General features: G+C 46.4%; 3 protein-coding genes across 3 annotated transcripts; 2 read left to right on the top strand and 1 right to left on the bottom strand.

The window, feature by feature from the left end:
* Positions 1–1128: 1128 nt before the first annotated feature.
* NKAIN4 (sodium/potassium transporting ATPase interacting 4) lies at positions 1129–47712 on the top strand. The gene is made up of 7 exons (XM_005146789.3): positions 1129–1238; positions 23547–23684; positions 24154–24234; positions 31021–31218; positions 38288–38348; positions 41600–41684; positions 46541–47712. The coding sequence occupies exons 1-7, from the start codon at positions 1185–1187 to the stop codon at positions 46548–46550; spliced, it is 627 nt and encodes a 208-aa protein (XP_005146846.1). The 5' UTR covers positions 1129–1184; the 3' UTR covers positions 46551–47712.
* A 5270-nt stretch (positions 47713–52982) lies between these two features.
* Positions 52983–64316, bottom strand: BIRC7 (baculoviral IAP repeat containing 7). Its single transcript, XM_034066575.1, has 5 exons — positions 64167–64316; positions 62761–62790; positions 54910–55438; positions 53343–53442; positions 52983–53070 (listed from the first exon to the last, which is right to left on the bottom strand). The coding sequence occupies exons 1-5, from the start codon at positions 64314–64316 to the stop codon at positions 52983–52985; spliced, it is 897 nt and encodes a 298-aa protein (XP_033922466.1).
* YTHDF1 (YTH N6-methyladenosine RNA binding protein F1) lies at positions 64166–79841 on the top strand. Its single transcript, XM_005146788.2, has 5 exons — positions 64166–64569; positions 64964–64988; positions 66491–66570; positions 71010–72536; positions 78313–79841. Exons 1-5 carry the CDS (start codon positions 64543–64545, stop codon positions 78337–78339), a joined length of 1686 nt encoding a protein of 561 aa, XP_005146845.2. The 5' UTR covers positions 64166–64542; the 3' UTR covers positions 78340–79841.
* Positions 79842–121896: the final 42055 nt, after the last annotated feature.

Here is a 121896-nt window from a genome sequence, read left to right as displayed (position 1 = left end):
CATTCATAGCGCTTTAGGATTAATCCTGCTGCCCTGCGGTGTAGGCAGGGGTGCTTTCCTCGGTCATTTCAGCTCCCATCCCCTCCTCGCACCCCTGGAGTAAGCAGTGTGACCTGCTTGTTTAAAAGGGAACTGGAAGTGGTCACTTACAGGGCAAAGCTGCACCCACTTTAGAGGCAGAATCATAGAAGCACAGCACGGTTTGGGTTGGAAGGGACCTTAAAGCTTCGTGTGTTGACCTTAAACATGAGTCTGTCCCGATCACAGCACCCGGTGCAGTTCCTGCTCCTTGGCTGACCAGAAGGGAGTAGGGCAGGAAGTGAGCTCTATCTAATGGGCCCTGCTTCTGAAGAGAAGGAGGCAGTGCCAGAGGCTCGGGTGTGTAAAGGAGGCAGTTGTGTGCTCATGGATTTACTCTACTAGTCACAGCTGAAGTACATGGACGTGCCTTCCTACAGATGAGGGTTTTGGGGTTGGCTTCATACATGGTGCTAAGGTAGAAGCTCTTCCTGGGAGATGCTCCCTTACACTCCTGCTATTCAGCCATGGTTCATTCACAAGCCTGGGCATACACTTCAAAACACACACAAATGTGCATTGTAAAGAATTCCTTGTCTTATCCTCCTTCCCAAGTTTATCTCCCATGTGTGACAAATTTTATGGGAAGAACCATTGCATTTCAGATCAATTCTAGGTCATTTTTAGGGTGAGCATGCCAGCACCTGCACGGGGAGGAAGGTGATGGGCATTATGTGGAAGGGGGAGAGGAGCTCCCGATTCCCATCTCTTGGGATGCCCCATAGGCTCTGTGTCCCATAGACAGCCCTCACCCCACCAGGGAAGGCGAGGGAAAACCGGGGGGGCCTGGCCGGGAGATTCCCATTGGCATCCCGGGATCATCCCATTGGCATCCCGGGAGCATCCCTCCGCGCCTGCGAGGGCAGCGAGCCCCCGCCCCGCTATCCCTGCCCGCCTTCGGGAGCGCAGCCGCACCGGAGCGTTGCCCTTTTAAGCTGTGGCCCCATCGCCTCCTCCCCGGCTCCCGGAGGGGCTCCGGATCCTCCGCGATCTCCCTCCTCCTCCTCCTCCTCCTCCTCTTCCTCCTCCTCCTCCTCCTCCCCCCGCGGCAGCTGCGGGCCGGGGCGCCGGAGCCGGGCTGGCCCTGCCCGCGCTGCTCGGGGACCATGGGATGCTGCACCGGGCGCTGCACCCTCATCTTCCTCTGCGCTTTGCAGCTGGTAAGTGGAGGCGCTCCGCGTTAGGGGGGAACGGGAGAGAACGGGGGGTTCGGAACAAAAGCCCCCTCGGGGCTGGTAAAGGCTCCGGTAAAAGGCTTCGGTCCTTCGTTACTTCATCCCGGAGGAGGACGGTGGAGGGATGTCGGGCTGCGCTCCGGGGACGCGGGGCAGTTTTGGTGCCTAGAACTCGGAGAAACGCTTGGGGAAGGAAAGAAAAAGAGAAGTTTTCAATTCATAAGTTTGAGGTTATAAAATCAAACTTTAAGCAAATGAAATGATCCCTCCGAGAAGGGAGTCCCGGCGGTGCTAAAACAAACCAAACTTCCGAGGTACCGAAACCCACCGGTACCTTCAGCCCTGCTCATGCCCAGCTGGAAGGAAGGGCTGGCCGCTGTGTGTGTCCCCATCCCCCGGGGACGGCCTCCGTGCCCTGTCCCCTCCGTGTGCCCCCGGCTCCCCGCTGTGTGTCCCTATGCCCCGAGGCTCTCCTCCGTGTCCCCCGCACTGGAGGGGTTTGTGTTGGTTTGGAAGGATCATTCCCCCCCTTTCGGGATAAAGTGCTCGTAAACACACAGGGATGAATACAGGAACCAAGTCCCCGTGCGCGGCCGGAGCGGGTCCTCGGAGCATCTCTTTTTAGGGGGGAACAAAGCTGCGGGTGCCGGAGCATCCCTCGGGGCTCGGGAGGGGGGGACCCTTCGGGTCTCAGCTGCTGGACTGAGCGCTCCTCTAGCCTTAAAAAGGAAATGACAGCGCTGAGCCTCGGAGCTTCGTTTGCTTCTTCCACATTCGTTCGATTTTGGGAGGAAAGGGGCAGGCTGCTCCCTGGGAAGTTGTGCTCAGCAGCGAGCCGGTGCCAAGGGGTGAGGCTGGTTTAAACGCTTTGTTTTGGAGCTGCTGGCGCTGGCAGCCGAGTGGTTTCCGCATAGGGATGGGGGCAAACAGCGCTCAAAGAGGGAGAGGGGAAACGGGAACCTGCGAGTTTTCCATGTCAACAACCACCAGCCGAAAAGTGAGGGTGGGAATGCGACCCAGGGACCTCCGACCAGCCCGGTTGGAACATGCAGATGGAAGATGAGAGTCGTGGTTAAACGAAACCCAGACTGGAAGTGGTGGGGCTCTTGCATAGGGTCTCTCTGGGCATATTTATAAGCGGGATGAATGGCCAGGGAGCGCATTGAGCCTCCTGGATTAGTTCTCCTGGCTTTTCACCCGTGATCACAGGAGAAACACACTGTTTCCTGTCGTACATGAGCAACTGGCATCTCCGTGCTTGCTGCCTCTTAAACCCATCGTGGTCTCATCCTGCTTTAAAGCACACACACACTGGGAGAGAGGGGGGAAAAGAACAAGAGAAAAAGCCAAGAGCTGCCGGTGCTGTTGGGGTTTCTGACGAGCGTGGGAGTTTGCTCGTATCCAAGATACGGGGACAAAGAACCCCCAGCATCTTATTTTCCTTAGGACCCTCCTCCTGCAAGAAAAGAATCAGTTTGGCTCCTTCTGAAGCGAGTTTGGATGCTGAGGCCGCAGCGATTTCCCAGGGCACTTGCTGGGTGAATGGGTAGAGCTGGAAAAATGTGAGCTATGGGGAAGGGAATTCCTGGAGCTGTGCTTTGCTCCGATCAGGGTGAGGTCAGGAGGCACTGGATGCTTCCCAGCCAGTGCTGGGGTGAGGGTGGGATCCAGCCTGGTGCTCTTCTGTTATGGTTTAATCTAAGCAAACTCTGCCTGTAAATCATCCCATCGTGTCCACAGCAGCCCAGGGACCTGCAGGGCTCACTGCTGCCCAGGGTGGGTCCTGCTAAGACAAAACACTGAAGCGATCAGGCCAAGATCATCAATAAATTACCATGACGTGAACTTCCTTTGTTCCTCTCGTGTCTCTGCTTGGCTCCATTGGATACTTTGAACCCTTCACAGTCTTCCTTGCTTGTTGCCAAGCTCCAGGTCTCCCACTGCCAAAGTCCCGAGGGTGAAATCCTGGCTCCCCTCTGCTCTGTGCAGGTTCTGCCTTAAAGAGGGGAGAGGATTTCCGAGCTGGGATTTCCCACTTGAGGTTTGTTTTGAGTTCAGTCTTTCCCCTGTGTTTCTTTCCATGTTCTCATGTCTGTTCCTTGAGGCTTCACTGGGGCTTTTTATAAGGATGAATGGAAACATGGAAAACACCCCCAAAATCATCACATTAGGAATTGCAGTCGTGCTTCACAGAGATTGCTTTATTATTAGTTGCAAGTAGGTGAGTGTATTGGGAAGCATTCACAAGCTGCAGCCTCAATGGGACAGAAGGAAAAGATGGGAAACAAACATATTCATCACTGCTCCCAAAGAAAAGTTTGTGATCCAGCCGGAGAGCAGAGCACCGGGTGAATGGAAGGAGCTGCTACATGGCACGAATACCAAGTAGAGCCTCAGCCCCCATGGGCTCAGCACTGGTGGCGCAGGCAGAGCAGCAGAGAATGCATGTGGCTGAAGGAAATCAGGGCTGACTCCCCCGTGGTTTGCTAATCAAGGCAGGAGGGAGGGCTGGAGCTGGAATACATCATTTGCCGTGCTCCAATTTTAGGTTATTGTTTCCTTGAAGCGTCCACATCGGGCTCTTGTTTTGCTGATCAGCGCTGGGGGGAGGTGGTGGGAGGGCTCGGCTCTCCCTCCCCCTGATCCCAGTGGGGGTCACTGTTCCCGATCCTTCCCTTGTCTCCAGTTCACCCGTCTTCAGTAGAAGTTTGAGTGGAAGTTGGCCAAGGTCAGGGGTAAACTGCAGATGAGCTCGTCCCCAGCACAAAGGAGGACCCTCAGCAAGGTGATGGGGTGGTTGTAGCCCGGAGTTGGTGCATCCCAAGGGTGCTGTCACCTCCCAGTGCCTGCTTTGCCTCAACATCTCTGCTGGTTTTACAAGGGCCTGTAGGGACAGGCCAAGGGGAATGGCTTGAACCTGCCCGAGGGGAGACTGAGCTGAGCTCTTAGGCAGAAGCTGTTCCCTGTGAGGGTGCTGAGGCGCTGGCACAGGGTGCCCAGAGAAGCTGTGGCTGCCCCATCCCTGGCAGTGCTCAAGGCCAGGTTGGACACAGGGGCTTGGAGCAGCTGCTCCAGTGGAAGGGATCCCTGCCCATGGCAGGGGTTGGAGCTGGGTGAGCTTTAAGGTCCCTTCCAACCCAAACCATTCCATGATTCAGGCACTGGTGTTAACCACAGCTGATTCCCAGCCCTTGCTCACCCCTTTGGGCAGTTATGTAGTAAGAAACATGAGCAAAACTTCCCTGAGTCCTGGTTTTAACTAGGAAAAAAACCTCAGGAATCTCTAAAAGAGCCTCCAGAAAGAGTTAAGAAATGTCTCCTTATAGAAATCAGGTTGAAAAAGCCTCGTCAAGGGCAGGATTTCTGCACCCCAATGGTATGACAGCGACTGTCGCACCCAGCAGGGCTGTGAACTGGATGGGTCGTGATGAGAAACCACAGCTGAGGGCTAGATCTGAGGCTGGGAGATATGAAACAGTCATTGATTTGCTTCTTTCCTGTCTGCTGGTGTGAGGCTGCACCCACACGGTGCCTGTGCCTGTGTCTGTGTCTGTGCTGGAGCAGTCACTGCACCGAAGGCACTGTGTGCATGTATTTCCACGGAGCATGGAAAAACTCCTTCCCTCCCTGTGCCCAGTCCCAGTAAATCCAACAACTGCAGTTTCTCTACAGTCTGTTGATGGAGCTCTCAGATGCCAAGCAAAGCCTGGAGACAATTTTACAGATACATTATAAATCCCCCTAGAATAAGAGCTTCTAATGGAAAAAGTGACTAATCCTGCAGCCCAGCGCAGAACACGGCGCCCTGGGACGGGGCTGCACATGGGGACTAACCCAAAGTAACCATATACCTTTCTTGATGTGTTTGCTGGTGCTCTCTCCCTCACTCCCTTCTCAGCGATGTGTTTTTAATCTCTTACAGAAGGGGTGACCAGTTCTGGGAAGTATCTGGAACCAGCACTGATGCTTCTCTAACGACTCTATTGTAGCTAAAGTGGTTGTGTTAGTACAAGGGGGGCATAAAGCGATGGGAGGCAGGGTGAGGGCAGAAGGGGAGTGTGGCAGGTGGGAGGGATTGCATGGCAAGGCAAAACCCAGGAGTGTCTACAATAGGTGGGTTCAATTGGATGGGCACATGTGGCTTGCAAGAGAGAGGCTGGAAGAGCATCTTCCTGTCCAAGGAGCATTCATAGAGTCACAGAATGGGTTGAGTTGGAAGGGGCTTTAAAACGTACCCAGTTTCCACAGGCAGGGATCCCTTCCACTGGAGCAGCTGCTCCAAGCCCTGTGTCCAACCTGGCCTTGAGCACTGCCAGGGATGGGGCAGCCACAGCTTCTCTGGGCACCCTGTGCCTGTAAAGGCGACTTGCTTGGCTTCCTCTTCTCCATTCCCAGGACTTCAATAGCTGGAAGCAGGATGGACAGAGCAGGGCCCATCTCTCCCCTCCCCTGCAGCTGCCTCCGGAGCTGGGGCAGTTTGATGCGTGTCCATAGGGAGCATTGAGCTCACACAGCTGAGCACAAAGCATTGGAGCAGGAGGAGCAGGTGCCAGGGGATGTGCTGCGTCCCTTTGCTCATCACCCTGCTCAGGACCCCTCCAACATTACCTTGTGCTCTCCCCAGCTGCATATCTTCCCTATGGTCTATGCTTAAAGTATAACCCCTCTAGGGAAGCCTCTGCCCCTCGTGCACATAGAGGTGGCTTGAACCTTTCCTGAAGTCTTGAACAATATTCCAGGCTAAATAATACCATAAGTGTGAAGACTCCGTTTGACAGATGCTGTCTTCTCCGTGTCTGCTCCAGACAAAGGAAAATGAAAGCTGTGCCAACAATAGTGCTCTTCAGCATTTTCCACTGGAGCTTTCAGTGCAAACCTGGGGATTTGACTAAATGAACATTTTCAGGAGAAGTATCTGCTTTCCATAGACAATTCCGAGTTTTTCTCCCAAGTTTTGGCCAGAATAGTTTGGCCAGGAATCAAAAATGTGCTGGCAAATGTGCACGGTGCTGGCAAAGAGTTTCCAGTTTGGAGCTGTGGAGCTTTCCTTCCAAAAAGTGGGATTTTTGCATGAGATTTTCCTTGTTTTTCGCTCTTTTCCCTGAGCAGCTGCAGTCGGTGCTGCTGCAGCCCAGTGGTCTAAGCCCAAGAGCAGCACAAGGGAAAGAGGAGCTTGGGGAATGTGTTTCAGACAGACGTGCCCCATTGCAGATTGTGCCCTCTCCCACATCCATGTTTCCCATTGCAGTGGCTGAGATTGCGGATGACTCACAGGAACCACATTGCTTTGTGTCCTCTAACCAAACCCATTCCGACCAGGAATGAAGCTTGGCACAAGCCAAGCCCAAAAGCAGCTGGGGGCAGGGTGGTGTTGAACTCAGCTCTCCTTGGAGAACCAAGGCTTTATTTCAGCTGACTCAGCAACTTTCCCTGACTGATTTCTCCCAGCTCTGCTCCTTTGCCTTTCCCTTTCCCCTCTCTCCAAGCACTAGGGCCATGCAAGAGGAGAAGGAGCAGGGTTTTCCCCTATGGAGAACCTCTCCCCATGGCTGGTGTGGGGTTAAGGGAGCTGACGTTGCTCCATTGTATGCTAATAATATACGGAAACTCGGATCTTGTTGGCTGGGGTGCAAAATGGAGTTCTTCCAAGAATCTGCTCCAGGGGCCCTCAAGTAGGAACTCTTGGAAAACAAACTGGATAACAAAGGCCAGATTGTGATCGCTTTTCCTCCAGGAAAACCCTGGAATAGCCCATTGCATTTCAAGCCCTTAAGAAGATGCATACGATCTAGTGAGCAGTAAGTGCCTCAGCTGCAGCATTCCCTGTGCCCATGAACCAGACATTGGGGTTGGGGTCAGTAGAACTGAACCTTTCTTATTAAAAAACCCTAAAATAACAAAAAACAGAGATAATTTGTGATTTTATGCCCTTTTGCAATGGGGTTCCCTTTGTCCCCACTCCTCCCTGGCTCCAGTAGATGTGATGAGCACACCAAACCGCACAGGTTGTGTCTCTGGTTTAAGTTTAGCAGAGAGCTTCCAACAACATGGAAACTTTTGTCTCCAAAGTTCTTCTCCCATTCCCCATCTCCAGAACACAAGAAGGGAAAAGCAGGACATTTCTGGGCAAAACCAAATGAGAATACTCTGGGGTTTAGCAATGTTTGCTGAAGGTGATGGGGAGGTTTTTGTGCCAAACCCCAATATCCTGAGCTTTTCAGGAGTATAAAAGGTGAAAAGTGTTACTTTAAGTAGTTGTTTTGGTGTTGGTTTTCTCTTCGGAGTTGTATGCTCTGGAAGTTCTCATCTCTGATGCCATTGTGTCTCCCCTAAGCCCAGTTTGTGTTGGGATTTGAGGGGAGACGTCCTCAAAGGGAAAGCACAAGTTTGGGTGGTGTTGCTGCAGGGTAGTTGAGTTGATCCATCCACTCATAGACCAGTGGGTTTGGGTATTTTTGTTATTGTAGAAGGAAACTCAATGAACAAACATCCTGCAGAATTGCCACTCAAAGGTATTTCATCACCATTCCAGGTCCTAATGTTACCTTAGAGTACATGAGGTTTCAGAACATGAGTAAATGACTTCGGCTTCCCTTGCTTATTGAGCTTTGATAAGTATTTTGTTGTCTTCTTGCTATGGATAATAGCAGGGATTACAAAAGCAAGGATTAATAGCAGTTAAAAAGTAGGGAATCAGTAGTAGTAAAGTAATAATAGGAAAGTAATAGTAGTAATAGTAGGGATGAGCAAAAAACTGAGTGATTGAAGTATCTGTCAGACATCTCTGAGCTGGGATTTCAACACAAGTGCTGCCTCTCACCAGCACGTTGGGTTTGTGTTTCATGTGGAACACAGCAAAGTCAATGGTGATGTTGCTCTGGCTTCTCCCTGGGTGAGCTGAGCCCTGTGCCCACATCTGAGCATCCTTGTGAACTGAAGAGCAGCAGATTTATTTAGCTGCATGTTCTGAGGTTTCACAGACCAAAGACAATGGGACAGCATCAGGAGCTTCTCCTTTGACTTTGCTGTAGGTCATTAACATCAACTGTGCTTTCCAAGGGATGCTTTTTGGTCTCACTTCCACAGGGACTTAATTGCCATTTTCCTGCTGTCTGGGGCTTGTTCTCAGCACAGCTGCTTCCATGTCAGGACGTCAGACACAATCATGTTGCTTATCCGGGAAATGCACATCCCAGATTTTCTCTCAAAGGTGAGGATTCGTGGCAATGAGGAGAGCGGCTTTCCTGGTCCCTCTTCGTCCTTCACCCTGGATGCTGTAATCGAGGTTCAGTAATTGAGATGCTGGATTCGCTGACACCTTCCAGATGAAATGAGGGTGGTGGAAGCGGTGACCTCCGCTGCCATCTGCCACGGCTTAATGAGAATCTACTGTGGGAACCAAGGCAACAGCTTGTCTTCCTCACCTGCTTGGAGAAGGCAGACACAAGGAATTGATGTGCCAGCTTCCTTTGCCACCTTGCCCAGCCCTGCAGGCAGCTTCCACCCACTCTCCAGGCCACCAAAATACCTCTTTTCTTCCCTCTTTTGTTTTTCCCTCTCATTTTTCCATCCAATGCTCAGAACTCCAGAAGAGCAGGATCATCATCGTACTTGTCCTGCACCAATGGAGCCAGTGCACAGATCTCTACCCAGGCCTTCATTCTTGTGTCTGAGCACAAGTTGCCACCACTGCAGTGATGGGGGGCTGAAGCCTAAGTGTGTATGTGGGATCCAGCCTTCATGCCCTTTCTGCCTTTTGGGGCAGCCCCTCACCACACAGAGGAGATAAGGATGCAGCTGAGGATCCCACTGAAGAGATCCCTGGGGATGGGATGCCATGGGATGAGCCAGGGCTCCTCATCCCAGCTCGCTCCATCCCATACCCGCAGAGCTGCCCATGAGCTCAGTCTCACAGGTTTCAGAGGACACTGCTCTACAACAGGGCCTGTTCTCCACTTCTCCAAGTCTCTTTCCCTGTCATTGTGCCATCCCTGGGACATCGCTGACCTAAGGAAGGTTGGTCAGGATGACATAGGACAGATGCCTTCAATAATGAGCACTTGGGCAACCTGGTCAAAGATAGGAAAGATGAAGAGATGGATATTACAGAAGGTATTTGAATTACAATACTCCTCAAGAGCTAAATACACTTCATAACAGATGAATCCGGGTGCTCAGGTGAAAGCACAGTTACAGCAAATACACAAAACCTGGGAAGATGCCTCCTGTGACCCTTCTCTGGGGAACAGGGACCTGTCCTGTGTCTGTGGTGACCCTGACAACAGTCTTGGACCCCTTAAAGCATCCAGTGCTGAATTCTGTTTTCCAAGTGCTATTCTCTGGAGATGGTTCATCTGAAAGCACCGTTTCATCTGCACAGGGAAGGTGACACAGAGGACACTAACAAAGAGGATGGGGCATTTTATTACCACATAGAACTGATAAAATATGGAGTGTAACCTTGCATGGAGTGCTCTGTATGGTGTGTTCATCCATCATGGATAAACAGCCTCCCACAGTTAACAGTTTGTCACTGTCTATCTTCAGCTCCACCTGAAAATTACCTCTATAGTAGCCAGCTTAATATTACTGCTATGGTCCAGATACTCAGGAGTGTCCAACTCCATAGTGCGCGGCTTGGGAGCATCCTTTCCTCCTTTCTGAGATGCTGGACTTTTGATACTCCATTACGAGGGACATGGTTCCACTTTGGTGGGAGCACCACTTCCAAATGCTCCCAAAGACCAGGATGTAATCATGGCTACTTAGAAACCTTTAATGCTCCCTGAGAAGGAATTATTGAATGAAGCTGAATGGAGGAAAAGCTCCCGAATCAAAGACCCACCTAAACAGGACATGAAAGAGCTGTCCTGGCTTTACTGACTTTGGCCTTCATGTAGAGACCAGCTCACAGAGGTAAGGTCTAGGTCCATAGGTCAATTAACCTTGTGGAGAATGACCAAGACTTGAGTCTTGAGCAGACTCTTGCACCTCCTCAGAACACAAAACACCCCTGAGGTCCTGGACCAAACACCTCTTGTTCAACTACAGCACACAAGAGCTTCTTGTGCAGCTCTTCCATTGGAGGACAATGAAGAGAATATCCAGCTCTCTGGCCAGATTTGAAGACTGAATTTAGGTAACTTGCAATAAGACCTGAACTACTGCCTGCAGAGCCAAATCAAAGCCAGTTCCTCATTCCCTATGGCTACTGGTAATCCGTTAGCAGCAGATTTCCCTATGGGAGATGGGAATGGGTTCTGACAGGCACCTGGCCCCAGCCAGCTCCAGCAGACAACGTGCTTTTTGTGATCTCCTTGTGGGAAAGGCAATGCACCTGCCTCTATGGTGTATGTAGAGAATTAGGGGAGAAATCTGATTATCCTCATTACTCAGAAATGCTAAATATGTGCAGAATACAGCCTGGCTGATTAGCTGGGAGCTTGCTGGCTCTTGAGCAGGGTGAGGGTGTTGGGAGAAGCGTGATGGGGAGTTCGCAGTCTGTTATGTGCCCTTTGCTTTCCAAGCATGCGGAGAGAAGAGAGCACGGAGGCTTGGAGATGGGATTGCCAGCCCTAAACCACATTACAAAGCTGGGGAAGGGCAATTCCTTCTCAGATGTCTGACACGTTAAAACGCTTCTGGGTCTTCAAGTTTCCCATCTCATTATGGAGACATTGGAGGGAGGGATGGGTCTGCCTTGCTGCACAAACAGCTGGTGTGAGCCCTGCATCTTCTCCGAGGTATCTGTTCTGAACGCTCTTTATCCTGGCTTTGTGCTGACACAGGCAGATTCTCAGATGCTCTCAGAAGCCTGAGGAGATGGGAATGGTGGTTGGTGCTGGGAATGGTGCTGCTTTGTTTGCATTCAATGGGCTCACTTGCATGTTAGAAGAGGTCCTCTAGCCCCGAAAACTGAGCTGCTTTTCCCAGAGATGCAGAGGATGTCAGGCAGATGCTGGCCAGATGGAAGGTGGTTCATGCATCTCAAGGTACTAATCCCCAGGTGGGATTACATGCACCCACCAAGCAAACCAGGACCTATATAGGAGGGCTGCAGGAGCCACATCAGTGTGAGGTGTGTTCTGGGGCCCTACAGACTACACAAGCCATCAGACCAGAGCCAAACCCCAGATCTTCTGGATATAATGAGTGCCCACAATGCACCTTTATCCCTTGCTCCTTGTAGCCATCCTTCCTTATGTCTTTAAATAACCCTGCATGGCTTTTAGTCCTGACCTTCTCTAACAGGTTGACTTTCCTGCTCTGAAGTCCCTGGCCATGCTCAGTGTGCTCAGGATCAGTCCTGCTGTCAGTTTAAAACAACATTAGCAATGAGAAGCTACAGAAGCATTTGGGCTTCCAAGGCTGCCACTGAAACAGCTTAAAACTGAGTTGTGTGACAGCCTGAAAGAATAGATAGGATGATATAAAAACTCTGCTATGGCTTCAGACAATAAAGACTGTGTCTCCTCTCTGATGAATAATAGTTCTTTGTTTTATGCCTTAGATGACAGGGCTGTTAGAAGTGCTGAGAACTCTTCCAGTGCTAAATATACGGCTGTGTAATAAAGGCTCTGCAATCTATGAACTGGGACTCAATGGATACTTGAGTGAATCATTTCAAGTACAATGAGTTTCTGAGGCAGCTCATGGTGACAGGAGGTGGAGGGGCACTGAACTCCGCTGCAGGTTGCTTAGCCAAAGGATGGATGCTTGTCTTGCATGAGATGTAACCCAGGGTTCATGGTTGCCAGGTCTTTATCTTGTGGTGGCTTCCATGGCCATGTGAAGTTCCCAATCTGGGAAGGTAACTTGCAAACAAAGGGTGTTTCAGATGGAGCTCCAGTGTTTGGTGGTGAGATACTGCACAGATTGGCCAGCAGGGATCCTGGAAACCCAATCCTGGCAGAGTCAATGGGAATGAAGCACTAAACCCCCATTCAGCTGCTACCCAGGGCTGAAGTCTCAATGGGGGTTTGTTTGCTGCACCCCACCATGAATATGATAGGCTGGAGCCTGCTATGATAAGAAGGAAAATGCTGCTTCTTACTGCTGCAGCATGAGCATGCTCATGGAAGTGGTGACACAGATATGCTTATCACTGGTCTGGAGTTCACCTCGGTCTTCCCAGATTAAACTTCTCTGAAATGACTTAAAGAAGCAGCAAGGATGTGAATTTCCATACTGTGGATTAGCACTTTTCTATTTTAGCTAATCCTTGCAGACTGCAAGCAGGGAGATCAAAAGGCTTGGAAAAAACAGGTCAGAAAGTTTAGATAGGGACAAGGCAATGATACCATCACTCCAGGGATGAGGAATCATCTCACAGCTCTAACAAGTGATAGAGGCAGGGAGGCAAGGCTTTGGTGACACAAGCTAATAAAGGGCAAGTCTTTGTCTCCTTCTGTAGCTGGAGAAGACACAAGAGTTCATGGGTGCCCTATGTCTGAGCTGTTGCCCATTGATTCAGGCTCCAGTCCCTTCAAGGTCATCCTCTTCCACTATGGAGATGTGGCCACTAAAGACTTGCTGCAAATGAACTTTGTTCTCCAGAGCTGCTGAAGTGGCTTTAAAAGGGACAGGGGGAAAGGAAGGGGGAAAAGAGAAGGAAAAGAGAAATCCAGCTTTGCTGTTGAATAAACCATGAGGCATTGAAGTCAGCAGGGGAGGGGCTGGGGCAGCACTGAAATGAAGGGGACACAAATGAGAAATGAAGCTCAGGAGGGGCCTGGCCATTGTGTGAGGCTCTTGGAAACTTACTTGGAGAGTGGGTTGGTGGGAGGCCAAAAGATGCGTGCCCTGAGAGAGACTCCACTGGCCTGAAAACACAAACACATTGGGTAGCGCAACGGAGGCGAGAAATGATGCTCATAAACTCAACAATGGCCGGGTGACACTGGATAAACACTTACATAGAGGCACTGTTTGGCTCAGGCATCCTAATTGGGAGGCTGGGCAGCATCCGAGGAGAGCTCAGCATTGTACATTTTCCCTTTATAATGAGGAAGACTTTCCCTCCCCTCCAAAGCCTTCCCCTCCCGGTCCCATTTAACAGCGAACTCAAAGGCCTGGTTTCATTTCGCTTTCCCACAGCAAACTCATCCTGGCAGGAGCTGCATTAAGAAGGACAAGCAGAAGATGGTAATAAATTGAGGACTTGCTCTTATTTCACCTTGTGACAAATCTATCCCATGGGTGACATGGGGAGGGCGATAAGAGCATGGACGGGGCTGCCGCTTTGCTTTTGACGCTTGGTCATGTGGAAAACAAGCCCATTCTAGCCCTCACTCAAAAGGGCTCTCCTTTAAAAGTAGTGCTTTTTAAAAGGCTCTGAATCCTTATTTACACTGCTGGCAAGGCAGCAGCTTGCCTCCATCAAAGGGAACGTCACGGGTCTCATTTCATCATCCAATGGAGAGCAAAAGCAAAGGGGATGACACACTAAAAGGGACACGGTCAATGCCATTAACACAAGTGGGAGAGCTTGTTAAACCTTAGCATGATACTGCATTGCTGATAAATCCCTGGTGAGAATCTGTGGTTTCATGGATCTCCTCTCAAGCACAGCAATGTAAGGGGTGGGGAGTATGGAAAACCACAGGGCTTAGGGACTTCTACCCCAGCTCATTCTCACGTTTTGAAGCTGAGACTCCCTGTCTTGAAGCACTTATTTCCAGCACTCAGTCTGGTTTGTAGATGGGCTTTACCCTTTAATGACCACTCACAGCAGATTGCACTTCATGAACCCTCAAATGTGCATCTAAACCTTTCACCAGCTCCATCCAGAGGTATTTACTTCACTAACCTCTTTGAGCACTTCGTGTGTCCCTGTTTTCTTGCTGTTATTGATATAAGAAAACCAGAGCTGGCTGCCTCCCCATAGTGCAGAGGGAGCTGTGCTGCTGTGGCTGTGCCAAGAGACCAGTGACAGCTCAGAAGTCACCTTGGGTCACACAGAGTTGGCTTCACCTCCTAAAGTGGCTGCAAGGGTGAAACATCCCCAGTTTACACATCTGGAAGGGGCCCCGTGTGTTACCTGTGATTTCTGAGGTAATGAATGGATTATGTACATCCAACGGGTTTGCTTCCAATGGATCAGAATCAGAAGATGAGACTCAATAGTGATTGATGCAATTTTTAGCCACTTTGTGGCAGGGAAGGTTTCTGTGGGAATTGTGGTTATTGGAAAATTCCTTTAATCCCCCCAAAGCCTCTGACAGTCCCCATTAATAACAAAAGGGTCAACACCATTTGTGCTGCCCTATGTGTGAGCTGGGTGTTGGTGCTGATGCCCCCATGTTATTCCCATTGGATCTTCCCTCCTGCTCCATCAGAGCCAGGGTTTACAGAGCCCTTCAGCATGTGGCTGCAGCTGGATGTACACTATGCCTCAAGCCAGCAGATGCTCCAGCACTTCACTCAATGAGGGTTTATGCCTTTCAGAAGGAGCTGCTGCTGCTCATGGCATTGCAGTGGGGCAGAATGATCATGTGTAGATGCTGGCAGGTGGAAAAGGAAAGGGAAATGCATCCCTTTGGTTCCATACGTTTCTCTCCCTGACCTCCCTCCAACAACTTCACAGCCAGGGATGAGGAAGCAGAAGTGCTAAGAGCACTTGTCTGTGTCCTGGTGGGGGAGATAAAGTCTTGCTCTATGGAAAAGGAGCTTATTTGTACAGGAATTACCAGTGGCAGTTTCTGGGTGGCTCCTGCTGCAGGACGATTACCAATGGGCTTTCCTTGTGGCCGCAGCAAGACCATGGCAGGTCCCTGTTTCCTAGATTATTAATAATAACAAGATCATTTCCTCTCCCCCTGATTTCTCCCCCATCCTGTGCTTCCCTTTTAATGCATTCTCTTCTCTGGCTGCAGACTCGGCCCTGCCACCAGCCTGATTTGTGATGTAAATGGGCACCCCGACCTGCAAGAGCACCGCAGGGCTCTAATTAGAATTGTCATTAAACTCCTTCTGTTTAGGAATATCCAATCTGGCCTTGCAGCAGGAGCAGGAGGGAAGCAAAGCTCTGCTATGGCTCAGCTGCAGTGTCAGGGAGCACAGACTGAAACAGGGTTCCTATGGAGGAAGGTTCGAGTTGTTCCAGCCCTGGCATCCTTCCTCACCCAAGCATTTACCTCTGGTGTATGGGTTTCTTTCAGAGGATCTGTCTGGTGCAAGTGTTGTACATGGGATCGATTTGTGACCTCTTTAAGGGGATCAGCTGCTTGAGCTCCCGGTGCATGGTGTGGGAGGGAGCTGGGGGAGCAGGATGAGGCTGGTGGAAGGTGCAGAGCAAAGGGACATCAAGCAAAGGGAAGAGCAGGGAGCTTTATACAGGACCCCACAATAGACCAGCAGCACAGAGAGCATGCATCCATATGTTCTGGGGAGCATCCTGCTGAGCTGACCTAAGCGTGCTACAAGGCCACCAGGCAAACTTCATCCTCATCTTCCCCTGAACAAGGAACACCAGTTTTAGGTGGCTTTCTGCAGTTGCTTTGCCTTCAAAGAGGCATTTTTTGTTACTCAGGCTGCAGTTGACCCTTTGTGAACAGAAAGCACCACATGTGCCAGCCATGAATTAGACTTGCAGGAGGTACCAAATGTGAACACGGGTTCATCAGGCTGAAGGCAGGGGATGTGCCTGGTGTCACTCAGACACATTGAGTCTTTCTTGGGCTGTGTGTGGACAGGAAAAAGCTAATATTGAGCTTTTCAAGCCTGAAGCAAGAGTTCCTTCCCTGCTTGGGAAGCTGCCAGTAGTGTGTTTAAGGCCATAATTCAACTCTGGGTAACCAGAGGCAAAGCAAAATTGCAGTTTGCAGTAAGTGCCTATAAAAGAGCCATAACTTTGTCTAAACTGGGTGAGTGCAGCTCGTGTCTCATGGGCTCTATGCACCCTGTGAGCTTTGGTCCAAGCCCTGAATGATTTTGAGTCTTCTTAATGCACTTGGGAGTTCATGAGGATCTCTGAGCTGTTCCCAAACTGCTGCTCCCACATCCAGAGAGCTGCATCAGGAAGAGACAGGCTGGGCAGAGGTGATGACTCTTAGGTAGGCAGATGATGCTTAAGACAGCACATACAGAAAGTCTATAGGATGTATTTCCTATATCCAACCCCCCCCTTGCAAATTCTAATGTATTTGCACTCTTTCCTTGCATCCTTGTCATGTGAATGAGCCCAAACTTTGGACACTTTCCTGGCTGCACAGTGGCAGGGATCAAGGGATAGAATGAATGTCCTCTTGGTAGGAAATAAATCTCTCTGTTAGAAAATCAAGTTCCTTCTGATGTCCACTGCTGCTCTGCTTCACAGCCTTTATAGTGTTTAGATGGCTTCATAAATGGTGGCAGATCTCCTGAGGGAAATGGCTGGTGAGTTAATGGCACATCTTTAATATACCTCACTCAACAGGGAAATGGGATAATGTCCCCCCCCCAGTGCTAACACTGCCATACCAGGATGCTGTGTGTGAGGAGAAGCAAGGATGTCTGCCCATAGTCATCAGGGCAGCAAGTCCTTCAACAGGCAAGGGACTGACTCAAGTGTGGAGCCTGAGACTGGGATAAAGCTGTGCTTTATGGAGCATCTGGTGGACACAAATGTCAGGCACTCACTGAAGAAACTCATTATGTCTGTTGCAAACACAGTCATGTCCCCTTCGTCCCAGTGCCTCCCTCTCTCTGTTACAAAGCTGGAGAGCCAAAGCTGAGCTGTGAGACTGAGGGAGGAGAGAAAAGCTGAGAGAGGAAAGGGGGAGCATCATAGGCACAACACATTAATTATGTTTGGGGAACTTATGTTTGAGTGTTGATGCAGGTTACAAATAACACAAGTTTGGCATTCCTGAGAGTGCTTTTTTGCCTGGCTCACAAAGGCACCTGCTTATTAATTTAACCTGATTGCTAATCTCAGCAATCAGCAATCACAGCAGCACGCAGTACTCAGATGCTATCAGGAGACACAGGCAGGAGCGAAGGGACTGGAGCATCTCCATGGCTGATGCTGCTGCATGGGCACTTGTCTGTGTCCCTGAGGTCTGAGCCCTGAGGTGGATGGGATCCAGGAGAAGGAAACAGGCCAGAGGCTGTGTTCAGGGCATAGACACATAACTGACCCTGATTTAGGCAATACAGGGTGATAATTGTACTGAAACATTCCTCCTCAGAAGTAGTCTTTTTCCTGGGAGCTGTATTCTGAGCACCATTCAGAAAGTCAGTGCTGGGCAGCCTTTGTTTAGAGGTTACAGGGCAGGAGAGGAGCTGCCACACTTGTATGGGATGTGCCATTTGGTAGGGACCATGGACTCCCAACCCAATACTTGGAATAAGAAGGTGCAAGAGGTCTGTGTATATGAGTGCTTGTGCATAACCCACAGCTTCAGCTGAGTGAGGCTGGTGGCTGTATGTGATGTACCAGGAAACCTTAGTTCTGCTGAAGCTGGAGCCTCAACTCCAGACACAAACAAACAGGCTTCTGCACTGCTTCAGTGCCAGTCTCATCCCTTCTGTTCAGCAATGACTGTGCCTTTCCTGGAATGCTAAGCAGCATTCGGGTGTGTGGGACTGAGTCATGATATATCTTTGCAGCTCAGATGCTTCCGAAAAGCATCAGCAGCAGAAAGTAAAGGGATCAAGCTCAAAGCAGTGGCACTCCTGGGAGCATTGTTCCCAACACACACAATGATGCCAGGAGGGGAGAATCCAGAGTGCAAATGTGCCAGACCAGGGGGGATGAGGAGGTGATGGCTCAGTGTCACTGTTTAACAGCAGGATGCCTTGGGTTCCAACAGAGAAGTTGTGCTGAACTGTATGAAAGGGTTAAGTCTGCACAGGCTGGTACTGGGGTGGGAGCAGTGCTGGTCCTTACCTATGGCATGGTGCAGTCTGAAAGCTGTGTTTGCTGTAGCATAACACCCTGCAGCAGGGAGCAAGCTGATATGTGGCTCACACCATCAATAGGGACTTCTCCAGCTGCCTTTTGGGGGCCTTGGGTGGGCGCTGGTCTTCCAGGGCATGCAGTGACCAGAGTTTGCTTCTGAAACATAAATGATTTAAAGAGATGAGGTCTGCTGTTGGAGGCCTCTCCAGTGTCTGTGAATAGAAGGGGTTTCAGCAGCTTCTGGGGAGAAAACACATCAAACCGAGCAGAGAATGGGGCTTATTGTATCCAGTGGCCAGAGTGACCAGAGATGCCTGAGAGACAAAGTGACAAACAGAGACCTCCTGTGCAATTAGGCTCTTGACCTCTGTGCTTCATTGAGGGATGCTGGGAAAGGAGCTGTGGATCACAAGGCCCCAAGGAAGGTTTCCTTGACAACACTTACGGAAGAAGAATGAGATCTCAAGAATGCAGCGGGTACTGGCATGTGAGGTGCTGACTCTGGAAGAGACAAGGACGTGGCACTTCACACAATGAGCCCCTCGGTTTGGGGGAGGGATGTGAAGTAGTGGCTCAGCAAACTGCTTTTGCAGATCAACTTAATTAAACAGCTATTACAACCATTGATATATACTTAGAAATGCAGCCACTGCAGTAAGAGGGGACTTGCTCTTGAGTAACTTTTCTACCCCCAAAAGCTTCTCCACCTTGAATAAGCACTGGCACAGGAGGGAATTTGCTGCTTGGTGCTGAGAGTTTCACCACACTGCAGCTTGGGGTTAGGATTCTTTACTTTGTTCCACCATTTACAAATGCAAAGCAATGGTATAGAAAGACTATATGGTATAGAATGGTGTAGAAAGTGGTATAGAAAACTATCATCACCATAATCTATGTATTTATAATATAGCATAATATTACCAATAATACCAATTGAGTAATAATAATAAACAGAGCATGCAGGTGGTTGGTATGGCCAGGCTTTTACTGTATGGAAGAACCAAAAGTAAAGATCTTTGTGGTCAAAACCTAAATAGATACAGTTTTTAAATGATGCATTTGAGACTTTCTCATTTCTTCCCACTGTTTCAACCAGCGGGATTTAAATCTCATCCTTAGATGATGTCTCATAGGAATAAGAGCACTGTGACTGTCCTGAACTCAAGCCAGCACCCGTTGCACAGCCAAAATACCTCGGGAAATCAATGCAAGCTCTTCCTCAAGAAAAGCCCCGTGACCTCTTTCAGGGAAAGTCTTGGCTGCTCCGATGGTGTTTGCACAGGATACAGACAAAGAGCATCTTCTTCAAAAGCAAAGCCAGTTGGCAGGGAATCAAACGCTGAATCAAGGCGTTGGGAAGCAGCATCATGGGAGAATGGTGGTGACCGAGGGCTGGAGCTGAGGCTCTTCCTCAGTTCAAGCTGGAGAGAAAGTAATAGAGGGGGTTAAGCTGCACATCTTGTCCATGCTGTAGCTGTAGGTACGCACAGAGAAGTCCAAGGCAGCTGTGTATGACACTGAACAAGAGCAGTGCAGGAGCTGGAGCAGCCTGTGAGGGTATATGTCCTTACAGTGGGGACAGGCAAGGAGGAGCAAAAGAGTTTTCAAGTTGGGTTTTTACAGGCCAAGTGGAAAATTGCATCAGTTTTGGGGTAAAAGAGGGTTTTCTTCTTTTTTTTTTTTGGCAATAGGTGCAGCCTTTCCCATTTCCTCCTTTTATTCCACACTTAAAAACTCATTTCTAAGGAATCCCTTACTAAAGCTGAGCTTGGAAAGGGTAAAAGCAGGTTTGCTTGCACATGGATGTGTGTGTGCATGTAGGCAGGACATTTTTGCCTATCTGTACCTGTCCCTGGGCTTTCTGAGCATCTGTCCTGCATCTGTCTGAGTTGTGTCAACATCTAGAGAGTGATATTTGTTATTCTATGTCCCAACTGATTTCAGAACTGCAGCGAAAGACACAGACCCAAGCCAAATAAGATTAAAGGCTTTAAAAGCTTAATAAACTAAGAAGAGCAAATCTGGCTGATAACATGGCCTTGATAGTGGGCTGTAAAGACAGGGAGGTAAAGAACTGCAGGTAGGAGACTTGTTCGTCAGCATCCCTCTTCCTTAGCAGTACAGAGGCACAAGGGCAATGGTTTGAACTCTTCACCTTATCAGCATGACAGGAGACAAAGATGAGGCCATAGAAAACACTTGAGGGGCCAGAATTCACACAAGCACCCTAGCTGAATCCATTGGGAATGTCCTGCTGGCGCCAACAGTGACACTGTCCTGCCAGAGCCATGGGAAACACAACTGGGATGGTTTGAACCCCCCAACAAGAAACTGTTCCACATTTTGAGATGTTTTCTAAGTTATTCACCTATTCTGCAATGGGCTCCATCAGGCAACGCTCCCCTCCAGGTACAGCTCCCCTCTGTGGTGAAGTTTTAATGGTGTAAAGACCTTGAGCACGTCCTGCCATGGTGGCTTACGAAGCCTTTCCTTGCTCGCTGTGAGCTAAGTGATACACTCTGTCAACTGCAGAACATCATCTCTGCCTTTCTCATCTTTCCCAGCCATAGAAATGAATGATGGCCCAACAGAGAGCTTTGCCTTGTTCAGTTTGCTTGGCTAACAGTTGTTTCACATGGTTCTTTGCTCTTGTGGTTTCACTCAGATCAGCAGAAACGTGGTTTATTTCAAGAGAGGGAAGTCTGCCACAACTATTATGAGTTTAGTACCGCAACAAATCATTTCATTTCAAGAATGAAAGGTAAAATGTTCTATGGGCTGGAGAAGCAAAAGGAGCAGAAGGAATCCTGGTTTTAATGAGAATGGTTATAAAGAAGAAAAATGTGTCCTCCGTGATGAAAAGGGCCTGTCAGGTTTGGATGGGTTGAAACCTGTGCTACAATCTGTGAAATTTCTCTTTACAACCAATCTCTCTAGAATATAATAGGCTTTCTCAATGGAATGGTGTGAATCATCATAAAGAATGCTACAGCACGGCTATTACTCTGCAGAGACTTTGCAGCAGCAGCAAGAGATGGCATTTGCCTGCTCAACAAGAGGGATCTGTTCAATATGAGGGTGCAGATGTACCAGTACCCATCAGCAGGGCAAGCCCTGCCCCTGCCATCTGAGCCAGACTGAAGGCACCAGAATTGAAGGGTATCACCACATTCTTCACATCCCAACCCCAAACTGAGGAGGCTCTGGTTGCAAATACCCATTTGTGAGAAGAAAACACTTCTCACAGACATGGATGCTCTGTGGATGGGAAAGCTCATGGCAGAAGGCATGGGTAGGAAGGATTTGTCTTTATCCTCCTTTTCAGAGCCTAAAGGCCAGAAGCAAAGCTGAGCACAGACAATCACAGGGTGTTATCTCTGTGGAACACCCCCATTGTGTCCCCCCAGCTAACTGATGCTCGTGGTGCTGGCTTTTGGGCACAGACTCCTATGTTAACATAACACACAAAGCCAATTAGATGCCTGATGGGATGAAGCGGTCACAGCCAAGTGACCCATTGCCAGCCAGTCAGAAGGCAAAATGTCCAGATATCATTAAGGTATGTGCCTTAATCCCCTCCTGAGAGATTAAGCATTTAACCTATTACTGCTGTTTCTGATGAGATACAGCAGCTCTCTTGTGCTTGGGGGGGGGGGGAGGAGAGCAGTTCGGGTGGTGAAATGAGCAGTGCTTGCCCCATTCCAGCCTCACATGTGGATGTGCAGCACATCTCACAGCATCCTCCAGCTGGTTCAAATGGCTCAAAACAGGGCAATGTGTGTTGCTTCAAAGGGAAAACTCATTCCTGTGCAGAAGAGATGTGGTGACTGCCTCCATTCCCTCCTTGCTCTCTCTGCCTCCTTTTGCCTGTGAAGATGGATGTCAGGGAGGGAAAGCTGTGTCCCACTGCCCTGATTGATCTCCCTTAGCCCAGGCTGCTATAGATGTCTTTAAAATACAGATTCTAGTTGAACTTCCAATGTGTCATTGAGAATTGCAATACCTTCCTAGGCCAAGAGAGGATTGAAGGTGATTTCCCCACTGATCTAGGAAGAAGGAGGAATCATGGTCATTAATAGATGTGACTTCCCTCATCATGTGCCTTGACTGAGGCCTGCATCCATAAATGCTTTAGGCTATTACAGAAGCTCCAGTGCTTGTTCCCCAGCTGCCCTTTAAAAGCCAAGCCAGGAAAAGATGTCACATTGCTGACTGCACACAGCAGACTGGGATCACCCATGGTTAATGTCTAATTAGTAGTTAAATTAATATTGACTGTCGATGGTAAATGGTAATGATTTCTGTAGGTGAAAATAAATATGAAATGTCATAATGCAATCTCAGTGTAGGACTATTGCCCTGCTCATTGTGGGGGGTTGGAAGTGGATGACCTTTAAAAGTCTTTTTCAACCCAAACTGTTCTGTGATTCTATGCCTCTATGATAATTAAATACACTTTAAATCTTACTGTGGCAAAGAACTCTCCTGCTGTGCCTTAGCACTGGCTGGTCAATGAAGTCTGGTTGTCTGCACCGTGTTAGTGAAGACAAGCAAAGAGGAGATCTCTGTGTGTAAGCTGGGCACTGGGGAAAATCCTACATGAATGGTTTTGCCCCTCTACTCCCTCTTCCTCCTATAGACATGGTATTTAAAGGCAGTGGGGATGTAAAGGCTACAGTGAAATTCCATGTTTCTCAGGCTGTTTCAGCTGTGTGTGTAACACAGTGGTTTAGATCCAGTGCCTGATGCGCAGATGATGGCTACAGATGAAACCCACATCTTTATGCAAATAGGATTTCAAAATCACGGTCAGCACTTTAACAGCAATAGAGTTTTATTTCTAGAACATAGTATTAGCCTGGAATTGTGTTATTAGTGCTGGAGAACAAACCAGCCTGTCCTGGAAAACTGATGTGTGTGCAGGATTTCTTTACTGGATGGCAGCACTTTCAGTGGGGTGAAGGTGGAGGAGAGAGTTTCCTCCTTGCTCTGACTTTGATGGATGTGTGCTGGAGAGCAGAAACATGAGAGGTGTCAGGAATGATGGAGTGATGCTGAAGGCTCTGACAAATGAGCTCTTGAAAATCTTGTTGCTATTTCAGTGTTATCAACCCTCTGCTCACCTCTGCCCACGGCCAGGGCCACCCTATTGCAAAGTGCACAGGACACTGGAACTAAGTTGAATCCCATAGCTTAGCTGTTGAAGGAGAGGGGATGAGTACAAAGTGGAAGGGGGGGCATGTACACACATGTTGTGTCCTACTGACCTGGTTCATAGGCAGTAAATTGCTTTGGAATGGGGTGGCATCTTCAGCAGCTGCAGTGATTTGCTCAGGAAGCCTGTCACAACCTTGAGGATAAACAGCATGAGCCCAGAAGCTGTTAAATCCCCTTTTCCTTCTCCCTTCCAGCTTGCTGCATTAGAGAGGCAAGTGTTCGATTTCCTGGGATACCAGTGGGCCCCTATCCTAGCCAACTTCCTCCACATCATCATCGTTATCCTCGGCCTGTTTGGCACTATTCAATACAGACCTCGCTACATAGTGGTGGTAAGTAACGCCTGTTTTGTTCAGAGCCATTCACACAGCCTTTGCTCTGATGGGATGCAGCATGTGATGAGGAGCTGAGTAAAGCCCTTGGGAAACCAGGCAGGAACACTGCAAACAGTAGCAGGAGGTGCCTGGCTGTGCTCAGGAACACACTGTTCACAGTGCTGCACCTTCACTATGGTTACATCTAACATGGAAAAGTATTAGTGGTACCAAAGTAATGCCAAGACACTGCTAGATGCTGCACAAATGCATGGCAGGAGCTCTTCCATGCCCTCCAAATCTCCAGCCCTGAACCTCTAACCAGGCAAAGGATCACATACATACAGGAAACAAATAAGAGAACATGATTGCAGTGCTGGCTCAGGGCATTGAACAACCCCCAGATAGATCACATATAGATAAACTAATTCCAGTGACTTCCTGATGTTTACTGCTTCTCTTTGTGTGTCCCCTCTCTCCTTTTTAGTATGCCATCTGGACTGCAGTTTGGGTCACCTGGAACATCTTCATCATCTGCTTTTACTTAGAAGTGGGAGGGCTCTCAAAGGTGAGTAGATACCATATGGATGAGTGGTGTGGGTTAGCAACAGGGGCAAATGGAGTTTGGCTGTGAGGTAGTGGAGGGTTGGTGCATCTCCTCTGGATGTGGCCTTGGAGGTGATGTGGTTTCCCTGTCTTAATTCTTCCTTCTTAAATCCAGTGGTATTTATGCATGGCTGTTGGCCAGGGGTGTTGTGTGTTAATCTGTGAAGCTCTTTAAAGACTGGCCAAGCCAGGTATTGCTGTCTGCTTAATGAGAGCTGAACCAGAAATAACACAAATGGGAGACAGGACCTAAATGAAGCCTGGGCAGCAAGCAATGAATTACCAAGTGTTGCAGTAGCTTAGCAGACTCGGAGTGATTACAGGCTACAGGTTCATTCTGGAGCACTCTACATCTGGCCTAAATTCCAAGGGCATAAATCTAAGTTGCAGTCTTAATTGGAACTGCACTACGGGGCTTTTTAAATCAGGCAGACAGCAAGTCATGAGTGACAGCATAAATCCTTTGCAGATAAGAAAATGTAACTTCCTAATTCCTCAATTAATCTGCATTTCCCCTCTCAATTATCCATGGGAAGTTTGAGGGAGTTCTTGCCCAAAACAGTGATTGCTGATGGTCTAAAAGCTCAGCCTGAGAGCATCGCGGTGATGGTGTGACCAGCTGAAAAGGAACTTTATGTAACTATTTAAACATCCCCTTTTGCTTGATAACCTGCTCTGGGAGCTCCTCTGACACCCATGGTTTGCTTCCAGCCATCTGATCACTTGTGTTCCTTAACCCCAACCTGCCCTACAACGCATTGATTGCTGTTCTGCACTTCAAAGAGCACAGCAAACCCCACTTTCTCTACTACAGAGGAGCTTCAACACAACCTCACCGTGTGCTAAAACAGCAAAGCCAGCACATCACAGAATCTTTATTTAGCCCCACAGGATGACACTTGTGACTGGGGACTGTTTTGTACAATAGAATTGGGCTGTGGTGTACGTTGTTATTGACTCTCATTTAGAAAGGCTGTCTTGTAAGAAAACCGCATGATGCTGCTTTCTCTTCTCCCCTTTAAATGAAGATAATTGGGTCTTTATAATGGCAAAACAAAACCTGACTTCCACATGAGAACGAAAGATACACCTGAAACAGGAGTTCAGGTTTCTGTAGGACAGTTGGTGCTTTGCAGGCTGGGCTCAGGGGTAGCATTGCTGCATCTCTAGAAACCTGATCCTAAGGTAGAGTCTTATTGATCTTGGTCTTGAGATCAGACCCCGGAAGGATGCTTGGGCTTGGATGAGCAAGTGTCAGACAGGCTCTTGGAGGGGGCAAGGGCAGAGGAGGATGAGTCAGGGGGCTATGGCAGCAGTGCTGCAGAGGAGAGGAAACTGTGCCCTTGGGGGCCTTGGGATGAAGCTGTCCTTTGGTTCCTAATAGGAAATCAAAGTCAAAGCTTGTGATTAGCCTGGCAGTAAGCAGGCAGATTGCACATGTTAGAAGAGCAGCTTTGGTGGAGTGAGGCTGATGGAGGTGGTCAGGTATCACAAACTCATAAGCTATTAGACTAGTGAATACACTGGGGAGCGGTTTGGACAGGGCTGTGTTCTCATGCCAGTCCCTTAAGGCTCTGAGGAAAGTCTTTGGTTGCTGTTCTCTCTGTGATTCCTGGTGAGTCTATGGGAGAGTAGCATTCCCACCAGCCCTGTGCCCACCCCTCTGTACTCCTGACAAGGGCAGCCTGCTGGGGAGGTCTCTGGCAGCAGATGGCTAATTCATAATGACAAATGCAGGCATGGCAGTGAGCTAGAAAGAATGGAGTTTGTTAACTTGGCTGGTGACAGCCCAGTGCAAGCGGGACACATCATAAGTCAGACAGGGGAAGAAAGGATTCAGGTTATAACCATTTGTTATAACTGTCATGAGTTACTGTAATTGAAAGGGAAAATGCTCTGTGAATCTGCTCTCTACTTCTTGAAAGAGCTAAACTGGCCTGATTTCTACCTTTCTATCCTGTCATTTTTAGCTTGCAATCTTAGTAGGAATAGGAGTATGAAGTTTGGCACAGCAGAACCTCATTAGGTGGCCAAAGACAAATGGATCAGCCTAAGTGTCTAAGCAATCACCTCTCTGCTGCTGCAAGGGCCTCCCTAAGCCTATGCCAGCTTTCCTGTGAGTGCTTTGCCAATGATCAAGCAAGAGCTACAGCAATCTGGATCTTAAGGGCTGCTGCTCAGCACTGGCAGAGGGATGGGGATGTGCCTCTGAGTGGCTCTTGGCAGTGTTTCCTTGCTCTGCTCATGCTTCCGAGCACACTTGCAGTATGTGGGGGAAATGCAGGCTCCCTGGAAGCGTTGTGCCACTGCTCAGTGCTGGGGCTCACAGCTGAACTTCCACATTGCTCCTCCTCTGCGCTGTTCCTGTTCCCTCTTTCCTCTTTATCCATCTGGCCATTTGGTGAGCTGAATGGTCGGGAGCTCTCTCTGAAGTTTCTAGGCTGTGCTTGAAATAACATGTTAAGCTTCTCCCTGTCTACTCAAGTGTGAAACAGTTCCCCCTGCACCCCCCAGTCTGAGTTCATTATTAAAATCCTACTGTTCAGACATAGGAGCATCTGTCTGTCCAGCTGCCACGCGACCGCCTCCGCATCATGGACTTGAGAAACGTTCCGAGAGGTTTGTGTTGTGTATGTCAACGTATTCCTTTGTCCTTTCCCTCTGGAATTATTCATCTTGGAATGGTGATTTGGGTTTTTTTACCCTCCCTTTATATTCTCTCTTGTCTACGCAGTGCTTTGATCTGAATCCAGAGCCATGGTGGTGGTCAAAATCCTCTCTTGAAATGGAAGCAGCTCTTATTAGTCAAGTGAGGGGTTATTTGTATTCCAGAGGATGTGGATGGGATCTTGGGATGACTTTGTACCTGGAGACGGTACTGTGATAAATGCATGTGTAGTTACAACTGTCCCACAACTCCATCTAAATTTAGGCACTGGAAACCTGGGATTTGGCCTTTAAATGCCATGGTATTGTCACCGAGCCTGCTGAGACAAAGGAATCACTGCTCTGTTGTCTCAGGCGGTACAGCTATTCAACACATGCCTGAAACATAAACATTTTCTTTCCTATTATGATAAGAAATGTTTCCAACTGAAAAGATTTCAGGTGATTTTGCTGTCAGGCTCTGGGGGCTCCCATACAGGGTTCAGTTTGTTTCCAGAGCTCTTCTAGTGCTGGCTTGCTTTATATAACTAAGGCAATCCAGGGGGAGGTGGTTCAGTAGGCTGTTAACACCAAGAAACAAACCCATCTCTGATGGTGCCCCTTAGAAAACCATTTCAGACCAACTGGCTCTGTGGGTGTCAGAGGCAGGTGTGATTTTCCTCATGGGAACACAGTGGGATGAGGCTGGGAGTGGAAAATAGGCTCTGTAAAATGCAGGTATTCCAGTTTTAGTGCTGCTGTCTTCCTTCCCATGTGGATGGCAAATGGATGGTAACCAGGTGCTACAGAAGTTCGGAGGGATATGTGATTTTCTGGCTGGCCTTCAACATGCTCCTGAGAAGGAGCTCATACTGCTCTTTGCTCATGTTTCTCTTCAGGCCAAAGGTTAGGGAGGAAGGGATAGCCCTGCAAACAGCCTGTCAAGAAACCAGAGTGAGTGCAGCTACATAGGGATCACACTCTCCCAACCGCAGGGCTTGCTCACTTCTGGGGCTGATTAACATCTCCCAAGCCTCCTACTGCTTTGGGGAGGATTTAGTGGGTTTGGGCTTCAAATGTGTTGCAGAAAGAGTTCGGGAAACTGCTGTTCCCTGAACTTCCTTCCAATGGGTTCTTTTCTCCTGATTTCAGTGCATCTGTTTCATAGTTTCACTTCTCTTCAACCATCCCCAACAGAGGAAGCTGGAAAACCATAGGAGACATCTGGGCATTGTTTTCCCAGTCTCCCAGCAAACACTGAGCAACTGGAGGTCCATTAACTGATCTTCCTGAATGCTCTTTTATTGTACCCCATCAGCACAGGTATCCCCTGAGGACATCCAGCCGGGAATGGCATTGCTTGGCTTGTTGAGACCCTTCCATCCATGTGCCCTGCAGTGCTCCAGCCACATGCTTGTCTCTGTGGACCTGAGGGCATCCACAACCCCTGTGTGCAATCAGTGTTCATTTTACATCTGTGAGATGGATGGCTCATGGGTGAATCCAAATGTGCTCAGTTTTTCCAATCTGTTCTGAAGTATATATATATATATACTATATATATATATAAAGTTTGTGCAGAGCTGGAGCATGATTGTAGGTAAAAAGCCATAAGTGCTGATTGGGACCTCCTGTTCCTCCACTTGCCCACCTCCAGCTCAGCACTTGCTCTGCTTTTCCAGGCTTAACTCCCAAGCAAGTTCAGCTCCTGCAGCAAAGACAACCCAGAGCCAATTCTATAAGGACTGGCAAAAGGGAAGTTCAGGAAGGAAAAGAGCCTGTTTCTTACTGTGCCAAATACACATGGATGCCTCTGTAAGGAGCGGAGAAGGCACCGAAGGGGTTCTGTGCATAAGTGAAGCAGAAGGTTTGGGAAGGCACCATCTGTGTGCTGGGAGAGGGAAGCCCTGGGGACTGAGGTTAAGAGTAGATGCTGCAGTGCCCTGTGGAACAGCTTGCTTTCTGTGCTAATTGGGGGAAGCCCCAGGCAAAGAGACTGGAATTGAGTCTCCCATAACCAAAATGGCTTGTGAGAGGGAGAAGAACACAGCAGACTGGAGAGCTGGCTGGCTCCAGAAGGAAAAGCTTTTGCTGGGGAAGATCCATGTGTCTCAGAACATGCAAACTTGGGAGAGAAAGCATGAGCTTTGCAGAAAAGATGGCATTTGGTGGGTGAGAGATCTGTGGGCCATGCAAGAGCGATGCCAGCAAAGGGGGCAAGCCAAAGGCTCCTCTGCCAAAACTGGGAGCAGCTGGAAGAGGAAACTGTCTCCAGAAATGAAGCTGGTGCAGCACCTTGCACTGTGTGCATTGTCCTGTAGCTGCTGAGCTAATAGTGAGTCCCTTTAAAATGCAGACAGCTCCCTTTAAACTCCCAACTGCTAATAGAGTTCTCCCTGTTGTCTTTGCTAATTCAGGCTGCCTTTGCACTGGTGCTGCACTTCATCTCTGTGCCCTGCTCCATGTAAAGCACATCCCATCTGTCGTGCTGATTGCATCAGGAGTTTGGCAGCTGCCTTCTCACTTAATTGTCCACATTTCTTAACATGTGCTTCCTGCAGCAGATTGGAATCAGCTCTGCAAAGTGTTTTGGAGTAACTGTGGTGGAGTGGAGGCACCTACACAATGTGCATAGCAGGGCACTTGGGTGCTATTCACAGGTTCTCTGCCCTTGTAACTCAAGCTTGTCCCTGGATACCAACATGGCCTGAGCAGAGTGCATCTGCAGAGCTACCTGGAGAGGTTCCCTGTGCTGGCTGCAGAGCCAAGTCCTCTGTAGGGGGTAATTTGGAGCAGGAGCCTGGATCAGATGCTCTGAATCTCTTTTTCCCTCTGGATTCTACTGGGAGCTGAGGCAAAGGAGCTGCCACCTGAGGTTTCTTTCCCATGTTAGGAAGCATGAATACCCCAAGTTCTGACTGCTGCTGGGCTGGGAGATGCTTCTTACCATCCCTGGCAGTGTTCGAGGCCAGGTTGGACACAGGGGCTTGGAGCAAGCTGCTCTAATGGAAACTGTCCCTGCCCATAGCAGGGGTTGGAACTGGATGAGCTTTAAGATCCTTTCCAACCCAACCCATTGTAGGATTCTTTCCCACAGGGACTGTGTAAGGCCCTGGCATGAACTGTGTGAAGCAGTATATGGATATGTGCTAAAACTTCTAGTAATGGTTAAAGGGGGTGTGTATATCCAGTACCTATTTACTCTGTAAAGACACATAGAATTTTATAATCTATCCTTCAGAACCAACCTTCCAACCCCTGCCTTTGCTTTATGGACAAAAGGAGTCCTTGATTCCACATCAAAGTGACCCACTGAGGCACCCAGCACTTAGCACTCCTCTGTGAAGTGATGCAGCTGAGCTGTTCAGCCTGTTTGTCTTTTACTGTCTGCAGGGAGGGCTCTACCATGTCCTGTAAGCTCACAAAAGCTCTCCCAGGTATTCCAGCCAGTCCTGCTCTTAGGTGTGAGGAAAGCGTTGCCATGTTCCAATGACCTGCTTGCATGCCAAACTCCTGTGGCATTTCACTGTGTAACCCCTGTGATAGCATGGTTTAAAATATTCAATGGCAGAGATGAGAAGAACAGTGCAAAGAGCCTCTCCCTGGGTAGGGATGATAAGGAATAGAGGGGGAAATGGTTGCAAGCAGCTGCAATCATCACCTTGAGGTCTGCCCTGCTGGGTAATGTGACCTGAGGCTGGCTGTGTAAGCTCAACAGGAGATGCAGAAGTACCATATGTGAAGAGTGTGGAAGGAAATTGGACAGAAATGACACAGGAACTTGTTTGATGTACTAAAAGCTAAGAACAGAGGAAGATCTGTTGGGTTTTGAAACTCACTTTGGGGTTATTAAGTTAATATTCTTGAGTTCAGTGTTGAACTTGAGCTGGGAAGAGCATACCCACTGCATGTGGTTCTGTGACAAGACACTTAATGCTGCCTTCTTGACCTTTTTCTTCTAGATTTGATCTACCATACCCAAAACTTGCAGGTGTAGGAATCACTAGCAAGGTGGTTCCATTGATTTAATATGACCTCCATCTGACAGCATATCTGATGCTCTTGTAGTAAATGGAGATCTCTTTGCACCTCTTCTCTTCAGGACAGTGAACTCCTGACATTCAACATTTCCCGGCACCAATCATGGTGGAGTGAAAATGGTCCTGGCTGTGTAAAGAAGGAGGCTTCAATGTCTGGCATCAAAGGGCTGGATGGCCATTCCTACATCTCTGTGATAGGCTGTGCCTTGGAGTACCGCTACATTGAGGTGATGCACAGCTCCTTCCAGATCCTGATCGCGGTGAGTACATCACTGAGAGCACTGTTGGGTACCACTTGTTCAGGAGATGCTGCTTGGCTGGGGGTATTTTTATCCAGACACAGAGGCTGGCCCCTATTTTCCACCCTATTTTGTCTCATCTGATTGCAAAAGTCTCTGTAAATGTTCTTGTTGTTTGTTCTCTCTTATGAACAATATTGCTGGAAAGAATTGGAAATGGCTACCATCAAACTAACACCTGAAGTAATGCACAGCATGCAACCTTACAGTAACAAAGCACTCTGTATCCCTGTTGTATGGGAGTTCGTGTTTTGAGGACAGAGCCCCTTCTGAAGAAGGGTTTCTCTTACTCCACATGATGAGTGGCAGAGCACATATGTGCACATTTGCTGTGAAGAAATAAAAAGGAGAAGTTCCTTATCTGCAGAGAATGAAAGAAACTCTAAGGCAGCAGAAAGCAGTGTATTTTCTGCTGACACCTCAGATAGATGCATTAAATGTTTTCATCAACTTCCTTCATGGGTCTTCCAGAGGGTTTCTTAAGTGCTCTGCAGTAATTCAATGTCCTTAATGTTCGCTGTTCACAAAGTGCTTCTCACTTGTCTGTGAAATTAACTGAAACAGAATGTCCATTGTCCCTCTTTTTGGGTGCTCCTGCATTCTGTAGCTGCATTAGAGTCAGCAGCCAGTGTCCTCCTCATCTGCTTTGGTTTGTTACTTCGTGGTGAATGACTAAGTATAAACGGACGAGGACTGGTGAAAAGTTCACATTTGAGCTTTGGCTTGAAAAAGAAGGGTGACTTGCACTGATGAAATGCTGAAGGATAACAAATAGAGGAATTCCAGGCTTCTGGAGTGCCAAGGACTTCTCTGCACGTTTTTAGTACAACTTTCCACTGTCTTGATCCTGTTTCCTATTAGCTGGGATGATCTGTGTGACCCAGTGAACTGCGGGGAGAGGGGGAAGACTGCAACCCCTTTCTTGCCATGTCACACACGAGGCAGACAGAGAAGCTCCTGTTTCCTGAGTTGGATGGGCTCCCTGGCGTGTGTGCTGGCTGTTAATGTTTGGATAGTCCTCCTGCAGAGAAAATGATCTGCATTAAACCATCAAGAGCTGTTTCGATGCATGTGTAAGAGACAGGCGCTTTTTACAAAGGCCTGTAGTGACAGGACCAGGGGGGAATGGCTTTAACCTGCCTGAGGGGGGACTGAGATGAGCTCTTAGGCACAAGCTGTTCCCTGTGAGGGTGCTGAGGCGCTGGCACAGGGTGCCCAGAGAAGCTGTGGCTGCCCCATCCCTGGCAGTGTTCAAGGCCAGGTTGGACACAGGGCTTGGAGCAGCTGCTCCAGTGGAAGGGGTCCCTGCCCGTGGCAGGGGTTGGAGCTGGATGAGCTTTAAGGTCCCTTCCAACCAAACCACTGTGATTCTGTCTATAATAGAGCCTGTTGTCTTGTCTAAAGGTCCAGACTTTTAAAGTGCAGAACTATGTCACTGTCAGCATTCTTCTGAACCACCTGAGCACAATAGCAGAGCCTTTGTGCCCTAGGCTAGCGGTTCAGATTTCAAATGGTCCTGAGTTTGTTTGGAATAAACCTTTGTTTTATGGCAGGTTACTAACTTAAGCACACAGCCCTGAGCTAAGTGCTCACACTGATATATAGAAGCACCTCTGGAAGTGTTTTCTCCATTGCTTCTTCCCAAAGGCATGTGACAATATTCTTTGTGCATCTGCAAAACAACACAAAGGGCCAGATGGGGAGGCAGAGGAGGGAGCTATAGGATAAAACAGGATCTAGGTAAATACTTTCTCTCTCCTTCTAAGATTTAAGTTCCAAGTGGATTTTTGAATCCCAAAGCAAGGGAATGAGACTAAACTACTTGTATGCAAGAAAGCCGTATGGGCTGAGCTGTGCTGAGTGAACTCAATTTCTACCTGCAGTAAAAGTATTGAAATCCCAGGTCTGTAACTCCTGCTGGCTCTGAAATGCTCATATAATTCTGGCATGTAGTGGGAGAAACAGAGCTTTTCCTCCCTGCTTTTCTGAGGTAAAGAGCAGACAAACCTTTCTGCCTTCTCACTCAGACCTTGCCTGAGAAGTCAGCCAATTCTCTCTCCCTTTTTAGTCTCTGAGGGTCAAACTCTTTGATCCCTGCCAGCATCTCTTTCAGTTCTCTTTAGCTCACGTTAAGGCAGATTTCATTACAAGCTGCTGTTCTCCCCAGAGCGCCTGGCAGGTGCTGTGCTGCAGACAGGCAGGGACACCAGATCGATAGTACAGAAACCACAACTACCAACCTGAAGGCTCAAAGGATGCAGAAAGGGACAGGACCTACTTCCCTCCTTGTCTGCCATGCATTTGAGACTGGAATAGTCAGTTCCCTGCTAAGAAGGGCAAGGGACAGGCACAATTGTGCTTTATGTAGTTTTAGTTTGCTTTGCCTCATGGTTTTAGAGTATGTGTGTGGCAGGGGGGTGTTATTTTATTCCAGACATGGCAATGTGAAATCCATGTTCTTTATGCAGTAGCCAGCTGTGGACACTGTGATTGTTTTCTGGGATGCCAGTTCCTTGAGGCTCTGGAGGAACTGTAGTGCACCATATTGTGTACCTGGGGTAAGGCTCACTGAATTCCATTCTGCATGCCAGAGGAGAAGGAAAGCAAACCTGAACCCATATGGTGAGCGCAGTGTTGGCTGTCATCCTGACTCCTGCTGACTATAATATCCTGCTCCTGGGCATACATTTGAAGATACATAAGGTCTCCGTCTGCTTTTGCTCAGAGCTTGTCTGTACTCCTTGCAGGCAAAAGCAACCCCTTTAATCTGGAATGCGATCAAACTTGGGCACATCAGTCACCATGCATGATACAAGTAGCTGCAGGGCCAACAATGAAAATCTTTCTCAGTGCTTTAGCACAGAGAATGTTGGAGGAAAAAGCTTATTGTAACAACATCTTATAGTCTATACTAGTACAGAAATGTCACTGTAAAACTAATCCTCCCAACCCAATTAGGAAATGCAACAGCAGCTACTTTGTCAAGAGAAGAAATCTGCTTTGTTTTTAGCTCAGCAAGGATACATCTTGCATCTCCCTGACTTGCCAGCCAGCTGGGAGAGGAGTGATTTCTAGTTCTGCAATACCTGGCATAGCTCTGGGCTGTCCATATGGTAGTTCTGGGAGTGGGGAGGGTTGGGCATTTCCTGAGGCTCTATTGAATGGGATGGAAATTGGAAATGTCTTTCCAACAGAGAGAACTCATTGCCTGCCTGTCTGCTGTTTTCACTCAGACTGACAGGTTGGAAGGTTCCCAGGAAGGCAGCAGCACGAGCCTTGACAGCAGATGTTATGTGAGAAGCAATGTGCAAGTGATGCTTTGCTGTTGGCAGAGGCTAGATTTTCAGTGGTGGTAATTGCATCCAAAGAGTAAAGAAGGTCAAGGAATCAAAGGATTCTGATTGCCTCTTTTTAGCTCTCTGGTCACAGGAGCCCTCTCACAAGCTGGCTTTTTGCTTTCTTGCAGCAGAGATCTCTTCATTTCCCCCCCTCTCACACTGAGCAGAGCACACACACTTCATTAGCACTGATTAGAGGTGAAACCTAGAATATACCTGCCCTGAAGGAGGAAACTCTGCACATATTCTCTGTGGTGGAAATACCAATGGCAGAGAGAAAAGTTTAAGAGCCCAGAACCTTCACTAGAACAGATGCAGACTAAAACTGAGATCTTACACAAGCAGCAGCACCTCCTGCTAAGCTTTGCCTTCCCATCCTTCTTGTGCTGGGCACACTTACAGCCAGTTGGTCCCTTTCTGTAGGTCCTGCTGTAATTCAGCCTTTCTGGCTCCAGCACTTCAGTGATGCTGCTCTATGAACACTTTTCAACTCGCTATTAAAAAGTTAACTTCAGATGACTGAGGGATACAGGGATTTATAGACCTATTTCCTCATTCCCTTTGAGCACCCTTGTCTCTTCCTGTCTTTCCTGCTGTTTATTTGCCTGCAGAATGCTTGGGACATCCCAGCTCTGTCCTTTATTGTTCATGTGTGTTCCCAGGCTGTCAGACTGACTGAACACACCTGCCTACAACATGTGTTCCTAATAAAACCCTAAATCGGATACTTCTGCAGCCTGGAGGAAGCTGGTACTGAATATGCAGAACAAGTAAAGAAACGGCAGCACAGGCTAAATCCCAAGAACATTCTTTAGGGAATTAGAGCAATAGCTTAGTGTCATTTTACATCACTGACGTTTTCCCTCCTCTTCCACCTCCCCTACAGAGCTTTGCAAAATCTAAGAGTTATTGCTATTTCCCTGGGAGAGTAGAGCTTAAAACCTCCTTTCAAATAGAAATCAGCAACCAAGTGGCACTTTGAGCAGGAGTGAAATGACTTCTAAATTCTTGGCCTCTGAAGCTTTCGGTTCTATCTTAATAACTGCTAAACTTGGTGATGTTGGGGGCTTGATACATCTTCAAGGATGCAGTCAGAAGGGAGCTGCTGGTGCCTCTTGGAGCCTGCCCATCCCACGTTCTAGCAACTCTTCCAGTGAGAATGAGTGGATAACAGGAGCAGCATTTCTCCTCTGCAGCTCTATTCATAATTCATGCAGAAGATGAGACCTGGGGAGTGCCAGGAGTTCATTTCATCCCTGAGGTCGTAGGTTTAGTTATGATTTAGGTCAGCCCCTATAACAACGCAATTCATGTTTATGTTGTATGTCTCCTCCCTCTTTGCCCCTGAAATTCTCCTATTCTGGCCAGGTCACAAGAGCAGCAGAATCTCTTTGAACAATAAATGCTATTAAATAGATAAGTTTGTATTGATGAAACACATGTGAAAAAGGAATGGATTAGAAAGATATAAAAAAGAACATTTTGGGTACACATTATAGAGTATAATAAAGTGAATGGATTTAGGTCTAACACTTTGCATTACTATTAAGCCAAAGTTCCTACTCTGAGGCATGATGGAAAACCTGGGCAACAAGAAAACCTTCCTGGATTTCCCTTGGAATTAGGGCACATCTTCAAGGCAGAAGCAATGGGGAGCAGCCTCGGGGGCTGTGTCAGCACCATGGCCAGATCTGCCCAACCCTCCCAGCCTGCCACAACTGCAGGGAATGGGAATTCTTCCTGGGATTTCTGTCAGCCAGGCACAAGTGATGGCAGAGAAGAGAAAGATCTCAGTACTCTGATGGGTTTTCTTGGGTTTTTTTACTCTGACCAATCATTCTACCCAAGGCCAGGTTGGAGGGGCTTGGAGCAACCTGATCGAGTGGAAGGTACCCCTGCCCATGGCAGGGGGTTGGAACTGGATGAGCTTTAAGGTCCCTTCAACCCAAACCATTCTATGATTACTTGGAGGCAAGTCTAGACAGCAGTAGGTAAAGTTAGATTGGCCATTTCAGGTGGCCTTGTGGTTAGCATCACACCAGAAGGACTTATTTCTACATGCTGACTGCTGTATCTCATAGGAACTCAGCATGAAGCAGCCCTGGTTTCAGAAATGCACAGCAGGGGAATAGGTGGGTCCAGAGACCCACCTCTCCTCCACAGAGGATGTGATTCCATGAGGCTCACCCAAGAGGAAACGCAAGTGCCAGCTTGGTTTCCACAGGACTATAGAAAACAGTAAAGGAAATACGAAGTTTAGTGATGCTACAAAACCATTCCATTTCCTCCCAACAAGGTGTGTGTTGTCAGGGAGAGCTGGAGAACTCACAAATGCCTTTATAACTCCCCAGCACAAATCTCATTATCTGCCTTTTGCTTTCTGGTGTGATGTATTTTTTCTGTCATACTAAAAATGAATGGACTCTACTTTCTAAGCCCCACCATGCATCATTCTGTCTTCCCTTCAGAGTGAGTCACTGCATGTTACATTCTAACTCTTGTTCAGAAGAACTGAGCTCACAGTGGAAAACAATTATGTCTCACAATAACTTCCCTAATGCAGTTACTGTCAACCGAGATCTCGCTAAGTGGGGTGCTATGTAAAGATGTGAAATGAAGGACGGAGAGGATATTTGATTAACAGGAAGAAGGAGAAGCAAAATAAATCCCTGCTGGATCTAGAATGCTTAACTCCCATAGGACCACAAGTTTGTTTCTCTATTCAGGTGGAGTAACAACTTGCTACTGAAATGGAATGAGGCAGTTCTGATGCTTCAGAGCTTCTACAAACTACCAGTAAAGGACAGACCCAGCAGGCTACTTTAAATTGCCTTAATATTCACTCTAGTTTTCTGCTGTAAAGACTACTCTGAGCAAGGGGTTGACATGACGGCCACACCATGGCTGTTATTAGAGGCACCCTGTTGTTTTACTGCTCCTACCCTGTTTCTAGATGCTTCCCAGGAGGTGGAAATGTACTGCTAACCTACGCGATCTGTGAATTAAGACCACTGCTGTCATCCTGCCTGGTTCTCACTGTGCTTTGGCCCATTTACTTTGCAGGCCCAATGCTTGATTAGTCCATGCAGAAGTGTTTATTCTCCAAAACAGAACCTTAGAAAGTAGAAAGCTAGGGTAAGACTGGGATTTCTTTCCAATGAAGTTCTGATCTCCAAGCCTAAGTTACTACAGACTTCAGTGTCTCTGAACACTGCTGTCAGTATATCACCATTTTTATGGTCAACTACATTTCTATCTTAGCGTGCATACCCCTTGTAGCAGGAATACAGAGCTGAGGAGTGCTTGTCCCTGGACCTTGGCTGATAAAACCTACCCCTGTATGTGTGTCTGTCCTGTATGTAAGAATCTGTCCAACATGTTACACAAGGTGTTCTCCTGTATCCCCATCACCTCTTACAGAGAGTAAATTTATTTTCCATGTCAACAAAGCCAGCCTATGCTCTTGACCAACCTTCCCAGCCACAACAGGCTGCTCCTCTGAAGGTTAGGATGGGTCTTGCAGTATGTAGTGTGCTCCCAGCAGTGTCCTCCCTTAAGCCTACACCTGCCTTAGAGCAAACAGGATAAGTAATGCTGTTAAGCTGAGGGCAAATACTGGCTGTTGAAGTCTTGCCAAGTGGGTTTTGACCGGCCTCAAAAGACTGAAATGATTTCTTCTCTCTCTTTTCCAGTTGGTGGGCTTTGTCTATGCCTGTTATGTCGTTAGTGTTTTCACAGAAGAAGAAGACAGCTGTAAGTATTCCCCACCAGATCCCTTGCAAAGGTTTTATTCAATGCTATCTCTCTCTCAGATGGTTGTCTCTCAGGACTGAGTTTCCACCAGACTTCTTTCCATCTCTGCATCTATGTGATATGGCACTACCTATCTTTCAAGCATGAGCTGGTTTAACTGGGAGGTTTTTTTCCCCATGTCATGGGTTAGATGCTGTGATTCTCCTACACTTTCAACACCAGAAAACCTTAGTTTTGGCTTCTTATTCAGGCTCAACTTTAGAGAAACTGGGCAGCTCCTGTTCTCAAGCTTATATAGTTTAAGAATAATGCTACTGAATGTTACTGTTGAAATTAAGAGTAGCTACAACAACGAATACAGCTTCAGTAGGCACCTGCTGAGTATCATATACCGCAAGCTGCGGATGAAGCAGAGCATGAGATTTCTTGCCAAGGATCAAGCTGCCCACTTAATTTCAAAGCAGAGGAAGTCCTGTACTTGAATTACAAGGAGGAGGAAGGAGCTGACTCTATTGGGTTGGGCGTACAAATCTCTTAAGTGTCTCACATTCACTATATGTCAGAGAAGAGCAAAGAGAGGAATCACTTGGATCTATGCAGACATCCATAACCTGGTCCTGGATTCCTTTGCCCTTCTAAAACTCCCTTTGATACCAATAATTTCAGAAACAAAAGAACAGATGCATAGGGTTCAACAAACACAAAGCCTGGTTTTCTTTGGCAATGTGGTGGTTCTAGGCCAGTTTACTCCAAGTAAGGATCTGATCCGAAGGTTTTCAATCCAAGTGGAACATCTTTAAGACATTCATTAAGTTTGAGTAAACAGCTTTGGTGTTTTAAAGAGCAGCTGGCATGGATGTTAGCTGAAAAACAAGAGCTTTGGGCTCAATGTCTGAAAGTATGTGAAGAATGTTGATTTCAGAGGCGCAAGATGAGCTGCATTGCTTATCTGACTGGTCCTCATGCTTTTCTCTTCCTTCCTGAATTCATTCTGCTGGCTCTATGCATCATTTCTTTAGAGCTTGCCAGTGCACTTAGCAAAGGTGCTATATTGCAAATAGTATTTATTTAATTACCCTATAGCTGTTCTATTAACTAACATATATTAGCTTAAAGAGTTCTGAGCCCCTCTTGAATAGCAATATCATGACAGAGCTCATTCATCTAGCAGGGCTCTGTTAGGAAAGGCAGCCTCATGGAAAGAAGCAGTATCTAGAAACAAAGAAGCTGTTCGTTTCAGGATGCTTATTTCTTCCCCCCAACTAACAAATTCCTTTTCCCTCCCAGCTTCCCAGCTTGGAGTTAAAATGCCAGCTTGAATAATTAACAATGACAAAGCATCAATATTTCACACTCACAGTGGTGGATCCTTCCAGTGACCCGAATAAATTTGAGCTGGGTTTTAATTTTCTCTTCCATTTGTGGTTTCCTTTAAGCATCACTTTGCTGTGCAGCAGGCAGGAATTCTAAGTGCTGAGACACATTCATCAGGAAGCTCAGGCTAACGTGATTCTCATAAGAAAACACAGCAATAGGGATGTCTTCATGCAGAACTGTGGGCAAGAATTCGTTAGGTGTGCTAATGCACTGGAATATATTGCAGCAATGAACCCCAGTTAAGATCTTTTGGAAGTGACTTGGATTTTGAGTGCTCAGATGACAGGAGTTTTGTTTGTTCAAGGTATTAGCCACTTACTGAAAACTGCAGTTTTTTAAGGTTTCCTAATTCAGACATCCTACAACAGAGGTGATACAGTTACTATATAATAACTGGGGTTTTATAACTGGAAACTGTCTTGATTTTAAAAGACTCAAATGTCTCAAAGTGGCTGAGAAAAGGTCAAATATCACTGGAACTCCTGGGGAATTATCCCCCCAGTTAGCTTAAAACCTGTACAGATTTCCCCCATTAAAAAGTTTTTCACTGTAAGGGTGGTGAGGCACTGGAATGGGTTGTCCAGGGAGGTTGTGAATGCTCCATCCCTGGAGCCAGGTTGGACAAAGCCTTGGGTGCTATGTTTTAGTGGGAGGTGTCCCTGCCCATGGCAGGGGGTTGGAACTGGATGGTCTTTAGGTCCTTTCCAACCCTAACTATTCTATGATTCTATGCTTAACTGACAGTTGTCCCAAAATCAGCATCAAGCTACCCATCAGGAAGGCATTTATGAGAATATGCTGATCTTGGGCTTTTAAATACATTTTAATGGTTGGGTTTGGTTTTTCATTTTCAATATATATAGTAATTATTTTTCATATTGTTTGTTCACTGAAAAATACCCCAACTCTTCAACTAGAACTTAAAATCACAGTGCCACCTGCAGGAAAAGAACCCCAACAGGCATTTAACGTGGTTAACATGACTCCAGTTATTTTTAAATGGCATTGGGAAGGGATGGCCTTCACACTCCCAAACAAAACACACTAACAAGGCACCCAAAAGCGGTCTAAGCTGGATCTATTTGAAAGGATTTTGCTAGGTCAGTCCCAAATCACACCACCTCACACCCCTGTGGCCCTGGCTGTGTTGCCCAGCTCAGTAATATAGACTTGGCCTAATTTCAAGGGAACTAAGAGACTTGGGAAATTCTTCTCTGGTTACTAAGGGAATTGTCACTTAAACCTTTCCTCCTTTAGTGCCATTGCTCTTCTGTGAATAGTGGAGAAGGGAAGCATTGTTCCTACTTGTGTACAGTTAAAACCAATGGAGTTGGCAGAGGCGGCATGAAAAATAGAGCTAAGGATAATGAGGGATTTGCAGTTTTCCAATGCTGCTGGTGCCTGGCTTGCAAGGAAGACAAGTGGGGCAAGCAAATTCCCACTTCACTGTAGAACCTTCATGGGGGCCACTGTGGTGCCAGCTTCTCCCTGGCATTCACTCCTAAGTCATTCCTCAGCTCCCTTCCTTCAGCCCATCACTGAAGGGCTTTGTTTGCCTGGGTCTCATGTGAAGTCACTGCATGGTGGTGATGCCCAGAGAGGCTGAGAGCCCCTCGGGTTTCTCTGGAATCCTTTGTTAGCTCTGCTTCAAGTCTCATGGTAGCTCAAGCTCCTCTTTGGCACACTTGCCCATCCCAGAAGAGAGGTCTGCACAGGCAGAGATTCCCCCCAGGCAACCCATAGCTGAACACTCATCCCTCTGTTCTCTCACTGATTTTTGTGTTATACCATGACATGCACAGACTTCTCCTTTCGTTTCCTTTCACCTTTCTGGCCATGTTTGTTTGTTTATTTGAGTTCTGATTTTTTTTCAGTTGATTTCATTGGTGGATTTGATCCATTTCCTCTCTACCATGTCAATGAAAAACCCACCAACCTTTTGTTCAAGCAGACATACCTGTAAGTATCACCTCCTGTGCTAAGAGGCTCCCGTGCCTCTTTGATGGCTCAAGGGTGCCACAGGTTTGGGGTTTTTGCTCCTTGCAGGTTGATTTCTCCAACAGGCTTTTCAGGCACAGAAGGAATAATCAATTGGACACCAGAAGGGATGAATCTGTCTCTGTTCAGCCCCAGGTTGCCAGGGTGAAGCTGGTGTTGCTGTACTTGGCTTGTGGCAGTGCTGTCTGATAGGAAGCAGTAGGGACAACTATAGGATATTATTGCATACAAAGTACCAGATGCCTTTTCCTTAAAGAAAGCCAAGAGAGGCTTTTCAGCAGTGAATGGTGCCCGAGCAGGTAAAGGAGCTGTAACAAAGCAAGAGTCAGCCTCAATGGATGCTGAGTGTAATCCATAGCAATAGCAGAACATGATTCTCAGTCTCAAGGTTAAACTGGAGTCTGTCAGACAGAAAAGATCTTTACTGGGGTAAAATTTATGTACCATCTAGTTATTTAGGCTGTATTTAATCTCTCTGTACAGTCATAACTGAACTCAGCCCTATGCATCCATGCAATTTTGATCACTTACCCTCTTTTTTGTCATCCTCCAGTAATCTCATGGCAGCACCACAGACTTTGACTGTCTTGAGTACAAGATCTCCCGATACCTGCTTGTACTTCCAGTGAATGTGTAGGGTACAAAGCTGACACACACCAGTGAGTTGAATTAAACTGAGCATTAGATGGCCCATATGCAGGATGGCACAGATCTGCTTTGTTTAAATTTGGTTGCCCACAAGAACAGAGGGTTCCATGTGTGGGGCAGAACTCCCTAAGAACTCAGCTGAGATCAGGAAGCTGAAAGGGGAATTGTCCACAGCAGAGATCCAGTGTTGAATTCCACCTTCTGCCCTCTGATAATCCCTCCTCCTGCTGAAGATGCAAGATCTCACTTTCACACTGTCCACTTCAGAGCTGGTTCTTTAGGAGATTCTCAAACATAAAGGCTAGTATTAGCTGTTTAAAGCAGTATTCACTCTGCTGCATTGATACACTTTACATTGCAAGCATTTTTAAAGCAGCTGCTAAAGGAGGTTGCTTTGGGGCAATAATGTTACCAGAGTTCTGCCAAAAAGAAGGATATAAGGATATGGGAGAAAAGCAGGGCTCAGGGAAGAAAAGCTGCCCTCAAATAGATCTGTAGATGCATCCCTCTAACACTGTATAGAATCACTCCCCATTTTGCCACTGCAGCACATGAGAAGCACAGCTTTTGCAAAGCTGTTAAATTCCCTGTAACTTTGGGGGTTCTATAGCATTATACTACAGGAGACTAAAGATTGATTTCCCTCTCATTTTATCACAGTGGGATGGGATTTTCCATAGCCTGCAGAAGCTGTGGAGTTAGAAGCAGCTCCCTGATTTATTAACGTAATGTAGCAGCATGCTGAAGAACCATCACACTTACAGAGCATGGGGTTTGAGCTACTGCTTCCTTAAAATGACCCATTCTGTTGTGAAAGAATGGTACTTAATGAAGATTTCTCTATGGAGAGGTTGTAATAGGAATGGAAACTATCAATGTGAAACTTCAAAGGTCTCAGTAAGACTGTAAGCTACTAAAGCACACGAGTGATTGCGTTGTTCTTCAGACCATCACTTATCTACTGATAGCACAATGTCATATTTCTTCCTGGCTAACAGGAGGTGAAAGCAGCTGCTGAGCAGCAGATAAGGTGACCCTCTATAAATCTCACAGCAGTCACTAAAGAGCAACTTTGGTGTATTTATTTCAGCCCAGCTCTTGCCTTTCCTCTACACATATGAATGGGAGAGAGGAGGAATCTTAACTCACAATGCCATTGAGTTTTGCAGTGTGGGGCATTGAGGTCAAACTTCAATTTATCAAAGAGCTCTAGCTCAGGAATCTGGGCTTTGTGGTTTGAATTCCTTCTTGTTGAGGGAAATATGAATAAACCCAAACCTATTCTGCAGCTACAAACTTGGAGCCCACTGCAGTCACTGACTTTCATTTTAGGCTGGCATCACCCACTGTGCAGTCAGCTGCTCTCCCAGTGACGCACTTGCCTTGCTGCCACAACAGGATCACTTTCCTTCATTCCCTAATGGAATTATCCTATCACTCCAGTTTATCTGTTCTTCTTGATGAGATCACACCCTCCCTCTCCTCGCAATGTGCCCTTTCCCTTGTCCTGGCTTGCATTTTTCCCTAGTCTCTCCAACAATATGGATGTTCATAGATCTAAAAGCCCCACAGAGGACACTGATCTAAACCCATGAATATAGCTTAAGACCAAGACCAATCCCCATAACCTCTGGATCAAGCACACAACCTATGAGTGAGAGAATTTTTAATATACTGTTGCAGTTCAAAGATACTAAAGGGAAACTGCTGTGTTCCTGCTTCAGTGGTTATCAGCTCCCAGACTCAGTATTCAAAATGCATGCCCCATTTCTGGCCTCCAGTTTCCATCTGCTGCACTGAAAGAGGTTTTAAAATACCTGTGCTATTCCTACCAGGAGGAATAAACATGTCCCCAAACTCCTACTGGTAACTGGATTGTGGGCTAGAAGCACCTATCATCTCCCAGCTTTACCATGGTAATCCACTGACTTCCTTGATTTCAGTTGCAAGGCTCCAGTTAGCAGAAAACCTCAGGAATTATGAAGGCAGGTGGTGGCTTTCCTTTTCTAAAAGCCAGCCACAAGAAAAATCAACCAACAGGTTTGCAGTGATGGTTACAAAGGCATGACTTACATGTGCTTCATCACCATTAGCACCTCCAGCACTCATACAGCAACAACAGAGTTTATACATACAGTTATTTCTATTGCAAGTTCCACAACTGCTTCTGTTCTACATTTCATTGACTCTAGAGGGTTTGGTTGTGATAGTTCCTATTTAAGTCACAAGGTTAAGTAACAGAGACTCAAAATTATCAGCAAAGGAATTGCTCTGGAAGTTTTAGCATGTAATAGAATTACCTTCATCTCACTGCTGCTCCCCAATCAAGGCACTGCAGTAATCATTTAACAATAATGTATTAGGATCTTGATAGAAGATAGGTTAAAGTCTTCAGTGCATGAGTTTCTGGGTCAAAGCACTGGCTAAAGGATAATAAATCACATCATGCAAGCCAAAAGTATTCTCCTGAGGCCAAAAGAGAATGTTTCCAATGAGTTCTCAGGAAGGAAAGGCTGAGCTCTTACCCCTCCCTTAGCTAAAGCTTAAGTTCAGGCCCTGCCTGCTTGCATCATTGCCTGTCTTAGACTGCACAAGACAGACTATCAGCTCTGGATTGTTTTTCTTCATGTACAGTAGAAGAATCTACAGGTTTCTACGTCATTTGAGGGGAGGAAGCTTTTCTGGCACTCAGAACTGTGGAAGGGTTAACCAAGAAAACTTTGAAGTGTCTGACTAAAGCTGTTATCTCCCAGTTCCCAGCATGTACCTGCCAAGACAGAAGAAGGCCCAGAGCATCAGGATCATTTGTCAGCACTTCCTGCCTCCTGCATCCATTCAGGCTTTTGACATCATTCTCTGATTGGTTTCAGAAAGAAGCCCTGTGCAATCTCAATTATAAAGCAGAATAGCCCCAAAGCATGATTCTGTATGTGATTTAATGCTAAATCAAGAACCTGCCACATGACAGGAGGTAGTCTATTTATTTAAGAGGTAGAGATGAGCAATGGCTCTTCCTGCTGTTTAAGACTCTCTTTATAAGGCCAGGCAGTGAGCTGCACAGTTCTGAGGCTCCAGTCCATAACGCTCAGACCTGACACTTCAAGTGCTGCATTAATGGCTTAAAAGCTTTGAATTTAGTGGCATAGCCAGATTTCAGCCACTTCCCTTTCCTCAGATCTACCAGTGGGAAGAGCAAGATTGTAACAAAGGGTTCGACTTTTATCAGCTGTAGACTTCAGTATTGACAGGGCAGCAACAGGAGGTGTGGGTTAATTCAATGATCTCAGGCTCCAGTTGGCAATTGCTCACTTTAATACTCCATGATCAATTCTGTTGTGGGGCAGTCATGAGCAGCATTAAAGCACTACGCCCCATACAACAGTGCTCTAGTTACAGGTTAAAAGTAGGTTCTTCAATAGACCAAATGACAGGTAGACAGATAACATTCTTCAATTCAAAATCCAGTCTGAAACACTGGGGGAGAGAAAGAGGGAGCTCCTTTAGGATTACTTTTCCTCCACTCCTTCCAAACTTTGACAACCAGAATACTTTACAGAGGAAACTTATACCTGAATAGGAAAAATCCAGCTTGTTTGAGGAGAGACAACACACAAAGTGATTCTGATTTCCTTTCTAGGTAGACATTTGCCCAAACAATTTGCTGAATACCAACATGAATTTGCAAACTGTTTTGACCAACCTGAAGCTGCATCTTTAAGAGGTGATGTTTCAGCTGAAAAGATTCACTCATCTTCACTGCTGGCTACAGAAGTAGATCTGCTCATAGTGCTGCACCTATGCAAGAAGCACATCACTGCAATTCCAAGAAGCTGCTTGATTCTAGAGATGAACCATAGCTTTTAAAATTCCTAACCAAATTTTAGGTAGTTCCAAATGCTGAGGGTACATACATCTAACACTTTAGCTCCTATCTATTCCTTAGTCTAACTGCAGTACATTCAGGTCTGGTGTAGCATTCTTCCGAGACTTGAAGAGTACTTAACCACATTACTCCTGAGCTCGCAAACCTACTCATCCATAGTTGATCATATCTAAAAACCCAGAAAGGAAAAAAGTGTCTTATTTTGATACCATTTCTATGGTCTTACATAAATTTAGTACTTGCCCCAAACTGATGCCCTGCCTTCACTTTTTTCCCTTCCCTGTAGGCCTGCATAAGTAAGAGGAGCCAGAGGATGGATAAACCTTGCGCTCCAAAGGTGCTGCAAGAAACAATGCCCTGTGGCCTGGATCTTTGGCAGAGGAAATGCAGGATGGTGAACTCCATTCCATTTTTTGTTCCTTTTCTTCTTTCCAACTGCAATGAATGTACATTGAAGAATGGCCATGAGGTTGGGGCTTAATTCTCCAAGTGCCCTGATGAACCATTCCTACCATAGTTTGGTGGTACCAGCTGATAAATGGCACAGGCCTGAAGACCTCCAGCAGAACACATTCACCAAGAGCCTCTCTCAAGAGAGACAGGCGGAGTTGGAGCTGCTTCCTTACGCCATGGATCCATAAAGGAGGAAGCACTGCATAATACCCTGGGACACTGCATATGTTCCGTAGTTAGTTTCTACCCCTTCTTTCCCTTGTTCTGAAAAGAGCCTAAAACCCCTAACACAACTTCATTTCCTCCCTGCCTGGCTAGAACTAGGTGGGGGCTATTTACATTTGAGTTCTTTAGGCTTTTTGAGGTTTTTTTAAGTTATAGATGAGAACTCTTCCCTTCTTCCCTGCCCCATCCAGGACTCCCTCATTCTCTATTCTTTAGACATTGTCAGCACCTTAGCTTAGGCATTTGTCCTGGATTTCAGCATTCAGCAACTTAACTCCTATAATGCTGAACAGCTAAAAACTAGTGCAACCACCAAATCTTTACTCAGCATGGAGCTTTGCCCCATTTCAACATGCCAAGCCATTCTCAGAGCAGCTGTAACGTACTCTGGGTTTGCCCATCTACATAAAATTAACACTGGGGTAGCCATATACACAGCTGAAGCCTGCTACAGGACACTGGAAGAGGCCTAATTCTTCATGGATCGTAGATTTTTGGACCTGCCTTCTTCACTGAGCAGCCGCTCTTATTCCAGGCACAAGACTGGCACCATCCTGATGGGTTTTCTTGTGACAGGATAATTTTGAGGGGAGGGAATGGGCTGAGGGAAAGAGGGAATATAAGTGTAATTAAGTTGCATTAATGAGCTGCAGCAATTAATAAAACAATAAACAATGCAGTTTTGTTAGCTCCATCTCCCAGCATATGAAGTGTCAAGCAGAGACAGAGCACTTGTCACCATCCGTGGCATTCTTTAGCTGGTACATTCCAAGTACTATTGTTATTCCTTGTCTTGCCTAATCTGTTTGAGATGACTTGGCATGAGTGGTGCTTTCCAGAACAGCTAGGGAGACGAGTGACAAGAGAAGTAAAAGAAATAAAACCATTAAGTACTAAGGTAAAGATGCACCCTTCTTGCAGAAGGAGCCCTGGAAGCAAAATCCTCTTTTATAAGCCCAAGAGTAGAAGCACCAGGAGAATCATTTTTGCCCCATGCAAGTTTCCTTCCAGATACCCACTGCAATCCTGACATCCTGAGTTCTAATCAGGTGAAGCTGGGAGTAAATATAATTTCTGGAGGTATTTTTCCTTCCTTCAGACAATAGAAGCAACAGATTTTGTTGCTGTGACAACCTTCCTCCTGGCCTGCTTGTGCCGGACCTATCCTGAGCGCTGTGAGCTCATGCGATGACCCTGTTCTGAGGAGAAACTCATGTCTTCAGTGTGCTATGAGACCAAGGAGCAGCCGAAGGTCTGCTCCAGCGGGTTCCCTTATCTCCATATTCAGAGTGCCCTCTATTGGGGATATACAGCACTTGAAATGCTTCTAGCCAAGGAACACATTTCTGAAGGGAAATCTTCCCATAGAAAAAGGCTCCATCCTTCCAGATGTGGAAAAGCCACAGTTCTCAAAAGTGTTATATAAAAGAATCACCAGAAATAGCTGGTACATTCAAAGCCTTGGAGTCCTGGTGATGTTCAGGCAAGATTCCAGCCACACCAAGCTAAATATTAGGAAGAAATAACACTATTCCAACACAGAGCTGGTTTTGATTTCCCTTATCAGGTTAGCACCTCTGCTTAAACTGTTTTTGTTATTTAGAGGCAAAATAAAGCCAGTGAGAGCCTGAACCCAGACACAGTACCTAGTTTGACATCCTGTTTCCTATGAAAGCTGCTGCCTGGCAAAGACCCACAAATTTATTCCTCTAAGAGGTAGAGAGTTCAAACTACTCAACTAGTAATTTTTCTCCTCTTTGCCAAGAGCTGCATTAATATTACCTTCTTCTGAAGGCAAGATACATCCTTCCACATGGCCCAAGGATAACTAACACCTTAAAGGTACTCAGCAACAAGCCTATAGCCCTGTTGGGTATCCAGGCCTGGAACCAAAGAGAAACAACTGAAGAGGCAAGTGTTCCAGTCTCCACAGTTGCGCTTAAGAGCCATGTACCCAAACTCTGCATGGAGTTCAGATGCAGAATTATTCCCTACTTACATAGCTTCACGTATCAGTCCTTATCCTCCTGCACCCTTACCCCTTCCTCTGCATTTAAGTTTGTCTGGAGGACCCAGATGCTGCCTTGTGAATTCCAGAGGAAGCTAATGGATGGTAGGAACAGTTCTTACACTCATGCCCATCTAATACTGAAGGGCAGAAACAATCTACAACTTGATGCTGCTCTAACATTTTAGGATACCACCACACTCCCTCCCCAGCACAGCATTAGGGTAGAATCAGATACTCAGAGACTGCAAAAGAAAAGAACAACTTTATTCCATGAAAGAGCAGTTAATTCTAAAAAGTCTTATTTCTTTTCCCCTGAATTTCAACTATAGATTGACAAAACTTTCTTTTTATTACATGATAGAATGCTCTATTTCAAACAAAAATTATCAGTTTAGCCAGCAACTAGATGTCCTAAAAAGGAAAGTTTCCATAGTTACCTTCTATGAGGATAGTACCCACCAGACAGGAAAGAACTCTAAGCAGCTCCCAGGAGGTCACCTAGTGACACCAAAGAGGCTGTCATCTTCTGTCTGGGGCAGTCAGCTGAGAGTAAAAAGGTCAAAGAGGCTGCTACAGGCCAGGCTTTTCACTTACACAGTTATGCAGATTTGAGTATTACTGAAGCATTCTGTCAACTGTTGACAGTTCAACAAGGGGTAGGGGAACAGCAAAGAACTCAGAAGGAAAAGCTAAATTCTCCTTCCCACACAATACATTGAAACTAGAATACTCATGAGCAATGGAACACATTTGGTATAAGGACACTGCCATTTGACTCAGACTGACTGAAGAAAGCCAAAGCTAGCAGAATAACCTCTGAACAACTGCTAAGAGAGTTAAAAAGAACCAGAGTCTACTGAAAATAGAGCAGGGATTCATGTGAGAACGCAAGAATTTGGAGAAAGAGAGTCCATCAACAAAAGCTTCTTTTTGGATGACAAAAGGAATCAGCAGAGTTTTTCTGGAGCAGTCCTACAACAGGACTAGCAGAAGTACAGCAAATGAGCCGCTCTTACTAGAAAGACTGTGCATATATAGGAGGCACATTTGGTGAGGTTTTACACTTATACCAATCTACCCTGCAAATAGGATTACTCCAGCAAAGTATCTACTTAGTTCCTGCCTCTGCTGCATTATGAATGGGTTGTACAGACTTCTTTCCCCTTTGGTACATCATAGTTCAGGACATGAAAGTTCTCACTCTGTCCACGATGGGTTCTCTGCAGATAGGACAGAAACTCAGGTTGAAGGCACATGCCCTACATACTACCAGATGGCCACAAGGAACAAACACAATTGAGACATCCCTGTCCATGCACACTTTGCACAACCTCTGCTCCTGGAGGCGTTTGAGCTGTTCTTCTGTGCTCAGCCAAGGCTCATCTTTCCCAAAAAAAAAAAAGAAAGAAAAGCCCAAGCTTTAGTATTTTAACAGCCCCAAAGGAATGGTCCTGTCATCTTAGGCAGTCACACTGCAAGTGGCTCAGCACTTCATTCAGAGACTGACTTAAGATGGCAGAAGAACCTCTCATACAAGCTTTAAGCTGTAAAGCTACAGCTATTCTAGAGTCTCATTTATCTACACATATGTCCCTGCTCAGTCCAGCAACATGTTTTACCAGTGTGTAAATTACCCTGATAAACTGAAGTTTTAATACAATTTTCCATCACAGTGGAACTCTAAACCCTGAATAAGGGTCTCTGCTCAATTACCATTCAAGTTCACACACGTTTCCCTTCAGCATTAAAATCAACTATAACTATCACTAATATCATTACTAGAAAACCCATCCCAATTGTGCTTAGGCTCAATTTCATCACCACTGTCAGCCCAGTGCACCTGATTGTCTCTGTTGAACAGACTGTGCTTCTGCTCTTGAAGATGATGCTTCAGCGCCTCCCTCAGCAGCATCTGTATAACCAGGAAAGGAGATGTCAGTACTGTTTACAAAGAGGAAATACTCTCGCTTTCAGTAGCCCCTTTACTCTGCTGTTAACTTCACACAGAGCCTGGTGACAATGTTCTCTGTGGTGCTTCCATCACTATGCACACTTAACCTCCCTACCAAGATACCCACATCCCATTAAGAGATAAACCAACTTTGAGGAAACAGACAGGAGCCATCAGCTACTCATTCCTGCTCCTGTGCTACTATTTAATCCCACTTCTGGTTTGTGGAAATTTGTTTGGGGGTTTATTTTTCCTTTAGCTAAAGAAATGGCAGACCATGATATAGAGACACTAGCTCTGCAAAGCAGACTTTCTACCAGAGAAAGCCTGTGTGCAACTGCATCTTCAAACTTCACTTGGCTGACTCCACAACACAAGTAAGACAGACACAGATAAGGAAAATATATATTATCTAAACAATTATTGCTATTTTTAATTAAGTCACTGATTCAGTGTTAAACTGACTTGGAATACTTATCCAAGAGGGCTTGTGTCAGCCAGTTGCATCAGATGTGAAATTACACACAAGCCTCCTCCCTGTCTGCTACAGTAAGTCTAAGGGCAGGAGAAAACATTGAGGCTATCTATACCATAGCCCACTGCAGGCAGATATAGTTACTGATAACTCCAGTAATCACAGCTCCCTCAGGTTTCTTTAAAGCAGAACCTCATTCCCAGCCTCTCAAACAAAGGCAGGCTTCTACTCATAATTCCAGTTTAGGAAGAGAGGAGGCAGACCCACAAGACACTAAAGATGAAGTGATGAAATAGAGGTTAAGCACCCCTAGGTATGTGGGTGTGAGGCATACCTCTGCTCTCTGCAGTGCTGCCTGCCTTCAGCACATCAGCAATCAGCTCAGACTCAGAGAGGTAGAAAGTCCCAGTTGTCGTGTGTTTATTCTCTACCGCCCTAAACACGCTTACGACATCAAAGTCCATTGCAATGACATTACACACTACGATAAGCTCCTCCAGGCAAGGAAGAGCCTGACTCACGAAGCACTTCAGACTTTCTGTAAAGCAGTAAACAGATACTTGATCAAAAAGGCTGAATTTTGGGGAAAAAGTAGCTGAAGCTTGAAGGTGTTTTAAATCAAATGGCATTAATATGATCTAGAACATTCCTCAAGCTATCTATATAGCTAGAGCAACATCCAGATCTAGTTTTTACTTCCAAACACAACTCACAAGAAAGTCAAAAGCAATTTCAAATGCAAGAGACTAGGTTTGGATGGTTTATTCTGCTGTACCAATCAACCAAGTCTCCCATGCTTGGCCCCTGTCTAGAAGGCTTATCTTTGTTTTCACATCCCATAAGTCTCAAAATTGCTTTCATGAAGATGAAGTGGAACATCCCAATTGAAGTATGACCTACCTCATATCTAGCTCAACCACTCATCAACAGAGACAGAAGCAGGAAATTCAACTGTCAGTCCATTCAAAGGATTCACTCTTTAAGCTCATCCTCTTGGAGAAGTTTTCAAGAGGATGAGGAATATCAGTTTTCCAGTTATGGAAACCAAATTTCACCTACTTCAATACCCAGGAACAACTGATGAATGCAAATAATCCCCAGGATCAATACTTTCATGAACATCCAGACCCTCTAGCTTGTTCCCTGGTCTCCCAATAAGGATGTTTAAGATGCTGTGGTGTGAAAGACTACAAATAGACACAACATCAAGAGCATGTACAAGTCAGGAGGGTTAGGCAAGCACCCAAAAATCACATGACTATCTAGAATAAATGTTGCTTCTCTTAGACTAAGAGGTCTCACAAGAACAAGCAGCTTTACTTTTGTGCTTGAGACCATTGCCTAAGAAATGAAGGGAAACAGCTTCTAGAACATCAAAACATCTCACAAACACCAGGTATACAGAATGCACAGTAGTGGGGGGGTAGAAGCAGCAGGATTGCACCACTGAACAGAAGATACCATCATATCATTACAGCACTGACCTTGAAAAGCAATTATTTTTTGTGCAGTCTGATCCCTGGAATCTGTCTGAAAATGATAGTCACAAAAGAAACATGAGTTCAGAACTCCCCCTATTTACCAAATCCCCATATCCACTACACATAAAAGCCTTAACTCACTGGAACTTGGGTGTTAGAGAGGGACTCCTGAACACTGCTAACAAACTCTCTCCCCCTTGACTGCAATAAGAATTCACACCTATAAGCAGAAAGATTGAAACACATTAGTACAGGATATCTCAAGCAACAGGAGTCTGAATTTTAGAAGCAAAGGGTACCATCAGGTTATAAGCAAGCTGCTATATTCATTAAAGATGGCGTATCATGGGTTTTCCCCACTCCACACATAAAGAGCAACAGTAAGAGGCTCATTATTTCCCCCCTTCTTATGAAGGAAGAAATCCATGTGGAACACATGGAATATCTTTTGGTCTTGCAACAAGAGACATTTGTCAACCAAGCCTGACTTACCTTGGAAACCGTTTGGCATGCTCCCGCCAAGGATCAGCCTCAAGCTGGCAGATCCTCACACTTCCATTACAGTGAAAGCACTTCAGTATACCACGTTGTCCTGAAAGAGACATCAAGAGATTATTTGACATCCAAGATGCTGTATGCTCCACTAGCCCTGGATGAGAGCCTGGGGAGAGATTCAACACAAAACACAGGCTACAGGACAGAACAGATGAGCACATGACACTTCACCAACACTGTGCAAGTTGATAGGGCAGGAAATCGGATGAGTTTGAACTCCCAGAGCTGCAGCTGGTTGAGAGGATTCTAGAGCTGGGTCACAAGCTAACAGGCAGCCTGCATGTGAGTCCCACAGCTCCTATGTACGCACAGACCTATCCAATCCCTTCTTGCCTGCATTTAGAAATGTAATTAATTATACCTATACTCATTTCCTCACCACAATCTGCCATAAACAGCAGCAGGCATAGCCAGAAGCAATTAAAGTCACAGCTAAGCACTACCTACAAATGCCCTGCCTCTAAGGCAATGGAACAACAGCATCAGTAAAAGCCACCACTGAGTTTGCATCACAGACATGGTTTTCTAAACACTCTCATCTCTGAGCACAGTTTGGCTTAACCCAAATGCTCAGTTCCAGAGTTGTCCTGCTCAAGGTACCACAGAGGAATGCCATGTCACACTGCTGCTGCCTAATGAGTCCCCAGGGTCAGGCTTGTTGTGCTTCAGCAAGAGTGCAAGCTTGGGATGAGGTTGGTTTCTGCTGAGGCATCTTTAGTTTAGGTACCCTGCCTGCCACTTCCTTCCACATCTCAGACTGATGTGTAAACACAAACATATATTCTTCTATATAGAAGTCACACAGAAATATCACTATATCAGCAGCTTTCAAAGAACTGAAGGGTTCCCCCAATATTTAATTACAGTCAAGCATTAATGTCCTGTAAATATTTCCTCTGACTGGTCAGTGCAAGGACAAGCACTTCTACAAACCTGTTATCTAAGCAGCAAAGCCTTCTCAAGGATAAAAACAATGATATATTGATATTCAGATGCATATGGTAAGTATTGCCTATTCATAAAAAAATGATCTTTGTTATTTCTATAAGTCCAGGGTCCTTGCAGCCAGTGAAAGCCAAATGGACTGACTACCTTCAGGTTTAGGTTTTTGAGAAGAGAAGGCTTCAGTTAAAGACAAAGCTTACACAAAACATACCAAGCAAGTGCTTCAAGTCCTTTTAGAAGTGCAAGTAACAAATAGGCTCAATAAATCTTAAAACACACATTTTCCTGCCAGTAAAGGGCTGTTTTAAAACATGCCACTTTTTCCACTCCTGCTTATAAGGGAATTGATTTACTAGTGGACCCCTCTGTAGCCAAACAGGAGTCAACATAGTAGTGAATTTTACACAGGCAACAAGTGAAGCAGCATAGACTGAAGGAAGGATGGACTTTCTAACTATGCTACACATACTTGCAAGTATTTGTATGAGCAACGAAACACAGTAACACCTTCAAAAGTTAACTTGGATCAAAGTTGAACACATTCTCCCAAAGCACCTACCTGTGTAGAAGAATCCTGCTCTAGCTAGTGCCTGATAATTCACGTTAGGGTATAGTGGGCAGCCCTGAAATGTCAATAGTCTTGTCTCCTCTGCTACCATTGCTGGGTTTTCTGGTGCACGGGGCACGGCCGCCTCCTCACTGTTCACCCCCTGCAAAACGCTGACAACCTGCCCATCCACAGCGTCAGCAGCTTCCTGAGGATGAGGAGGCATCCCTTGGTTCCCAACAGGCTCACCACGAATGAATTTACAGGAAGGGAAGTACTTCCGGTGCTCTGCTACTGGGCAATCGCCAGGTACCCAGTCCTTCAGGATACCACTACAGCAGAAACACCGTACTTCATCTCCTGGACCAAGATAGTAAAAGCCAGCCCTGGCCAGATCTTGAGGGGATACAGGTGAGTCTGCTGGCCACTGCCGAAAAGTTCTCAGTCTTCTTGCTTCATTCCTCATGCTCCATTTAAACAGATGGCAAGTAGTCCTGGGCTCTGGCTCCTTTGCTGGTTTCCTGTCCCCCATGTTCTTGTTCTGAAAGAGAGGAGGAGACAAGCCAGAGCTGTCAGCTGGACTCCCAGTGTCAGGCAACACTCACCCTGTGCTGTTTGTTTCTCATCCCCACGCATATTCCAGAAAGCTCCTGGTCTTGACAAAGCTGAGCTTGTTTGGGAATTGCAGCCCAATGAGAGGTCTGGTGCTTCTGTACTTTGCTGCTGAACTTTTGCTGAGCCCTCACTAGTGTCTGAGGGGAAGAGACCAGAGCTTTCTGAGCCCCTGTGTCAGCTTGCAGGGGAGATGCTTGCAGGAACAGAGAGGGTAGAACCTGTGCTTCCCCTCAGCTGAGCCAATCCAGCTCCTGGCATCTATCTGCATGATAAATCCCCAGCCCTTTCCTTTGCATTTAAATTAACATTAAAAAGGCTTTGCCTTTCCCCCCCAACCCAAAACCAGGTTTAAGACATGTCATAACAAGGCAGAAAACAGCCACACCCAAACATCACATCTCAATGTTCAGCTTTAAGCCAAACAGTACACAGAGTTTCAGTACATTTTTCATGATCTCATGAACATTAAGCAGTGAGTATATAGAAACAGCTCTATAGAGAAAGATCCTATTCTCCAGGATGCAACCTGAAATAATTCAGTTTCTATGAGGAGGTGTCCTTAAATCAAGGATAAGACACTTCCTGCCTGTGCTGGTTCTGTGCGAAAGAATGAATTAAAGAACTTACAGACTGCAGTTATTCAACTCTCATTCTACTCAAGGTAACAGCCAAATAAACCAAGCTGTAACTATTGCTTCTAGTCCTTCCTAGGTCTGGTAAACACACTTTCACAAGGCCATACAATTACACAACAGTCAGGATCAATTTAACTAATGACTCCAAAGGAATTCCTCTGCAGTGAAATCATTGCACATGTGATTAAGTGGTAGGTGCAAACAAACCCAGTTTTTTTAAGTATGGGCCCTGAAAAAAAATCCCTTTGCCCCTCAACTCAATAGGTCAGCTCACCCAAAGGAAGCACTACCTATGTGCTGGTTATAGAGCTAAGCATTATAAACACACAGACACAAAATATCAAATAGGCAAATATATAGATACACACTCTTAAGAAGTCTTTCAAGGCTAGTACACCACGTAATTAATAGGTAACTACCTATAACTAGCTCTATGGAATAGACACACTGTAAAAACTAATCTGTATATCAGCTACTCTGCAGTAATCACAAAGATATTAAGTGGCTCTCAAGCCAGTAGCACCTCTGAAGGACTATTTCTCTTAGTTAAGTACTATAGTACATTTAGGGAGAGGGAAAAAACTTCCACAGCATTTTAGTTGAAAGGCCTAGAGCCAGGGTTAACAAATTCACCCTCTACAGGTACTACTACATGGTTAGCAAGATGTTATAAGCAGGTTTGCTCAACCACATGCCCCTCACAGTGAAAAATAGCAAGAAAAGTTCATTAGCAACTAGGATTTCCTTTTGTCATCATAGCCACAGTGATAGGAAAGGAAGACTCTAAAAATAGTAGAAACCATACTTTAATACAAAAGCTACTCAAGAACTATGACAGTGGCATAGAAACATATAGAAAAGAAAACCCATTAGTCTCTAGTACAGAGCAGAATTTGCAAGCTAAGCAAGCTTAGAAACATGCAATATTTCAGCCTGCACTGCAAATTTTGCTCTCAGAACACAGAAGCAGAGAGACTTCATCAGGTAAAGCTCCAGAGCATTTAGTGTTGCTCTCATCATAGGCCCTAATAAAACCAAAGCTGTTAAACTGTAACAAATGCTGCTTTCCACCTCATCAGCCAAGTTCTTAGTCCCCTACCACTTACTAAATGGACATCAGAGTAAGCTTCACAGCAAAAACACAAAGGAAGGCTTCTTACCTAAAAGCTTAACATCTGAACCAAGCATTTTTTAAGTAAGAAATATACCACAAAAAGTTATCTTTATAAAAAGACACAATGGCTTGCTTGCACCAAAAGCATTCACATGCTCTGTAGAACATGCATTAACTTAGCTAACAGAGCTCTCCAAACCAAACTGATAGTTTAAGCAGATAAACTGCTTCTAGAAACCAATATTCTTCTAGGATCCATTACTTGCACCTACATAGCAAGGCATCATCAAAGCAACACAAAAACTAATGCCAACAAACCCCTAAGATTAAGGCAATAAAAAAACCAGTAAAAATATTTACCTGTAATATGCAAAAAATAAAAAGCCACAAAGCACTTCCAAGCAGCAAAACACTTCCAAAGTCACCTTCTCTCAGCAAAAAGGCACTCTTCCTCAGAGAAGCACTAAACCTCTCTAGGACACAAAGGATCCCAACTGACCCAGAGCTATTTCTAGTGCTTCGTTTTCCCCAATTGGTTGAGGCTGTGCTGAAATTCTCCACTGGCTGAGAAGCCCAAATGTCATTATTAGTAATGGGTATCACCAGGGAGTATCTTGGATCAATTCTCTTGCCTTTGTTTTGGGAAGAGGTGCTTTTTGCAGTTTCACAGCTCAAAATCATTCTATTCCTTTGTCTCTTTGAGGTCCCAATTCAGACTGAAGGATTTCAGGATTAGTTCTGAAAGTTGTAATTGCTTAAAAGTACAGAAGATGCATCTTGACAAAATACAAGTTTGCTTTGCTACTGCAAGAGCACAGGTGGTTTGTGTTTGCAAGAAGTGATAAATAAGGGCTTTGTTTAACACAAGAAGCTCCAGAGCTGGTTTCTCACAGACAAACCTGTATCAACATTTTAATTAAAAACAAGCACTGAAACTTGTTTAATTAACTGTGTTTTAACAAAAATCCCTGAGCAGCAGAGGGCAGTGCTCATATGCAGAACTTGGTCTTGTAACAAGTGAGTGTGGTTCTTTTTTACCTGTAATGAGTTTATATTTAATTGTACATTATCTCCTTCTCTACAGATCCTGTGCTTTATAATGCTATATTGGTTTTTGAGGAATGGATCTGAAAAATCCAAGATACAGAGTTAAAATCTCTCTTATAGAGGCTGTTTGGGGCCTTTGCTGAGGGGTTTTTGTGAATCACCTGTTAGTAGATAAGAGTGATTGATAGTTCTGATCTTATGAAGCAATTTACAAGCAATACTGCTTATAACCACTTGGGAATCAGAAAGTATCAACCAGGAGCTCAGGACTGATCAGTAATGATGATCAACAGCACCATCATGATGCCCTTGCTTGAGAAATGTAGCAACTTTGACATTGCTGAGTTCCTTCCAGGCATAACTAGAAACTAACACTAAATAGTGAGTTGAAACTCTAAGGAGAAAGAAATGTAAATGTTATTAATCAATGTTTGCTAATATCAGCATGATTTGGAAGGAAAGTGATCAATAAATACAAGGAGTATAGCTGGGGGCAGCATTATAAAGAGCTTGAAAGGGTTGAAGTGACTGAAGTCCCTGGAAAAGCTCCAGCAGAATTCAGCATCTCTAAGCTTGAGGTTCTACACAGCTCTAAGGGGATGAAGCTGCCCTGTGTGGTTTAGCTCAAGGAACACCACTGTCCAGCTGGCATTATCGAAGAGGCAAAGAGGCTGGAAAAGCAAATAGAGATGCTATACCTTGCCACTGCTGCAACTGATGTGCAAGATGGTTGGATATCAAGGACATTTATGGCATCATTCCTATTCCTACTTGTTCAGAACAACTGTGAGGACTAGGATCCATCTTTTAGAATAAAACATTCAGGCCTTATGACAGAATTGCTCTCAGACTGAAGCAGAGCTGACAAAATCATCCCATCTGAGGCCTTGCTTTTTCTCTCCTGGTTGCCTCTTCCTTGTCTGTTGTCCTTCATCTTCCTTCACGCTGACTGGCAGCAGCACAACGCCCGCACTCTGCAGCCCTGCTAAGAGCTGCTGGCACTGTTCTCTTCAACAATAAAACCTGGAAGAGTGTCTCTGTGAAAGCTGCCTTCAGCGCAGCCCTGAGGGAGCAGAGCACATCGGCTCTCCACTGACACAAAACTCCAGGGCACCCATAAACCTATCCCTGTGGGCAGTGATCCAACCCAGTGAATAATGATGAGACACATTAAAAGGTGACTGGTCACACCAGAGACAAACACAGAGTCATTCCCTTAGGGCAAGGAAGTCTCACTTTGCTTTTTCATCCTGCTCAAGGTTCTTTTACTGCAAGGAATGCTGCTGTACATCTAAACGGCTCTTTACTACCTATCAACATTTTACTCCTTGTGCTTTACTCAGTGGATTTGTCAATAATAGTGACAAATTTAACACGTTAATAATGATTTATTGCTCCAACCATTGGCAATCATTAAATCAGGAAGCCTGAAAAATGAAGTAAATACACAACCTATTCATATATACTCCCAGAACTGATGCACAGGTGACTAACAGACCTATGTTTTGTAAGGTGATGTCCTAAGGATTCAAATCTTTCAATCTCCTCCCCTAATTTTTTCTTCTGACCTCCATTACCACAGCTTTTGGTTTATGTATTGTGATAGGAATAGCATTCGGTTGCCTTGTGGTGGTTTATGTATTGTAATAGGAACAGCTAAATGTAGCTGGCAACATGATTCATGAAAGTGCTTAAAATCAAATACTATTAATATACCAGCCCACAGGAGCAGAACACAGCACATATCAAAAGAATATCTGCAAAGCACAGCAGATAATGCAAAAAAAAAAATCAATAGAGGAACCACCCTTAAAATCCTGCTGTGATTTGAGAAAAAGCAAAGTAACATTCTGGTTCCTTGGAAGGAAGAAAATGAAAGTGTTTCTGCCACAAGGCATTACTGTGCTTTAGATTGTTCATGACTTCATGATTTCAGTGTCCAGCTTATGATACAAAATCTTTCTGCTACAGAAGGTAGAGTGGGTTGAAAACTGGTCAATGCTTTTCTAAAATGCAGCTGTTTGTAGTAAGCAAGTTTCATTTTATTTTTCTAACTGGCTTTTGGAGCTGAAGAATCTGAGAGTTTCTTTTTCAAGGGTCATTTTTTCTCTTTATTTGGTTTTTTACCCCTTCTTGCCTTTGCCAGTGAACATCATGGGGAAAAGACTAGCAGATGTTCCACCATTCAGCCATTAATTACCTTTAAAGAAGGATTTGTCAGACATTGTTATGACTCTAATGGAGCTCATCCCACTTTTTAATTGCTGGGAAATCAGCCATCAAGAAACATGGAACATCTGATTTTTCCAATAAAATTCTGCTACAGTTTGAAATGTGTTTCTTTGCAGAGGGATGTGCCTGGGTGCCTGAATATTGCTTGGACAAAAGGCAAAGATCTGTTCTTGAGCTACTCACACTAGCAATCATCTGGTTTTCTCCATGAAAATTGACTCAGAATAGGTTTAGTTTGTCTCTGTATCAATAATCAATAGTAAGATTGACAGATGAGGAAGAAAGACAACAGTGAAGGACACTGCAAAACACAAGTGAAAAATGGGTGCCTGCATTCTAATGAGTAGCAAAGACAGACTCACAAAGACCTTACAATTTAATGGAAACTACATGATAGCAGCAAGAAAGAGTTGCCAATGATGACGATCAAGAAGGAGACATGGGAGAGTCCTCGTGATCAGTCGTTGCTCTGTTGAGGTCCTTGCTATAGCTTTTCAATGAAGTCGTCTTGCAAAGCACAGCAGGCGCAGCGATGGTATCAGCTGGTATCTGTGCACAAGCCATGCTCTCTGCATATGATTTCACTTCTTATGTTTTCACAATGTGTCAATGATATGAAAAAAAAGAGAGAAGAGATACTATGTGTGTCTGCTTTTGTTTTTCACCCTGAAATGATGGAAATCAGTGTTGGCTCCTTGCTTTGGTTACATTCCACGGAGGTGTGAGGTGCAGCAGGGAGATGGTTCCAGCATGGCAATGTTTGATTTTACTCCCTTGCTCATAACAGAGGGCTGCATAAAATCCCTGTAAAATCTAAATTAAAACCCAAAACAAACAAAAAGAGTATTCTGTAATTTACACATGAAATCTATATTCCTGAATTTTCAGAGTGCGTTAGCAAAGGAAGAAAAAGATGCTTGTAACTTTTTCTTATATTAGATCATACCACCTTATTTCTCTCAACAAAGCCAAAACCAAACAAAAACCTGTGTTATCCCCTAGGTTACAGAGTCACACTCCAAGAGTATGTTAGGTTGATATAATTCTGAATATTGCCTTATCTATATGTCATCTTACTGGGTTTGTGTCTAAAAGATTGTGCTCTTGTCAGTGGATAGACGTGATCATTTTTAAAGTTACCAGGAAGAAGAAATAACTCACATTTTCCTAATGCAAAAGAAAAAGATATTCCCCAAACAACAGCCTTAGACATATATACATTTATGTGCCTGAAACGCTCTGTCTTTGACTCTAAAATAATGGGTACAGCTATTAGGCTGTACCCTATACCTTAGGATGCTGAATCAAATCCAGTTCTAGCATTCTGCCCACATACACTCATGGCTTGGATGATTCATAGTCACATAGTTTCTATATCAAGACTAGTGAACATACACAATCACATGGACTTCAGAGCAGTGCCCATCACCCAAGAACCCAGGACAAGCCTTTCCCTTCCACTCCCTAGGCATGTTGCTCAGTTTTTTTCTCTCATTTGTTTTGGAAGCACTGCTCTATGTCAGCCTTTAAGCTCATTCAGGGACTCTCAAGAGGACACATCTGCTTTGTCCAGAGCTGTAGCATATGGCAAACAGAATTAAGATAACACTAACCAATTATTACTTGCTACCTAAGCCACACAAAGCACCCCAGGTGCTGAGGATTAATGCATTCCTCTTTCTTCCTTCTCTCTGGATGACAGAGCAGGAAAAGGACAAAAGTAAACAATCCATTTCACATATTTTATTAGAATAGTAAATACAAACTCAAACCAACAAGCTCTAAACATGTGAACACAGGGAAGACTCTGCTTTTCACTGCATCTAAAGGACAGGATGATTGCATTGTTTAGTATGGTTTGTGAGGATGAGAATTTGCCACTTTTACCCCCCAAATTAAGCACTGAGATGTTCTGAGTAAGACTTTGTAACTTCTGGAACTACTGGTGGAGTCTTAACTACTTTGGTCAGGACTCTGGTTACTTGTGGATGCAATAATGAAACTGGATACAGGCAGCACACAAGTTGGTACTAAACCTAGTTTGGGTCTCAACTGATTACCTCAGGTAATCACACAATGTATTATACACATGTTTAAAGCCTGATTTTGATTCATCTTTCAAATACATATGTATATTGCTCATTCCTAGAAACTGTAACCAATGCATGTTTGTGCCAAGAAACTAAACCAAGAGGTATGTTCAAAGCCAAAAGGACTTACCAAACTAAATCTCTGCAGGTATTTTGATACCTCCAAGAAACATTCAGGTTTCCAGCCAATTTAAGTACAATTATTTCCATTCTCCAAGCAGATGTCAGACACCTATGTAACATGTCAAAAGATAATCTCAGCGATATATTATTGATGCGAATGATGTTACAAATCCTTTTACTGCAGGAGTCAAAAGAAATTATGTTCTACAAATTGCACTGAGCTGCTGTCATCAGGTACCAGTGTTGTGGAGAAGCACTACAGTGATATTTTCTTGTGTTGTGGTGTAAGAGGCTCCCAGTGCACCAAACTGTCATTGAGCACTGAATGAACTGTCACGTACTATGCTTGTAAGTCAGCAGGACAACAAGGCCTCTGGGTGTTACCATAGTACAAGCAAAACAACCTTGACTTCCGTTTCAACACCAAACATTTCCTTAGGCAGAAGCTCTTCCCTGTGAGGGTGCTGAGGCGCTGGCACAGGGTGCCCAGAGAAGCTGTGGCTGCCCCATCCCTGACAGTGCTCAAGGCCAGGTTGGACACAGGGGCTTGGAGCAGCTGCTCCAGTGGAAGGGGTCCCTGCCTGTGGCAGGGGTTGGAGCTGGAGGAGCTTTAAGGTCCCTTCCAATCCAAGCCGTTCTGTGATCCTATAATTCTATGAATAAAATCCCTAACAACCCAGTGTGTACAGAGGCAGAAATACAAGCAGTAATGAGGCAGAACTCAAATGCTAGAAATGAAAGGTAATTGCTTTCATTTAATCTGATCTCTCCTTAAGCCGGCCCTCTCGAAGTGATACAGATTGAATTTGGGCATAAAGCAGCACTGGATGGTTACACCTTGGGCAGTTTATTTACTGCCGGTTCATTTCCTCTCTGTCAGAGGGGCACATAGGAAAACTGATCAGACTCCCTGAAACTTACAAGGCTACTTCACGGCCCAGACGAAATCAACATGAGCTCTGCTAACGGGTCCAAGATAACACTTAAATTCTGCAAAACACCAGCTATACGTAAGGTAAATGGTATTAACCCCACAAAGTGCTGCCAGCACCCAGGCTGCTTGAGACCCTCTGACAGAAGATAACAACCGCAGCTACCGCGGGCCTAGAGCCCGATCCGCGCCGCCTTCGGGTTAACTGTGAGGGGAAGACCTGCCTCCCTCATCGCCTGCGGCCATCAGTGAGCCCTCACGACGAGCTCCGGGTCTCGGCAACCCGTTTCCAGCCCCTCAAGACCCGAACGAACACCCCGACAGCCACTACACCCTCCCATCCCCTCAGCTCATCACCCACCCGCGCATGCGCACCACGCGCACCCGCTCTCCGCGCGCCTTCCCCCCCCCCCGCCTGCGCCCGGCCGTGCCTTCCCGGCGTGCCCCGCGCGCTCTCGGCGCTGACGTCACCGCAGCCCGGCGCCATTGGAGTTGAAGGCTCCGGCTCCGTCCCTCGCTGCGGCCTCGGAGGCGGCGGCGGGCAAGGCTCCGGGTGGCGCGGCCCCGGGGGCATGTGAGGAGACGGGGCCCGGTTGGGTGTAGGCGAGAGGAGGAGCGGAGACCGGTGCCATCCCCCGGGCACCCTGAGCAGGCGCCGAGCGGCGGCGGCGAGCGCGCCAGCGGCCCCTTTCCCTTCCCCCTCGGCCCCGGCCCCTTCCCCTCGTCGGCCGCCGCCTCAGGGCTGAGGCACCGCCGCCCCTCCGCCAGGCCCCGGAGCGCCGCGACGAGCGGCCCTGCCTTCACCCCCGTCCCCCTCCGGCCCTGTGTGCTGAACCACGGCGGCCCTGTACATGAATTATGTCTGCCACAAGCGTTGACCCTCAGGTAAGTGGCGAGGCGCGGCGCGGGGCCTGCCGCCTCCCCGCCCGGCGGCGGGGGGTTTCCCGTGCAGGCCGGTGCCTGCGTTTGGCCTGGGCGAGGCTTTTCCTTCTCCCTCTCGGCTTCACTGGACCTGAATCTTCCTCTTAAAGTTCCTCCATGGGCGCAGCGCGTTCCCACAGCCTTTAGAAAGCCGTGGCCATTTGTAAGTGAGGAAAGATGCGTGGAGCATACTCCCGTTTAAACAAGCCCTGATGTGTTGTGAGCCGTTTTTATGAGCCTCCGACCTCAAAATCTCTGTGTTTTGTAGTGGTAATAAAAGCTTTTTTTCTGATGTAAACTTTTATTTATTCTCTTTTTTTCTTTTCCTTTTCCCCAATCGTGTGCCATGGTATCCCAGAGACCGAAAGGACAGGATAATAAAGGTGAGGATCACGCTGAGATCTGGTCGTTTCAATTGTTACTGTAATAGATGAATTATGCAGGTGCCTGTAGGTGAGCAGTAAGGTACAGCTTTTAGTCCATATGGATAACATCTGGAACAAGGGAAGTTGTGCTTTGTTTCAAAACCAACATGAACTGTTACTCATACAAGCTTGATTGCATCCTACTTACTGCTCTTGAACTAACAGTGGGAAGGACTTTGTGTTGGTGCTAAACATCATAAAGCTGTTAATTTCCTTAAAATAAAATAGATTTCTAGAGTCACAAGGACATGCATATTAAATACATAGTTTTACATACTTTTGCATAGTTTCTTCCTGCTGTATGAATACAGTTGTTTTACTGCTGTGCTGTTCATTGGTAGATGTGCTAGTCATATATAAGCCTACAAACTTAGGGAATTTAAAGTAAATAATTAACTTTGATAAGATAATAAGCTTATGATGATGCTTCGTTTTAAGTCAAATTTAATAACAGGTCATCTAAGAGACCTATGTGTCTTAAAGACACACCAGTTAACCTGTGTTAACCCAAGTGTTAGCTGTGATTGCTAATGGGTATGTGACTCTAGACTTAGCAACTAACAGTATTCAACTCTTAAATGCTTTTTAATATGCCTTAACCTGCATTAAAAACCCATCTGCCCCCAGTTACAGAAAGTTTGTCACTATTGCCAGTGTTTGTAAATACTCTTTGACCTCTACTTCTCCTGACAAACTTTGTAGCAATATTATGGGCAATTCCCAACTTGTTTCTTGTAAATTCCCAAACATCCCATTTGCTGCAGTGTCCTGTTTAGTTCAGCTGCTCTGTGAAATAGGTAAATAAAGCAACTGTCACATGTGTTTGACCTCATTTCCTTAAGTAAAGCAAGCAAAAGAAATGATTTGAAGAGATGCAACAACGATTTTGTGTATCTTTCAGTAATGGGATTGCATGCTTCTCACACAGGGTTTTATGCTGAAGTAGATGGGTAACTCTCTTCTGCACATGAAAAAACAGAGACAGATTTTCCTGAAGATGTCAGGGTGCTGAGGCACTTAACCATTATTTAATAATGAAATGTAACCTCACCTCATCTTATTTTACCCGACTTCACTTAAGCAGTGACTTACACATGCTGGCAGAGCTGTGAATTGTTTGTTGAGAGTTCTAATTGTGGACAATAACAATAGATGTTATTGCCCAATAATTTTCACAAGATTTTTGTAAAAAATGGTTTCTTTTGTTCAGAGTCAGTTCACACGAGTTAGTTGTCTGTTCACTTCTGACTGCAGAATTTTATTTAGCTCTAAATTTACTCAAATTTGTAAGCAATAATATAAAGAGCAACTGTTTGAAGGGCAAATGTCATTCCTTGGTCTTTTTATGAGTCTTCATGCTGTGAAGAAGAAATATGGCCTTTCATAAAATAATACAGGGTAGAACTCTTTACTGCAATGCTACAAACAGTGTTATAACATGTTGTAACCTTTTTTTCTAGTACAAAATGGTTCGTTACATCAGAAGGATACAGTTCATGACAACGATTTTGAACCTTACCTTTCTGGGCAGTCAAATCAGGTTAGTGTATTTTTAACTCAGTTTTTTTTTCTTAGGCATGCTGCTGGCACTCAATTCATGGGATTGTGTGGAGGGAGCAAATTCCTTAAATAGAAATGGAAAAAGAAATGACAAGCATGTTGTGTTACTTGGTAATAAAACTAGCATTTGTGCTCACAAAGCTAATAGTACTTGGCATATCCAGATGGCTGCAAGTGAAAATGAAGTTAATGCTCCAAGTAGTGTCTGTTAATTGTGGGTTATTGATACAGTTGGACTGTGACAGACTATTTGATCTTATATTTTTGTGGTAGAGGAATGGCATGTGGGAGTTTGAAGGTTCTGCTTTTGGGCTCTCCTGATTTGTATAAATCTAGAAATCAGTGCAGTTGCAGTTTGTTTTCTAGGGAGGTTGTAGAGTGGTCCCACTTGCTTTTTACACTTCAGCAAATATTGTTGTTACTTCATGTCCTCTTAAGAATTAAAAGATGTGTTATTTTAAGAGTAAGGCATTGTGATGTAAACTCTTTATAATCCAACTCATTATCATGTGCATTAAATCAACAACCATGACTTAAATAGCATTATAATTTAAAATATCTTCTAACTGAAATAATTTTTGACTTAACATTCACATCTTTAAAGTGAACAAGATGTTAAGAAGCTGGAGATGCAAAAAGCTTTCTTTTACGAGTATTAAATACCATTTCAGAGAGAGACCTACCAGAAGTGCCTTTTCTTGGCACAAAGTCAAAGTATTATGCTTTGAAAGGGGCACTTACAATACAGCCTGATGCTGAGAGATGCCAGTATTAATAGTGGTAGCATCATTGAACCTGCTTGCAAAAGAAAATTATATGGTAAAAGAGTCACGTGGTGTGCTTTTCTGTTTTATTGGTGGAAACTGATTAATCGTGAAGATAGACACCAGAACAAACAGGATCAGTTGGTGTTCTGTGTATTGATTATCTTCAAGGTGTGCTGAATATTTCTGTTAGGGCGATTGGATAGATGGGCCTGGGTGAGAAGTTTGTCTTGGATCATAGCAGGGTACAGACTTTAGTGCAGTATCTTACTTGGGCTTGTTTCCATGCTGGAAGCAATTTAGACAGAACACTGTGGAGGCTGGGACACGTGTGTGTGACAGCATGATCTGTCCTCTCTGCTGGGTGGGTTCTGGCTCCCAAGCTGAGCTTCATAGTCATCTGCAGGATAAACGTGGACTCCAGACTTACACAGTTAAAATGAATGGGAAGCATTCTCTCTTCTCTGGAATTAATGTGCTGTAGCAGATTCAAAAGCACAATATTTATGGGAAAAAAAGAGTGTAAAGTTTTCTTTTCTAATGCAAAACTAGTTTTGAAAGAAATTGATGTTTCCACCTTTCTCTAATTGCAGTTCTACTTCATCACATATGAATTGTTTTTAATTACTTAAAACCAAGCTGTGTTTTCCTGATGTGAAACCTACTGAACCTCAAACTTCATATAGGAAAAACGTAGAACCATCAATTACAGTTTAATTCTAAGCAATCTGTCTTGTCAACAAGCCCAATTATTAGATTTAAATGGAAAAATTGCCCTGACTCTAAGAAATTCCATGATTCTAATGAAGTTTTCTTACATGAAAGTGTAGCTCCACTGACCGCTGCATTTGCGCTGCAGTCAGGCACTGGCATAGAAACAGTATCATAGAACACATGCTACAAGAAACAATTGTGTAGGTTGTCTTCCAAGTGGAAAGTGACAGTTGCATTAATTGGGACTGTGAATTTTTTGTACTGAAGACAACCATGGTTCTGAACAAAGCCTGGTCTAGTTACTCAGTCATTTATTCAGCCCTTTAAAACTACTGGAAAATAGAAGTGACTTACAAAAAAAGATTGGAAAACAACTGGATATTAAAACAAAGTACATAAGAAATAAAAAGGTTCTTAACAATATGGTTGATGTCAAGAATCAAATGTAGGCTGGTAATCTTGTGTTAATTTCAGTTTTTAGAAATAAAGGTTAGTCTCTAGAATGAATATTGAACTTGTTACATAATGCAATAAAATGTAATATTCTTCTGTCTTTCTGCTGGAAACTGCTCCTCAATAGTGATGATGACTTTTCTTCCCATAAAAGCTCTGGTATCCAAGGAGCAGTAATTAATACAGATCCAAAAGCAATTTTAAGTGCAGAGGGAACAGAGTGGAGTATTTGTATACAGAGTTCTGTTCAAAACAGGACAGCATCCCACGTGTAATATCATCCAGAGCCAAAAGGTTGCTGATAAGGAACAGGGAATTACTAGTGAGTAGCATACTTTGGGAGAAAGGAGGATTCCCTTCCTTATAACAGAATAGTTGGAGTGGCTTGTTGTGTTGTCTCTCTATAATTAAGCAACAACAGAAATGCAGAAGGGTGCAGGAAGGTCAAGGATAAGTTTGTTGAAGGAAATGTCCTACTGTTGCAGTGAAGGAGTTCTGTCAGGTTTCTTTTTACACACCCTGGCATAAAGCCAGTCAGAAGAGATGGACTGTTCTGTAAGCATGTCTGCTGCAACTTTCCTTTAATCCTGTTAGAATCCTTGTGGAAACTTTACAGGTTGTGTGGCAGGAGGTGACAGTCTCAGGAATCATCTGGAATCCTTTGCGGTGATACTCTAGGAGAAAACACCTGCCTTCTCTAAGCTTGTTCTTTTGGGGTCTTAAATCTATAGAATATATGAACATAAAATCCACAAAACTACTTATTTCTCCTCTCTGTTACCTGTTTTTCATTTTGCATCTTTCTGATATTAAAGATATCAAGACATAACATGCAACAATCTCTAAAGTCTTTCAGAGAAATGTTTTCCTATTTTAAATATGGCTTATTTAACTGGGGACTGTCAGAAAATTGAATGTGTTTCAAAGGATCTTCTCATAGAAAGGTGGATTTTGTACCTCTTGTTAAGGATAGAATTTGCACGTAAATAAAGGCACATGAACAGTGGCAGAGGTTTGAATCAATAACTGGATTCAGGCTGTTTAAATCTCAAGTGCTTGCAGTGCTGTCTGTGATGGAGGCAATTGATGGTGTCATTCTGGATATGGAAAGTAAAGATCTTGAACTGATCTGGCTTTAGGGTGTCACAGAAGGGAGTCCATGAGAAATGAGCAGTGGAAATGACTCAGTTGGCTATTGTGCTGATCTGCAGCAAGGAGGGGTTTTTACTTAATTTTTTTTGAAGGAGTTGAGAAATAATCTGATTTTTGGAAAAAATATCAAAATTCCAATGCAGTTTTCCTGATTTGGCAGAGATCTTTTTGTTTTTTTCCTCATGTTTGAAATTTTGCAGTTTGAAAGGAATCTTAGTTCCTCCTCTTCAAATAATCCTTTCTCCATGAGTAAGGAAAGGGTAGCTGCTGTTTGACTCACAGGAGTTGTTGACCTTCCCTCCCCCTCACTGGTAATTACAGTTAGAGTGTCAGTTTGGAAGGTCTCCAGTATATATGTGCTTCAGGTTTATTTAAAGAGGAACAAACCCCATTTTAGGATATTCTGTATTTGTTCTTTTGCATAGTTGAATATAAGAAACATATGGAATGCTTCAAAAATCAGGTGTCAGCAGAAGATGCAGAGAGGAAAGAAAAGCTGCTCAGCTTGGTGTAAGAAACAGTTGAAAGGGAGAAAATGCTGGAATTGCAGAGGGGGATTTGCTGGTTTATAACTGTTCAAGTCTCTTATTTCATAGAGTGTCAAAGACGGGCTGTTTGAAAGGACAGTCAGGAACAGTTTTGCATGTTTATAACTTTACTGCTGAGGGAGGAAGAGACTTTTGCAGAAGGCTGAATGGGGCCTTGCTCAAACAGTTTGGGTGGCATAGAGCACATGCTGTAATTCACATCTGTTTGTTTCTAGTCACCTTAAGTTTGTAGTTGTTGGGTCTGCTTAGTGTGTGTGATCCCACTGTGATCCTGTCTCTGTCAGAAGTAGCCTGTGCATGGTTTACTTCAGGAATGTTTCGCTTGCTGGGGACTGTTGCCCCCTAAAAATCCCATAGTGTGGCCTGTAATAATATTTTCTATTACATGTGTTGTCATGCTTAAGTAGTTTAATCTAAGGCTTCTTCCATGTGGCAGTATAGGAATGCTGGATATCCTTAGTGCTTTGAAACACAAAATACAGTGTTATAGAAGTTCCTTGAAACGTTTGGGGGTATTGGTAAATTTAACAATTCTAGAGGCAGCCACTAAATAACCTTAGTAATGTCACTGAGCTTACATGATGCTAGAATCTCAAACACTAACCTCATTGGGGGTGTATTATAAATGGCCAGATACTGCAGCTTTCCTGGAGTGTGACCTAATACCTGTAATTAGAAGTTAAATTACCTTGACTCTATTTTCTGTTTGGTGATGAAGAGTATTGTGGCTGTTTATAAATAAAGGGGGGTTTATATCTGAAGTTACCTTTGTTTTTTTTCTTTAACAGAACAGTAGCTATCCATCAATGACTGATCCTTATCTGTCCAGTTATTATCCACCATCTATTGGGTTCCCTTATTCTCTCAGTGAAGCACCATGGTCTACAGGAGGAGATCCTCCTATCCCATATCTCACCACCTATGGACAGCTCAGTAATGGAGATCATCATTTTATGCATGATGCTGTTTTTGGACAGCCTGGGGGTCTGGGAAACAACATCTATCAACACCGGTTTAACTTTTTCCCTGAAAATCCTGCCTTCTCAGCTTGGGGAACAAGCGGATCCCAAGGACAGCAGACTCAAAGCTCAGCCTATGGGAGCAGTTACAGCTACCCACCTAGTTCACTGGGTGGTACCATTGTGGATGGACAAACAGGATTTCATAATGACACATTAAATAAAGCTCCTGGAATGAACAGTATTGAACAGGGAATGGTTGGACTTAAGATTGGTGGCGACGTTACAACTTCAGCAGTGAAAACAGTAGGTTCTGTTGTCAACAGTGCCGGGATGACTGGTGCCCTCTCTGGTAACGGTGGATCTAATGTAAACTTGCCAGTATCTAAACCAACCTCTTGGGCTGCTATTGCCAGCAAGCCTGCAAAACCACAGCCTAAAATGAAAACAAAATCTGGACCTGTAATCGGAGGAGCGTTGCCTCCTCCACCTATAAAGCATAATATGGACATAGGTACTTGGGACAATAAGGGTCCTGTGGCAAAAGTTCCTGCCCCCCAACAGATACCTTCTCCTCAGTCTGTTCCACAGCCACAGCAACCGATAGTTCAGCCTGTTCCAACTCAACCTCCTCCATTGACTCAGCCACAGTATCAGACCCCTCAGCAGCCACCCCAGAATCGCTGGGTAGCTCCTCGCAACAGGAATGCAGCTTTTGGCCAAAGTGGAGGAACTGGTAACGACAGCAGCTCAACTGGGAGTACCCAGCCTAACCCTGTTCCAAGTGGCGAGTCCCATCCTGTGCTTGAAAAACTGAAAGCTGCTCACAGCTATAACCCTAAAGATTTTGAATGGAACCTTAAAAATGGACGTGTGTTCATAATAAAGAGCTATTCAGAGGATGATATTCATCGTTCCATTAAGTATTCTATTTGGTGTAGTACGGAACATGGCAACAAACGCCTGGACAGTGCTTTTCGGTCCATGAATAGCAAGGGTCCAGTCTACTTGCTATTCAGTGTCAATGGCAGTGGACACTTCTGTGGAGTAGCAGAGATGAAATCACCTGTGGACTATGGCACCAGTGCAGGTGTCTGGTCTCAGGACAAGTGGAAGGGGAAATTTGATGTCAAGTGGATCTTTGTGAAGGATGTGCCCAACAACCAGCTCCGACACATCAGGCTGGAGAACAATGACAACAAACCCGTTACAAACTCCCGTGATACACAGGAGGTGCCCTTAGAAAAAGCAAAACAAGTGCTTAAAATTATTGCTACTTACAAGCACACGACCTCCATCTTTGATGACTTTTCTCATTATGAGAAGCGCCAGGAAGAGGAGGAGGTGGTGCGGAAGGTAAACTTCTTAAAACGTTTTTTATACACAGATATGGGGCAAATGAAATGTGAAGGCTGTTATGGTGGAAAAAATGTAAGTAGGAATTCAGACTGCTTTTAATACATCTCAGCTCGATGGCTTTATGTGTGTTTAACACCACCAGAAACAAACTGATGCTTATTTGTCTGTAACAGTTTCATAGTGAAGGAGTTTCAAAGCAGTAATGCAGTTAAGGGCTGTTATATCCAGGTTTTGGGGGTTGGATGTATTTTTTTTATCTTGAAATGGTTAATAAAGTAGGAAATAGTTTCTGTTTCACAACTGGATTCTGCCAGATTGTCATTTAGTTTTTTGTCTTAAATATGAAGTGTTTTCACACTGTTTTGACTGGAACTAGGCTGTCAGAATTGATAGCTCTATTGGTATTTGCAGTTTGCTTCAGTGATTTGATGATTTACGTCACCTTTAAGAGCAAGAAGCCTGATCTGTTCAGTTGATCTCTGAAAAAGAAAGAGTTGCATAAAACTGCAGTAGTGCTAGACAGATTGTGTTTCTGCTTCTGAAGTAATGTATATTATTATTTGGGTAAATAAAGGTTTTAATTTCCCAGGTCCAGTCTGTCTGCTAATTCTTAAAGTTTAGACTGAAGATGCAGTAAGAGAAATTTGGGCAGTAACTGGGAAACTGTAGTAAAAACTTTATATATACTTCCATGGCTCTTAAGTCTGCCATCTGTCCCTATCCATCCCATGACCTCAGTTTCGAGAATGCCTTTCTCTAATTAGGCAGTCTAGAAGTAATGGAGTGACAAAATAATAGGTGTTAGGATGTGTAGCTGCTAGCTAAGTAACACTTTGAGTTGCTTTATTTGACAGGCTAATTTAGTGCAGTTCACACTGCTTAAGCAAAGACTTAATGCATGTTGCTGGAGCTGAAATTGAAGTTGCGATTTGGAAGGTTTTATTGCCATTTAGAAGTGAGATAAATTAAAATGTCTTTGTGGAACATACCCTTAAATTACAAGAGATGAGGAGATCAGTGTCTTAGGTACTTTTTAGCTCAGCTTCTCCCAGCTCTGTTGTGCTGCACATACAGTACCTCATCAGGGCAGGAGAGCTTCAGATTTGTAGCTTTTCTTGTGTACTCCCTATGGGCTACCAGCAGCTGAAACCTTTTTGCTTCAATACTTCATTCCTTCAGTAGACAATGTGCAATGCAACCTGTATCTGAGAGAGGTGTTCCCTTCCATAGGTGAGAATCTCAAGCCAAGGCCTGGGTTTGTTTGTCTGATGGTTACAGTGTGTGTGGTGTGATTGTTTTGGGGTTTTTAATGCTGAGTCTTCCTGTGATTGGCTGCCAAGTCTGGAGGGGAGAGTAATGCGCATGTTTAAGGAGTGAGAGTACTGAGAAGGTGACAATAGATCTAGTCTTGAACAGTTAACTCCAAATTGCCTTTGTAGTATCTCAGGGCTGATGTTCAGCTATTGGGCTGATCCTGTTCTGGGTTGTTCCAACATACATGATTTCCCACTTTCAGTTCAAGTGCTGACACAATGCTCTTACCCAGCTCACTCCTTTATTGCAGGAGCAGCAGAAAAAATGCACCTTTTTTTTCTGCCTTGTTTAAAACTGAGGCTCTACCCTGTGTAAATCATTCAGAATAATGTAACGTTTCTTAGATCCCTCCCAACAGCTTAGAAACGAGAGCAATACGCAGGTGATGGAAGTACACTGAGGAGGGTCATAGTGCCAGAGAGGTGAAGCAGTTCAACACTGAGGGAGTGTAAAATAAGATGCTGCTTGTCAGGTTGCAGTCTATAAAACTATTGTCTGGAGAGATACTGTTTTCTGCTTCATCAGCTAAATGAATTCTAGAGTCCAGCTGATGACTGAAAGAGGTTTTCTACAGGATATTCGCATGCTTAAATTCCTTCTTGGTGAGAAGTTTGTGCTCTGAAGTTGAAACCTTCCTCTTAAACAAAGTGCACCTTGCTATGACAATAACTTTAAGGTATTTTATGACCTAAGTGACATTTTCAGATGGTTAACTCTAGAAGTCCCATCTGAATTGGGCTTTAAGTTGCTGTGGTCTTTTATTCATTATGCTCTGGTTAGCTGTAAAGTTCCTTGTTGAAATTTTGTTCTTCCATTTCACTCCTTGTAATTACAAAGGGCCAGAATTCTTCAAAACCTGCCCATGGAGAGCTTGAATGCTTTGATTTTATTTACACACCCTTAGTAGGAAGAATAACTTCATATAATCTGTACAGTGTGAGCCACCAGCATTTCAGTTCTCCTCTTAAAATGGTTATTTGTTGCTAACCAGTGTTTCCTTAACTAAAGTGAGCAGAGTGAAACTCCAGTGTGTGCTCTCCGAGTTTACTGATCTGGGAATCCTGTTAACACCAGGTCGTCAAATGAGGATTTGGCAGGAATAACGCTGGAGGAAATTCATTCAAGTGCCAAAGATTCATCAGTGTTAAGAGCATTGCTTAAGGGCTGTGTCATCACCTTGAATTGTGGGAAGATTTGGTCATGTTGGGATGTTAAATCCAGCTTTTGATTTGCCATCTTAATAAACTATTTGAGCCCACTCTGGTGACCCAGAACTTGGGAAGGGAGTGATAGAAGGATGCTGTGTCTGGAATGAAATAGCAAATAGTGGCATGAAATCTCTGCTGACCCTCCTCAGGCAGTTTCCAGGGCCACTGCAGTGTCCACAAAGTGAGCAACCTCTGTGATAAAGACTCGTGCTCTTCAAACATAAAACAAGTTGTAAGGTGTGTGAGAAAGCTTTAAAAAGCAAACACAGTAAATGTGTCATTAATTCCTCACATTTCCTAGAGGCATGCTTGGAAAAGAAATTTGTTGCAGGTTTTGGTGGCTTTAGTTTGCATCTCCTGTGGTGGGACAGATGGGCTGATGTACTGTCCATAGCTCATCTGCATAGGTCTGTATTTAACCTGTCACAGCTAACAGGACTGGGCTGCTGCTGCCACCTCTGGTCTGTGGCAAGGCACTTGCTGTTCCAAGTTTTACACATGGTGTAGTATTGGAAGAGCTGCATGGTCTTATCTTGGAAGGCTCTTGACTCACCACATTTATCATTTTTCCTTTTGGGTGATTAAATGTTGTAAAGTGTTAGCTAGTATGTGTTGGCACTTAGAATTACTAATTTTCTTCTAGTGCTGAGTATTCCGTCTCAGTGTGCTTTCTGTGAGCACATTCACTGCTGCAGAACTTGTGAGGGTAGAATGTGTCCTTCCTCCAAAACTGGAGTTAAAAACCATTTCTATCTTCAGGTTAATACTAATTGTGTTTCCTGATATAAATAAAACACTTTATGTCAGAAGATGAATGCTTTCATCCCACTGACCTTAACAAATAAAGTTTAGTAGGAAAGTTAACCACTGCCTCAGACTGAGGTGAAGGGCAGGGGAGCTTGACAGGGATGAGTGTCTGCACAAACGGAAGCTTCTGCAGGTTGTGTGAAACCCCATTTTTCCTGTATCTGAAGCCTACAAACACTAATGTCATGAAGGAGAGGTGTACAGCACTGTGAGATGCCAGAATTCCCCTGGAGAGGAGAAACTGTGAAAGCTCAGGGTGGATCTTCAGAACCAAAATGAACACAACTTTGTTAGTTGCTTATAAAACTGTTATTGCTTGCAGTAGTGCTAAATAGCAGTAAGGAAGAGAATGAGAGTTGCAGCTTCTGAAAAGCAGCCGTGCTCTTTCAAGAGCACGAGGAGTTGTTGCATCAGTTTCCTCCCTGTCAGTTTATATGTGTTCAGGCACTTTAAAAGGAAGACTCAGATTAGCCCTTGAGAGTGAAACAAGGAGCAAGGCAGGAGGAACTGCTTGATAACCTGCTTAATAAATAGCACTTTTTACTGACTTACAAAGCCTGAGCTGAGTCTCTGAATGCCATGAACATACCTTCTAGGTACCAGGTAGAAGTCTCAGTGCCAGTCTGTCTTCTGGTTATGTGGGACTAGTCCAGGAGAGTGGAAAACTTGGATTTTTTTAAAGAAAGTGGAATTCTGAGGGTCAGCAAATGACCACACAGAAATGTTATGGGAGGTGGCAATGGGAAAGAAGGGGCTGATGGGCAGTGAAGCAGAGGAACATTTGCCACCTTAGAAATAGAAGTAGGATGGAACAAGTACTTTATTAGAAGCCTGAAAATGGGGTTGGTACCAGGCAGCCATAAGCTCTTTTTCACTAAGAACATACACCTCCTACTATGTTCTGATACTCTGTCACTAAGATAGGACTTTTATTGGCAGCTCATCATAAGTCAGTAGTTAAAAGATAAGGAGGAATGTAGATTTTTCAAAGCAAATTATAGCACTTCACATGGTCTACTTGTTGATTTGGTAAAACAACCATTTCTATCTCAAATCAGAGATTAAGAATTTCTGCTAGACTTTGGTGACTTCATATTTCAGTTTTCATAATAAAATTACTGTTATTCTGCTGGAGGCAGAAATCAATGCAGTCCATTATTAACTCTTCTGATACTACAGTGTGACCAGCTGAAGCACCAAACACAGCCTCTTACCTGTATCGTGTTTGATACATTTGCAGCTAAGCTTTCCACTGCCACAGAAAGAGTCCAGGTGAAACCTGAAGGTGGTAGTTTAGGAGTTGACTGTGGTTTATGCCTTGGCTGTTCCACAGTTTTCTTCCTTGAAATAGGATTTAGTGCCATGCTGGTGCATTCCAGTGCAGTGCACAGAGTGGCTTTTGCACTATACAGTGTGTTTGGAACCCCTTTGGGATGATGTGGAAAGCAGTGAGGCTGAACCCTTTCTAATCAGTCTGCATGGTGTCTTAGCTAGAAAACACACTGGCTAAAGACAGGGCAGCATAATTTACTGAGCTTGTCTTGGTGCCTTCTGCAATTTATGGGGCTCCTGTTCTGGTAACATGTTCCTCAACACATCAGTGTAAGCCCTGTGCAGGGGCTGCTACAGCTCTGAGCAGGGGCATGGCTGCTTGCTGCTCAGATGAAGACTTACCACAGACAAGGGATCCCTGTCCGTATGCCTGAGGTGAGCTTTATCTGTCTTCAGGTTTTGGGGTTAGCAGGAACTTGGAGAGACTTCCAAGAGCTTCCTGCCTTCCAGACTGGAATGCTTTTAGGGTTCAGTCAAGCTGTGCTGGTTTTTATCAGACCATGCATAAGCGCATCACTTTTCTTCACATCCACCTGATGCACTTTTGGTTTTTCCCCTGTCTTAAGTGTTTTGCAGAGCCTCCCAGAATAGCTGAATAGGTAGGGAGAATTAGGAACAGAATTTCTTGAGAGCATAAATCCCTGCTTTTATTGAATGGGACTAAACTCCAATGTCATACGGGTGCTTCAAAATCACAGCAGTTCTGTGGAGTTCACCAGTCTACCATCTCCTTTCTGCTGGTGCATTGGTTGTGCTGCAGCTGCAGTAATTAAATTAGTCCAAAAAGTAGAAAATTGCAGTTCCTGTTCCATTTGGAAGTGCTGATGTTCCACACTTTTCTTACTGTGACCTTCATGTGCTGTCAGTTTGAAATGTCTGTGCAGGTATTCCTTCAGCTGCTCTGCTTGAAGCTGCACTTAATATTAAAGTTATCAAGTCCTGGGGTGTGTCAGGTATATACAAGGTATTTCTAAAGCATAGCAGCAATGATTTAAAGTGTATAATTATATATATTATAATTATCTGGGATCATGTTAGTGCTGTTACATTAAGAGCTTTTTGCTTGCTCATTTGACTCAAATCTTAACTTCTAACTTTTCTTCTCTTTGCAGGAACGTCAGAATCGAAACAAACAATAAGAATAAACACATACACTTTGATATATATACTAGAACTGAGACTAAATTCGACTATGAGAAACAAAATTAAGTCTACTGGTGCTGTATCCTGGCATCAGGACAACTAAAGCTTTCAGCTCCAATATATCTTCTCGTGCAGGGGAAATTAAGTTGTCGCATCTTTAAGTACATTGTAGTTTATTTTTGCCCAAGTGGATCTGCATTAATTTGTATCTTTTTTTTTCTCTATGTAAAATTCTGTAGAAATCATGAATAAAAGTGTGTCTGTTTTTTATTTTTTTAAGTTGGTAAAAACAGTTATATGAACCTAATGTGGACCTAAACATGAGCATACTCAAGTGTCAATGCTTCCCAAAGACTTCATTTTGGCACAAATTATGTTCCTAGCCAGATATAGAGATTATGGAGAATACATGACAAATCTGCCTTTATCCTCCTCCTCCCAAACCCTCTTTTTCTTCATGGCAGAAGAAACAATGCATAGATTTTTATCATTGAAAAGGAACCTTTTTAGGATACTGCACTCCTGACCTGTGACCTGAAAGGCCTCCCTTTCAGCTCACTCTGTGCAGCAGCTCTGCCTCTTTCTTTACCTGTACAATTACACTTGGACAAATGGCTAATGCACCACGTTGGGTTTTTCTTGTCTAGTAGCAAATTCAAATTGTCAGTGAAATTGTTTCTCTGGAAAAGATTCCCCTTCCCCATTCTGTTAACCAGTGCTTCAGTGTGCATTCGTTCTACCATATCCTGCTGAGGGGGAGCGCGACGCTTTCTCTCCGCCATCCTTCTGCTTTACGGTTTTTGTAGCTTAATGAAATAATGATGTGATGCTCTCAACATTGCAGGGGGTTTGGACAATGTGTTGAAACCTGTTTCAGCTTTCAGGTGTTCTTAGTTAATTGCAGATCATTTTTAATCCTTCCCTTCATTATTCCCTCCCACCCTCCCCAAATCCTAATGCCATTTAAAGGGTTTTTTTTTATACCAATAATGCTGAGCTTTAACGTAGGAACTAATAGTACGGATACTATGATGGATTATGCCTCAGATGTTTAAAATTGACAGTGTGTATGTCTAATTTTTTTTATTATTATTATTTTTTTTTTCTGTTGGATGAGTAAAAAAACCTGTTTTAAGAAACTGAATTTGCTGTCATGTTTTTGTGGAGTGAGGGGACCGTCGGAGAACCTGTCACCAACTGGAGTTCCAGTTAAGCATGGAAATGGTGCTCATGTCCGCTGCTCTAGCACACTGAATCTGCACGTGTTTATTGTAGAGGATCTTTTACTATATTAGAAAGCAAGTATCTTCTGAATACTATTTACTCCAAAAGGACCTCCAATTTAAATGAAAGTTTAATCTGTATCATTTAGACTTGTATTTAGAACGTATAACTCTGTCTCTGGACTGTTACTGCCTGTAAGGGGTAATGGACAGCATCAGATTAACTTTTTCCTCTAGGAGAATACAAGCCTTAATAAACAATACATATTTAGCAAGTTTGATGTCATTTTCATTTTTTCCCCCTACTTTCACATCTCTTCCTGTGTTACAATCACCCTTTATGGCGACTCCTGAATTAAGCTTAATTTGAGAGGTGTTGTGATTGAATAACGGAGGTGTTTGCTCTCAGCACACGTGGTGGCTGCGGGAGGGTTTCACAGGTTGCTGCAGAGGATGTTTAAGCTGCTCTGAATGTTGAACATGTATGTGCAGTGCCCATCACTTGTGCTTTCCTTTCTCTTCGTATGGTAGAGGAACTGAAAGAGTTAGAAGTTGTACTGTAGCCCTCAGGAGGAGGTAGCACAGATGCAGGTTACCAGGCTGAGAAAAGAGCTTCCCAGATAGAAGTAAAGAAATAGAAGTAAAGCTTTGAATGGTTTCTTTTATTGGACTTGGATGCATTTCCCAGCTATAACTTTAGTAATTTGACTTTTTTAACTGACTTTTTGAAGCAATGGTATAAACACGCTATAAACCATCTAATAAAAGGACCTGCTGTTGGTTGCAGTTGGTATGTTGGGAAACTTAACAACTGATGATTCCAGAGCCAAAACATTCAGCTCCATCTGGATGCTGAAGAGAAAAGTTAGTTACACAAACCTTATTTCTTCTTTTTTTTTTTCCCTTCCAGATCTAAAGGCTTTGCTGTGTTATTCCCATAGAGCCCAGGTAACTATTCCCTAAAAAAACCCCAAAACCTCCAAACAAATCATCAACCAACAGCAAAACCCAACCAACTGAGAGCCTTTAGGTGAAACCGGTTTGGCTGTATTGTGAAGCAGCGCTGTGATGTGTTTCAACCTGCTTTGTGGGTAGCAGGAAAAATTGGGAACAGCTTCAGCATGAGGAGATTTCTGGGGCTGGGTTGAGCAGCACCATCTGAGGTAAGTGAGGAGAAGGTTTAACAGTGAGTAAAACAATCCTGTTCATTAGGACCACATTGAGTGTTAAGGTAACTGTGCTGCTGGTTGTTCAGATTGTCAGTCAGCTGTCACCTCAGGTTGAAGAGATGCCTTATTTCTTTGTTCTGCAATGTTAAATGACACTGTGAGGGGGAAGAAGCATTCCTCTGGTGCCTGTTGTAGAATACCTTCATGCCATAGGTCTTTCTTACTCCTTATTTAATCCAAGTAATAGTTCTAAAAGAACGTGCCTGTCTGCTTTCAGAATTGATGCTTAAATTCCCTCCTTAAATGAGTTTCTGCTGTTTAAAGTTTCTGGAATTGGTGTGTGTTGGACAGTATCCCTGGTGCCTTCTGCTTCAAGCCAAATGTAGCTGGTAGCACCAAATACTGGTTACAGGGTTCAGTGAAATGCTGTCTGTTTGGTGATGGCAACATACTGAAGCTGTGAATGTTCATACATCACTGGGGGGGGGGAAACTACCACATTCTTTTGCCTGTAGTCAAACCAAAAGTAATGGTACTAAATACTTAAATCTTCAAGGAGATTGTTAGTTGCTGTGAAGGATGCTTTTAAGTGACTTGAGCTTGTAGACAAACTGATCAAGTTAAATCTGCACTCAGTTGTAAGGACAGAAATGGGCAAGAATAAGCAAGCTCATGGACAGGATTACTGCTCTGCTGTAACATGATCACAAATTAAGGTCAGAATTTGGTTTTTACCTTGTTCTTGAGAGATGGAAATGGGATGTAACGTTCAAAATCCTGGTGTTTTCCTTTCACTCTAAAGTTCTGTTAATATTAAAGATGTGTTTCCTCGCAAAATACTTGATTTTTGATTGGAGAATTTAGGCAAAAATATTGATGGATTTACTCAAAGATACCAATGAGCTCTGTGAAGACTGTTTTAAACAAGGGAAGTTTAGATTGGATATAAGGAATAAGTTCTTTATTGTGAGGGTGGTGAGGCACTGAAATGGGTTGCCCAGGGAGGTTGTGAATGCTCCATCCCTGGCAGTGTTCAAGGCCAGGTTGGATGAAGCCTTGGGTGCCATGGTTTAGTGTGAGGTGTGTCTGCTCATGGCAGGGGGGTTGGAACTGGATGAGCTTAAGGTCCTTTCCAACCCAAACCATTCTATGATTCTATAAATGCAGAAACAAAGCACAAATAACACTTAAATGGGGGGAAAGGGTGTTTTGATCTAATGCTCCTTTTCCTGGTCTCAGCTCCTTTGTGTTCTTTCTGTTGAACAATCTGTTTCACTTGGAAAAAGCTTTGGCTTTTTGCTGACAACAGCACTCAACATCTGCTCATTTGAAGGGAAAGCTGTTTGCTAGTTAAGGGAAGTGCAGGGTTTTAATTGGAATTGGTGATGCTGCCCAAGAACAGCCCAAGTGTAGCTATGGCTGGTTCTGTGATACCCACCTTGGCTGCAGCCTGCCTGGTCCATGCTTCCTTTGAGGAAGAACAGCTCTTGTTGGGCCTATTCTTAGAATGGAGTTGGAATGATTTAACTGGGGAGGGACTTGGCAGAGGGAGATGCTGCATTTCACCAGTGCCGTGGTTCACTGCAGTGGGCTGTTTCATAGCCGACAGCGTTCTCACCGTGCTATGCACAGCTCCAGGCACTTTGACCCTGTGTTAGGGTGAATGGGATTGTTCCGTGTGGGAATATTCCTGGTCCCACAGGTTGCCTGTCTTCAGAACACTTAAGGTGAACTTATAATTGACTGGAATATTGCGTGTGCAGTGATGCATTGTGGATGTGATATGTGACAGTCTAATACTCTTCATTTCCTAGCGAAAGCATGGGCAGGGCTTTAGGAATTCCGAGAACGCCTTTTGTTCCCTGGTATGATCCTGAATTAATTCCCTTATTTTACGTAGGATCATAATTTCAAGGCACCTTTGTAATCCCGTGGGAAAGCCTACATAAAAAAAGTGCTGACTTGACTTCTGCATCAGCTTTGTGCTTCCTGGCTCATCCCTCATCTCCCTTTTGTTCACATTCCTGAGGTGAGTTACTGGAAGACCTTGGAGCTGTGTGTTCTTCTGTGTGCAGGATGTTCTAGAACTGGCATCTACCCTGTCTTTTACTGAATCTCCTTTAATTTGGAGGGTGTAGGAGGGTTTATGCCATCTGTCTGTTTATAAGTTATTCAAGGAATTATTTTTACCTGGGATGTCTCCATGACAACAGACGGTTGGTGAAGTCTTCACCAAATGCCTTTCTAATGTTGTCCAACTGCTGCTAAATCAGTGGGATCTGGTGCTTTGCTGTGGCTTCAGTAATGAAGATGGTGTGAAAGAGGTGTCCAATGCTTGTTCTGCCAAGTTCTCCAGGTATTTAGAGCATTAGTGCAGTGCATTGGGCACTAATACGTAGTGCAAGCGACCTTGATTTCATTCGCCCTGCACCATTCTGTGGGGGAGGAATAGGAAGAAAGTAAATGATATCTCTATACGCATGTTATTAGGGAGCTTTTGTCATCATTTATGTCTTCTGTCTAGTCCCTCTGTTAAAGAGGGCTGGAGCAGCTCTGCTCTGGAGCCAGGCTGAGAGAACTGGGCTGGTTCAGCCTGGACAAGAGAAGGCTCCTGAAGGGGAGACCTGAGAGCAGCTCCAGTGACTAAAGGGGCTGCAGGAAAGCTGGAGAGCGGCTTGGGACAAGGGCCTGTAGGGACAGGCCAAGGGAATGGCTTGAACCTGCCAGAGGGGAGACTGAGCTGAGCTCTGAGGCAGAAGCTGTTCCCTGTGAGGGTGCTGAGGCGCTGGCACAGGGTGCCCAGAGAAGCTGTGGCTGCCCCATCCCTGGCAGTGCTCAAGGCCAGGTTGGACACAGGGGCTTGGAGCAGCTGCTCCAGTGGAAGGGGTCCCTGCCCGTGGCAGGGGTTGGAGCTGGAGGAGCTTTAAGGTCTCTTCAACCCAAACCATTCTGTGATTCTATGAGTGCTGCATCACTGTGCTCCCATTTACAGTCTTGTAGCTGCCATAGTTTTGACTTTTGTGCTCAGCTCTTGTGGATGTACAAGTTGTCACTTGAGTTGGTTATTGATAACACCTAAGAGAGCTCTGCATCTCCCTGAGCATCAGTGGTCTGCAAACCCTCTTAAACTTGAGGCTGCTGTAGAAGTGTGGGTGCTGTGGGCTCCCCTGTACCAACACCCTTTAATTGAAACCCTGGGGACCCCAATATGGACACTCCTGCAGCTGAGAGCACGTTACTGAGGCCCTGTTGAGTGCTGAGGGGTCATTACAAGGGGCGGGTATCATTAGGTTAACGAAGCAGCTTCATTGCCTACACCTGGCTGGAGACTCCCCACAGTTGGAGTTTTGCCACCACAGCAGCTTCCTCATCACTCCCTTTGTGGTGAAGTTCAGGATGATCAGCACAGGAGCAGGGAATTCTGGAAGGTCTGGGATTTATGGAGACTTTGGCTTCCTTACCCCCTTGGTGAGTATGGAATTCCTTTTCTAACATAGATCTTTATTTAAATCTGGAAAACATTGGTAATGTAATCATGTGAGTGCACATAGTCTGGTGTTTAGGGGGAAGAACCCTTCAGAGGCCTGTACTAAACCAGTGCTTCTGGAGCCTCACAATCCACAGCAAAGGCTTTTGGCCACGTCTAAATAAGCTGATTATCAGTAGCCCTTGAAAACATGAGGCAGGGTGAGGTGGTTTGGTCTTTTGGTCTGTAATAACCTTCTTTCATAAACACTTTGGTGGCATTTATGGCTTTTTTGTTACTTGTTTTATATAGGTAGGACCTGTTTAAATGAGGTTGTATCAGTGTTCAGTCTTTAGACTCTTGGTTCATGTATGTGGATGGTTCATTTGCTTGTCGGGATCAAGGTTTTGGGCTTTTTTTGGTCCAAAAGCTCTGTTTTTTCCTCCCACTGCCCCTTTAGAACTATGGTGTGGTGGGCAGGAAGTCAGGAGAAGCAGCAAAAGAGCAATTTATCAGCTGGGAGGAAAGACAACTCAAGAAGATTTCGTGATGCTGAGCAAAGAGCAGCACTAATGAGCCCCTGTGGGAAATGTGATCTGCTTGGATTGAGTCAGGTATGGATGGGAAGAGGAGGGATTTTATGAGCCAGATATCACTTCAGATTCTTCCTTATCTTATTGACCCTGCTGAGGATGGGAAAACACAGGATGTGCCCATTCAGTTGTTTCAAAGCATGTGAGAGTGGAAGATAAATCCTAGGAGCGTATCTGTAAAAGACTGTTAGGGTGATCTTTAGACAGGTTTTTACATTATTAGCATTAATCTGTTAGGGTTTGTTTGAAATAATAAATACAACCAAAGATGTGAACCTGCACATCACAAATTGCACAGGGGTTGCTCCTTTCAAAAGCTTCCTGGGGAATGGCTTTAAGCTGCCCGAGGGGAGACTGAGCTGAGCTCTTAGGCAGAAGCTCTTCCCTGTGAGGGTGCTGAGGCGCTGGCACAGGGTGCCCAGAGAAGCTGTGGCTGCCCCATCCCTGGCAGTGCTCAAGGCCAGGTTGGACACAGGGGCTTGGAGCAGCTGCTCCAGTGGAAGGGGTCCCTGCCCATGACAGGGGTTGTAGCTGGATGAGCTTTAAGGTCCCTTCCAACCCAAACCAGGCTGGGATTCTATGAAACCAGAGTGGGTTGTGAGGCATAACCACCCTCAGAAACATACCCAAAGTTACCATTACTCTGGTAGAAATGACCTGAGTTATGACTTGAGAGAACGTGCAGTCTGATTCCCAGACAGACTGATGCTCTGGGCACTAAGTTGCCTATAGAGGTCATGAATGAAAAGATAGAAGGTGTTTAGGCAGCAGTGCTGTTGTGCAGACGCAGTTTTCATTCTGAGATACTCCAGACTTTGGTGTCATTCATAGTCCAAAGCTGGTAGAAAATCTTGTGCAAATGGGGCACATGAAACGTGAGCAAAGCGGGGGGAAGGTGGCAAATGTGAGAGTAATTCTGTGATGTTTCTGCTCTTAAATGCTGTTTAAAGTGTGAGAGTGTGGTTAGGTTAGAAATAAAGGAGGGGAGAGAAAAGAGGGCATGTACAGTGTGTGTGGTCATCAGCTTCACCAACACACCTGCAGTGAGGAACTCACCTGGGCTTTCCTGAGAGGCTGGTGGCTATTACAGCCTGCCTCAGTTGTTGCTCACATAGTGATAAAGAAGCAGTTTGAATTATGCCCTGGACCCCAGCTGTGCATTAGTCAGTCTGGTGAAGTTTATCCAGAGGCAGAAAGCTGCTTGAACCCAGTGACTGCAGGAAATGATCTGTCTGTTTGAAAGATGAGCTACGAGAGCCATTGCATCGCATGGAGAGGCGATGTATGGGCAGCACAGCTCTGATGCCTCTGGCCCAGGATGTGTTGTACAAATAGGAGCTCCTATTTGTAGGAGGTTGAAATAGGAGGTGACAAATAGGAGGTTAAAATGGATTTCCTTGTGGATCTAAATGTCCCTATTTCCAATGGAGTTGGTTCTGCAGCTTTCTCAGGCTTCATTCTACAAATCACTTCTGAGTTAAGTAAGAGCATTCTGCACATAATAAGCCATTAGTTTTTCAAAGAAATTACACTCTGGAATAAATACCAGGATTTCTTCACTAGGTAGCAGCTTTTGAGTAGATGAGTGTGTATATTATGTATAGATATGGGTATACATATATATTTGTAAGCTTCGAAGCAAGGTAAAGTAAGATACAGTGCTTTTTCTTCATACAACTGGGAATGTGGTAACTATTGGCATGTGTCTGAGCTGAAGGGAATTGGCACAGCCCCAGACAGTGCTGATTTCAGTAGCTGACAGTATTCCCCTGTTTCTCATGAGAAATGCATTAGAGGTATTAATGATGATAACAGAGAAGTGGGATGATTAAAAATGAAATCAAATAGGTCTGGAAGGTGCAGTGTACATCAGAGACTGTTCCAGAGATAAGAAAACAGGGAAACCAACCCCTTTTCCACAGTTTTAGTGAGAGCACATCCCATAGGGGTAATCACAGCTCATCCGTGAGAAGGGGTTTCTGCAAGGATGGGTTTTCCTTCCTGCAACAGCTTGCAGATAAGTAAAACCACGATGGGTTTGGGAAGCTCTGCAGTTCCTATCAATGCTTCTACAGTGGAAAAGATAAGGATTTGATTTGGTGTTATCTTTAGTACTAAAGTTGGCTTGAGACAGTTCAGCTCTCTGATACTGAGGGCTGCTCCCCTGCCCATGCTTTTCCTAACTGAACCCTAATTGTGAAAGCTAAAATGCTTTATTTCAGTGGCTTTACACCCGGGGCTGCAGTTAGCACTGCTTAGTGGTGGGTGAAGGATCAGTATTAGTAAAGCTGGAGAAAATACAATAGCAAACTGCTTGCCAAAAACCCTGCTGCAGAGGTCCTGATGTGTCAGGGGTGCTGATTTGGCCGTGGCTGGTACAGTTGATGGTGTTGCCATGTCAATGGTGATCAGTCAGATGAGCCAAAGGGAGCTTGTCTGTGCTGTGACTCCTTCTGCAGGTCCAGCTGCACATTTAGGATGCCTTTGTGGAGTAGTTTGAGACAGGGCAAGGGCTCTGCATCAATTTAAACTTGTAGATATATATGGATCACTGGGATGTGACATGATGTAACTGGTGAATCGTTCCAAGAGTTTTTAACACCCTTGGGAACGAGAAGTTTCAACTTCACAACTGTGTGAAATTACATTGATGTGCTTCACTTGGCTGCCGCGGGAAGATGTGACTTTCAGGAGGCAGGAACCTCCTCTGCCTCTGATGCACCCAGAGCTGAGAATCACTCTGCCTTGTGAGTACAACAAGCAGTGGAATCAAGGACTAAAACCCCTCAGCTTCACTCCAGCATGGCTGAGACCGGAGTTCTCTGTTATGTCCAGGTTACAAAGCCCTGGGAAGTGGGGTGCTTTTCAGGTGCCATTTGCTCCCACTGAAGATAACAGGTACTAAATGAGGACTTTCTGTTCCTCACCTGCCATTCCCTTTTGCCTGCAGAATGTGTGGAGGGAAGGATATGGGGAATGTAACTCCCAGTTAGCACCATCTGGTTGGTACAGCGTGTGCTTGGGCTCCCCGTGATGCTATCACAGTGTGTAGCTGCTCCATCCCGGTGTGGATGGGGCCCAGGCGTGCTGCTGGCACTGTGTGTTCTGAAAGGAGTTTCTTATTTGGTTCAAAAGAGGAAAAACCTCACAAACCCACAGTTATTAGAGCAGAAAAACAAGGGAGAGAATGCAAAAAGCAGAATTCCAGCAGCTCTGTTGGAAGAAAAGGGAGAATTGTTTGTTTGGGGCAGGAGGGGTCGTGGAATGTGATGTTCTGAGCTGAACTACAGCCCGCTGCCCATAGGAGCTCTGTGTCTTACCTTCCTACCTGTTCTGCTCCAGACAAGCCAGCTGTGTTGCTCCATCCCAGGAGTCATTTCCTTCTGGCATAGGTTTTCATTATTACCTTCCTGCTCGCATCTTTGTTTCTGGGCAATTTCCAGAGCATTAAGCCACAGCACACCCACTTATTCTGGGACTCCCCATCTCAGTCATTAGCTTCCTTTGCAAAGCCTTGACCACTGCATGCTGCAAACCTAATTGTGCTCTGCCTGTTGCCTCCACTTTGACTGCTGTAGCAGTTACAGCCTCAAAGAGCTCCATCAGATTAACCACAACTGTTCCTAGCTGAAACCACCTTGGTCCTTATTACTCAAGCTGTGCTTTTGCATTTGATCTTTGAAATGCTTTGTAATGCTTACCCCACCGTGGATGTGGAGCTAATTGGAATGAAACTTCCTACAGCATTCCTACATCTTTTCCTGCCATAATGCCAAAAGCTTTTCTGTCTCTGGCATCTGCACCTGCATTTAGCTGTGAAGTGAGAGGCTGCCAGGAGGGGAAGTTTTGCATCAGGGTTTTGGTCCTGTGAATGCCTGACTTTGGCTGGCCATGACTTGTTGGCTGCACTAGGAAAGGGGGAGCCTTTGGTGTGAGGGGTTTGTGCTGCCAGCAGACCCAGCCTGCAGCAGAAAGCTGCCAGGCAGCACCATGGAACAGCCCCTGTGTCTCCAGCTTCCACTGCCCAGTTTCCAGTGATGCTTTAGCTACATCCCAGTTTTGAATGGTGTCTGTGTGGTTGTTTCCCCCCCCCCCCCCCCCCCCCCCCCCCCCCCCCTATTTTATTTCCAGGCACTCTGGTGTCAACTTCTCATGTCTTATGCTCTGAGCCTGTAAGCTTGGTTGCCCCTGGAATTGGCAGCCTTGTGCCTTGGCATCAACCTCTCCTGCTGCAAGACCCTGTGCAATGTGTTCTATGAGGGTACCAGGCTCCAAGTAGCCCCTCTAAAAGGGATACTGCCCATTTAGCAGCACATGATACGAGTCCTCACTCTTGTGAGCTGATGTATGAGCCTTTGACAGATTCTCACGTGCACATCCCCCTCCTTTCCCCTGCTTCTGATTATTTTCTTATCTAAATGCAAGAGATTTGACACATCACATCAGGTGACTGGTGTAGATCTCATTTAAATATCACTCCTCATTTAAAGATGCTGTCCCAGGAGCAAGCTTCTTGTGTCATATAACAGCTAAAATCAAGCTTGGCAGTTGCAAGCAAGCTTATGAACACTGCAGGGCAGGTTAGACAGGGCTTGGAGCAACCTGCTCTAGTGGAAGGTGTCCCTGCCCTGGCAGGGGGTTGGAACTGGATGAGCTTGAAGGTCCCTTCCAACCCAAACCGGGCTGTGATGATGAATTTTGGCATATAAACATTTCTAAACCAGTTGGCATTTCCCTATGGGAAGGGATACCGGCTTTCCTGGTATGAGGTGGTGGGGTTACCACTGTGCAGTGGGGTGTTAGGGAGCATCCAGTCTCCCTGGAGGCTGGGTACCACAGTGAGCTCGGGAGGAGTGAGGCTGGGGAAGGGGAGGCTTGTGCTGCCTCTGGGGTTGGAGATGCTCCTATGTGGTTCCCAGTTGGGAAGCCTGTGATGAGCAAAAGGAGGGAGCTAAGGGTGAGTTAGGTGATGTAACCTTCCACCCTTATGGGGAGAAAGGGCTTCAGGTGGTCTGCTCTATCACAGCACTAACTTGCAGAGGCAGGAAACATGCTTCCAGCTGTGTCAGTTTAGAAACAGGCTCCTGGCCAGCATCCAGAGCATCCATGGAAGTGGTGGCCCTGGCATCCAGCCTTGTTGCCACTGAGACAAAGGATCTGTGCATGAGCAGGTTCGTGGTTTGTATCCAGACGGGGGCCGGGGTGTGCAGGGAAGGAATCGGAGCCCATTCCTTCAGACAGGAATACCCTTGCTCCGTGCCTCGCAGCTCGTTCCCTGCGGCTCCTGCAGGCTCTTGCTGTGATGGGGAGCGAGTGCCACCTTGTGCACAGCAGCAGCCTCTGCCCAGCAGCCTCAGGGACCATCGGGCTCTAGGAGGCAGAAGGGACGGGAAACGGGCTTGCTGTGGGATGCCCGGCTGCGTTTCCTCTGGGAGACCATGCGGGTTTCAGAGCTGGGTCAGGCAAAGGGGCAAGGATGATGGAGTGAAAGAACCGGAGAGAGCATCACTTCTGGTTGTTTCTGTGAATAGCGGCTCTCACCGCTGAGAGAGCAGAGCTGCGCTGGCAGAAGGGGGCAGAATTCCCTCCTTAGGATGAAATACAATTCAAGCCACAGTCTTGAACCCAAATTCGTGGCTCAGGGCTTGCATAGATCCCAGATACTGAACCATTCATCAGTGGTTAAGTGACAGAAACAGCACCTGGTTTATCAGCACTGCCTGCAGCATCCTGTCCTCTCTGCTGGCAGGTCCTGGTGTGGGCAGGATGTCCCTTAAGGAGACGTGTCAGCAGAGCCATCCTGCGGCCACCTCCGCCTTAGCAAGAGCGGCCTTATCCCTCTATGGTTCACCCTGCTTCTGCAGGAGCTGATCCCTGTGCTGAGTCCTGCCACCACTCCACAAAGAGCCCAAGCATCCCTGACCTGGTGTCAAAGCTCCAGGGTGGGGTGAATTGTCCTCAGAGCCTAAAAAAGCCTCTTCTTCCCTCCCTGGACCATGGGGCAGAGTGCAGGGTCCTGATTCAGACACTTGTGTGTTTGAATCCTGCCCTGTCTGGCTCTGCAAGTCCCCTGTGCTTGTTCTTTTCAGGGGGGACAAGAAAGCTGTGGATACAGCTGTGTAATATAGGTATAATCCTATATATAATATATATCCTAATATTATATATATTATATAATATCCTAATATAATCCTACCTGCATTGGATTGTCACTGTTTTCCTTTGTTTCTGCAAACATGCCCGGGAAGGTGGTCAGGGAGTTATTAGGAAGTGAAACAAAAGAGTGATCCCTCTGGAATGTCTCCAGGGGGTATTACACCTTGGTGATGCTCTCAGTTGGTTTCAAGCTGGTTTGGGACAAGCTGTGTGAGGAAGTGATAATCCCAAATAGGATTCTTTCCATAGGATTGATAATGGCACATCCCATTTCCGGAAAGAGATGACACCTTAAATTTGATCACTTCTTTTGGGATGCCTCAATTTTGTTCTTATATGAGGATGACTTAATAGTCCCTCTGCTTTGTCATTGCCACTGGAACAGTGGTACCATTCCAGTTCTTTGTGGTGACACAGATAAACCCTTTGGGTTTAGGAAAACACATGAAGATGACTGGGGGCTTTTCCGTCCTTCCAGGGGAAGGAGATGGGTGATGGCACCTTCTGTGTAAGGCTGGAGGGACCAGTTCTGCCTTGAGACCCCTGCTTGGTGCTCCCCTGATGCCTGCCCTATGCAGAGGTTTCTCCTCCTTCCTGTGTTGTAACAGTGCTTCTCTACTCTTTCCACCAGAAGGCTCTTTTCCTAATACCTCAATCATTCCTGCAAGTCAGCCCCGTTGTTACCTAGATAAATATGGAAATCAAGGGGTTTCCTCCCCTTAGAGCAGCTTTTGACTGTTACCCCTTTCCCTAAACCTCTTTCTTACCTTTACCCACCCATATCATCAAACCTTCGCATGGGGTGATTTGAGGGCAAAGATGCTTGGGTTTTAGCCTGTCCCTAAGGACTGATGTCAGGGCTTGTATAGGATGAGGCAGTTGTATGAGCAGTTGTTCTGTGAATACAGAGTGGAAACGGGTGCTTTGTGTACATCTACAGGGAAGGGTGCTTTGGGGTTGAAGGTAAATCTTCCTTCTCCCCCCAACTTGGCCCTGGATGTGCTTTTCCCTATGGGGGGAACTGTGTAACTCTCCCAAGTGTGGGGCCACTGTACAGGGGAAATAGGATGGTAATTTGTCCTCTGTGGTGACGCCGTCATGGAATGGCCTGATCCAGACTCCCTGTTGCACAGACCAGCTCACATTCCCCAAGGCTTTTCCTTCAGTGGACAGGGCACAGGGGTACATCTGATCATGGATAAATCCTCCTGTATGGAAAGGAGGTGGTGCCTGTGGCTGGGGATGACTTGGTGTCGGTGCTGTCCATGCTGTGTGACTGATGGTGTTGCTCTAGGGGCTCTTTTCATCTCGGCAGCCTGCAGGATGTGTGACCTCCTGAAGGAGCCAGGCTCTGAGCCAGCCGGGAATTGCTGTAGGATCACTGACAACCCCGGGTAAGGAGCTGGCTTTGACTCGGAAGTGGGACCATATCCCTGAGAACATGGGATCCCACCACTGAGCAGGAAACAGGATGGAGGAGGCAAGGTGCTTTATGGACATACCTAGGCCTCTGCACAATAACCCTCTGCTCCTGGGTGCTTGAGCCTTGACTTACCCAAGCAGATAGGGGTCAGTGTATGAGCAGAAAACACAGTGAAACCACTTCTCCATCACTTGCTTTTCCATCTGCCCACTGCAGCTGATGGGACTCTTGCTGGCTCATGTTCTTGTCTCCCTTGATTTCAGACTGGTGTGGAAGGCTCAGTGCAGTACCCAAGAACCCATGACTGTGCTTGGTGGGGTGTGTTTGAACCAGCTCCACCTTGGCCGTGCTGTAGCCATCGGCTTGTGCACGCACAACAGGGAGTGCGTTGGGGCAGTTCTGCATCCCCAGCAGCAGCCTGGGGACTGCTATTACCAAGGCTCATGGAGCGATGCATGCATCAGAAGGGGTTGTGTGTGAGGGAAGAGGGGAAGATCTAGGTGATCTATATCCTAAATCCCTTCTGGGATAAGGAGAAGGGACACGCAGGAAGCCCAAGGGAGGAGAGAACGTTTGAGAATCTATGCAGTCCTATTTGCTGAGGAGGCTGTGTGATTCCCACCCCTGCAAACCTGGAGAGGGATCTGGTCCAGGATGAGCATCTGGCTTGTGCCATCTTGGCACGATCAATCTCAGTTCTCAATGCCCATCATTCCCCAATCTGGGGACCAGGCCAGGCCTGGTCCATCAGGCCTCGTGCATCCCCCCGGTTACCTGTGTTCCATCAGAGCTGTCCCTGGCCTCTCGGTGGTCCCTGGAGGAAGCCAGCAGCTTTTCCGCACTGCAGATTACCTTGGATGGACTCGCTCCCTTCTGTCTCTTAATGCCAGCTTTAGGTTTACTGGGGTCTGGCTCCCTGCGCTTAGCTCCTCATCCCTCACTACCTCCTTTGCAAAGAACCAAAGAGCAAAACTGCCCCATGGCTGGAGCTCTGCCCCTGTAGGGTCGCATCGAAGCAATCAGGGTGGGTGTCCCTTCCCCCTGCGGTGAATCCAGTCACCGCATAGCCTCTCACTTATGGTGGGGGCAAATGAGGTCAAAATGTGTCCTGTGACCTTGCAGCGCTTGATGGACGGGCCTCCAACACCTTGGTGCTTGTGCTGATCTACTGGGAAAGAGGGGGGGGAGATATCCAGCTTGTCTTAAGGATCTCTGCACCTCCAGAGCCCTCCTGATGGAGCTGGGGCCTCCTGCACTGCGCAGCCTCTTGCCCTGTGCGCTCCTGCAGTTACACAGTACCTGGCCTTGCTGGAGCAATGCTCAGGATCAGGTCCCCAGGAGAGGAAGGGGTTGCTGCACCGCTCGATGGAGCCCTATGGGCATCGTGCCCTTCCTCATTCCTGCCTCTTGCCAAGGTTGGAGGCACGACCCATTCGCAACTGCTTGGTTGTGCGATGCCTCTGCTGCAGAACAGCCTCGGGAGCCGAGGGCACGAACAGCACTGCTGTCCTCTGAGGCTGTGTCCTCCGCTTCTTCCCTTGCCTTGTCCCGCTTCCCCCAGGAACCCTACTTTAAAGTGCCTGTGGCATCAGATCAAGTAATCCCGTAACGTACAGTAAGGTTTTTCCTTCCCCCCCATCTCCTAAACAAGGATAGCGCTCTCCTACTGACATCTCCATTGCAGACAAGGTCGCGTGTCCCATGTCAGGCACTGCGGGCATGGAGGATGGAGATGCCTATGGACTCGGTTCCTTGGCCAGACGCAATGCTGATGAAAGTGGAGCAGAGATGAAGAGGGGAGGGGGTGCAGAGAGTTGCGCGTATGCGGCTGGATCCAGCTCTATGGCTTTTTGCAGCCAGATAACTAAACCTTCCCTCTCCCAAGCACAGCTCTCAGGAGGCTCAAGCTCAGGGGTCGGTGTGTCTATAGGAAGCTGAAAACACGAGTCTTAGAACAGAGATTTATTGAGGTCTAGAGCCTAACCTGAGAACCGCTGTGGGCTACTGCAGTCTCGCTGGAGACTGCACAAGGGGACGCGTGCCACCATGCGGCTGCGGTGGCAGGGCTGGAGGTGCCACCATGGCCCCGTGCCTTGCCGGACCTCTCCGGCTGTTGGAAAATAACGGGATCATAACTCAGGTCAGGGACTGGTTGAGTTGCAAAGGAGCTTTGAGGGCTGTGAGAGCAAGATAGGACCATGGCCCCATTGCTGCGGCTCCATGGCCAAGCCCCTGCACTAGGGATGAGCAGTGCAGGATGCAGGAGAGGGGCTGTGGGGGCAAAAAATACCATAAAACCAAAATGGAATAAAAAAACCCAGAAAAATAAAGCAAAAAGCAACCCCCTCCCCAAACCTCCCCAAAGGGCTGTTTGTCCAGGGAGCTTATGAGCAATGTAGGAGCTCAGCGCTCCTTTCATAGCGTTGGGAAGGGAGAATGGAGGGTTCCTTTCTCTCCGGGCATCCCCGTGCATGGGATGGGGGTCCTTTGCTCTGTCCCCCCCAACCCCTTCGCCCCCTGGGGCGCTCTCTGCCCGCGGCCCCCCCGGCCCTACCCGCATTGTCCTGCCGCTCCTCCTGCCCTTTGTCCGCCGGGGGCCCCCCGAGCCCCAGCGGGCCCCCCCCCCCCCAGCGCCCCGTTAACGCGAGGGGCAGCTGCCCCGCCGGGCGCTGCCGGCATTGTTACTCCCATTTGTCAAAAGGCCGAGGATGCTCCATAGATCGCTCCGTGGCTGTTGTTAAGTGTAATTAGAGGGTTTATGTCCCCAATTTCCATGAAAATGAAGCTGTGAGGCTCCTCTCTTGGCATTCACCGCGTGCCTTAATTGTATGGACATTAAATCAAGGTCCGCTGTGAACACGCAGAGAGGGGCTCGGGCTGTCCCCGCTCGAAGCGGGGCAGGCGGCGAGCGGGGAGGCGGGGGTGGGGGGAGGAAGAGAGAGGCTGTCAGTGCAGGGCCCACCCCGCCGGGATCACCGGGATCCGGGATAACCGGGATCCGGGAGCGCCGTTCTCCATCCCGCCGCCCGGGCCCCTCCGCTGCGGCGGCCGCGGAGGGGGAACTGGGGGGGTTTTGGGGTGCCTATAGCAGGGTACTGCTGTCACCCCCCTTCTCCTCGCCCTGCCGGGGTCAGCATCGCCCCCCGGGTCTCCCCCCCACAACCCCGGTTCCGGTGCACCGCACCCGGCCAGATGCTGAGCGGCGAGGGTAGCCCCGGGGAGGAGGGACGGACAGACGGACACAGCCCGGGGTCCGGAGGGAAAAAGGCGGCTGGTAATCATAATTATTATTAATGATAATTAATAATAATGGAAGCCGATAGCGCCGAGCGCAGCTCGCAACAAACCTGCGGCTGCCGGTGCCGAGCGACGCGTCCCGGAGCGGAGCCGCGGCCAAGAGACCCGGAGATGCTCCCCCGCTACCCGCTCCGATCCGGGAGCGGGACCCCAGGCAGGGGTTGTGGGGTCCCCCATCCCCGCCGTGCCCCGGAGCGGCTTGGAAGCCCCGCTCGGCGCTCCGCTTTGCTCGCAAGGCAAAGGAGCCGGTTTATCTGCTCTTGAAGGGAACCCGGCGGAGGTGAAACGAGCGATTCCCATCGCTCCGCCGCGGTTCGGCACAACGATCGCTCCACTTAAATAAGAAATAGGTAATAATAACAAGAATAGGAAAAGCAAAAATAACATAGAGGGATTGCAAAGGGGTAAAGCGATTAAAGCGGTTTCGTTGGTCGCCGTCGCACTTAGAAGCGCCTTATGAATTTAGGAAGACAGCGCGTCTGAAAAAGCCTCACCGCCTCCCCCCCTCCCGTCCTCTTTTTTTTTTTTTTTTTTGGTCCAAAACAATAAAAAAATATATAGGAAAAGCTAAAAATAAGAAAAGATTAAAATCACAAGCCCGTTACGGTCGCTTGCACAAGGGGACAGAACAATTCCTGCTGCTCCTCCAGGTCCGTGGGCCCGAGCCCCGCGGCCGCAGCTCGGAGCGGATTTACCCATCCCGCGGCTCCGGCGCTGCCGCCTCCCTCGGATCCGGCCGCAAACGCCCTCCCGTGGCTCCGGACGCTTGTTTTTGTGTAGGCAAGCTGGAGATGAATAAGAAAGGCGCCTATTCCCTCATTAGCTTTGAATTTCAGACTTTTTTTCCTCCTTTCCTTTTTTTTCCTTTCCCTTTTCTCTCTCCTCTCTCTCTCTCTCTCTCTCTTTTTTTATCCTCCTCCTGTCTTCTCCTGCCCTGGAACAATGCAGAAGGACCCCATCAGAGTGAAAACCAGGCTCCCGCTAGGCTTTAAAAGCAAGATGAACTTGGTGCACCACCCATCTTTCTCTTCTCTTCTCCAAAGCTCTTTAAAGGGGTTATGAGGCGTCTCTCTCAATTTATCCCTTTTCTCTTGATCTTCCTAGCAGAGGGGTTTGGGGTCTAGTCCTGGCTGTTTCAGCTGATCTCATCCAGTCTAAGGGATTAGAGCTTCTTCTCCGCATCCCGGCTCTCGGCACATCTGCTGATTGGGTTCAGCACAAGAGGATTACATTGGGACCCAATGACGTCACCGCTAGGACATAAGTTCTCCTCCATTAACCAAATCCTCATCAGCAAGATGTCCTTGAAACTGGAGGAGTAACATTCAGGACTCCATCGCCAGCCCGTCCCCACCTTCCTCCCGGGCGGGCTGCTGGGGCGTTGGGAACAAATACTGTTTAAGCTTTGAGCACTTGCAGCTGCATCCATAACGTTCCGCTGCGGGCTGGAGCACCGGGGCCTTATAGGAGAGCACGCACCCTATAAATAGGGCTCTGCACCTAAACTGTTAATCAGAGGAGCTTTATATATTCCATTGCTTTTCCCTTTTTTTTTTCCCCTCTTTTTTATTTTTTTTGGTTGGGAAGGGAGGGGGTGGAGGGGCAGGGGGGGAGGGGAAAGCTGCATCCCTACAGTTACATTTCCCGGCTCCAAAAGACATCATGGATAATTTTCCTTAAAGCTGACATGGATTTAATTTTAAAACAGGGTTGTTTTTTCTTTCTTTTTTCCTCGCTTTTTTCTTTTTTTTGGCCTTTTTTAAGAAATGTGTAGGATTTCACCCCCGTTCTCTCCGAGAAGAGACAATGTGTCCTGAGTTATATAAAGTAAGAGCTTCCCTTTAAATATCCAACCTGAATTTTATATCGCAGGGTTTAATGCTTGATTTTGCTTAATATTACACGAGCAGACTCGCAGGAGTGAGGACCTGAAAGGAAATGGCTTTGACTTTCAATTGCCGAACCCATAGTCTATGTATTATATTGTTGCTTTAAGTGAAGGCTTCCTAAATAAACCCCAAATCACCCATAGATTCACTGCCCTCACCCTCCTCTAACCCACCGCATCCTGCGCTCACAGTTTAGCCGCTGTCTCGCTGCATCCTTCCACCACATCCATTTTGGGGCTGGAAATCAGGACAGAGCCAGAGCTGCTGCCACTAGTCTCGGTTTAAACTTCCAGCCCTCAGCGCGGGGCGGCCGTTACAATGGGAATGGGCACTGGGGCTTATTTACTTCTATCTGAGGTCACCAAATTTCACCTCTGGGGACAGAAAACGTGTTTCACACCAGGCAGGCGATGCCCAGCTTGGAGAGCTCTTGCGTAGGAGCCTAGCGCGTGTTTCGTTTTCACTAAGCGAGCTGCTGCTTCACTGTTAAATCTCCATCCCTCCCGCTCCAGCCACACACCAACCCCCCTAAAAAATGTGGATGCAGGCACAGTGATTTTTGGGATGGGAGGTGCGGGGCTGTGTGTTTTTACACCCCTTTATTCCCTGTCTAGAGTAACTTTTATGGCCAGCAGTGCTATGCGCATTCGCTAGAATGGCTTTCAGGCGAGGATTTATTTGCCTGGGTGTATTTCCATTCACTGTGGTATTTTCCTTCATCTTAGGAAAGGGGTAAGGCAGGGGGAGGCGGGATACAATTGTTTTGATGGAAAGTGTCTTGCTCCAGCTCTGGAAGTCTCTCTCTGCCCCAGCAGTGTGAGCGTTTCCAGGACAGATGGGTCATAACCGCTGGAAGAGAGATGTATTCCCTTTCATCCTATAGGAAAGCAATTGTTTTAAGGATGGCGTCTCCCTCTCTGAGAGCTGGGCCAGGCCTTTAAACAGCAGCGCATGGGCCACAAAATACTCTTTGGTGAGGTGAAATATCACCTTCTGAGCATTGGAGCTATGTTTAAAAGGCAGCTCCAGCCCTGAGAGCCTCTGTCCCTGTTAGTATGCATTTTCCTCTTCCTCTTTTATAATGCTGCAGCTCACGCCATAAGCACCAAAGCGGGGAAAATCAGCGTTTGACAGTAGGCAGTGAAGGGAATTTTCCCTTAGCTTTTCCTCTCCTGAAACTTAAGGGGAAAAAAAACATAGAAATAAATCTGCTTATTTAGAGCCTGTTCCATATTGACCTATTTACTCCCACAGACCAAAGCTCTCAATCTTTTATCGATTTAAAAGAAAACAACCTAAACAAATTAACACGGAGGAAAACGCTTTCCTTATCCCGAGGGATTCCCGGTTGCTCTGGGCCTAACCCCGGTGCGGGGAGGCCCGGGCCTGGACACGCAGCCGGCTCTAAGGATGCTCCTGCCCTGGATCGTGGGGGAAGCTCAGGGGATGCCTGAGGCCTCCCCTCGGTGCTCGGTGCCCGGTTCCCTGCCGGTCCCGGCTCCGCTGTCCATGGTATTGAAGGAGCGGAGCCGGCAGCAGCGCTGCGCATGGGTCAGCCCAGGGGGGGGTCACATACATACACATACACAGGGGTGAGTTACCCCCCCTAAAGCAGAAGGTGTTTTGTTTTCCTCCTGCCCTTTCCCGAGGGGTCTTTATGCAGCCGAAGGGCCCTATGGGGGGAGGTTGGTCAGTCAGGGTGTCTGTCTCTCTGTCACCCGTGCGGGCACAACGCACCCCCTGTGCCAATCATCCCTGAGAAGCCAGGGGTTTGGGTTTATCCCCCTCCCCGCAGGGAACCGGGGATGGGTATTCTGCACCCTCCATCAATGCAAAGCCCCGTGGTAGTGACTTAGCCGCGGCGTACGGCAGCGGGTTCCTGCTCTGCTCCTTTATTTCTCCTTTAAACCGAACCCCACCATCAGTTCAGCACCTCTAAAGTTTGCCATTGAACACCCCCATCGACTCACCCCCCCCCCTCACTGCCCTGTATTCCCAGTTCCTGCTGTAACAGCAGCCTGGGCTTTGGCTGTGATTTCATTAACCCTTCCAGTGAGACATTTTATCTTCAGCACGGCCCTTCCAGCATCTCTAACGCAGCATTTCTATACCCCAGAAGAAAATTGTCAGATGATTTGCAAAGGGCCATTTTTTTGCGCTCTCCTTTCTTTCTCCTTCTCCCCCTCTTTCCCTCTCTGCCTTTTTAAACCTACCACCTACTGTTCCCCGAACAAAGAAATCCCAGAGACAAGCAACATGCCTCCACTTTCCTTCCATTTCCAAACCCCGGCTCCGCCATGTGTAGATGACCACATTAGAAAAATACACAAGATTGAACCCGAAATCAACTGCGGCACAACAAACCATAGCAAAACCTACGCTCAGCCCAGTCCCGGCCAACGTGACACACACGTACACACACACCCGCACGCACCCTCACTGCGGAGAGCTTACAAACACCCCCAAAATCCACCCTTCTCCTCATTTCTGCTCAATGAGTCAGTCACCAACCAGCCTTTGTCTGTCTGTCTGCCCCCAGGACGTGGCCCGGGTACCGGCCCCGGCCCCATCCCGAGCGAGCATCGCCTCCGCATCCCGGAGGAGAAAGCAAAACCTCTTTTAAAATGAATCCCGGATCTCTTTCAAATCGCAGAGAAAGGTTTGGCACATTCTAGGCCTCTGGTTTCTGCCCCAGAAATCTCACTGCAGAGGAAAGAGATCAGCAGAGTTCAGTCCCTGTTATAATTTCACACATTCTTCTATGTATTTTTCCCCCCTTTTTCTCTTCTCTTAGAAAGCAATTCATTGTCTTAGAAAGTAATTACACTTACAAGAGGTTGGGGAATGAGATTTTTCTATCAAGTCTCCCTCTTTTCCTCTCTCTGTCTCCTTTTGGTCTTCTTGGCTGCTGCAGGGCTTTCTAATTGGGGTTTTTTTTCCTCATATCTGTAATAAAAAAACACAAATTCCCCCCTTTTCCTCCCCTTTTCCCCTCGAAATCTACAATTTGCTGATTTGCAAAAGCCTCTTCCTAGGTGGAGGAAAGCCGCCTGCTCTCCCCACGACTCGCTTTCCTGGCCTCCCAGCTCCTTGAGAAAGGAGGAGGGCCTTGTGCATTACAATTCCATTCAATCTCATTCATTCTTGCCTCTTTCTAACGGTCTTTGGGCAGCAAATCCACACCAACGGGGGGTCCGCGCCCCCTCCTCACACCCCCCACACCCCCCCCGGCCTTAAACACACACAATAGCCGTCAGCGAACGGCACAGCAGCAACTTTGAAACATTCAGGCTTGTGAAGTGAAGAATGCCCGCAGCTCCCCGGCCCCCTCCCCCTCCGCTCCTTCCTGGGCTTGACATTTAAAACAACATCGAATGATCTTAATTTTATAAAGGGGGAGTTTGGGTAAAAAAACCCCAGATTTCAACAAAATAAAAGCCCTCGCTTGGGTCACACACGCGGTTTCATGGGGCAGAATCCCAGTGTCAAGCGGTTCCTCCGCGGGAGAGGATTGCTCCATCACGTAGCTAATTACCTGCTTCCCCTCTCAGCTCCATGCTGGAGAAAGGCTCCTTTTCTCCTTCCTTCCCCCCCCCCATTCCCTTGGGATGATTCTGTGGTTGTATCAATCACCACGATGGTTTCCAGCCTCATTTTTCCCAGTCACCTGGTGGAAGGCGCAGCTGAAGGCTGGGAGGTGATGAGGGATGTTGGGGGGGGGGGTCCTGGTTGGTACGTGCCTGCGGTGTAGTGTGGATCCACATCTTCAGCATGGGGGGACTGGGAGCTTGCTTGGGGGTCACCCCCATTCTGGTGTAAAAGGGGTACATGGTATCTCCTGGCCAAGGGGGTATGATTGGGGTGAGGGTGCATGCCAGTGGGGATGGGGGATATGAGCATGGAGCCACCATCTCATGATCTCTAAGGTCCTTCCAACCCAAACCATTCTATGATTCTAGGATCTCCCCCCTGAGAAATGCTGCCCCTCACCAGGGGCTCGCTCCCACTGCCACATTCCCATCTCCATCCCTACCAGCTGCTGTGTGGTGCCAGGGCCAGTCTTGGACAGGCTTTTCCTGATTTCCCCACACTACCACCTTTGGCTTTGAAGCTTATGTGTTTTCTCCCCTTCCCCTTTTCTAAGTGAAGAAGCTCACTTTTGCTGTCTCTGTCCCTCTGCTCACTCCTTCTATCCCCTAGGAACATCCCTGATCCCTCCAATGCTCCCCCAAGCCTCAGAACATTGTCCCAGGATGGGTTTTGTCTGGGAATGAGAAGTCCCTGTGTGTAGATCCCACTGCTGAGGGCTCAGCTGAGGGCTTTGGTGGTGGTGGTGGGGTCCCAGCTCTCAGCACCCCTGGGTCTCCAGGCACTGCTGGCTCTCCTGACCAAGGCCAGAGCTGCTGTCCCCTCTGTGATGGATGAGGACAAGCACAGGGGTGCTTCTGTACCTTGGGATCAGCCTGGCTCCTCTAACACCCACTGAGATGGAGGTTCCCTATCCAGAATGAATGGGGACCGGGACAGTGCAGGCACCTCCTGGTTTGGTTTTCTGGAAGGGGAAAGGGAAAAGGATAAGGAAGGGAGATGGGAAAGGGAGCAGGGTGAAGGCTCTGCTGTCCCCGCTCGCTCCTGCACTGGGATTTTGCGGCCACAGCAAGCAGGAAGGGGGAGGCCACAGCTTCACTGTACGTATTTGAGGCAAAAGTCCAGTCCTAGAGGCAGCCGGTGGCTACTGCAATGCCTTTAATACAATTAAAAATCAATGAGACTCTGTGCACGCACGCAAATAAACATCACCCCTCTGCATCCCTGCTTCCCTGCCCACCCCCTCTTGAAGCCGGTGGGGAAGGCATCTTCTCCAGAGCCTGTTCATTACCGCTCTACTTAGGTGGGGAATTGCTTAACCGGTCTTTTCTCCAGTAAATCATATTAACTCCAAGCACTGCTATTTATAAAATGTTCCATAGCCCAAGAGTACGGCATCCAGATCACTCCAAGAAAATGAGGCGATTAGGCGTGCATAATCCAAGCCCAGCGCGCCTCCTTACAAAGCCCCGCAGCCGGCCTGCCTTCAGCTATTCACTGACGTTAAAGACATCACCGGGTTCATTGGAAGCTCATCTCAGGCCCAAGTCCCAGCCAGAGCCAGGGAAATAACCTTTTGCAGGTCACAGTGTTCCCGGATGGCTTCTTGTGGCTGGGGAATGAAGCCCAACTTGGGAATGCCTCCCCTCCGCAGCCCGGCTTTGCGCACAAGGGCCCCTCCAACCATATAGAATGCAGCACTCCAGGCTTCTCCCCCCTCCCCTCCTTTTGCGACCCATTAAACGTCTTCTATACATTTCCTCTTCATCTTGTCAAGGCCAGTTGCTCTATGACTGCTGGTTTCCCAGGCAAATCACACCAATTTCTGAGTTGATGTTGAAGGTCCACATTGGCTCAGCAGGGGTCCCAGCGAAGCACTCATCCATGGAGCCGGGGGTCAGGCTCTGCCCTGCTTCGCCAGCTGAATTATTATGATGTGGTTTTTTTTCTCCCTTGAAAGTCTTGTTGCTCTTTGAACATTTACAGATCTGTTGGCAACGGGGATAACAACAATAACCAAAGGAAGGGCGTCCTCGCTGCAGACGTGCTTCTGAGCCTCGCTCGTAGCGAGGATGCTGAGCGGGATGCACCCTTACTTCAACCTCTTAAAGCAAAGAGGCTCCTTTTAGGACAACACTAATGGGGTGCACATGTGCAAACTCCAACACCTAACCCCAGGCACGAGAGCACCCTGTGCTCCTCGGGGCTGCCCATGCACACCCAGGATTGCATTCCCATTGTAAAAGCCTTATTTGCTGAAGAGCATCCAATGCCTCACCCTTGCCCAGGCTCACGTTTGGCTGTGGGCGCAGGCAGGGGCACATCCCAGCATCGGATGCTGAGTGATGTGATGCTGCAGAGGTTAAAAAGAAACCTGGCTCTTCTTTACTCTTTTGTGCTCTTTTTCCCCTTTCTCCCTTCCCCTTTGGCAGCGTTAGCATTTTTAATTAAATTAGAAGCCTCAATAATGTTTTCCTAACTACAGGTCCCTGCTTCCTTGTGGAGCAGCGTGCGGAAAGGTACAATTTTGCAAACAGTTTCTTTAAGAGCTGGGCCTGAAGTACCATCAGCGCTGTGTGTGAATAGAAAAAGAAACACCTCCACAAAAGCAGGGATTGTTAATGGAGGACAATCCAAAGGGGGCCCACTAAGGCCTGTCCTTTACAATAACGATGGAGGGCGATGATTTGAATGCAGGGGGCCCTACTTTCAAATCTGGACAAAAACAAAATGGTAATAAGGGTTGAATCCCTCACTGGTCAAAGCAGTGGGCAGCAACTGGTCTCTTTAACTGCCCCCACCTCCTCCTTCCCCCATATCAGACCCCAAACAAGAGGAACTCTCCTCCTCCTCCTCCTCTTTAACTTTATTTCCTTGATTAGCTCTAAAAAATGAATCACCCGGGTGCACTTGGGGGAAACCTTTTAGGGGCCGTTTGCAAGGAGAGGGCTCCTCTTCTGCAGGCGGGGAGGGACGTGCCTCGCTGCGGGCAGGTAAGCACCCAGGGGCTTCTCTTTCTTACCACGCTCGGAGCCTTTCCAAGGGCTGCTTGGATTCCCATCCGCGGCAGCAGCCGGGATGCAGCTCCGTGGGGCTCTTGCCATCCATGCGGGATGCTCGGAGGAGATGCTTGGGCCTCCCCGGTGCTCTGCCTCCAGGTGTTGCATCGGTTTGCGGGGTCAGTTTGTTTTATAACACTGCTTGGTGCTTCCTCGTCTTGGAGCCAATTAAAGCCTCGCATCCGAGGGGATGGGGAGGGATGTGGGGGGAATGAATAATCACAGAAATGGGTTTAAACCACCACTTATTTAATGGGATTCCTGCAAAAATATCGGTGAAGGCTCTGGAAAAGCGGGCGCAGGGCATGGAGGGCCACGGGAGGGGGGTCTGGCTGGGAATGGGACTTGGATGCTGGGCAGAGGTTGTGAGAGTGTCCCCTTGCTGGGGACATCAATGGCTGGTGCTGTCCCCTCTCCCAGTACCCCCTTCATCCCTCCGGCTTCGCTTTCCCCTGCAAATCCCCCATTTACCCTGCCCAGGGGGGATTTATCCCAGCCAGGGAGTGCAGGGGGATGCTCACGGTCGCCCCCCACACCCCAGCACAGCTTCAGGTCCAGGCATGGATCCACCCTGTGGGGATGAAACGGGGACGAGTGTCCCCACAGCATGGGTGGGTGCAGCCAAAGCCTATGTCCCACACATAGAACACTGCCCACTTGTTAGAGACAGTGATTTGTGTGGCTGTACTGAATGTGTCAGGGATTATTTATGCGTATAGATCTCTCTAATGCAGATATAATGGGGTAGCACATGTATTTATATAGTGTGTGCTCTGTCTGTGCAACCCACATGGCCCAACCGGTACATGGAACATGTACCCATGTTATGGCCATAATGTGTGGGATGTATCTTTAAGATCCCAGACCTCTGTCGGGTACCAGGCAGTCAGTCCTGCTGCTGTCTGTTGATCCCCACTGCTGTTCATCTGTCCAAGCCTTGGAAGCCCAATCTGATCCCATTTTTCCCCTCAGTTTCCCCCCTGTGTTTGGAAAGCAGCGTGGCTTTAGGTGCTGCCACCGAGTAGGAGATGGGAAGCACCTTTTCCTTGGAAAAACACAGAATTTGTGGGTTTATCCTTTATTCTTATTTAACTTGTTTGCTTTTAGGGAATACATTTATCCCAACCATCGCCAGTAATGTGATCCAGGCCAGGGGGGCTTTAGGGAGATGGTTTTACTCTAAGGAATGGGGTGTGTGTGGGGGGGAAGTATTGTCAGTAGGTTTTCCACCCTCTCTTAGAAAACCAGCCCATCTCCCTGAGGAAGGTCCTAGGGATGGGGACAGGCTCCTGCCTGCTCCTGGCACTCTGCTCACCAATGGAGGGGCCAAACACCCCTTTGTGTGTAAGACCCGGACATCATTGTGGTCCCTTCTCCTTCCCTGTTACTTACCAGAAGTGCCTTGAGTAGGGAAACAGATCCAGTGCCAGCCTCAGGTCCCACCTCTCCTTAAATATTTGCCCTAAAAATATTGGATTAAGGTGGAGGCAGGAGCCTGTTTGATTTCAGAGAGATTTACAAGGAAACTCAGCATCCTTATAGCATCCACAGCCCCAGTGCCGGGGCTTCAATAGGGAAAACCTAGGTGTAAATAGCTGCAAATACCCCTCCTCTGACATCTCTGCCTTTGGTTCTTGCACCTGAGTTCATAAAACTGCTGAATCTCTGCTGCTGCAGCATCAGGTCCTCATTATCTCCAATGGGATGCAGTTTTGGGGGGTATCTATACTTAGTGTGCGTCGAACCAGTGCTTTGGTGGCAGCTGAAACCATTGATCCTGACTATTTGGGATTCTGGGTACAGGTTTTATTCGGTTGTGCTGAGTTTGATGTAGTTTCAGAGGGAAGAGAGTGTTTTTAAACCCAGTCCTAGGGATGGGAATGGACACACATTCCTGGAGCTGTGTTGGTCCCTTTTTCCCTATGAAACGCAGTGCTAACCCCCCTTTAGTGCTGAGATTCCAGGCGGAAGGAATAACACCAAATAATCCTTTGCGTGGGGAGAATTCATGCAATGAAAAATGAGTGAGCTCAGACAGAACAAGACCACATTTAACAATGCCTGCTTAAAAACAAAGAGGAAATGTATGAATGTAATAACTAAATTGCTGTTCCAGGCATCAAAGCACTCAGGTGCTTTGTGGTCACTTTATTTCCATCAGTCTTTTCAAAGAGCACAATACACAAACTAAAATGCCCCTCACCATCCCACCTCCCTGAGCCCCTCATTTCACTCATTCGGTTTGGAATTCATCAGTTAAGGAATTCTCACATTGGATTGAAGGGACAGGGAAAGGCAATTGTAATGCAGCCTAACTTTAATGTGATGATGGAATTGCTCTTTCCAGCCTCCAGCTCTGGGCCTGGCCTGTGGGGTGTAGGAACAGGAGCCCTGTGTCCGCTGAGGGACTCATTGGTATCCCATCCCATCCCATCCCATCCTGGGGAGTCCATGGGGTGATCAATCACCCCTTGGCCAAGCCTTTGGGGGTCCCCCAGTGCAAACAGCCACATCCCAGCCCCCCAGATGCAGGCACAGAGACGTTTCTCCCTACTTGAGATCCCAGGGAGCCACCTCTGCCTGTCCCTGCCTATTCCTGCCTGCCTTATTCTGCTCATCCCTTCGCTGCACTTGCTCTGCCTGTCCCAGTCCGACCCGTTTGTGTCCTCGTCCTGCCTGCCCCCGCCTGCAGGCTCTTCCCTGCTCCTGGGGCAGTGGGAACAGCAGAGGGTGGATCTGGAGGGCGAGTGGATGCCCTTTAGGATGGGTTAACTGCAGAGCCTGGCCAGGGAGCATTTGAGGAAAGGAGGATGCTTTCAAGGGGATCCAGCCTCTCCCCATGGCCCATAAAATGCCATTTGGGCACTTGCATCCCAGAGGATTTTTCCTCTAAGCATACACCCAGTGGCAACTCGATGGTGTCCCCAGTGACAGCCCTGGGTGCTGTGCTCCGAGCTCTCGCTTCCAACGACACTCTTTGTCCATGCAGGCAGGGAGCAAGTGCCACAGCCAGGGATTATGTGTTGCAAGTAGACACATCCAATGGATTATTTCTCCACCTCTGCCTTTGATCTCTGGGAAACCAGACAGCTTTATAAACACCATTCCTCTGTTTCCAGCCATCTTGCATGTCCTGTACAATTAATGTACAGCAGCGATCCATTTCTCTCCTTCTTCCGATTCATTCCAGAACAAACAGGCTCTCCTGTCCACACTGTCCCACTGAGATTTATTTCTTCTTTCTCCTCCTGTCACCATCAACACAGTAAAATAACAAAATAAGGATTTTGCTGGATAGTATTGGAAAAATTATGGACGAGGTGCAACCCCAAACCCAGTTTCTATTATTCATTTGTAAACCTGGCAAAGCTCGCACATAGAAATGGATGCTTTATGCTAATTGTTTAGGAAAGGGTTATTTCAGCAAGGCAGGAAATCTCTGGAGTTTCTGCATTTGTTTTGCACTTAAAAGAACTCGGTGCAAATGTAATCAGCACATTAAAGTGCAGCATCCATCAGAGGGCAGGGAGGGAGGAAGCCTGTCCCACCCGCTCCGTGCCATCTACCAGGTGACCTTGGAGCACTTCATTCATGTGGAGTTCTGGGTTTTGGGTATTACTATTGCTAGTACTACTAGTACTATTATTACTATTATTAGTAGTAGTAGTATTAGTATTATTATCATTCCATCTCTTCCACTCCCCATTGCCTAAATTCTCAGCATCTCCCAAGGCAGTCAGGGAAAATCCACAGGGATAAAGCCCTGTCTTTGCTGTTAGAAGTGTGGACCATTGCCTCTGCACTGGAGGTAGCAGAAGGTAGTGGGGAGAGGGATGGGGACCCACACCAGATTCCAGCACTGAGGGGACGTCTGCTTCTCGTTTTGTGTATGTGGTAGAAAGCAAAGGGAAAGGAGTTTTCCTAGGAGAGGAGATGGGTTGGGGTGGGGGGTGAGGAGATCTTGAGTGGTTTCTGTCCAAGTCACTCCTGTTACATACAAATAAACCACAGAAAACATTGTCCCTCCTCCTGCTCTGCACAATGACATGAGAAGAGGCAATAGGGAGGTTGCTGGGGCAGGGAGCTTGTGTAGGACCTGCTGGGCTTCTCCCACCCTGTCCCCTGCCCATCTACACCCTGCCTGTCCCCTACAGCATCTCTCATTCTCCCTCGAAAAGCAAGGTCAGCAGAGACCTTGTCCTGCTTCTTTCTCCTCTTGCTCTCTCTTTCCCTTGTGTTGTTCTCTGCTCCTCCTTTACTTCTCTCTGTCAATCCTTCCCCTGTCTCCATCCACACACCCTTTCTGTGAGCAAGCTGTTCTGTGTGAGCATGGAGGTGAAAATCCAGCCGGAGACAATAAAATCCACAGGATTGGCTATTTCTACCCCTAACGGTTGTTCATCCATAAGGCACGAGAGGGAATCAGGCATCGTAAAGCCTAAGCCAGGACTTTTAAGTCCTCAGGACAGACACCATTTCATATGGTGTGTGCTTGTGCAGATTCAGCACAAGGCAGGGACCAAACTGTTATTTCCCCAATATTTCCACTTCCCTGACTCCCACATTGCCACCATTTAGTCTTTACTAGGGATACATGTATTTTTACATCCCTCTTTTTCCTCCCATGCATCTATCTGACTTGCTTTTTTGGGGTTTATAGTTTTAGACATACTGGTTATTATTCATAGTATTAATAACAGGTATCATCCTGCTATAGCAATTAAATAATTCAGGATCTCATTCCAGTTTGGTTAGCCCCATATGGCAGGAATACACCTCATAATGGGAAGAACTAAACATGTACATCGCTGGGCACTAAGTGTTAGGTTTAGCTTTCCATAAACTTAAATATGTGCATTTCTTTCCCAGTCGGATCCTCCACAGACCCATAAAGCAAGCGATACAGTGATCTGCTCTTAAGATGCAGTAAGAGCTTGGAGAAATTTGTTGAGTGCTACTTCTGTAGGCTCTTGTTACCATGAATCACTGATGAGATTCATTGTTTGCCTTCACATCCACTTCTCTGGGCTTTCCCAAGCCCGGGGTAGCCTCTCACTGGAAGCAGGGAGCCTGTTTGTGCTATTGGGGTTTTGAGATGCTGCTGAAAAAGGATCCTTACCCTTACTCTCCACCAGCTGATCTATTGCAAGATGCTCCTCATGCTACCCTGACCCCCCCTCACCTGCCCAAGAGTCTGGGGCGGATGGCTGGACCAATGCACACCCCAGATGGTGCAGCACATGGATGCTAAACTCATGAAGTAGTAGAGCCCAGCCTGCCTGAGAAAGCATCTCCCCACTCATCCATCCTTCGCTGACTCCCCACTTGGCAACAGATGTGGTTTCATTATGGCACAAGGAGTTCCCAAGGCTCAGAGAGGCTGGCATCGATAGAGACCCTTCGCTGCATTGAATCACAGCCATGTGCAGATGCCAAGTGGAATTTTCTCCCCTTCAGATAAAGAAGAGAGGCTGAAGATTGTGAAAAGAAACCCAGCTATGTTTGAAGGGTGTTTTCCGTGCCTGTGTTAGGGCTGTGTTAGGTTTAGCTGGGACAGCCAGAGCTCTGCATCTTGGCATGTCCCCACCACCCTTCTGATGAAGGGAGATAGGTTGGATTTTCAGCCTCTTCAGTTTGCTCCTTCCCCATGACATGACAGTTCTATTCCAGCAGAAAGTTCATTATTTAATGGCCTGATTTCATTCTTGGACTTTTTTCTTCCCATCAGAGTCTGTTCTTTCTGTGCTAGATAATTCACTTGTATCTTAGCAGAGCCAAATCCTGAGCAGTGCAGAGCTGACCATGGCCATCACTCCTGACCTCTCAGATTGAGGGGTTCAATGCAGTCACCACTGAAAACAACGTTAATCACTCCCTGTCACTTTGCTGTCACTTAGCTCAGATCATAGTTATAGCAAACCCGAGAAAAGGTTAAATACCTCCCATAAGTAGATACCCAGTGATGCAGGTAAACCAGTGAAGGTGACACACAGACCACACCAGTATCTCTGAGTTGCTTGATCCAAAGACTGGAAGCTTCTAACCAGGACACAAATGGGAACATGATGGCTATCCATGCCTTCAATACCTTTCTCTGTCTTGATGATGTAAACCTCTAAAAGGTTAAGATACAAGTTATTGATTGGAGTCAGGGTAAATAGTAAAGGAAAAGAGAAGTTCCCTCACAGAAAGGTGAACTGGATGGTGGGGTTTTTTTCCTCTTTACTCTCTTTCTCCCCTGTGGGTCTGAAGGACAAACTTTGTCCATACACCCAAGTTCAGGAAAACTGGACTGAAACCCTATGGAAGTGAAATTCTCTGTAGGAATTGGTAAGACCTGGTCAAATAGTTTTAAAAGTCAGTGTTAGGAAAATGAAACCAAGCTGTTGACAACCTAGAACATATATATGTATATATATATATATGTGAAATCAGGTGGTATAGATACAAGGTCATAAATGCTGAGAACATTAAAATAAATAGCAGAGCTCTTGAGTTAATGAAAAGCCAGTTAGGCCAATAACCACCTGAAAACCCACAAAGAAACAAATTCAGTTCACCAAATCAGTGCAATTTACAGCTCCACCAGATTTTAGGGCCGGTTCCTGTTGGAGTGGGCAGTAAACAAGTGAATCAGATGGGCACTGGCTGGGTTTCTCAGCTGTGTATAGGAGTCTAACAATGGGCATCCCCAGCTAATTGCTGAGCATCCATGGGAATGCAGGGACACTGTTTGGGTGCAGTATGTGTGTGGGTATAGTCATACACCTGACACCATCAGCCTGAGCTGATGGGTTGCATACAAAGGAGATACCAATATAGGAGAAAAAGAGTCCAGCACCAACCCTGAAGGCAGAGCTTGAAATCTCTTATACATAGTTAATATGCAATGCTGGTTTAAGGGCTGGAGCCTTTCTGCTCAGCCTAAGTCTGAGCCCGTGTATTCGAATGATAACAGGTCAGTGAAGAATGCCTCTTGTCCCTTCCTTTATTTCACTCCAGCCTCCCTCTGCACATGTGTTTATCCAGCAAAGAGCTCATACCCATATTCAATATTCACCTGGTGAATATGGTGTGATGTCCATCTTGGCCACCCCCTGCTCTGTCTAAGGGTGATGTATGAGTTACCGAGAGCCTTGAATCTCACCCGAGTGTATGCAGGGATGGGAGAAAGGCTGCAGTTTGCATTTTAAATCCTGAAAACATATTTTAAGGGCTCTGCTTCTGTCTGTTCTCCAGTTCCTGAGAAAAACTCTGCTAAGGAAAGATTTTGGTAGAAACCCAAAACTGACATTTGCCTGCCTTTTCCAGGTAATGCATATGCATGCATGCAAAACTCAGGCATTGGTTGTTTCTGCCTCAGGATTAAAAGCTATGGCATGAACAGAAATAGAAGCCCATCTTTACAAAATTGCTTTTAAAAAGTCCATATGCCAGTTGCATACCCTGCAAAGATGGAGAGCTTGAGTAGTGGTAAGGAAACGGGGCTGCCAGCCAGGAGCATGAGCAATAAGCTCAGCTTCCCAACAGGTCTGTTCTTTGTCTTTGGGTCATTTTGCCTTCCCCAGCCTGTTTTCCCATCTCTAGAAGGGAGGGCATTGATGCTAAGTATTGGTTTGTGTCTCAGAATGGTCCTCAACAGGAACTCTTTCTCTGTGACCAGGAGCTTGACCCCATATTTTCCCAAATATCCTGAATTCCTATGAATGTTCCTTTATGTTTGGCATGTGCAAGAAATATAGGGATGTCTCCCAGTTCAAACCCCGGTGGGTCTTAATGGCCCATAGGAGTACCGGAAGTTACGTCAGAAGATGTATAGGGCAGTAAAAAAGTGGGATTATGTTAGAAGGAAGTAAAATTGCCCTAAATCCTTCTGGAATTTAGCAGAAAAGCTGCTCTGACTTTGGTTGTTGTTGGGAAAACAGCAAGCCAAGTGCTGCGTGTTCTTCATCCTGCTCTGAATGACTTCTGGGTAGAATAAACCTTTTCTGCTTTTAAAATGAATGAGAGCTTCACAATGCCAGAGCCATTTGAATCTACAGTGAAATAACACCTGGAAATGATCCGGGCTCTGATTTGTATTCCCGGTGTTTTCCTGCAGCTGAGGAACACAAAGTTACACTTTCTCCCATGGCTCTGTGGGGAATGTCCAGCCCCATCACTCCACAAATCTGATTTGAATGTAAAAGCAGGACCCGAAGGAGCAATCCGGAGCAGAGGATGCGACCTGGCTCTCCCGAGAAGCTGGAAACAGAGCATCCTCCTCCAGGTCACACCCCATGAGAGGCTTTTCCCTTCCCCTGGATGCCGAAGGGGATGGAGCACCGGCTCCCTCTGCCTCTCCGCACTCTTTGTTTATCACAAAGATGAGCTTTCCCGGGAATGCTGCGAGCAGCGCTCCAGGAGATGTTCCGCAGCTACAAGGTTTAGGGGTTTTGTCAATGCCATTGGAGAAATACCCACCAAAAACAAGCAATCAAATCACATGAACTAAACAAGACACGGGAATATTGCAGATAAAATACTGAAATCCTTTGGGAAGGGAAATTTCCAGTCAGGAGAATGGAAATAGTGGAATGGTTTTGTCGTGCCTGTCCCTGAGTGGGGCTGCACTGTTTTGGAGTGTGCATTTTCCCTCTTTCCATGCGTTTACCACAGAAGGGATTTCTCCGGGTTGCTTAGGAAGGTCTGGGCATTGCCATTTTCTCTCCCTTCAAAGCTCCTATTGGGATTGTCAGGACCCTTCCCATCGATTTTCCCAGCCCTTCATTAATCCATTTGCTTTAGTTTTGTTTGAAGGAAAACCGAGGCGTTTCCTCCAGATTCCTAGCAAGATTCCCCAGCCTGCTTTTGTAGCTGCTTTTAATCTGAGAAAACGGCTTGAAGTGGTGCGTTTTTTAGCCTGGAAATTTGCATTAGCTTTAAATGTGCTTGTGTGATGCTTAATTGCGGAAGTTTTCTATTTCCCGGAACTTTCATGATGCTTAAAGTCAATCAAAGGGAATTATCTTAGGGAGGGGTGGTCGAAAATACCCTCAGTAGAAACCATTTGAAATAGGTTTAGTCTTTACCGAATGCTTTTGGTTGATCTGGGTTGGAGCCTCCTTCTCCTTGTGATTAACTGGGGCATTGCTGTTGTCTCGATGGAAATACCAACCAGTGCCTTTTTGTTAAAGTCTTTTGAAGTCAGTTTGGAGGATGAATGCCCAGACCCATATTGCTAATGCTGTCCTATGAAACAAAACAGAGATGATGCTAGCAGGCAGCTAAGAGAGCGAATACCTGTCCGAGATGCTCTCTGAACAAAGGTGAGGGGGATGGAAACGTGACCGCACAGAAACTGAGCGTGAGGCTGTGATATCTGCTGCTGCATTTGTGTTTTCAGACTTGGGCTAAGGTTTTGTGTCGATTGTGAACAGGCTCAGTGGAAACCAGGTTCCAGCAAGACAGGGGCTGAGCCTTTGGGTGCAAAGGGGCAAATAGAAGAGAGCGGCTGGGGGAGTTTTACATCATTAAGGCGTGAAGGGAAAATGCACATAAAAGAGGCGTTTGCATTACCTTCCATTGGGATGATTTCTATTTTATTTATGGATGTTGAAGAAAATAGGTTATTTTTTTTCCCTTTAACAGAAAAAAAACCCCTCAATAAAACCAAACAGAAATTAGAGCAGATTTGAGCAAAGAAATCAACACCTGAAAACTCAGCTGAACTTCCCCATTCCCCCTCTTGTCCTAATTTTGCATAAGCTGGATCCATTTTCCCCCACTGCAATCAGCTGTGAAGGAGAACTTCCATTGATTTCAAGAGGAACAAGCTAAAACATGTTATATTTAAATATTTGAATCCTCAGCTGTGCTACCCAGGCATGTCAATCTGTCTTAGCACTTTATTTCAGGTTATTACATTAACAAAATTCAATGATATGCTATAACAAAATTGCATTACATGCTATCTCTGCGTTCTGAGCTATCACGCTCTGTACGCGCTGGCATTCCTTCTCCGTGTGGGAGTGATCGGATGTGAGCTCCTTCCATAAATTCACTTTGAATGGGTTTAATTTTTAATTCTTTAGGAAAGGAAAATGATACTGGAACAGCTACCAACCAAACGCACACGTTTCTTAGATGCTGAAAACTGATTCTTTCAGGTCTGTATCTCAAATAACGCAGAGAGAAGGAGCAAATACTCTGGGGCTGGCTGTAGGCTGTCACATATTACAGCAAACAGCACTGAGGGATGCTACAGCCAAAAGAGATCCCAAATTAGTGACCTATATTAGGAAGAAGCTGGTCATGCACCACAAGCGTGATTCTGTAATTAAAACCCTCCCCGGTACAGGCACAATTGATGCAGAGTGCGTGCATCGAGGCATACAAAGCAAAGCAACTTCACTGGGAGAGTTAACTTCTTCACTGCAGTTCCAATGAAAGGCTGCAAATACAGGCTGGAATGTTTAGGGGAGCATCGGTTGCTCATAGCCCTGGGATATGAATTTGGATGTACTCATGGATGCAGGGAAGGAAAAGCGAGGAAGGGAACAAACACAAACCATCTGCAAATGTGGAGCTTAATCTCTCTATTAGCGAGAGGCAGAGAGCCCATTGCTGCGCACCAGCCTCTCCCCGTTTCAGATCTGCACCCCAGCTTAGAAAGCCTGTTTTCCTATACTAGGGCTGACTGTGCATGGCGTGGGTTTGGCTGTCGGAGCAGTGTGCCCCTGGCTGTGCTCGCCTCTGCCCCGGGTGAATTCCATCGCTGCTCTGGCATCAGCCTTTGCTGAGTCAGGTTGTGCCGCACGCCCCAGCTCCACGCTGCATCTTCTGGGAGAGGGCAAGAAAAAGAGGGCATTTTGAACTGCTTCATGCATGAGGTCACCCTACAGCGACCCACTGCGCTGCGATGGAGCCCGCACCAGGGGACGGTCACTCCAGGAGCTGCCTCTGTTGCAGCCTTTCTTCTCTAACAGATGGGTTAACCCTTTCAGCTTTCTGACAGCTGAATCAATAGGCAAATGAAGCAGGGCTTAATCTAGTGTCCACCCCCTCCAAAGGCCCTGTATTAAGGAACTAATTGCTTCTGTGGTGCTATTGCTGCCCTGCGACTGCTGAAAGGCTCCTGGAGGTTTGCCTTCGGTCTGTGCTCAAAGTGCCAGCCTTATTTTGTTAGAATTTGCTATATTTCCATATTAAAACAGCCAGGCCAGGGGGGAAAAATATGCAAGAAGAAAAGGAAAAGAGAGACTCATTAAAACTGCATCATGTCACCCAGCTGAACTTCCCATCCCTCCACTTCCCCCTTCAATCAGCAGCAAGGATAACAATTAGATGTGATCGCTATTCCTAATAGGCAGCAGTTAGCGCTTGCTGCTCCAGCTCAGGCTAAAGCAGAAGAACCTCAGCTCATCCCTGCGAGTTCACGACTGATAAGGCTCTGATTGCCAAACAAACCTCGCCCAGGCAGGATAGGAACCATAGGGCTTTATCCTTTCCATCCTTGCTCTGGTTTCTGTTCCCACCCAGCACAGCAGCGAGTGGCAGAGCCCAGCCTGGCCTGGGCTGGGGCTGCAGCTTCGGGTCGTGCCCTGGGAGCTGAGGAACCAGCACTCGGCATCACTCAGCCAGAAAATTTGGTATTAGGAGCAGGAGAAAAGGTCACCTTGGAGGATCAGAGATGGAGACTTAAAAGAAAGGGGCTGGGAATGGGAGAGAGGGAGGAGGAATGGGGGAGGCTGACGAGGAAAGGGGGGAAGGGGACCTAGGATTTCTAAGCAGGCCTGACCCGGGAGGATAAAATATCCTGTTTTCATTGGTTCAAATGAACCATTAGGGAGAGAGTAATTTGTTGACCTTTTTGCTGCCTTATCACGAGATGAACAGCCTTAACATGGGCTTCACGTTTGCCTTCACCCCACCGTAAATCACAGAAGAATCGATTGTCTTCTTTTAGGTTTTATTTCTTGGCCTCTCAAAATGTATACAGAAAATACCAACAACAAGCAGGAAACCTGCTCCTCTTCTGAGATGACTTAGCAAAGCAAGGTCAGGTAGGTACGTGCATTGGTTAGACCCTGCGGATGGCATCCTCCACCTTCCCTGTTTGTTTTTGTTCTCTTTTGGCTAAGCAAGTGGGAACCAGAGCTGTGCAAAGGCTCTGCTTCCTTTGGGAATTAAAACTGGAGGGCAGTGATTTTCCTCTTATTTCCATCAGCCTGGCTTGGCAGTGGTTCCAGTGAAGTCAGTTTACGCTCTCCTAAAGCCAGTCTCTTTCCCCAGCTCCTGCAGATAGTCTGGCATGATTTTGGCTTAAGAAAGGCAGGACCGACATGAGTGTTTGGTTGAAATGACAGTTTCAGAGTTCGCTGTGGACCTTCCATGCAAGGTTGCCATCTGTGCAAGGAAATGGAGCTTGCAGAGTTTGGAATACATCAGCTTGCTGGGGGTGTACCCAGGGGCTGGTCGTTGCTGAGCCCAAACCCCACTCTGATCCTGGCTTTTCACTCTAAACCTTCATTTGCAGGCTCTGGAGGCTTCTGAAGAATCTGGACACTGAAAACCAACCACAGCCATATCCGGTATATTGCAGTAGACCCAAGTATCTGCCTGCAAGAAACATAGAGAGGGGCTTTGGACAAGGGTCTGTAGGGACAGGCCAAGGGGAATGGCTTGAACCTGCCCGAGGGGAGACTGAGCTGAGCTCTGAGGCAGAAGCTGTTCCCTGTGAGGGTGCTGAGGCGCTGGCACAGGGTGCCCAGAGAAGCTGTGGCTGCCCCATCCCTGGCAGTGCTCAAGGCCAGGTTGGACACAGGGGCTTGGAGCAGCTGCTCCAGTGGAAGGGGTCCCTGCCCGTGGAAGGGGTTGGAGCTGGAGGAGCTTTAAGGTCCCTTCCAACCCAAACCATTCCGGGATTCTATGGTTTTCAAAAAGCATTGGAAGTTTTGTGCTTTGGTATAGGAAGAGACCATCAAAACCATTCCCCTGTGTTGCGGCTTGGATTTAGATTATCAATCCAATAGCGTTTTGCATTTGCTGTGTAGTAGCTGTTAGGGATGAGATGGGATCCTGCCAGATAATTCCTTCACATTGGGGAAATTCAGGCTCGGCTGCAGCTCCTCAGCCACGGCTCCTGTCCAGCTGAGCCAGTTCAATGGTTCCAGTGTGTCTATAGTGTTTTGTTCCTCTTCATTTGCGATAGTTCCTTGTCTCTCTGGCACCACTGGAAAAAATTGACCAGCTCCAAACAGAAAATGACTTGAAATTGTAGGTTAGCCCCGATGTTTTACTCTGCAACGCAGGTATGTTTTGTGCTTCCATTGAGTCTCTTATTATAGGAGATTTAGATATGGAGCAAAAGCATCTGGCCTTCAAAGAACTCTGAAATTGCCATGGGATGTTATGATAATGCTGCTTTTATGCGACTGATCTTTTCCATTTGTCCTTTGCTCTCTAGGTAACAGCTTGGAAAATGTCACCTTTTGGTTGGTAAAGGGAATGCTATTCTGTGTAAGGGTTTGCGATAGGAACTTTTATTATAATCATTCTACATGAGATGCAGATCTTTGAGCAGGCAGCGAATTCTTGTCGAATGAACCCAAATCAGGAAGGTCAAATGTTCTCATGGAGAAGGCGAGATAAGGACGACTCCTGTGCCTGGTCTTGAATATAGCATCTCCTTTGATTGTTCAGAACGATAGTTAAAATTACTCCTAGCAGCAGGCTGGGTAACAATATCCCCGTGTGTGCCAGGCTAAAAATAACCATTGGAACTGCATTTGTACTACGCCGTCAAGTATGTGATCGTTGGGAGAGGGTTCAGAACTTACTTGCTTCTTTGCTTTCTGCCTTACATTAATTACACTGTTCCTACGTATCTTTAACACTCTGGATGTCAGGTTTTCTTCCTCAATTGCACGTTCACCTTGGGTTTGGGGAGGTGTTGCTAGAGTTTTAGTGGTAATGTAGCTGTTATGAAGGTGGATTTAATTACATGAAAAGTTTGGAGAAGTTGCTGTTAAAATGGATTATACATATGTATAAAAAGCAAATGCATAGAAATAGGGTTTTATAAAACCCTATAGTAATGGCGTAGATCTTTAGTTTAACCAAAATTCAATGAAAAATCAATTATGAGCTTTATTTTAAAGCTGTTCCTATGCAGTGCTTGCAAAGTAAACATTACAACATGCTGTTATATGGAAGCAAAAGATGTATTAGTTAATCCAGTTCCTAAGCCAAAGTGGGAAGTGAACGAAACGGGTGTTTAAAGGGGGAAAGAATCCCTTGTAACGAACTTTCTTTTCTGTATTTGGTTTTGCTGTTTAACTGATAGCATCCTTGTATTGAGCTTCAAAGTAAGACTGTGTGTGTATGGAAGGGAAGGAGCACTCTTGAGGGCTGCAGGACACCATGTCTGTGGTGATGTTTGATCTTCATCCCCCTTCACACTCAGGAGCAAGGTCTTCACTGTGCAATGGTACAGCCCTGCCAGTGCAGATTGTTCTTGGGGATGCAAATTTGGGCCTTTTTGATACCTTCATGGGGCCTTTCATCCTCCTTCGTACAGTCCCAGTAAACCAGGACTCCTGCTAAGGGACAGAGACATCCAGAGCTCAAGATGCTGCTGTGGTAAAAGCCACCAATAGTTCCAAGAGTGCGTAGGTTGGATCAAGGCTCTGGCCAAGTTTTGCTAGAGGTGCACATGTAATGAGAGGGACTCGAGCCGTGCAGATCTGGGCAGGATGGGGATGAGGATCTGGATCTCTTGAGTCCCAGGGTATTTAGCACCCATGGCCCGATCCCATCCCATCTGGTTGCTCTCTTTGAAGCACAGCTTCCCCAGAAGAGAGCAGGTTGGAAGAGTTGTAAAGGTGCAACTGAAGCTCAGTGGAAACTGGGGCAGTTGATGCCTTTGGAAGATCTCCATCCACATCCCCTCCACCGCATCTTGTATGTGTGCCTGCTGCCTACTCATAGCCTACTGTGGATGCACTCACTGTTGTGGGGACAGGCTTTTGCTTTCATTTCTTTCCTGTTTCTCAAGAAAAAAACCCCTCTCAGTAACATGCCCATAGAATTTGCATTCCAGAAGGTTGTGAAATTTACTGGTGAGGATTTCTTATTAAGCACCTTGAAATCTGTGTAGTAAATACAGACTGTTAACAGCAAAGAGGAAGCAAAACATACTGTTTGTAAGGCCAGCAGCAAGCTGGGAGTGCCTATGGGAGAAGAGGAGGTGTTGGCGTCTCTGTTTACTATTGGGGAAACTGAGGCACGAACTGTGGTGGCACAGGGAGAAGACCTAAATTGGGATGAGGACAGGACTGGGACCTCGTGGTGGAGCCTCAGGGTGTGTGAGGTGCTGTGGGCTGTGCCACAGCCCCTTGGCACTGCTATGGCTGAGGTATCACCAGCATCAGCACATCCATGCAGCATCCATAGTCCTTCCCTATGGAGCTGCTTGGATCACAGGATCACCTTCATTCCTGGATCTTAACAAATACCTAAATCACAGCAGATACTGTTCACACCTTTCCTCCTAAAATGTAGCTGAAAAAGGAATTCCAGGTTTCATGAAGCCCAAAGTAGAGGGGAAAGAGTCTGGATCCATCCACCCCCATCCCACTGCCTGTGGAAAACAGCCGGAGGTGCTTGGCAGAAGCTATATTTCGATAACAGGAATGGAAGGAACATGTGTACACAGTTGTTTTCCCTGCCTGGGGTCTGTGTGTTTCCTCGGAAGGTTAATAAATGGGATGCAAATCCTCTTAAATGGCCGTGTTTACACCAGAGCTTAGTGGCTCCAGCCATGTCCTCTACTTTCAACTCCCGAACTTTTAGTACAGAAAGAATTTACTACCCCGAGCTCTTTAGAGCTCTCCCAGGTTTGGTCCATGCTTTTGTTCAGGTGTCTGTTCCTGGGATCAGAAAGGACATCATCAGAGGAGGAGAAAAACCAGCTAAATTTGCCTTACTGAGGGGAAAAAAGGGGGGGGGGGGAAGATGTTTTGCTTAAAGACAGGAGGTTACTGTAGTGTAAAATGAATGATTAATAAGGATAAGAAAAACCCAGTTCAACAGGGCAAATGCTCAGTAACAGCTCGTTTAATCACTGGCAGATTAGCTGCAAATGCAAAGTGTCTGCTGCAGCGCTGTGCTGGCACGGGCTGGAGAGCTCTGGCTATTTCTTTAATAGCAGCAGAAACCTTTCCCTGTGCATTTAGTTCAAAATCTGGTCCTTAAATATTGTGTTTGAGTTATTATTTTAAGGTCATTTTCCTCTTCTCCTGCCCTCAATGGGTTTTACACCATGGCGTGAGTGGTGTCACCTTTGCGAACACTGCTGGGCTGCACTTGTATCTATGGGGGAGAATCAGATTTCCTAAGGTACCAGCTCATCTTTGGCAACCACTGACTTCTCGCTCCTGATTTCATTTTCTGGCAGCACTGATGCTGTCCTTGTGTAATTGTCCTTATGAGAACCAAGTGCATCAGAGCCAGTGCATTGAGTTGTTTCCATGAGGAGAGCTATCTAGCTTTGACAAAGACCCTGATGTAAGGTCTTCTGTAGAGCAGCACAGCCACTGCAAGCAGAGGATCTGATTCATGAAGGTGCTTTTTAAAACCAGAATTATTTCTCTTGCTAATTGGCCAAAGGATCATTTGCTGTATACAGTTTGCATTCATGATTTGCATTTGTGATTAACATAGGAGGAGTATCTTTCTAATGAAAAGTGGGCACTTTGAGGTGGAGGGGAAGGTCTAAGAAAGGTCTTTGCAGCTTTAAAGGGTGGTGATGTGTGTTCACAGCTTTCCAAACAGGGGAGACAGTCAATGGCATCCCCATGCCTCAGGTTTACAAGGCCAAACAGGGCAGGCTTGCCTGACTTCTTCTATAAGAGAAGGAGCTGTATCCCCACATCATTCAAGTAGCCCTTCTCTGCACCTACTTCAGCTTCAGTTCACCTTGCTTAGGCATGGACTACCACATCTGGGTTAGCGTGGGACATGAATAAAGGTATTGGTGTAAAAAAAAGGCAGGTTTTGGCCCAAGTAAAGGTGCAGAATTGGTACTAAACTGATACAGAGAGCAGAGCAGGGAAAGAATCTGTTTGTTATTCACAGTGGCCTCTGTGAGCAAGCCCTGGTGCACAGGAACGCAGTGGCTGCTCTTTGTCATGTCTGTTGTGGGCCTGGCCTCCTGGCATCGCTCCCCACGTGCAGGGAAGCTCTGTGACAAGGTAAGCTGATAACACATTAAACATTTGGTTTCTGCTCAAATTCCCAGCATAAAGAAGAAGCACTGCTTGAGAAAGGCTGGGTGAGCAGAGCACAGATGTAAACCCTACTGCACAGTAACGTTAATAATGATTCTAGTTTGCATTAGTGGTTCTGGTAAGCAGCAGACAGAGATTCCAAATAGCAGGGACTGTTTGTCAGTAAGGTCGTGCTTTCTAACCACTCTCATCCTCTTTTCCCTCCTTGAATATGTTTGACCATGTCTCTCAGCAATCCCACTTCACGTTGCCATTCCACACATCCCTTCTCACGTGGCCAAAGAGATAGAAACAAAGTGGTGTGTGTAGGAATTTGATCGTTTGAGCTGGTTTTAAGCTCATTTCAATTAACTCAGTGCACTACGGGAGATAAGCGCCCCTGCCTGCAGTCACCTTCACTGATGGGAAAGGATGTGAGAT

Source organism: Melopsittacus undulatus, chromosome 10 (genome assembly GCF_012275295.1).
Source record: "Melopsittacus undulatus isolate bMelUnd1 chromosome 10, bMelUnd1.mat.Z, whole genome shotgun sequence".
Classification (NCBI taxonomy): Eukaryota; Metazoa; Chordata; class Aves; order Psittaciformes; family Psittaculidae; genus Melopsittacus; species Melopsittacus undulatus.
This window is presented reverse-complemented; position numbering and strand designations above follow the sequence as displayed.

What these genes read in the sequence shown, in the direction of transcription:
- NKAIN4 (XM_005146789.3), top strand. Translation starts at nt 1,185, where the DNA reads ATGGGATGCTGCACCGGGCGCTGCACCCTCATCTTCCTCTGCGCTTTG. An exon ending in GACCTCGCTACATAGTGGTG is followed by an intron (nt 23,685 to 24,153) that starts GTAAGTAACGCC and finishes TCTCCTTTTTAG; the next exon opens with TATGCCATCTGGACTGCAGT. An exon ending in CACAGAAGAAGAAGACAGCT is followed by an intron (nt 38,349 to 41,599) that starts GTAAGTATTCCC and finishes ATTTTTTTTCAG; the next exon opens with TTGATTTCATTGGTGGATTT.
- YTHDF1 (XM_005146788.2), top strand. Translation starts at nt 64,543, where the DNA reads ATGTCTGCCACAAGCGTTGACCCTCAG. An exon ending in CCACAAGCGTTGACCCTCAG is followed by an intron (nt 64,570 to 64,963) that starts GTAAGTGGCGAG and finishes ATGGTATCCCAG; the next exon opens with AGACCGAAAGGACAGGATAA. An exon ending in TTTCTGGGCAGTCAAATCAG is followed by an intron (nt 66,571 to 71,009) that starts GTTAGTGTATTT and finishes TTTCTTTAACAG; the next exon opens with AACAGTAGCTATCCATCAAT.
- BIRC7 (XM_034066575.1), bottom strand. Translation starts at nt 64,316, where the DNA reads ATGGCACCGGTCTCCGCTCCTCCTCTCGCCTACACCCAACCGGGCCCC. An exon ending in GAGCCTTCAACTCCAATGGC is followed by an intron (nt 62,791 to 64,166) that starts GCCGGGCTGCGG and finishes TGTTTCTTGGAG; the next exon opens with GTATCAAAATACCTGCAGAG. An exon ending in AGCAGGATTCTTCTACACAG is followed by an intron (nt 53,443 to 54,909) that starts GTAGGTGCTTTG and finishes TGTCTCTTTCAG; the next exon opens with GACAACGTGGTATACTGAAG.